Consider the following 142,164-nt stretch of genomic DNA (forward strand, 5'->3'; position numbering starts at 1 on the left):
TTAGTGTGTTCAAATGCACTGAATGCTGAAATCCGGCTGGATTTGAAGTCATTATCATGTGGTCTGTTCCCACAGGCACTGTGTACACATCATTTATCAAAACACTTTAACACCTTCATACATTAACCTTTCATCTGTTTTCAACACTCTTATTTTAACCCTCTTTATTTTTAATCCTCTTTCCTCTTTGTATCTGAAACAAAAACACTCTTGGCTGGGTTTCTGTGGTCGCAGCATTTGTGTTGTTTTCAAACACGTCGCTCAGTTTTTAAGTGTGTGCTCTTCATTAAAGGTGTCTTAAAGCTTTGCTCGGATTTACACGAGGGTATCAGCTCTTTTGTGCCCGCGTCATGTCCTGCTGTTGTTTAAATGAAATCTTCATTTGTATTTTTATTATGCATGGCTTTGAGTTGTTTTTGAAATAATTTCACAAATATAAAGATTTTAACAACACTCAAGGCTATAGATACTTCTCTATATGTATATACATACATACATATATTTTCCATTTTCCTAGATTCATAGATAAAAGTCCACATGATCAAGCAAAACTATTTCCTCTTTTTACATAGATCTTAAAGGGATAGTTACTTCTTAAGAAGAACACAAAAGAAGATATTTTGAAGAATGTATTTAAACAAACAACATTGACCCCCCCATCGACTTCCATTTGTATAAACATAGAATCAAGGTTTGCTAAAATTAAAACTTTCAAAACGCTCCTGTTCATTTAAATAAAATAAAATATTGACCTAAAAATTATTGGAAAATCTTAACTCAAGGAAAATTTGAAATGTTGCCTCAAAAATAGTAAGTTTAAAGCAGAAACATTATAATAATAAACAAAAACTAAAATGAAACTAAAGTAAAAATTTGTGAATGTTAGCAACATTAAAAAGAAACAAAAATAATAATAAAATGACATAAGCATATACCAATATCTAAAATTAAAAGCTAATTTAAAATATGAATAAAACCAAATCTGTAATAACACTGAGACATTTCTCAGAATATCTTTCGCAAACAAATAATCATATACAAGTTTACACCACAGCATTTGTCTTATTTATTTAGGACTGACCAATCACAATCAAGTATTCCAGAGAGCCAGTAATAAGATCAGTTAAACCCATCTCTAAATGTTCTGTCAGTCACAGCTGTGTGTCAGAGGGAGGAACTCCTCATGCTTAATTTCTTGTGATGGGCTTCCTGCCCTCAGCCTGAGGTCTGAAATATGATTGGCAGTTAACGGTAGACAGCTGTTGGACACGTGCTCTGTACAGGAGCTGTGGGTGCTGATTTCAGATCAGTGTCATGCTGTTAAATATTTGATGCTGGGTGGATGTAGCTTATTCGGCATGTTATTAATAACCTTGCTTTTACAGAATATTTGATGGCTACTTATAGGAGAACCTCCATATGGAAACCTGTTATTAAGCCATTGACAGGTAATGCTCGTTGGCTGCCTGAAACATCATCTTACATTAATTACCCCCAACATGTGCAGTGACATGTTTTCAGTTGACAAGAACCAGGGGAACATGCGAAACCCCTGCAAATGTTAATACGACTGAAGCTTGAAATTTAATGAACATCACTTTTGATTCTCTTGCAGATCTGTCAGAAAAGAAGAGCGACCTGCGTGTTTGTGATGCGACCACATGCCGTTATGGCGGGACCTGCAGAGATAACGGGGCAGACCTCAAATGCGTATGCCAGTTACAGGTACCCGTTTTCATCCCTTTTCCAACATTAATTCAGCTTTCAACATTAATGGTTCCAATGGAAACCTTGTAAAATAGCTACGATTTGATTGTACTTCAGATGTCTTAAATGATCACACCAAATAAATACTTCAGCGTTGACCTTCATTCACTTTTTTCAGTGATCAATGAGCATTCTCAAATAAATTTGCAAAAGACTTCCAGTCACTTATATAGTATAACTGTCCTACGGTCTGTTTCGCACACGTCTTGTCTCGCTGTATGTGAGCAGCGTCTCACACATATCTGTTTCTGTGTGCTGCAGTGCCCTAAGACCTACGTCCCTGTGTGCGGGTCGAACGGAGACACCTATCAGAACGAGTGCTATGTGAGACAAGCATCATGTTCCCAGCAGAGACCCATCTCGCTGGCCTCCGAAGGCCCCTGCTATCCCGGTAAGTCTCCGCCACTTCCGGAAACCAAACCGAACATCATCTGCCTTAGATCACATTTCAGTGACGGTGCTGGTTTAATTCAAAGTCATTTTATTTAGCTTACATCAAGTAGACCCCGCCTCCAGACTCAAAAGGGTGTTGAATTGTTTGAAAACACTCTCAACGTTTTCGAGCTTCGTTTTACCCCAAAAACGGAGAACAAAAGCGCAATTCGCCTGGACAATGCCGTGCCCTTTAACCTTGTCTGTGAAACTGGGTTATAATGTTGCCGTTTAACTTTACTGAAGGTTTTTTTTCAAAATAACTTTTAGAGAACATCATGGGGAAATAAGGTGGGCTCACTAGCCTCAATTTACACACAAGAACCAGAGGACTTTGGACTATTGGAGACATATATTAATTTGAGATTCAGATGGATTGAAATAACAGTTACTTTAATTGCTTTAAATATGTATTTTTATAAAGGCCCTCCCTGATTGGTCATTGCTGGCAATAAAAAAAGAATATAATGAATACTAATTCTAGTTAGATCAGATGTTTTAACATGATGTTAATGCACACCGATACATGACCAGGGATGGATTACTGCCCTTTGCTTCAAGGTTGCACCATCCAGTTTGGTACAGAAAACCCAACAACAATGAAAACAAATGTTTATCTGTTGATATGTGGGTCGCCCTCTGTTGATACCATGTAAAAAACGATAAAAAATCATGGCAAAATATATTTTTATGTTATCCTTAACTTATTAAATTACAACACATTTAAATTGCATTTCTGAATATTTTGCTTGATGATTTGATGTTTACAGACATGTCACAGGAGCATTTTATGTTGAGATATTTTTATTTATGTGATGTATTAAATACGTGTATATTGGACAGTTAATTAAAGACGTGTGTTTTTATACGCCTTAATTTGGTCCATGGTTGATTTTTCACTGTGTAGCTAATATTAGACTTCTATTTACCCTGTACAGGTTATTTTTAGCGTAGCGCTGGCATTTGACACAGAGTGAGAATGGTTTAAATATTCATTATCATCTTAACTTTCTAAAAAGAATGAAAAATTATTAGAGGGGGCCCTTGAAGTTATAATCCGTCCCAGTGTATGACAAATGAAAATTTAGGTAAAATTGATTTAACTGTGACGGCTTTTCATGCACTTGATCAATTTCATAAAAAATGAATATGCCTGTTAATGCTGCATCAGTAGTATAAGGTGTACTTGTACCGTAGTTAAAAATGACCCCTGCCTGTTTTTCTGGTTTCAGATAGCAGCTCAGGATCTGGTGATGGAGGTGTGTTTTGTCTCCTTACTTTTTTTTTGTAAATGGCAAAGACCGTTATATGTAGAAAACCGTAACCTTGCAATTTCTAGGATTTTGACCTATAGATTCCAATGATTCCAGCATTTCAGAACTCTGTAGATTAGCCAGAACCCGACATCTAGGGTTATTTTTAGGGCCCGTCACGCTGAAGTTGGCAGGCCTGTGATATGAGCTAGTAGCTCTGAACCGCCCCTGCTCCTATGGTTTGGGTTTTAAAGATGAAGGCCGCTCTAAAGCTGTCATTACTGCAAATTACAGAGCGGTGCAGAGGAGAATTCTGTCCCTGCACACTGACCATTTCTAAAATGTGTCCTCCTTAAATTAGAGAACGCTTCAAGATTAAAAAAAAGATAACACTTTTAGACATAAAGGTGTCAAGAAAGTTCAGTCAATGGATCTTATTATGCATGATGATTTTACTGTAATGATAATTTCTTACCCTTTTATAGACTGCAGAACCTTTTTTCACTACAAATAACAAAAGAAAGGTTTAGGGTATGTTAAACAGGCCTTCATGAAATCTGATCATTTTTTTCTCAAATCAGTTTTATTTTTTCCCAAATTCCATTTTTACTAATATTTTTGATACTAATTGATTCTGTGTTCTCTGTTTTCCTGCGATACGATAGTAATGTAGATGGTTTCATCGGATGCACATGCCTGGCCCGAAGTTTACTTCCATTCTGTGTTTGGCTGTTATATATCAATTGATTTTTTTATTTTATATAAATATATATTGTATAAATCTTGTTAAATAACGGTTATTGATTCTTTGTAGAGATCTACCCAAAGTTTGGGCCACTTAATGTTTGTTTAAGTAAACAGTCTTTAGTATTTACTCAACTAAATACAAACAGAAAAATTCCAAAATCCATAAAAATAGGGCATAATGTACTATTATTTTAATAAACTAGCATATTTAATAGTGATTACTAAAAATCTGATATATTCGCTTAATAGGACTAGGTGTCATAATAAAATACAAGTAAAGTAGTATTTTTGATCATTTTAATAGGACACTTACTTTAATTTACTAAAGTAAATAATATAGTACACTGCAGTTTTTTTCACGCTAGTATCATAAATTATAGGACTTTTATTTTGACAGGTCGTCCATCGCAAACTAATTTTCTGTGTTTGACAGTAGCTTTTTCTCAAAGCAGCATTGGAGACAAAGTTCTTGAATGACATTTTTGTTGTTTTAAAATGTTTAAATGTAGATATAAGCTAATGGAAGAAACACGCAATCCAAACGACACCTCTGTAGTTATACAGAAGTAAACAATTAACGTAAGGTAAACTGAAGAAAAAAATGATTAGAAGAAATTGCAGTAACAGATACATGACTTTCTGTTGCTAAAACGTCTTGGGTTAGACCCCCAGACACAAAAACTGATAAATAAATAAAAACATACCTTGAATGCACTAACACAAATGTATTTATATGATGTACAATAACTGAATCTGTCTCATCACCGTTTCACAGAATACGAAGGATCGACCCCAGATTTTGGCAAGAAAGTCACAAAATGCAGTAACTGCAAGTACGGCGCAGAATGCGATGAAGACGCTGAGGATGAAGACTCGTACGTGCTACATTTATTCGTTGCCAGTTTTAAGAGATTAGCCAAATGTTTCTAATGAATGAGTTACTGTTTCATGCCAACGCATTAAAGAAATGAATGTTTGAACCTTTTATCCATATTTGAAAATTACAAACAACAGCCATTGTGTAATATAAAAGCACGAATGTTGGAAGGAATTCAGTTTTGCCAATGCCAAAACTTATCACTGCTCGCACGGGAACGTAGAAAAAGTTTTTCTAGAGAAAGTTTACAACTTTTTGCATTTCCATGCCAAGTGCTAATGAACAGTATGGATCCAATCCAGGAACCGCTCTAGCTTCCAAGGACACGAGACTCCAGAGCCTTGGGAAAAATGTTCCTACATCAGCACTCAACACACTCATAGCCTATTATAGACCGCTATTAGTGATTAAATTACCTTAATGTACCACCAGGGGGAGACACAAATGACTCCAAACATTTTTAAGTACTGCTGGGATGCCGGTGGTGCCAGTCGAATGGTCATGTTATAAATTATGCACACATCACGTTCATCACTTCTTTTTTGTTGCAGCTGTTCGTGTAAAATTGACTGCAGCGGCCACAATGAGAACCCTGTGTGTGGCACGGATGGAAACTCGTACCACAACCCCTGTCTTGTGCGAGAGGCATCCTGCATGAAACAGGAGCAGATAGATGTCAAACATCTCGGGAGATGTCCAGGTCAGGTTCTGTCAGAGGTCAAAGGTCACAGCCCTGTAGACCTGATATTTATATGGCATACAGCTATATAGTCGGAGGAATTTGCATGAATGGTTGTGTCGCTTTCAAAGCCAATCTGTGTCTTTTGTCACTCAGATAAAGACAAAACTAAGAAAACCGATGTTGGATCTCCCTACAAGCCTGAGCTTACTGGTAAGCACACTTCTAGAAAAAAGTCAGCACATGGTGGCATTTATATCCCGGTTTGATTTTATGATGCATATAAATATTGATCAGATTCATGCTTATTTGTGCAGTTCTAAAAGTAGTTCATACAATTGATTCATGAGTTCATAAGTTTGACACTGAAGCTAACATAAAATGTTTGATGTTGTGTTGCTCTAAATGTATAATAGTGGTTGTTGATGAGAACGAAAAATCACTGATAAGATCTCTTAATATCTGAATTCATTACTCCTAGATATAGATTCAGTCACAGTTGATAGTTCACGTTTAGCACTTTATATTTGTTTTTTAGATCCAGCAAAAGCAGGTGACGGTAAAGGCTACGGATGGATGCCTATCCCCTGCACGGACAACAACGCAAACTTCTGCGTTCACGGCCAGTGTGAATTCAACTACGGCATCGCCTCCTGCCGGTCAGTATTTCATGAGAATCGCTTCACCTGTTTATAGACAGTCGTTTTATGTATTCTGGTTTTATATTATATATTTGTTCTTGTATTGACAGGTGTGATTCGGGTTACACTGGAACGAAGTGTGAGGAGATCGCCGACTTCAACATCTTGTATGTGGTCCCCAGTGGTCAGAAACTTCATTACGTGCTAATAGCTGCTATCATTGGAGCCGTGCAGATCGCCATAATCGTGGCAGTTGTCATGTGCATCACTAGGTGAGAGCCTTTGGTAGATCAAGTCATTATAAAATTTTAAAAAGATTAGTTATTTGCTTGTAAATTCATTAGACAGTAATAATACACATACACATAATCATGTTTAACGAAAACCGTTTAGGAAATCGAATGGTTTATTGTCAATATTATTGTGAACCATCCACAGTTAAAACCATCATAAAAGTCTTTATGTAGTGTATTTTGTATTCACTCGTGGAATCCAATATATACCAGAAGAGACCCACATGCACTGCATTATAGTTTCATTAAATCTAATACAAATCCATTATAACCATTAAACCCATTAGAATTTCTCAAAATACTCTGTTTTTTATTGTTTTATTTCTGAACAACGACAGTTAGTGGCATCATTGTGATGGTGGTGTGTGTTTATGTTTCAGAAACTGTTCCTATGATGTCTAATAACAGTGAATAATAGCCCAAAAGCACCATAGATCATGAATTCAATTATAGCGCATGCTGTTTATGGTTCAATATTAACACGGGCCGCCTAAAACAAATCCCTGTCTGACACCCATTCTTACAATCACAATCAATTCAAGACTCAGAGATTCATGAGTTTAATTATATTCCTTACAGGAAATGTCCTAAGAATAACCGCGGAAGACGGCAAAAGCAGAACTTAGGACACTTTTCAACAGACGCCTCTTCAAGGATGATGTAGCTTGTTTTTATTTTATTTTTTGATACTTTTTGTACCGAGTGGATTACGATTATAATGTGCATTTTTGTTTGTGCTTTCTTGACTCTGGACAACAAGGTTATTTTCGATTACATATGATTTTACGGGATGGTGCCTTATTGTTTGTTTGTTTTCCCTGGACATTATAGGTACTTTCAGTGGTAAACACTGTCACACGAATGATAAAAGCCAGCTCCTTTTGTCGAGTTTTATTTTATTTGTTTACTTTTCTTTGTGGTACCACTTTTTTCAATGTATCATTAAATGTAAATCTCGGCACATGAACCGTGCCACATAAACAGATGTCCTCGATTTCATGGAATGTGCTTCTTGCTGAAAATATGAACTCTGTCTTTTACACTTGATTTATCTAATTTTTTCGTAAACATAGCTGAACACCAAATTTAATTGGTCACGAACAAGTTTGCCGAGGAAGTGCCGCCATACACGGCTTCTTTTGAAAGGAATTCCAGAGAATGAAATGCAATGTGTTTGAGTAGCTACTCTTATAAATGTTGAAATGTTTGTAGTTTTTCTGTTATCGGTGTTGTTAATGTTGAAGCGAACATTATTGACATTAATTTAATTCTACGAACTGCATATCGCATGACCTGTGAAACTGTGTCCAGTGATGTAGATTTAATAAAATTCGGAGTCTCACAAATCCTTTTGTTAATTATACAAAGCCGTCAGATTTACAAGAATTAAAAAAGGAAAACGTTACTACGTTAAATGAATGAAGGGAACTTTTCACCCATAATGCAGTAGTTTATCCAAATCATCCACATTTCTGCTTCTAAAGTTCTACACTCTAAAAAAGCTTGTGTTGATTCCACCCAAATGTGTACAAACCAAATTGAACCTAAAATATTAATATTTTACACAATCCAGTATTTTTCAGAAAGTATAAAATATACAGCTATACGTTCAAATAATACCAACTACATGAAAACTGTGCCTTTAAAAGACCTCGATTAACTGTCCTAAAACACTTTAAGTTAGCTGTTAAACTGTGAATGAACATAAAACTGTTGTGGCTTTGCTTAGTAACACAATCTCTCGGCGTAATCCAATAAAAAGATTGCTTTCCTCCTAGTTCTTTTGAACCCAGTTTAATTATTTTGCAATTTGACCACATTGCTATCAATAGCATCATGTAGCAACCACTTTACAAATAAATCATATAGTCTATGTTAATAAACGAAGTTATATTGCAGTAGGCATCTATTGAGATGAGAAGAAAAAATACCAAATCTCAAGAAGTTTGCTCACGTGAGTTTAACAAAGATTTTATGGTGCTGGGTGTTGTCTGAATGAAAAGTTTTTGATATGCAAGTCAACCCAAGTAAGCAATGACATGACAGATGAGTAATTATAGCCGGCCCTAAGGTTTATTAATAGTCCGCAGCTGGTGGCATCACTTCACCGGTTTGGACAGTCCTCTCGGCCCAAGGAGAGATGAGATGAAGCTCCTCTTCCTTAAGGTGGATCATCTTTCCCAGGTCAATGAATGTTTGAGACCAGCATGTTTCCATCAGAGTCTTTAAATAAATTTGATTCACGCTAGTCCAAAAGCATTGTGGGTCAAATGCCTGGTGTCTGATTTGGCATAAAAGTAAATGGTTTTACAAATTCAGACATGCACTATAAACCATAGTTGCTAGATGATGTCAACAAGGTTGAAAGAAAAAACACTTCAGGACAGCATAAATATAAATCATCAGCTGTTCATTGAAGAAGATTAGTTCTAATCTCAGTTAGCTGAAAAATAAATACTATGGTTAAGAAAGAAGGGGGTTTCCATTATCTCAGCTGCATACATACGCATCTTCTAAAAATGACAAGGTGTCACCTTACCGTGGATATTTTTAACACTGAACTCATACCGAGCTGGTTTTGAGCCCCCCATCCAATTCCCCTGAACTCTTTTTCGATCTCTCCCAGTGTTTCTGCCCTTTGAACCTCATGTTCCCTATATACGAAAGGGTGGAGCTTCCGTGTTCTTCAACTTAGAAGCTCCAGGCAGAAGGAGAGTCTGTCTCATCCACGTCTTCAAGGACCCCTCGTGGCTCCATGATCCAGTGTCCCATCCCATCCCATAACCCAACACCCCCACATAAACTAACCCCATTCTTTAAACAAGGACCTCAGGCTTTCAGCAGGTACAGTCTAGGGTCCAGGGACAGGCATGGCTGATAAACTCGGAGCGGCAGGTGCGGCAGATGAGCCCAGCACCCTGAACATCTTCTCTCTGCTGGAGAGGGTGTCTGGAATCATAGACAACGTACAGGCGTGCCAGCAACGTATGGAGGAGAGACAGCTGGAGCTAGAGAAAACTGTGAAGACCATCCAGACGGACGTCGTGAAGCTGACGAAGGAGCACACGGCCACGAGCACCAGCGTGGAGAAACTTTTGGAGAAAACGCGCAAGGTCAGCTGCCACGTCAAGGACGTCCGTGTCCGCGTGGAGAAGCAGAACATTCGGGTTAAGAAAGTGGAGGAGACGCAGGTCGAGTTGCTGAACAAGAACAAGTTCCGTGTGGTCATCTATCAGGTAAGACTAGTTGGTGATCTTTTGGGTTTGGGTTTTCGACACTGTAAAAATGTTAGCTTGTTTCATACCATGGTTGGGTCAAGTACAAGCTCCCAAGGAAAGCCAAGGAAATGTCCATATTTGACCCAAACATGGGTTTAAACAACACGAACGGTTACGGTTCTCCATGTTTTACACAAGAGCTTACTGAAGTCTAAACAACAGACTCCATGTAATAGACTTTACTAATAGGCAATGTTGAATATAGTCCATCATGTGTTCTCAATAATTGACAAAGCTTGCTCCAAAATTTGGATCCATGCATTACTGCATTTCTAATGTGGATGAATGCAATAGGATTTAGCTTGGTCCAAAGGAACTCAGTATGCATTGATTATCATTTGACATTGAGCTTGGCCACATTTCAGGGTCAGTAGGAAACGCAATTAAAGATAGCCTGATTATTTCAAGATGGAAGGCCTTGCATGATCCAAGATAAATCTCACTACACTAGCCGCACGACGTACGGCAGCATGTGGCCTACAGCCAAAAAACCAACGAGCAGGAGTGCCAGTTCCATGAGAGACCGAGAACCTGAAAGGTTGGCAGCCATCTTGTCTGAGATGAGGCAACATGCTGGACTATGTTATTTGAACCGTGACAGTGTAGAAATGCACTGACATCAATATCTGCTTGAATGTTCATAGGATGGAATCTTAAAGTTAATAATAGTTGTTGTTCTATCTTAAAATAAGTTTAGCCAAAACATGAGTACAGGAGTTGGCATACAGAAATGATGGCATCGTACAGGAACTTGTCTTTCTTTGTTAAACCGGAAAACACTGGAATAGATCTTCTCTTGTTTAAAAAAGTCTTATTTTATCACACACGATAACATCATACTTTGAAACGAGGGTCTGATCACTGCACCGTGAGCAAGCAACAGCTGACAGATTTGTTCTGGGTTATTCTGAGAGCTAACGCGGTGAAGCTTCATGTCCTAATATAGTCCTATCACATCTGACTGAGTGACAGTTAAAAAAGCCACCATCAGTCTTTCAATGATGAGCCAAAGTTATGCTTTAGTGTCTTTGGTGTTTTTTTTCTATATAAATGTTGTGTTTTGCTAGTTTATGGTGCTGGTGTTGATCTATTGCTGTTGGATCTAGAACGGCTTGAGTCCACGAGCGAGTCAAACGCGGAACGTGATTCAGTGAGCTATATGGGCCTATGTGGCATTTTAAATACAAGAGTACAACTCAATTGTGCAGGTTAAGAGAAAAACTTGTAGTGTTCCAAATGTAGAGGGAAAAAACCAAACAGACAAGAACACAAAAGCACACAATAAAATCTACAAGTTTACCAAAAAGTGGAAGAAAATTTGCGATTTTGTATGAATTTGTACAATGTGATATGTACAAAAACATACAATTGTTAGAAAAAAGCAAAACCCTATGGTCACTGTGAAGAAAGCAGATTTCTGAAATGTACAAAACGAGTTTGAATTTACATGAATTAGCCACCAAATCTGGGTTATTAAATATATGAGCCATTGCAAGAGATAAATTAAAATATCCTTGTGGCGTTAAATCATCCTTAAAGGTCTTTGATGTTCCTTTCACAGGGAGATAATGAGGTCCCAGCTGTAGCCGCCCCCAAAGCATCTCCAAAGGGCGCCTCCGGCGGAGACATCTCTGTGGACCCAGACACATTAGAGATCCCACTCCCCGACTCCGATGAGGAATACATGGTCGTCGAGGAGGCCCACGACTCCACCGCCACCAGACTAAAGAAGACCGGCCTGAAGCGCATCGAAAGCCTGAAGCAAACCTTCTCGAGAGAGAACATGACCAAGACCAAGGATAACCTGGGTACTAAGGTCAACAAGCTGGGCGAGCGCATGGTGCCGACCGAACGTCGTGAGAAAATCCGCCAGTCGGGCGAACGGCTGAAAGAAACCATCACCAAGACCGTGCCGGCAAAGCTGAACCTGAAAAAAGAGCGGACGGTGGCCGAAGGTCAGGAAGGAGCAGAGGGGACCACAGAAGGAACAGCACCTGTCCCGCCACCGAAGGGTCGGAAGGCCAGTCCTAACTTGGCCTACACGGAGCCGGCAGTGAAAGATGGTGCGGGCGAGGGTAAGGGCGAGGAAGCGGAAGTGCCGATGTACGATATGAAACAGCTTTCTTAAGCAGCGAGTGAGACTGAGAAAAACAAATCACATTTTGTGAAAGACTGATGTGTAGATATTTGATGATGAAGAACTTGAAGGTGAAATGACAGGGCCGGTTTGGAGACCGTGCTGTTGGACAAACAGTGGACGAATTGAGAAAGTTGAACACTACACACAATATATATTTTTCTTTGGATTTTCTTGTTTACAGTTATTATGGACTCTGAAAAATGGAAGAATTGTGGATGTCTCACCAAAGTAATAAAATAAATAGCGAATGGTTTTTAATTTTACAGGTGAACTTTGTATTTTTTGTTTTGCTGGTCACTTGATATCAACATAGAGAAAATGTATAGAAAACAAAGCGTTTTAGATAACTTTTTTGATATGGTAAAAATATTTAGTGCACATTTTAGGAATGAACATAGTAAGACAGTTGGTGTATACTGGACTTAATATGGAGAACTTCTAATATGTTCTGATATATATATATATATATATATATATATATATATTCTAGTGTCGATTGACATTCAGCATGAGCTGTCAATGATAAATGATGTAATTTTATTTTTAATTTAGACGTTGTAGTTGATTTGTGGATTATTTAGTATGCATTGATGGGGATAACAAGCCGTTTTCATCAACTTTTGCAATCTAACTTTGATGATCAATCATCACTATTTAGCTTAAATAAATTAAATGTAAACACGTTATATGCATTGATTACTGTGTTGACTATTTGTACCATAACATTTTGCATTTAGTCTTTTTTCTTTTTGATTTTACCTGGAATAAATACCCAGCGTAGAATGGAAGAATTGTGGATGTTTCACTAAAGTTATGCATAAATAGCGAATGGTTTTTAATTTTACATTAAGCTAACAGGTGAACTGTATTTTTTGTTTTGCTGGTCATGTGACAACACATAAAAATGCATAAGAAAATTATCAATAAATAACCAATGAAGGCAAACAACTGCACAACACAGAATGTTGACAAAGGAACAGGCAACCAACTGCAGTCAATAAGACACTTTATTATCACATTTATACAGGGAGATGGTAGATAACATTTTTATTTAATTATTGTATTCTTAAAAAAGAAGGCATTTCAGCAACTTACCAGCAAGTGTCTTCGGGAAACAATATTTGTAACTATTAGTTAGTTGCTCAATGACACAATGACACAAGTTTCGCATCCAATTCTTTAAATGGAAGTTTGGGAGTATAGCATCTCTCTTTTCAACTGCTCTGGATGGAGTTCTGTGCCACTCACTGTATAAATGTGTACCACAAGCAGAAAATATATAAAATGTATAATTCTGCACAGATAATTGATTTAATGTCGAATCGGTGTTGAGAATTTCACATTGATTTAACATAATATCAATTATATTTGTCTTTGGGCTGGATCTTGAGGGTGGTGCTCCGGGTTTCATTTGTAATGTCAGCACTGGGATGAAGGCCAAAAACCTATACCAAATTCAATTACTCTGTCATTCCATTGGCTTCTGTGATCTGACTTCATTTAGATCTTCTGATAACACAAGATTGACATGAGAAATGTCGTTTGATCATTAATGTTAGAGAACAACCCATAGGAATGAATTGGAGATCCTGTTGAGGTTGTTGAGGTTTCTTAGCAAAAGGTGCTAAGGGTCCATTTGAAAATGGCAAAATACTTAAAAAAAAAAAAAGACATGTTTTGAATACCTGGTGTCACCGTAGGTGTGTCAACGGGCGCCGTATAGGGGGGAAAAGTTAGGACAATTCCAAGGGCCCATGACTGACAGGGGTCCCAAAAATAGGTAAAAACTAATATAAAATTATGAAACCATCATAATTCAGTATATATATTTATATAATAATACAATTAATGATCTCTTTGTTTTTGGGAGTAAAGGTTAAAAATCCCCATTGTCCAAAAAGTAAACATCCAAATTGACCGACCATATATCTGCATAAAATGGATAGGTCATGCCTTAGCGCTCTTAGTGACGGTGTTTAGTTGCAAGATATTCATATTACAGTTTTCACACACGCTAGGACACATTTCTCAATACTTAGGTCACTTTTGCAAAACTCTTCACACAGTTCTCCTAACCAACTTTCAGCTTGGCAAAGCAGTACATTTCACATTCAAAATGCACTACAGCTACCAAAACACTTTATTTTACAGCAGCTCTGATCTCATCTGAGACCACAGCTTTTGATCTTCCTCTTATTCTTCTTCCACCACGCATACGTATTCCTCCCAGCCACTCTTCTTCCTCTTTCAGCCACTTCTATACTTCTGGCTGGGTCCATGTTCATCATAACTTGGACCCATGTACATGGGTACAAAACAAAAAGTTTTGGCACTTGTTGTGTCTGAATGAGAAAAGAATTCATGACATTTGAGAGATGTAGTCATTGAATGCATTTTGTGCCAAAGCAATGATAATTGATCCTCAGTTTAGCCCAAATAGTCTTCTGTTGTGCTCACCGTCTGAAGAGTTTTGCAAAAGTGACCTAAGTATTGAAAAATGTGTCCTAGCGTCTGTAAAAAACTAATATATGTGCTGCTAAGTAAAAAATCTGCTGTTTTCATTGTTTTGAGATGATGATGTTCATTTATTCTTATTGAAAAGTGAATATATATTTAAGTTTCTTCGTTTTTCATTTTTTAAATCTTTCATTGATAATTATAATAATAATAATTAATAATAATAATTAATAATAATAATATTTTGTTAAGAGAATTTTCCATTTTGTCAAATCTTACAATAAAAATACATTGAGACTGTAAAAGATGCCCTTCAGCACATTTTTTATGGTTGCTTTTAATCTTGCATCAAAATTCCTGGCAGCGGAATGAAAGAACACACACAAATGAATTCATTTGCACAGTTAAGAGGGCTGAATTATTGGATTCATATGATCACAAAGAGGTTGTGATGGTTAAATATAAAGAATAAAGCCATACTGTACCTCTCCTCACATGTATTGCAGGCAGTTCAAGTTCACTCCTCCCTTGACCGCCACCTTGTGGATCAAATTTGCATCTCTAATTTTGAGAGGACATGATGATAAGAGCCTTGATGCCCCATGACTCCTGAGATAGGCACAGGCTCCCCGTGACCCGAGGTAGTTCGGATAAGCGGTAGAAAATGGAATGGATGGATGATGATAAGAAATGTCTTAAAAATGCACAAATACATTTAAATTATTATAATTATTTTAAAATGAAAAATTTAAATGAAATGTATACTAAAGCAAATATTGTTTCATGTTCCACTCGCTTAGTCTTTTTTAGGAAAAAAAGTGTCTGGAAAAGCTTCCCCATGTATTAGCCATGTGTCTTGGTCCATCAAATAACAAATTTTATGAACATGGAAATGTTTTTGTTATTGACCATATCTCAAAATGCTGCAAAGATATTACAAAGACACAGTCCATCTGAATGCAGTGGAGCATTTACTGTAAAGTAGGCTGACCACCACCCAACAAACCAAATGTGGGTCAGGTAATCCGTTTGTGGGATCCAATGTGGGACACCATTGAAATGTAGCGCGAAACTGTGACATAATACCAACATTTGATATATATTTTTTGCTTTTAAAAATAATTTGTTATTTAGTCCATTCCAACTACAACATAATAAAGGCATAGACAAAATGTTGTATAACATAAAACAACTTTTTTGTCGAAATCAATTTAAATGTCACTGTCTTTGAGCACAGATCACACACGGAGTTATCATGTTTTACACTTAGAAGACCTTCTCAAAAAAATAAAACTAAAGGAATAAAGAGTTTCTATTATAAAGGTTGTATTTATGTTGCATATACATGTACATGGAATGGTAAACTAAAAGAGGCTATTTTCCAGTTATACAAGTTACTTTTTTTGAATAGATGAGCAGAGATAAATTAAAATATCGTATTTGGTCGATTAAAGTATCAGGTTATGTTGTGTTCATCGGTGAACGTAAGACTGCAAGAATGTAACAGGAAACGTGGGGTGAACTTCTGTGGTCATCCATTCTCTGCAGGGCTGACCGTATCTAGAAATGAATTCCAGAAATTCAACTCTAGATGGCAGTTCTGCAGAAGAAAAAAAGCAGACGAGAGGTGTTCTGTTCTCACTCACGACAGCCTATGGCCTTCATGCCCAAAATGACACCATTATCTGCATACTTTATTCCCATTGATGGTTAAGTGTTCAAACTCTTATGAGTGCTACTTACTGCCATCTCTTATCTCCGAGACACGATCGACTTCCTCTCCAGCGTTGATCGGCAAAGCATCCACAGTCTTCTGATTGCCATCTAAACCACTTACCTGTAACCGGCTCCTGGAACGTTCAATCTCCATCTCTCCCGTCCTCGAGTGATCAATCAACTGGTAAAACAGTTAGTATATACATTATTCATTTCTGCAGACTCTATATCTGATCTACTCAACTGCATTATTTTCTGCAGAAATACCCCTGCTTGGTTTTACTTAAGTCTGATATCCCGTTACAACTTTAACAGGCAGAAATTTTCTATCAGTAGCCTATACTGAAGAACTTCAAATCCCTGTCACTCAACCATATACACGAGTGCAACAGTAGGTGAAAAACTTGGGTGCAGTTCCGACCAGCATGGCAGTATGACAGATTACAGATAACAAAGAATTACAATACTTTACAGTAGACATTTTTTCACAGTAAACATTTTCTGTACAAGTGTTCGACTATAATAGGAACAATTCCCACAAATCATTTAGACTTTTAAGCTGCACATATAGAGAAAGATGCTCAACCATCTTGTCAGTGATAAAGCGATGACTGAAAATCTCTTTGATGGAAAGTCACACTTCATATGTCATTTAAAAGATTTTATTTGTCTGAAAATATATATTTTTGTCATGAAGGAAAAAAAGTCTAACACACTGCCAACTAAATAAGAATTTAAGATACTGGAGTTCTCAATGTTAATGTTTACTCCATTTGAGCTACATTTTATTAATCACACAGCTTTGGAATATATAAGCGTGAAAATCAATCTAAATACACATTACTGGCACATTAACAGGTTTTACAAACATGTCAAGCACATAAAGATTTTTCAATAAGATAAATGAATCTGGTGAAAACCTTCCAGACTTTGTTGCAACAAGAAAAATAATAGAGACTAACTTCTAAGATTAGTCCAAGCAGTTTATGCAACCGGCCCCTGTATGTCCATCTTCGCCACTCGCGCTACCCTCTGGAGATCGCTCATACCCATCTTTCTGGATGCTGATTGGTCCAAGCTTGTTGATGCGGGTGTGTCTCATACAGCGGAAAAGAGAAACAAGTATTTCATTTGGAATAACCATGATATCCGATGCAAAAATAAAACACTTTTTCTCTTCTAGGAATAGAAAGATTATTCAACTTTTTCAGAGTGATATTATAACTGTCCCTTCTATAATATCATATTGGAGTAATTACTTTAATGAAATTCCTTGGAAGAAAGTGTGGTCTCTATTCAATAAATATAGAATCACTAATAAGGTTAAAGAGGTATCATTCAAGTTGTTGCATCGATTTTATACAGTCAATGTCTTTATAAGAAAAATGTTTCCTGAGTTGGATCCCCTTTGCTTCTTTTGTGGAGTGGAAGACGAGTCTGTACCTCATCTTTTTTGGGACTGTATTCATGTAGCTTCTTTTTGGGAGAAATTTTGTCTGTTTGTACGTGCTTCTTTATTAGTCAACTTTTCTTTGATGTTTAAGGATGTCTTATTTGGATTTTATAATTCTGACAAAAATCTTAAAGACAAGTATTTTCTTATAAATCTATTTATTTTTCTAGCCAAGTTTTTTGTACACAAGTGTAAGTTTTTGTCTGTCAAACCTCTTTTTATAATTTTTTGCAAAGACCTTAATTGTTATTTGGGTACTATCTCTTCTTCTAACAATGCCAAAGGATTAAAGTCTGTTACAATGTGCACAAAGTATAATTTTTTCAGCTTTTTTATAATGAAAACCAAAAGGGTCTCAAGGCTTTTCTCTCTCTCTTGAATATATTTTAAGTTTTTGTTACCCCTGGCTCAATTTTATTTGTATTTATTTTTATTTGTCTTTTTATTTTAATTTTTACTTGCTTTTATTTTACTTCCCTTTACTGGCTTTTTGTCTTCTGAATTATTGATGTTTATTTCTGCTCTTAATTGTGACTATGTTTTTGATGTTATATTTGTTAAATAAATAAAAAAGTTCCAGTGTATGAGAAAACACACCAGACCAAAACAAGTACACATGTTTGCAGACAGGGGCTGCTCGATTGAAACAGTTCAACAACAAGTAACAAGGGGGCGTTATTGGATCATTTTTTAAAAATGGTCCCAAGCTGGTTCCTACACCCAAAATCTTCCAAATGAAAAATCCACCGATTTAGCAATTAATACGCAACTCCGTTCTTTTTATAATGATGATTGTTATTTATAAGTCTTTTTAGTTTTATACATTTTTTTCTGAATTAATTTGAATTTCATTTGTACTTCAAAAAAACACATGTCATGCTCCCTAAGTTAAACACTTTTGTATGGTGCGTAAACATTTCCTTTCCATTTTTTTTTTTTTATTAGGTTAACCAATTAAACACAAGTATAGGGCCTAATAAATCCGTCAAAATGCAAACCGAAAGAATTATTTATTAATACAAATGATTTAAAATATATATCTGTCCTTTGGTTTGTGTCATTGGTGTTATTGGTGACACAAAGTATTATTTTGTAAGTACTTACAAGGAAGGTCAAGGGTCAACAAAGAAGCCGCTCTGTTCAAGCACACACATGGTGAGTGTCCCTTTTCTTAATATAAATTAGACATTTTATTTAAAATATAAGTTTTTGGTGTGGTTCTTTAAAAGCCATCTTTTGACTTTTTAAAGTCAGAAAAACACTAAGAAGGACCCTATTACCACTTTCATGACTACATGCTTTTTATTGAATAACTACAGTTTATATTACTAAATAAATAAAAAATATTAATGGTTTATCATTTTCAGATTTGTGCGTTGTGATCATCTGAAGTGAAATGTTGATCCTCACATCAGATTGTGTCAAACTTGAAAACAGAGGACTGAGGACTCATGTCACTAATGCAAAACTGATGGCTGTAAAAGGGCAAAATAAAGAAAAAAGTGTTTACCATTGGATGCCATTGGTTGAAAGTGTTTATGAATTTGGGAAACAAATCATGTCTCCTTACCACACACATCTCTCTGTTAATGTAAACTGAGGTTTCTTCTTTTTAAAGTACTGCAAGACAATGATGAGGCGATGTAGATTTGTTGTTCGGCTACTGAGAGCAAGGCCAAGGGCAGCTCGCTGCGGTTGAACTCATCAAAAATCAGACTGGGGCTAATCCTGTTTGACAAACATTAGAAACATTAAGAACGCACAAGAAAGGTCACAAGCCTTAAATAGCCTATAACCCAGATGCTCTGTTAAAACAACACAGGTGACCAAATAAAATTTGAAGGCAATGCTTTGCTCTGGCTCTATGTAGTGTCTAAAATATCAGTTCTAATAATCAACACAAATGGGATGTTTTTACCAACTAGCTTAGTAAACTAAGTTGAATCAACTATAGGCTTCTAGAATTTATATACGTCTTCCTCAGAGAGTTCAGGATTCATGATAATAATAAACAAATGAATTGATCGACAATGCAATTCCAGATAAGGTCAGTTTTATTCAAAAACAGTCCCTACCCTACGGATACGTTTTTAGTGTTATGGACTTGTTCTTGAGTTTCAGGATAAACAAACATTGGTCAGAGCTTGCAATAAATATAGATATAGATATAAATATAGAGTGAACCGCTTCATTGTTTTTCCCCTTAGCAACAAGCATATATAGTTGCTTAGTTATCCCTATTTAGGACACGTTGTCAATTCTAAGCTACTTGCATTGTTCAAAACACTGGTTTTGCACGCGACTGGGCTGAAGTTAACTTCCGGTCAGTGTTTGGTTATAGACTAACAATTAATGTTATATTTTATTGACATTAAAGGGGTCAAATGAGACGGCTTAAACAAATATTATTGTTTGTTTTAGATGTCATGCAATGTGTATACATGATTTAAGGTTAAAAAACGCTGTATTTTCCACATATCCAAAATGCATGTTTGTTTCTCGTCTTTGCCCAGCCTCTCTGAAACGCACAGATTTTTAACAAAGCTAATCGGTGTGCTATGATTGGCCAGTTAGCTAGTGCATGGTGATTGGTCGAATAATGCAATCGTATGACGGAAATCACCATATTTGGAACATCAGGTTCCAAAGCAATTTTACTGACCGGAACTCCCACCTTACTTGCGTATACATTTTGAAGGTCTTAGTCAATTTATACCACGAACTGACGTAGATATGTGGGGGTGTGGTTACACGAGACCTTTCAGACAGGTCTGGCTGAGCATTCGCTTTTAGAAAGAATGCATCTTTTGTTCCGACACTTTAATTTTTGCAATTTCACGTGTTTAATACATGCATGGGCAACTTGTAACACACCAAAGACACATAAAAACACGTGTTCGCGCTACATGATCCCTTTAATATTAATTGATATTAATATTTTATTGTAGGCTATATTAGTTGTATTAAATTGAAACTTCTCAGACGTCATTGTTTTGTGCAAAGGTCTACAGGAAGAACGAAAAATTCGGAAATCATTTACTCGCCCTCAGATTATTGCAAACCAGAATACATTTCTTTGTTTTGCTAAATACAAAGGAAGATATTTGAAAGATCGTCAATAAGCAAACAGATCTCATCCCCCATTGACTCCAGTAGTATTTATTTGGAATAAAATATATATAAATATATACTTCTCTGGAAGAAATCTGTTTGGTTACTGACATTCCAAATATCTTCTTTTGTGTTCAACTGAACAAAGGAATTTATACAGGTTTGGAACAACTTAAGAGTGAGTCTGGCTGTACTTTAATTCAGCTTATATGTCAATTAAAAACCACATCACTTACGTTAGAACTTGTTCTTTTCAACTGACACGTGTTAAAACTTAGTTAAGATTTAAATTAGGGCATATGTAAGTATGAGTCTGTATCACTTTTTACATGTACAGCTGTTAAACATCATTTCGGTATAAGTACATTGCAATAAAAGATATTCTTCTAAATCATTTTCAGATCACGTTTTCATGTTGACTTTTAGAAGTGACCAATTGGGCGCGTACTTGGTGCGCCTGCGTCACTGCACAGCTGTACTGAAGAAGCGCTACTGGAGCGCGCACTCGTGAACCAGAGCCGTCACTGGAAAACTATCTCTGCTACATTTCGGTCATTCAAGGGAAACGTTGATCATATATTATGCTTTAAAATGAATTCACTGCAAAAGATAAGATGTGGGAACCAAACTGTGTTACGTGAATGGGGAATCGTCTATCTTGTGTTTATAAGCGCAGTGTGCTACTGCGCATCAGAGAGGAAAGGTAAGTGACTTGAAGTTTAACGCACGTTTGTTTTTGTTTAGTTGGCTACTACGTGTTTATGCTTTAAAAACATTTTATCGCAACCAAATAGATAGATAGATAGATAGATAGATAGATAGATCAACTTTTCATTGTGCATTAACTAATGTTAACAGATACAAGTTTGCATTAAACAATTTTTTAGTACATTTAGAAATTCACATGAAGCAAGATTACATACTGTAGAAGTATTGTTAAGTTGTTAACTATTGTACTTAACTAAGGTTAACTTATTAAATATTTTTGTTAAAGTAAAACAGACTGAGAAATATTATTAGTATTTCAGGTTTTGTCACTTTCACATTATCTGTATTACATGAGCAGCAGGTTTGTCTTTAACTCCAAGTCATGTTGTTTCTTATTATCTTCATAACACTAAAAGTGTAATGAAGGTTATAAAGACCAAAAAAACTGAGAAAGGTATTTAAAAATATCTATTGAACCTGCTTCCAGACGAGTGACCACAGGCCAAGAGTTCAAATCCAGCAGATGGACCCGCTAGACAGCTGCCCCACTGAGTGGGGTCTGAGCTCCTAACGTCTGTGGTCTCGTCGACTCGGTCAGACCGTGTTTAGCATGCTGTTAGAAATTTCTTGCCAGTTTAGAAATGAACAGCAGATGGAAGTGACCGAAACTGGCACTTGTCGTGCAAAAACGGGTTAAACGCATTTCGATTTTGTTAATCCGGAGTTGTTTGGGTGACCAAGCAGCTCGGAAAAAAATTGACAAAAAGTTGCAAATGATGCTTAATTGTAAAGTTAATTGTTTATTGTAACAATCATAAATGTATTCAGCAATTATAAAAGGCGAGATACGGATAAACCCAAACGTTAAATGACCTTCACATTCTTTTTATTTAATATTAATTTAATGGAGCAAAGTATTTTAATGAGTGTGACAGATCACCGTTTTTTGTTTCGTATTTGTAAATCAGATTAAATGCACACCTTTCATAAACGAAAGTATGTTCACGTGCTGCCCAGGACATTTCGATCATACCTTCTAATGACGTAATCAGGGCAAATCGATGAATAGGATTAATCTGTGTACCTTCCAACAATTTTCAGACAGCAGCTCAATTATTGATTGTATAGTAAGTAATGGAACACTGGGTAGAAACATAGAGTCGTTGAATAAAGGTGGTTTTTGAGGCCCATTTTTAATATTTCCTGTTCTATCTTGGCGCAAAATGAATTCACCGCACTTATTTCTATCGTGTTAAAAACAGTGTCATTCTGGTGATATCATCTGGCTTGATTTATGCCATGAATTTGGGTTGGGTTATCTGTCCATACTACCAATGAAAAATGGAGTGTCTGAGAAACCTGTTTGGTAATAAATACCTTATGACACACACTTAACAGCCTGTCAGTCAGAAAGTCTTGTGGCGACAGGCCCGCTGTGTGTGCGTGTCAGCATAACCTATCAACCCATGTTTCACCCTCAAATCGAATTCCCAACAACTCTCAGAAAAGGACCCTGCCATATAAAGATACTTTGTTTGACCTTATTTCATCTATCGTGTTTATCACATAAAGCATAATATTCTGGAATGGATGTGAATGCAGATGGTCTAGCCTTCGCCATATGTTTAAACAAAGCATAGGTGCTGTGTGAAATGTTTGGGTTTGGTAAAACCAGTCTGTATCTATGTTGCATTCGTGCATGGGTTTCATCGTTCAGAAACTCTGGCATGCAGAGTCAAGCTCAGGGTTTGACAAAATATGTCACAACATTTACTTGGCAACGTTGACTTGACTCTGTGTGTTCAAGCCAGGAACACACTCTCAAATATGCCAGTGCAAATGTAAATGCTTGGTCAGTTCATTACAATCATGTCTGTGGTTTATACTTAACGTGCATTCTGATGTTACCGTAGTGAAACAAAGCGTCGTGTTTTATTATTCAGGTGGCTCACCGTTAATGTGTCGTCAATTCACTCGCTTAGCAAGATTCCTGGTAAGCTGCTCCTTTGACATGACAGTAATTGTCTGCAGAAGCATTCAAATAAAATCTGATGACACTGATCCAACGCATCAGACTCATCATATTTTATTCTTCCTGTTGTTATTGAATCTATACTACCAGTTGATCTTAATGAAATGGTCTTCCAAGCCAGCAGCTTATGTGATATTTAAGTCATTGATCAGTTTAAATGAACACATAAGTGCATCAGTCATTTTTATTGTTGAAAATGTCAAAATACTTTTAGGCAATTAATCTGATGTTGTATTGATCTGTTAAGTGGAATTGTTTCATTGATTTTCATTTCAATGCCTGCTCTGTTATTTTTAGGGGAAGGTCACAAATGTTTTTTTTAAACGCTGAAGATCAGAACTAGAATTTAATACAAATGAATTTAAACAATGATTGTCACTTTGATGGATAATAGATAGCAAAATTAATATCAGATTCAGTGCTACTTTTTTTTTATATTTATACAATAGTCCTGAAAAAAAATTCATCATTGATTGTACAATTTCAAATAACAATGAAACAAGGTCTTTGCCTTGAGACTGTGCAAGTTTGTTTATTTTAAAAACAACCGCAGAAGAGAAATGACCAGCGATGTCTGAATTTGCAAGAAGAACCAAGAGCATCCGAACAGAACGATAACTTCAGAATGTAACTCACATGGATAAAAAGGAACAAAAATTTAAAAGTTTGCATAAATCTAAAAGCTTGCTAAATAGTGGAAACCAGCAAAACCATCCTAGCAACATACTTGCAAGTAACCACAGCACCCTAAATCTTTTTCAGAAAATATAATGAATTGTTACTTAAGTATAAATTTAATAAATTATAAATGTTATCTAAAATAAATAAACAAGAAAACTTTATTCTTTTATTATTTATTTGTGACTTCTATGAAAACATGCCATATTTTGTTTACCAAACACAGTAATCGTGTCACGCTGTTATTTTGCGGTCAGCAATTGTCCCAGAAAACAAAGTCTGCTCAACACTTGTATTTTGTTGGAGAAGTCACAAATAGACAATTTGATTTAGACAGACCCTGTTGTCAGTGAAAATGCATTCAGTGAAGCGAGACATCTGCAAATCGTATTTGCTGCAATTGAATTAGTCGCTATTTTATTCACATGCCTCTTGTTTGGAATGATAACTTATAGATATTCTGTTGAGTCAAGAAAGCCAATGCATGAGGCTTGTCTGCATGTTAGAAAAAAAACACAAGATTTAAAGGGATAGTTCACCCAAAAAAGAAAATTCTGTAATTATTTACTCTCCCTCAGATTTTTTCAGACCTGTATAAATTTATTTGTTCTGCTTAACACAAAGACAGATATTTGGAAGAATGTCAACAGATCTCATCCCCCATTGACTCACATAGTATTCTTTTCCCCTATATGGCAGTAGGCCAAATAGGGGATGAGATGTGTTTGGTAACTGACATTCTACCAAATATCTTCATTTGTGTTTGGCAGAACAAGGACATTTTTACGGGAACAACCTGAGGGTAAGTAAATGATGACAGAATTTTTGGGTGAACCATCCCTTTAAGATGGAAAAAGCTTGTGAGAGTATTATTTAAAGCCAATGATCTTTAATCATACTGTATGGGCACTAAAAGCATCGTGTTCACATCTGTTTAGTCTGTTAGGAAAATTTACAATGATTTCAAAATTCCAGTATAATCTTTATGGATTTACTCTATACCCAATAAATTGGAATATAATCTAACTTGAATCATCTTGATTTTGGTTTCAAACTGGTTTTCCCAAGCTAACAGATTTCAATACGCCCTGTAATGTATCAATCACCATTGAAATATGATTTTCCATACAGGTATTTCTAGAATGCCTTTTCAATTGAAAAACAGAATACATTATGTCAACTGCTGGTGACTTTTGGTGCTCATGCGGATCAATACAACTTGCAACATTTACTCTGAAAACGAAAATAGAACTCCAGTGTTTACTCGTACACAGTGTTCAGATCCCATTACACTTGTAAAAACACAAAGTTATGTGGAATTACCTGGATATATTCCAAACTATCGAGGGGTGAGAAGTGAACCAGAGCGTAAATTACCTTTCATCGACTTTCCAGGAGGGCCAGGACAAAAAAAAGTTTGATCTGACTTTGTGTATTGATTTTAACCTTTTAAAACTCCAAATTCCAAAGATTTCACTTGATCTCCATTTCACCCCTCGATATATTGTATAAAACAATATAGCCTATAAATACACTCACCTAAAGGATTATTAGGAACACCTGTTCAATTTCTCATTAATGCAATTATGGTGGTGGTGTAATGGTTTGGGGGATGTTTTCTTGGCACACATTAGGCCCCTTAGTGCCAATTGGGCATCGTTTAAATGCCACGGCCTTCCTGAGCATTGTTTCGGACCATGTCCATCCCTTTATGACCACCATGTATCCATCCTCTGATGGCTACTTCCAGCAGGACAATGCACCATGTCCCAAAGCTCGAATCATTTCAAATTGGTTTCTTGAACATGACAATGAGTTCACTCACAGTCACCAGATCTCAACCCAATAGAGCATCTTTGGGATGTGGTGGAACGGGAGCTTTGTGCATCCCACAAATCTCCATCAACTGCAAGATGCTATCCTATCAATATGGGCAAACATTTCTAAAGAATGCTTTCAGCACCTTGTTGAATCAATGCCACGTAGAATTAAGGCAGTTCTGAAGGCGAGAGGGGGTCAAACACAGTATTAGTATGGTGTTCCTAATAATCATTTAGGTGAGTGTACAAATACAGTAAAGAGGGGCGATTTGAAGTGGTTATATTGACATGTCCAGTATAGATTGACAGCTTCTGGCTGTGGAACATGGCTCAACGCAACGCGACAACGGTCCCGTTTGGTGTAAAGTCTGCGTCAGAATCTGTCAGACAGCGCATCAGTATTAATTTATCTCTCATGCTTGAATGAACAAAAACACACAAGATTATGCCAGAAAGCACATTTGTCTAGTATTTTTGCAAGCACAGTCTTAAACGAGTTTAATAAAATCTTAAATGAATGCAAAGAGTACTGAAAATAAGGAAGTACAGTAGACCGGCTTGGAGCGGAAACGGAAGTGGCCTTGTTCTTAAATGTGCTGCTGTGATTCCTGTCACTAATATTAATCAAAGAACAAAAGAAAATAAAAAATCATTGTGATTTTTAGCTATAACAACAAGGATTCTTTTGTATTTCATATATTTAGCAGTAAAGTCTGTGAAGTGTTTGAGAACTTTATTTATTTTATGTATATTTCCTACCTATTAGAATCTTGGCTTTCATTCGTAAAATGATGCTGTTAAAGAAATGTGTTGTTTCTACAATAATTTGGAGATCAATTTATTATTAGAATGAAAAAATATATTTAAAAAGAAAAATGCTTTGTTTGATTAGTTAGTAAATTTTTTCAATCGATTGACAGCACTAAAATAAACATGCGACACAAAATAAATAGTGTATGTATAATTTCACTATCCATGTGATGTTACTCGCAGTTAATTGTACAAAAAGGGTGCGATTAATTGCGATTAAAAATATATTTGAACTATTGACAGCCCTATTATATACATAGTTTGTAAATACAGCAGATTATTTGTTTATAAATAAAAATGTGTTTGTGAGTGTAAATGAGAGCTGTCAGACAACCACCCACTGACACAACATACTGCTTCAAGGTTTTGCCCAACAGCCAAAGCACACAGCCAACCAGGGGTGTAAACAGATGGGGAAAATTCACCCAACAGAGATAGTTCTGTCATTATTAACTCACCCTTATGTGGTTCATCAAAACCTGTACCAAGATAATTTGAGGAATGTCTCCGTAGTTTGGGTGCATGTTGGGTGCAATGATGCAACAATTGTAACTGTTGGATGAACTTTCTTTAGTACAGAAATGTTTAATTTAAAGGATAGTTTAGACAAAAATGAAAACTGGTTCATTAAAGATTTCAAAGTTAATCTCTTTCCTCCAAAGAATATGAAAGCAAAAAGAAAACTGTGAGAAAATTATACATAAATTCCTCAGAGAGAGTGAAATAGAAAAAGCATCAAAGGTATCATTAAAGAAAAAGCATGAGAATAACTCAATGACCTTGTAAAACTAAACATGACAATTAAACAAAGAAGATAATCCACACATGCATGACGTTTCTGAAATCTACAAGGGCTAGATAACAAAATATATCACAATAAATTGTGCTAAACTTTAGAAGTATTTTTTTAGTCAAGATACCACATGTGTAATTCATCTCATGAACAATGGACCATATTATTTCATCATTAGAAAACTTGTGTGAGTTGTCATGTTTTGTTGCTGTATATGAGGAAGACAACATAGAAGGTAACTTTGTACGCCGTCATATTTTTCTAGCGTCATGAATGATTGACATAAAGATTTTTTTTACGTTGCAGTTGCGTAAGTCTCCCTGGCAGTGTTTATCCGGACTGATCAGGTCTTGATAACAGTCGCATGTGCTTTGCACCAGTAGCAGAAAATAAACGCAGGGTTTATCTCCGTCAGAACGTTGTCCTGCATTTCCTGAATGTGACGCAAAGACAGTTTGACATTCCCGTAAATGTTTCTGTTTCACCGAACGACCTGTTCAGTCATATCCTCTGGTTCAGGCTTTACCCCGAGGCATCACTGCTGAACCTCCACCACCTGCATGCTTCATAATCTTATGCTTTTCTGAAATTGTAGAGGTTCTTGATAGGAATGTTCAGGGTTAAAACCTAAAGGCAATTTCTAAATCTTTAACTGAAATCCTCACTCCAGTCAGTGAAAACATCAATGTTCATTATTTCATACATTTCTTTGGTTTTTGGCACCTGGTGTTATTTTATCATCATGAGAATGAATGTAGACCTGCTAGGTTTGATGAAGGTATTTTATGAAAGAGCTGCATGTCTAAACAGTGTTTGCTGGTCCAGACCATCTTAATCCTTCAAAGATTTGATAACATGATCCCAGAGAGCTGAGAGATGTTGCAATAATAGAAGATGCTAGAAGAAGAATTAATCCCAAAGGATTTTAACAGATTTTAACACGAGCAAGAGTTTGTTCGCAGTTTACAATACAGACGCGGTGTGATGTCATTTGCCTGTCGAAAATAGTGTTTTACAACTTTAATAACTATCAACAGATTTAAACGGCCATCCAAGTACAGAAATACACGAAAAGGCACTTTATTTACACGCCACTCCCTTCACCGTCACGCCCTACCTGCAGTACCTCTGGTTGAGAACCACAATGGAAAGTTCTTCCAAAAATGAAAATCCTGTCATCATTTACTCACGCTCATGTTATTTCATACCTAAAGTATTACTTTGTTCAGATGAATATAAAAAAAGATATTTGGAAGAATGTTAGTCATTTTCAGTTCCGGGACATCATTGACTACCGTAGTAGGAATTATTAAATGGGACTGAAAATGTCTAACATTCTTCCCAATATCTTTCTCTGTGTTCATTGGAACAAATAAATGTATACAGGTTTGAAACATCCTGAGGATGAGTAAATAATGACAGATTTTTAATTTTTGGATGAAATATCCCTTTAATTCTTAAAAGTATGCAAGGTAGACCCTCAGTATGAAGGTCTGGCTACTCAAGACTATAATTTATATGACAACCTCACCCGCATGTCGTTTAAACCTGAATATGACTCTTTTTTTGTGGAACACAAAATAACATATTTTGAGAAATGTCTCAGTGGTTTTGTGTTCGTACAATGAAAGTCAATGAGGGCCAGTGTTGTTTGATTACCAACCTTTTTCAATATATCTTATTTTCTGTTCTGCAGAAGAAAGAAAGTAGATGATAAAATCTTTTTTTACCTATCTATTGAATCATGCAACAAGCATAAACTTGAATCACAATCTACTTACTGCACGAGGGGGGTGAGAATTACACATATTCTGAAGTTGAGCAACACTCGTGTGCAATATTTCCCAGCCTCGGTGAACCACATTCTTGATTCACAGTGTTCCATACCCCCAGAGTTTGCTATACCATCGCGAGATGAGACATAAAGCAGCAGAGTCGACAGAAATTCAACACCTAAATAACAGGAGACACACACAGATTCATATTACATTTGTGTATAAGGCAGGTGCTCAATGTCATAAAATGCCCAGATGTGATTTTTTTAAATGACAGTACTTCTAAATGTTGTTATTTTTATCAAATGCTGGTCCATTATAGTGCAAGAGGTGCAGTTTATTGGTTTAATCACTTAGATCACTAGATCGCCCCCTCTTGTCCTTTCATACATGTATGACATTCTTTTTCTTCTGCAGAACACAAAAGAAGATATTTTGAAGAATGTTGGTAACCAAACAACAGCTGTACCCATTCACTTGCATTAATTTTGTATCTATACTATAGAAGCGAATGGATACCGCCGTTGTTCGGTTACCAACATTCTTCAAAATATCTTCTTTTGTGAAAGTCGAGGAAGTCACGTATGAAATGACTAGAGGTTGAGTTAATAATGACAGGATTTCAATTTGGGGTGATATATCTCTTGAATGTGAAATGATGAATGTATTTGAGACTCTGCGATATCGCTGTGTAAACTGTTTAAGAAATGATACGCAAATGATTTACACTATAGATATAAACACATATTTATTTTATTTGCACATTTCTTATCAAATAATCTACCCAGTTTACTTAGTAATATGTGATCTGCATCTAAATTATATTGACACTTTAGTCAGACCGAATGGAATTGCATGTAGTTCCTCTTTGCTAACCTATTACCCAAAATGGAAAATACTGTCATCGTTTACTCACCTTCGAGTTGTTCCAATTACAAATGAGTATAAATGTATTTGTTCTGATGAAAACAAAGAAATATATTTGGAAGAATAATTATAACTAAACAGATCTCAACACCCATTGACTAACATAGTAGGAAAAATACTTTTGAAGTACATTATGAAGACAGCAAATGGTTCTGGGGCACTTTTGACTACCAATGTATTTTTTCCTACTATGGTAGTCAATGGGGGTCGAGATCTGTTTGGTTATAAGCATTCTTCCAAATATCTTTCTCTGTGTTCATCAGAACAAAGAAATGTAAACAGTTTGGAACAACTCGAAGATGAGTAAATAATGACCCTTTAATGCCTGTGTATAGTTAACCGTCTCGTCCACATGCGCAGTACATCACCTAGTGGACTCGGCCGATAAAATAAAATTCATGCATGCGCTGTTGTACACGGTCTGCAAAAATTGGGCTGCACGGATGATCGCGGACTCCTGATGACGAAAATTACGGCATGTGGCCAATGCGCAGGTGGCCGGATTATACTTTGGCCTTTAGTCTTGCTCACTGGAGCTTAACGACAAAGACAATGATGCTTAATAAATTATGATAAGCATATTAAAATAAAAAGTTAATTAATCCACAAAAATAAACTACAATTAAAGCAAAAGTTTACCGTTTATTTCTATTCAAGCCTGTTCAATATGTAGCATGGATGTGAGATGTTTCATTTTATTTTTGTGGGATGTGACTTTTATGCATTTTTCATGAAATGTGGCACATTGTCAGACTTACAGGACATACAAACACTGACTGCTCAAGGAATTTGAATGAGGATTGTTTATTTCATGTCATATCTGATATTATTTGCACATCTGAATTTTTGTGTTTTATATCACAGTATGTCAGGGAACCAGTAATAAGCTCACTCTACTAGCCCAACCAGATGACCATTACAGGACCATGGTACGGATGTACAGTAACTGCACAGTAGTGCTCGAGAACCTGGAGATAACCTACATTCAAGACTACCACGACCTCTCCTTTCTTACGGTACCTGACATCACTAGATGTACTGTAGTCTAGAAGATTTTCATAAAATCTTTAAATAAGCTCAATGAATTAGTGTATGAAGCTGTTTCAATGGTCCTGACTTAATTATATTTTGGTTATATACCCACAGAGCATCGAAGAAGTCGGTGGCTACGTTTTAATAGGACTAAACTATGTGAGCGTGATACCTTTGGTAAACCTGCGGCTCATTCGTGGCCATTCTCTCTTTGATGACAAATACGCCCTGGCTGTGATGGCCAACTACCACAGGAATGAATCTTCAGAGAACAACAGCATCACCAGCGGCTTGAGAGAGCTCCCATTGAGAAGTCTCACAGGTACAAATAAGATACGACATTTATGTTCACATTTTGTGTTTGTGTAATTGTTAATCCACCGGTACACTACGTCTAAGGTCTTTAGTCACAATACTTTTAAATGCTAAAATATTTTATTCAGATGGCCCATTGCGGTTATTTATTTTCAGTCCTTAATATTAAAAGTAAGTTTTAATTGTTAAACGTTTTGCTTCATTCATTTTTTATCTCTGAGAGAAGTTGAATGTGCCGGCTCAAATTTATGTCTAAAAACGTGAAAGACTGAATTAAGGTTATTTCTGTTTGTTATTTGCCTAATAAATGACAATAAAATAACATGTATAGGCTTATGCTGTGTACACACCAAAAGCGAATTTAACTGAATGAGTAAATTTCACACAAAGTCAAACGACGCAACGTAAAGACACGATACAAATTATGCGTATTGGGCGGGGTGCGATTGCATCGTCTCAATCGCATCTTTGCAAACTCGAATGTAGATTTCGCACGAGAAGCTCATTGAGACGTCTGGATGCAAGAAGACACTCTCCATTGCACAATGTTTTTCCGCATCAGTTGCACAAATAAAATCAAGTAATCCCACGACTAATATAAAGCGAGGAATGCGATGTTTCATGTTTGGTGTGAACCTATACCGTTACACAAATTTGTGTACAATATGCAACTGCTTTTTCCATAGTAATATACGTTACAGCGACACGTCAAATGTTTATTTCTCTCTCCTTGTGTGGCAGAAATTCTCAAAGGGGGAGTTAAGATTTCCTATAATGATTTGCTCTGCAATGCGGAAACTATACAGTGGCTGGACATCGTACAGAGAAACATTGATGTTAACTTCACTAGGAGGACGGACTCTCATTGTAAGTCAAACTTTCGTAAATGTTTTAACAAGAACAACTTTCTGTAGATGAATATTTTCTTCTTGTGTTTCAGGCAGACGTTGTGATCCAGGATGCTCTAACGGATCGTGTTGGGCTCCAGGACCAGAGAACTGCCAAACCTGTAAATTCAAAATCGTATTTTGTGTTCAACGATGGCTTTTAGTGAGTGAACGACCTGTGTTTTTAATGCGCTTCTGTGTTTCGTGTCAGTGACTCGGTTGAACTGTGCCGAGCAGTGCTCACGGAGATGCAAAGGGCCCAAACTCATCGACTGCTGCAATGAGCACTGTGCCGCAGGCTGCACCGGACCTAAAGACACAGACTGTCTGGTGCGTGCTTCAGTCTTTTAAATGTTTTTTTAGACATGTATGTAAATCTTTGGAACACAGATATATTGTGATACATTGCTTTCATACATTGGAAGTCAATGAGGGTCAATGCTGTTTGACGACCAGTGTTCTTTACTTTAGTCTACTTTTGTGTTCTGGAGAAGAAAGGAAGTCATACAGGTTTAGGATGACATGGGGGGAATAAATTATGAAAGAATTTTCTTTTTTTGGATGAACGTTCTGTTTAAGATCAGTACAATAATCATTTAAATGCATTCTAAATCACATTGGATAAAGGCACCTGTTGATCCATTAATCCATTAATGCCAAAAACAAATATTTGTATAATTATCAATGTTTTTTTTCCTGCAGGCCTGCAGAGATTTTCAGGATGAGGGCATGTGTAAGGCTGAATGTCCACGTCCAATGGTGTACAACCCAAACACTCACCAACTTGTTCCCAATCCTGCCGGAAAGTACAACTTTGGAGCGACGTGTGTTAAGAGGTGCCCTTGTAAGTTTGTCTTTCATACATTTGTGAACTAAAATCAAAGCATATCATACACAATGTTAAAACCTTTACGATTTAATGCTCTAGAGTTACTTAATATTAACATCATTAGTATAATTGATATAACAACCACCTACTTTATCCGAAGGCAGAAATAGGCTAGTTGCACAAGATGGCGCCGGTGAGACACACCCAGATAAAACAATAGGATATGTCAACAAAGAACTGGGTTCTCTCACTAGACAATTTTTGGTAAAGATATCATTTTGTAACTTACTCATCTTTATGTGCAACTTTGCAAAGATTTCAGTACAATATTTCACATGAAATTGTTTTTGTACAGACACACATAAAGGCTGACAGACATGATGGATATATAACGGAACTTACGTCTCCTGAATTATACAAAATAATTATAAAAGAGCAGTTATATTTCAGATTTTATCTTTTAGACAACTTCGTGGTGGCCGATGAAGTTGCCTGTGTCCAGACGTGCGGCGGGAACATGCATGAAGTGGAGGAGAATGGAATAAGGAAGTGCAAAAAATGTGACGGCTTGTGTCCGAAAGGTCAGCAACATTAGATCATTCTACTCGTGCCATTATTCTTTTTTAATACATTATCATAAACATGTCATTAAAAGTGGATTGTTTCATTTGGAAATCTTTTTGTTTAGTCTGCAATGGTCTTGGAATGGGAGCGCTTGTGCGTGTCATGTCCATCAACGCCACTAATATTGATTCCTTTATTAACTGCACTAAAATAAATGGCCATATTACAATAATAAAGACGACTTTTGAAGGGTGAGTGTTCATTATTATAAACTGCTGTCTACTTCTTTGTACTACATATTCATTTTCATGCTATTTATTTCATATTTTTTATGCTATATTATATCATTTTATTCTATACATTTCATATTTTTAATGCTAAATAATAATTTTATGTATTATTAGGCTATATATCTTTATTATATATTTTATGCTACATTTCATAGTTAATCTGTAGCCTAAATACATTTCTATGCTATCTATTTCATGTTATGTCAAATAAACTTTATATTATATATTTAATATATTTCAAATTACATGAAATAATAATAAAGAATATTGTATTTATGCTTTGTAATATCTTATTTACAGTATATAAATAACATTACATATAATATTTACTTTTAAATAATATATAATAGATTTTATTTATTTTATGTTATATTTCCTCTTTATTTTGTACATAACTTTTAATGCTTTATATTTCATATTTTATTATTTCATCTTCATCTCATTATACTGTGTATTTAAATGTATTAAAGGCCACATGCAATTCTGCAAATCTCATATTTATCTTAAGGAGCTTTATAGTAGTATTGCATACTTCATATCTCTAAATAAGAGTATTACGTTAGATCACATTTATAAAAGCCATATACAGCTGTACTGTTATTTCCGAAAACAGTTGCCCCTCCTGAATGCTTTGGGGGGGTCGGAACTACAGCACGAGCACACAATACATCATCGCATTTTTGTTGTTAATGTATTATGCATATGCACCGATTAACCCATCATCTATCCTTCTGCTTTCCAGTAATTTCAGATTTCTTTATTTTTTTATTTTTGAAGGGACCATTTTACAAACACCCCAAGCATGGACCCTGCAAAAGTGGACTATTTCAAGACAGTAAAGGAAATTTCAGGTAAACATAATGTAAATTTAGTAACATAATAATTATAATAAATCTTATAGATCTCTAAGAATGATCATCTTGGCCTGTTAGGAATGTTTTTTTGACTGTAGGCATTATATAAGGTGGAAGATCCATAATGCTTCTCATTTCTCACAGGGTTTTTGCTCATTCAGCACTGGCCAGCACATCTAAAGTCACTCAGCCCTTTTGAAAACCTGGAAATTATCAGAGGACGAACCAAACAGCTGTAAGTTTTGTCAAACATTATATTCAAATGTTGCTGGGGTCTCTATGAAAAAAGTGACCCGAAATTTGATCTCTGCATTTTAATGAACACACACATACACCCACACACACCCGGAGCATTCCTGCAGCGCCCGGGGATCAAACCGGGGTAGGTGCCTTGCTCAAGGGCACGTTAGCTTTCCTGTATTTCAGTGGTAAGAGCATTGCGTTAACAGCGCACGGTTGTGGGTTTCGACCCGAGGGGATTGCACATACCTATGTAAAAATGTATCGGATAATACAGTGTAAGTCGCTTTGGATAAAAGCGTCTGCAAAATGCATAAAGGTAAATGTAAGCTGCCTGACTTGACAATCGGACCTGCAACCTTATGGTTATGAGTCCAACTCTTTAACCACCAGGCCACAACTAACTATGCTTGCCTTCCCAATCGAACTATTCCACCTCAACATCTTTAGGATATTTTGTCTCCTACATACACAGTTTGTATACTTGACTTGATCGTATAGTGATACTTCACCCAGAAATGAAAATTTCATCATTTACTCGCTCACTCGAGTTGTTCCAAATCTGTATACATTTCTTTGTTCTGATGAACACAGAGAAAGATATTTAAAGGAATGCTTGTAACCACCAGATTTTGCCCTCCATTGACTTCCAAAAATGATCATTTTAGTCAAAGATGCCCCAGAACTGTTTGCTGTCCTACATTCTTCAAAATGTCTTATTTTGTGTACAACAGAACAAGAACAAAAGACAAAATATTTGTTCCTTCTATGGGAGTCAATGGGGGTCGAGATCTGTTTGATTATAAGCATAATTCCAAATATCTTTTTCTGTGTTCACCGAACAAAGACATTTATACACATTTGGAACAACTCGAAGGTGAGTAAATGAGTTTTTGGATGAAGTATCCCTTTAAGAACATTTTGGCAAGCAAAGAGGAACTACATGCAATTCTATACGGTCTGATTTAAGTGTCAATATTACTTGGATGCAGAATATTGCTGCTCCAAAACAAACAGTGATGTTTTGGAAACGCCACAGTGTCACGGTATTTAAACAGACCATGGACTTCAACATACATACATCTAAATGGTTTGGTTGCCTATGTACAGTAACTCTTTCTCTTGCTCTCCTTCTCTCTCTTTCTCATAGTGGTACTGTCAGTTTTGCAGCTCTGAACACTCCGCACCTGCAGTATCTCGGCCTGCGCTCTCTGAAGGAGATCAGTGATGGTGACGTGGTCATTAAGAACAACCCCAACCTGTGTTACGTTGACGGCAGCTACTGGCAGAAGCTGTTTAAATCAGAGAAACAGCGCATAAAAACCATCAACAATTCACACACGGACAGCTGTGGTGAGAGACAATCTTATGTAGTCTGACGGTGTGAAACAGATGCATCAGAACACATTGATTTTGCTCTACAGTTAAAAAAAAAAAAACACATACAAGAAAAGATACAACTAAACAATAATACAAATGTGAAAAAAGTTGTGGACGGCCAGGTCGGTATTGACCACAAAGTCATATTTTGATCACTTGTCAAATTTGTAAAACATATCAAACATATCGAAACAGAATGTGTGCCTTGTGCGTTTAGTGCAGCAGAACAGCACCTGTGATAGCATGTGTGGAGAAGAGGGCTGCTGGGGTCCGGGACCGTCCATGTGCTTCTCCTGCTTGCTTGTGAGCCGTAGGGGGCGCTGTGTCAGTCACTGCAACCTGCTGGAAGGGTAAGACAAAACATTATTCAGTCAATGAAGTTACTTCCATTTCTTTTCAAAATAAATATTTAGGCCTATAAAAGCAGTTCCGTATGAGAATATCACCTAAAAATGAGGAAACATTTTTGATTCGCTCTGGTTTCAACAGATTTCCCCGTGAGTACAGATCAGAGGACGTGTGTTTGGAATGTGACCCAGAATGCAAGATCCTGAACGGGACGGAAAGCTGTAACGGACCAGTAGGCCTATCTCAAACTGCATCAATTCATCTAAAGGATTTTTATCCGCAGTCTATACAAACCGTGATGTTTTAAACGAACCCATAACCCTATGAATTTAACCATGTGACTTCATGGCAAGGCACCAGATCTGTGAAATGGTTATAATTCCTACAAGTACAGAATAAGATTCTCTCTTTTTCTCCAAATTAAAGGGAGCTGATCAATGTTCTGAGTGTGCTCACTTTAAAGACGGGCCGAACTGCGTCGAACGCTGCACACAAGGAGTGCCCGGCATCAATAACCAACTCGTGTGGACGTACCTGGACAAAAACAGACAGTGCCAGCCATGTCATGACAACTGCACACAGGGGTAGGAAGCAGTTTCTGATTCAGATTCAGTGGTCTTTTATTCACCCTTGTGTCGTGTGTTACCTGTATGTGACTCTTTGTTCAGTGGAACACAAAAGAGATATTTTGAGAAATATCTCAGTGGTTCTGTGTCCATACGATGGAAGTCAATTGGGTCCAATGTTGTTTGGGTTGCAACGTTTTTCAAAATATCTTCTGTTTTGTTCTGCAGAAGAATGGAAGTCATACACGTTTGAAATGACATGAGGATGAGTAAATGATGACATGATTTTCTTCATTGTGTGAACTATCCCTTTAAACAAAGGTTTAAACAAAATATTAAGACACATAATGTTTTATAAAATGACATCACATCTTTATATTGTAGGTGCAGTGGACCCGGACTGGAAGGTTGTGAACCTAAAAAGTATGTCATGGTTGCGTTGTGCTCATTTTACTTAATATATTTAAGTATATGTAGTAAGTATAAGTTAGTTTACAGTGGTAGTATACTTGTGAGGGTAGCTTACTATTTCAACACAATTTACTATTAAATCGGCCTTCTTTTTTAGTTTATAAAAGTATACTTTTAAATGTTGTAAATTTACAAAGTACATGGTTTACAAATACATAACTAGTTTGCAACTACTATTGTAGCACATTGTTTATTTCATAAAAGTACACTTTGAAGTACACTCTCTGTAATCTACTAGTCTAGTAGTAAGTTTACTTATTATAATATAGTATACCATTTTTATAGTATACTATTATATTATGTATTGTTACTAAATAAACTTAAATAACATATAATATAATATTATATTTTTTTATATACATACTCTACAATAATACTCTATATATCACTTTAAGAATATCTCTATCAAAAGATTGAGTACAAGTATAGGACAAAAAGTATAGTATCAAGTATATTTAAGTGTAAGTAATTTTTAAGTATATTTCTGAGAGGTATATAAAAAGTTGACTGAAGGTTAAAAGAAATATACGACTAGCACGCTTGTATTAACTTATTTTTCGTAAGAATCAATGAATGATTAATATTTCTTCTCTAGCTCACACACGTCTTTAGTGGCGGCTGGTATGATCGGTGGCATGTTTCTGATAATGGTCCTAGTGATCTTCATCTTCATCGTCGTCCGCCGAAGACACATCACACGGAAGAGGACCCTACGGCGCCTCCTGCAGGAGAGAGAGGTAAAGCCTGACTGCAGTAGCTTAACACCTCACAACCTGAACATATTCAGCTATATTTACCTCTTTCAACAGCTGGTTCAACCACTCACTCCAAGCGGCGAAGCCCCTAACCAGGCACTTCTGCGCATCCTAAAGGAAACAGAATTTAAGACAATTAAAGTGCTCGGAGCTGGAGCCTTCGGCACTGTCTTTAAGGTACATTAGTGCTAAACTAACCAAATAAACACTATTGTTCAATAAATCTACTAGTTCCAGAACGACACTTGTTTTTCTCGTAGGGTTTGTGGATCCCCGATGGAGAGGATGTGAAAATTCCTGTTGCTATCAAAGTTTTGAGAGAAGTTACATCTCCCAAAGCCAACAAAGAGATCTTGGATGTGCGTATACATACACCAAATGTGCAAATTTGTATGTCCCCACAAGAACGAAAAATCTGTTTGAGAAATTTGAGAATAAATGGAGAACAAATAGAGATGTGTAGAGTTTCAGAAGAGATCTCAAAAATCTCACAAACTGAGCATAGATTTGTCAAGTCTGTAATGAAAAGTCAATATTATTGAAGATCTCAACAGGAACAAATCCAGATTATTACAACTCTACAATCTACATTAATTTCACACATCTTCATGGGTTTTAACAATTGTCTCATTTGTTTCTATTTAAAAAAAAAAAGTTTTTAAGTTAATACTTATATAAAACAACAGCGATTACTCCATCAAATGTCCGGATCTATGAAAGAACAATAACATTTCCTTTGGGCAAATACAGATATTTTGCTCAAGCATGTAAATGACCATTGCCTGTATGAGAGATTCATTTTGTTGATATTCAGGAGGCTTACGTAATGGCCAGCGTTGATCATCCTCACATTTGTCGTCTGTTGGGAATATGTCTCACGTCCAGCATTCAGCTCATAACACAGTTTATGCCTTACGGTTGCCTGCTGGATTACATACGGGAGAATAAAGCCATTATCGACTCACAGACGCTGTTGAACTGGTGCGTGCAGATCGCCAAGGTGAGTTTCTGTGAAAAAATCATCTTGGTATCTGTAATATTGACGGCGTACAAACATGTCGAAGATTAAAATCATAGAACTATCAACGCTTGAAATCAAACCTAGATGCTTTAAAAAAAAAAATAGATCTCAATTAAATGATAAAACTTTGGGTTTTCGAGTTTTCACAGACAAGCTCACAAATTTTTATTTGAAGTTTGGTGTAAATATTGCAAGTAGTTCACAGAATGAAACAAAAATGCTAATTTTAACTAAACATACCTGTGAGTAATAAATTCGGAAAAAGATGAAAACAGTCTTTGGTCTCTTAATTTTTTCCACGGCTGTACGGCCAAGACATAAATCTTGCAAAACCCTGACATGAAAATAAGAATAGTTTCACACAAAATCATTTATTAGCATTTTAAATTTTTCCCCCTTCGGCTGTAGCCTACTTGTGTTAAAAAGGGTGTATAAATAAATGACAAGCATCTACAATACTACTCATAAATAAATTGGTCACGTTTCTTCTTAAAGAACAAGTAGCCATTCAGAAAGTGCAAAGTCTTCAACAAATGATCTGATTGCATCCGGTCCATTCAAAGGCACTTTGAATTTTCTCAACAGGGAATGAACTATTTAGAAGAACATCGCCTGGTTCATCGTGATTTGGCAGCCAGGAATGTGTTGGTGAAGACTCCCAACCATGTGAAGATCACTGACTTTGGCCTGGCCAGACTGTTGGGTGCTGAGGAGAAAGAATACCACGCTGATGGAGGGAAAGTGGGTCATTACTTTCTTAACTCATTGAATAATAGAAAAACAACAAAACACAAAAAAATATGAGCAAACATTATACACAGTCATCGTAACAGTGCTGCATGTTGATACACATTTTTAGGTGCCTATAAAGTGGATGGCACTGGAGTCTTTACTTCACTGGACATACACTCACCAAAGTGATGTTTGGAGTTATGGTGAGCTGTATTTACACTATTTGTTCAGTGTTTATAGAAATGTATTTGGAGACTTTATTGTGATGTACTGTACATGTGCTTTCCAGGTGTCACCGTGTGGGAGTTGATGACATTCGGATCTAGACCCTACAATGACATTCCAGCAAATGAGATTGCAGAAAATCTGGAGAAAGGAGAGCGGTTACCACAACCTAACATCTGCACGATAGACGTCTACATGATCATGGTCAAATGTAAGTATTGATGTCGTAATGAAAAAACATCATCAAGAAAAGTATCCAAATTCATACAGTAAAGTGAACCTTGTTACATTTCAGTAGAATTATTTTTGATATCTCTGTTCAATTGTTTTAGAAATGAAACTTTTGATTTTGCACATGTCTGTTTTAGGCTGGATGATTGACGCTGAATCCAGACCTCACTTTCTTGAACTTGTAACGGAGTTCTCAAGAATGGCTCGAGATCCTACACGTTACCTTGTAATTCAGGTAGTTTACACAAAATTTGGTGCTGTATTCGAAGAGTTTGGTTCCAAAATGAGATAACTCTCTTTTAAAGGAAAACACATTTTACATATGTCACTATGTTCTTCCCTCAACTTAGACGAGTTGATACATATCTGTCCCGCCTAAGTGCGTTCACTTAATCGGTCTACCGCCACTATGTTAGCGTTTAGCTTAGCACCATTCATTCCTAAACCTGTGTCCACCGAGGCGTTTACGCCTGCGGCCGGGTGTTTTTTCAGTTGTTTTCAATGGTAACGGCGTGCTTTTAAAAAAGGCCATCACTTGACGTTTTTTTTTCGCTAGGCGATGGTTCTATGCGTTTTTCCCACGATCGGCGCCGGCGTTCGACCGAGCGCCCAGAGTTGAAAAATGCTCAACTTTGGGCACAACTCTGCGCCTGCAGCAGGCGTTTTCAGTCGAGCTCCTGCCGTTTTCAGCCGCGTGAATGAGCCTTGGTGGACTCGGCCCCTTAGAATCCAAACAGGGATGGATTTTGAAGCCACCAAACACTTCAATGTTTTTCCAATTTAAAGACGGTTACATGAGTAGTTACACGAGTAAGTATTTTGACACAAAATTAAACGTGGCAATTGTCTAAGCGGATAAAAAGTGATAACTGTAATACTACTGTGGGGTTTTCCTTTAAAAAAAATCTAAAGTTATTAATTATCAATCAATTATACTGCAGTTGGGTTTTTTTTATTTAAGCTGTAATAACTAAAAAAATACAGCTAGCTAACACAATAAAAAAACTATAACATGATTTTTTGGAACCAAACTCTTCCTTTCTTGCAAATAATATTTAAAATATTTAAAGTCTATAATTTTATTTTGATGAAAACAAATAGCATCCTTATGTATGAATCTATACATTCTGAATTTAAAATGAATTGAAAATATATTACTATTAAATTAGTAAATATCTATTAACATAATACGTCAAAATGTAATGGTTGTTGGCAGGGTGATGAGAACATATATCAGCACAGCCCAACGGATTCACTGGGCTACAGATCTGTGATCGGTACCGAAGACATGGACACCGTGATTGATGCAGAAGAATACCTGTCACCCAACAAAAGATTCTTCAATGGATCACAGTCTCACTATCACAACTCTACAGTTAGTACTGAGACTATACTATTACCTATAAATTATTATTATTTATAGTATGTTTATACTGTATATCTGTAGGCATAATGATGAAAGTGCTTAACTGATTTATATTTTGTGTCTTCCGAAGGACGATTACACAAACAGTGCGATTATACGCTACATAAGGGATCCCACACAGAAGGACATCATGTTACCAGGTATTATCTTGAAGTAACTTTATTATTTCAAGTCATTCATTCAGGATTAAATGTCATTTGTGAAGCCACTTGTTATGAATTGTATTAGACTTTCACCCAAATGTTTTGTTATAATGTATATTTTACTAATGGAAAAAAAGATATAGTATTACTTAAATATATATATATAATAAATATTAAAGAAACAATATCATATTTAACCTTGTCGCTGTCATACCTCATATCTCAAAAACAAATTTAAAGATTTTTTATTATTATTATTAAATACTATAAAGTGGCAATTTTTCATCAAATAAATATCACAAAATAATATTAAATATGTTGCCTGATAAAAATATAAACAACAATTATTAATATTATTAAATATATATATATATATAAATATTTTTTATAAAATATGTCATGTATATAGCAAATAAAGTGGTTGTACACGTTCTGCAAAAATTAACACATTTATTGCACAGTATGTCACTTTGCAATGCATGTAAATATCCCCCCCCAAAAAATTACACAGCACAGACACATTCATGTGTAGGCTATAATGTTGTTTTTCAAGCAAATTTTTCTTTCATGCAGAATACGTGAACCAGGACGTTCCCAGTCCAAGCAACATGTCCCACGTACAAACACAGAACAGTTATTTAGACGCCTGCGTGAGCAAACCCGAGGGTCCAGAGTATCTTAACACTGCCTGCTCCACACTCCCTCGCTCACCGTGTGCCAGTCTGGATAATCCGGACTACCAGCAGAGCTTCATGCCCACATCTCCACCTAACTCTCCGTTCCTTCCTGCAACAGATAACCTGCAGTACCTCGGGCTCATGCAGTCTCACGTACGTTAGACAGACAGACATAGGAGAAAAATGACCCATTGCACTGCTCGAACCACTGGACGTCTATGAGGACAGATGTGTTAGTATTTCAACACGTTATGAGAACGTCCGTTCAAAAACGCTTGAAGGCAACCGCCATTGTTTGTTCAGTCTTGAATCTTTAGAGATGTTTAGACGTTAAGCTGTGAGGAATGTGTTGAATGTCAAGCCAGAACACATTTCAATGTTTCCGCCGAATGAATGGAATATTTTAAATACTGTAGCTTGGAATAGTTTCCATCTTTCTGTATAATGTGTTTAAAAATAGCAAAACTTAATTTATTTCAACAAAAAAATTCTAAGAGGCTCATAGCCCAACCGGTATTGTTTTGCTGTATTACGTGTATGTTTTCAAAGTAGTGTGAGTAGTGTGAAATGCCTTCAGCTGTACCATAACTGGATCATCTCACTTTAAAGAGATAGTTCACATAAAAATAAAAATGATATCATTATTCGAAGAGTTTTGTTCCAAAATGAGATAACTACGTTTTTAGAATTTTTCTAAAATCTTGTTTTTTTGTCCATTCCAATTAATATCAATCAAACTGCAGTTAGTTTGTTTTGATTTAAGCCATAATAACTCAAAAATACAGCTAACTAACACAATAAAAACATGATAAAAAATTAATCTCTTTTTGGAACCAAACTCTTAATTTATTCAGCCTTGTATAATTGACCTATCTGTAAGCCGCGCCCCCCTTAGTCACTGTAGCTAACAGGGACGAGCAACCGGAGTTCCTTATGTCTTTCAATGGCAGCTGTCAGTGTGAAAAGCTTGTCCGAAGTTACTAAACGTATTTTGTCTTCACTGGGATTGGGATTGAATCGGGTTAATGTGCCCACATTTTGCTCTTTTTTAAAGTGGGTTTAGGAAATTGAATTAAACCTGGAATAAGTGTCACAAGTACCCCAGGCACATTTTTGTAGCATAAACACTATTAAACCGATGAGAGCTTCGGATCTTACAATGTTTCTCTATGGCACCGAAACCTAAAGTTGTTTATGGGACCCGAGTTCAGGTCCCATGAAACTTATATTCAACTGCCATTGGCCTATCTGCGTTCCAGGGGAGGGGCTTACCAGGGTCAATTCCAAACATGTTTGTGACTCTTTCTTCAGAGGAACACAACAGAAGATATTTTGAGAAATGTCTCTGTGGTTTTGTGTCTATACAATGGGGGTCAATGTTCTTCAATAAGACGACATTTTTCAAAATATCTTCTTTTGTGTTCTGTAGAGGGAAAAAAGTCATAGGTTTGGAATAACATGAGGATGTTTTTTGGGAGAACTATATCTTTAAGTATAGAGTACTTGTGTGCACTTTGATCTTTACATTTAGCATTTTGTCAACTTTTGTCCACAGCACAGACCTAAAACGGAGTAAATTCTTGATTTATAGCCCACACAGTGTAAACCGTGGTCATACGTAACCCACGACTGCCCTTAATGGATTCACAAATACTGAATTATTCAACAACTGGCCCTTTGAAAAACACTTTATACTAATTTAAAGGAACATTCTGATGATACATTTTTAACTTTAAGTATGTGCCAATTCTGCCTTCACCAGCTGACTAAACAAATTCAGCCGCTTGTTTTCTGTTCCCTACAACGCTTTTGGGCAAGTATGCACTTATCAGACTACTTAAGAGCCACAGCCTGTCGGTCAAATCCATTTTGTGCCAAACGTGATTAATTATGAAACGACTTGTGAATATTTTTTGCACTGCTGTATTTAAACAGCTAAGAAAAACACTTTTGGGCCAGATTTACTAAACAGGGCAAAATAGTGCGAGAGCACAATTTTCGAGCGTCAATGGGAGTGGACCTATTCGCGGGTGATTTACTAAAGAGCACGTTGAAAAATAAAGGTTATTTTAATGATCAACGCAATCTACCAATAGCAACACAAAATACTGCACAGTGTAAGATGTGTTTTTTTTGGTTGTTAAATAAAGCCACAAATACCAGTACATTAACGTCATTTAAATACTATCCTCCCATAAAGTTTGTGTCTCCTACAAAAACATATGCAGGACGGACTGTGTCCACTCCTTTTCAAGGGATACTTCACCCAAAAATGAAAATTCTGTCATCATTTACTCCCCTTCGAGTTGTTCCAAATCTGTATAAATTTCTTTGCCCTGATGAAACAGAGACATATATTTGGAAGAATGCTTGTAACCAAACAGATCTCGACGCCCATTGACAATCATAGCAGGAAAAATACAATATTAGTCAAAAGTGCCCCAGAACTGTTAGCTGTCCTACATTATTCAAAACATATTTTTTTGAGTTCAAAAGAACAAAAAAATGATGCAATATTTTTTCCTACTATAGGAGTCAATGGGTGTTAAGATCTGTTTGGTTATAAGCATTATTCCAAATATCTTTCTCTGTTTTCTCTATATGTCTTTAATAAATCTAGTTTTTAACACCACAAGCTGTTAGTAAATCTGTCCCTTTGACTGTGAAATCTGTTCGACTTCAATTCCGCAACCAACAATAACTTTTGTAAGATTTGTATATTGTATTATTATAATCGTTCAACTACATGAAGCGTCACCTGTATATTCCCCAGGGAATGTCAGTTTGTTTTTTTCTTTTACCCTCTCTTTGCAGGAATTTAGGAATGTATAAAGTGTGTTTTACTTCTCTATGGATCATTTGTTACATTGCAGTGTTAATAAATTGTGTTGAAATGTGTGTTATGTGTGCATCTGACCCTCCCACATGACAACATCTATAAAGTAAATCTGATAAGACTGCAGTGACTATTATCATTTGATATTTATTGTATACAGGTATACTGTAAAAGTTAGACATTACTTTTTAAAATATATATAATCAGCATTCACATACATACAAGTCGCTTAAATGGAGCACTGTGACTAAAACGTCTGTTTAGCATGTTACGATGTTAGTAGTTTTCCATTCTGAGTCCAGTTACTGCTATGACAGCAAACATGTAGACAGTTCTGTACACTATAAAAAATTCTGGGTTGATTTCAACTCAAGGTTGGGTCAAATGTGGTCAAACCCAACAGTTGGTTTAAAAACAGTGCATATTTGACCCAATCATGGGTTAAAACAACCCAGCCTTGGTTAATCTGTTAATTGTTTATCCGATTAGAGGTTGAAAAATCCCAGTATTAAAGTAATCATCGTGTCTTTAAAAAGACACTGGTCTTAGTCTAGTTTTTGTACAGAAGGCTTTTATTTTGATATTTGACCATCATTCCATATGTCAAGGCCAAAGCTTCCTATCGTTCTTCACACAGTTGCTGGTTTCATCAAAGCGGTCTCTCCAAAGATTTGTTTGAAGTAGGCCACATGTTCCTCACAGTGTTCTCCTAAAAAAAAAGACACATCCAATCGTAATGAATGCACCTGAGCAATATGGGTAATTCAATATTTTTTTGGAGGAGAAATTCATTGTTTTAACAACTCACTGTTTTATCTTCGGTCATGTATTACAAGGTTATTTTGCTTTACTTGTTTATTGAAATCAAATCAAATATCGGCGTAAAAATTATTGGAAATTTTAACCTAAAGTACCTTAAGGCACTAAAATTATAATGAAACAAAAATACTAATTAAATTAATTTGATTTAGCAACATAAAAATCAAATAAATAATAAAATGACCATGCACATAACAAAAATGTCTCTAAAATTTACATAAAAAATAAAATCTAGAAACAAAAGCTAATTAAAATATTAGTAAAACAAACAAAACTATAATATCTCTAGGTCTCTGAGTGATTTCAAAGGTAGTAAAAGCTCCTACCTTGGTTAAAAACCGGATTCCCACGTAACCTCATATTCCTCTGCTCAAAGAATCGGAAAATGGTGTAAAACAACATCGTGTCGCTTGTCTGCCGCGAGGCATCCAGAAATTTCCGCGCAGAGATGTTGTCGTGGCCTCCGACGCTACGAATGAAACGCAGAGCTCCTAAAACCTGCTGTTTTGAGAGAAGAACCTCCACGATCTCATCATTCGCTGTGGAAAGCCTCTGTCAAACACACACATCACTACATTAATCCCAAACCCAAAAGAAAGCAATCGTTTTCATCTCCAATGAGGCTCACGTTAAAATGTGAAGTATTTTGGGTACCTTGAGCATATCTAAAGAGAGCTGGTGAGCTGCTGGATATGTGCTCTCTAGAGACAGAAGCAGACAGGCCTACAACAGCACAACACATATGACATCAGCAACAAGAGTTCATACATGGTAACAACATGTTAGCTGGGACCAAATTGTTAATAACGGTGTGATATTTCTAATATTTCTGATAGTAAAATGTCTGCTAATAAACAAGACATTTGTATGTTGTAAGGAGGTGTAAAGCATCTCACCAGAGGTTTGGAGTCGCTCAGGACGTGATACTGAAGAAACTGGTGAAGCATGTAGAAAAGATTGTGCTGGACCAACGTTTTGATGACCAGCTCATATAAGTAATGCTGAAAAAAGTGAGAAAGATAAAATCATGAAATCTGAAAACTTGAGCATTCAAAGAATATATCAGTTTGGACATTTCTAAACTCATCTTGATAGAGTCTAAATATCAGACTATACACATTTCCCGTTTAAGATGACCGAAATACATGTGTTATAGATGTAATGTTTTTAAACCACCTTGGTGAAAAATATTTGTTAATGGTGAGGTTGACATTTGCATGAAATTACCTTTAATTTGTTAAAAACAAACAAAAATAAAAAAATAATATATATAATAATATAATTTATATATATATAATATAATATAATTTGCAATTTGAGCTGTCAGGTCAGGAAATATCCACTTTGACCCAAGTGAAGATACGCATGAAAAGTAACCTGCAATTTTACCTTTAAAATAGAGATTGCAGCTTTAATTAAATTTGGTCATGATTTTATTTTAAATCAAAACATAATGTATTATTAAAGATGATTTTGATTGGTCGATTGTGGCATTCAATTTGACGCCCATTCATTTGAAAGCGTTTGAAATCCTCCATCAAATTTCCCTTGAGCAATTCCAGCAGGCCTACACCTGTACGTGACATTCCTTACATCACTTTCTTTATAAAACATCTTGTAATTCCCACGCAACTAAATAGCAACTAACATGCAACAAGCTGATTGTACTAGTCACAAATATTATCTTCAAAGGCAAAGTTGATGAAAGTTCTCCAATAAAAACACGTGAACACAGTATCTACGCTGGAGGTGATCAAATACTTTCAACTTAAAAGGAAAATGTGTCTAAGCAACTGCACAGCAAAAGATCCAACTAGCCAAGTGTATAAATGTACCACAAATCATTACTATCAAACATCACAAAAAAATACAAGACTAATAAAAACGATGTAGAAGTGACTGTTGGTATACCTGGACGGAGATTTGAAACTGGTTTAGAGATCTTATGTACTCCATAAGGACTGCAATGATAAACTTATGGTTCACACCCTGTCCAAACAAAACATTTTATGTGTTACAACAATAAAAACAGCACATTATTAAACCAACTCAAACAAATATTTCAAATTCACATTTCATGTCTATTTTTTTCTCATGTCAGGTCCTGATCACGCGCTTCTTTCTTCGATATACTTTCTGCCTGTAAATTATCCCTTACATATTAAATGCAGAATTACCTTCCTCTCAGTGAAGTCGGACAGTACGTGAGTGTACATATCAGACTGGTCTATGACCGCCTGGGTCCGAACAGGTCTTTTGTAAGACATGCTGGAGCGGCTTGGACCGGACTCCATTGCCTGGACAGATAAACAAAGTTTTAAGAAAAAAGCTGCATTATAAAACACAAAGCTTTATATACAACCTCATATACATTATTTATAATACAGTTTGATGTAAATCTGAATTCACTGACCGTAGTGTACGCTTGCTCTGCGTCTAGGTATTCTTTGTACACTTGATTGAGTTTATCAAACACTGTGGCCACGACAGACAGATTCCCCTTATCTGCCCCAACCAGCACTGAGGAGCATCATACACAACATTGCATTTCAGTCTGAATTCACTTTGCTTTGCTTTCATTTTAATTCATCAATTTAAACTGATATTTTATTATTTTTATGTATAAATCTTATACAACTTGTTATTGGCGAATCTCTCCATGGCACCATGCACAGAACACATTAATTATTGCTGGAATATTACGTGTCAAATCAAGAAAATTTGGGAAACTACCCTGGCTAAAAATCTTTTGATGGAAAGAATCCAAAGTATTCTACAATTTGCGCATAAAGCCACATTAAAATCTCCATATCTTCAACTCAATATAAATTTGTTTCTATAGTGCTTTCTTCCAAAATTGTCTTGTATCAAATTAAATACCGCGAATCAAAGTACAGGCAAAAAATCAAATCAAAATATCAAATTTATCTATCTTTTAAGTATCAAAAAATAATGTAATATCAAATGTCAAATGATTTGTATATCAGTGATGCTTATTGTAAAAATACTGGTACTACCAAGAATTTTCTCCTGGAATTGTACCAGACACAAAAATGAAAGTTTATTAAAAACAAATATTTAAAAGATATTAAAATGTGTGATACTTCTTGAGATACAGGCAAGCAAACTTTGAGAAAAGTTTTTTTTTTCCAAATTTCTCTGGCTAAAGTTAAGAGATTCAACTAATAAATCTAACAATATCTATGTAAAAATAAAAGAAAGTAATTTTTACCGCCTATAAATTGGTGCCAATTATAGGTGAAATTTGTCATTTTTACCACGCTCTACAAAATAAATGTACACATTCATCCATGACATTTAATTTTCGTCTTTAGACATCATTTCTTTCTCCAGAAAAATCCATATTTTAACATTCACTTGAGTTCACACATAATGACTATGCCGTCTATAAATAGCACGCGTGCATTCAAGATCCGTCTGCTTTAAAGACATGCCTTAAGGATCTGATTAGCAGAGTTTAAAATCTTCTGCTTACTTTGCGAGCACACAGACAGAATAACCATTTTGCAGTCTCGTCTCCGCAACAGGAAGTCCATGAGTTTCCCTTTATCCTGCAGGAGGTTGAGTGTGGGCTGCAGCTTCACCTGAAGGTACCACAGATATCCTGATACAAACAGGACACGACATCAATGAATGTTCTCCTTGTATTTACTTATTTTATATGATTTGTGCTTTATCGGTTAAGTGAAGTACCTTCACTGGCACTGATGATGATATCTGGTTGAAAGACGCTCCAAGACGATGAGTCTTTGATATTAAGGAAATATTGGAAATATTAAGCAAATGTATAATTTAAACGATGTTAAGTTTGTCTGTGAGGATACACAGTTCACAGGGCACAGAGCCTTGACTCGGAGCAGCTGCAGGTCCTGTAACAAGAACCATATGTCACATAAATATCCATAATTTACTAAATGACTGTTGATTTATTTTGGCACATTTAAAGTTAGCTCCCTTAGTAGTCAGCAGACAACACACTAGGTTCGTATGTATGGCACCCATTTCGAAACAAACGGTGTTTTGTTGCACTTACTAACCTGTTAGGGGGATCTTACAGGGATTGATGGATCGAGCAGGAAGAACCGGTTGATGAGCGCTCACGGGACCCTCTGACTCTCTCAGCTTTATATCAAAGATAAGTGACGTCTAAAAAGAAAAAAAAAACCCAGATGCACATCTCTAAATATCAAGAACCTGATCTCAATTCCCAGTGAGCTCGAATGCAGCTATGGATAAAATATTTAGAAAATGTATGTATGTCAGGCATACAAGAGGACTATAAACTACTGTAGTCAAGCATTACCGACGCATTCTGCAAAGTAGATATAAAAAGAATGATTATTTAATGTAATTAATAGCTTTTAATGCATATACCTGAGAGCTTTGATGGTGGACGACAACCAGATTATCCACCACGTTCAGCGCAAACTTTCCTGTGGTGTTCAGTTTAAGCACGTGAGTCTTCTTACAAGTGCCTTCTCTACAATACAAATAAAGGCAGGTATGGTTGAAACATTTCAAAACCATGGATTATAAATGTCCTAAATCTAAAACTATTAAAAGATTTCTTTTTAATTGAAATAAAATTAGGCCTAAATATTATTTGAGATAAGAAAATTAGATTTGAGGCCTAGGTGCTGGATGTTCTTACCGGGGTAAATGATAGAGGGTCACCTCGGCTCCTGGACTGTTAGTAGTCCTGGAGTGATGCTTTAAATACATCACATACAGCTGATCATAGCTACAGTGGAGAAAAGAGTCTATGACCCATGGGTATCTCATCATTCAAATATATTTTGACCAAATCTATTGGCAAATATTTCACAATCCTACAACTCATTTCATATATGCAATATAATACTTTCGGAGATTCCGTATTTGCTTATTTACACAAACAAAACATCTCACATTGTGGCAACAGCGATGTCCCGTTCAGAAAGGCTGAGCTTGGCTGGTTTGGGCACCACTGGAAGTTCGATCTCAAATTTGGTCATCTTTGACATAGTTGCAGTCTACAGGAAAAAGTACAAGAAGCATCAATACAACTATAATCCTGTGAACCTGTTCATACTATCGCCTTGATTTTAGTTCAAATTGATTCACTACTGCCGCTTAGTGGCCACACTCTACCAGCTCAATTTATGAGGATGGGAAAGATATCAAACATTACACATAACTTTAATGTCCCATTTATATGAGATAATTAAAGCTGCATGCATACATTTGATTAGAAAATAAAGTGTAGTTGGATTTAAGCATGTAAACAACCAAAATTTGAATGCAAGCACACTTATCAATGATGTAACTCATCAAAGTGGGAAAAAATCTGTGATGAACGGTAATAAATAAAGATGAACAAACAGACAAGAAACACACCTTGAAAGCAAAAGGCTGTAGGACGTTGCCTTGTACTGTGGTGGAGAGGAGAAGCACGGCTGTTTCTGGACAATACATGTACCAGTTCACATTGATGTTCTGGCTCTTTAAGAGTTTTAATGTTCGTTTATCAGGCAGAACCTGGACAAGAATGAAGAAATGTGAAAAAGAAGCTCAATTTAATTTAGGGTTCTTACTAATCTGATCACATAACAGGGTCAATAAACAGTACCTGATAGAACTCTATTCCCTGGTCAGTGATGAACACAACTTCATTCCAGTTGGTCCAACAAAACCCAAGAATATTGGCATTCTTTGTCTAAAGGTTGATATAATAAAACGTTAAATAAACATCCATAAAGCATTTAGGAAAGGGTGTTCGAGCTGATATTCTTTAGGGATACCTTGCACTCATGGGAGAATTCCAGGTGTGGATAATCAGGAATGAAGTTTTTGAAATCCTAAAGAAAACAAAAATAAATGTTTTAAAGAGAACCTCTATATAACTGCGCTGACTGCAATATAAATAAAACCCGGTACTTACAACTGACTTCAAAGTACGCTGAACCGCTAAGATTTTGTTCCCCAATGAGAATTTGATGCACTTCACCTCACCTTTGTCCTCCATTCTGTTAAACAAACCAGGATGCAAAATCAGAATGTTATCAGCACACAAGTCTATTTTCACATGCATATGACTGAATCATTAAATGCATATGGTATACAGATTTTATAGCATTATAGTAGAATAGTCGACTTACCTGAAAGCCACTGAGCTCTTGTCATCAGGTCCTTTAACCACAACACCTGTGGCCCCACCAGACCGCACAGCAAATACCTGCAAACACATATAATAAGAACTTTAACACTCAAGATTAAAATGAGGACATGTTCTGAATGAAATTTACTCGTTCAAAATTAAAACATCATCTTTTTGTTGATATTGTTTTATATACCGACGTAAACTGTCTCAAAATGTAGTGAGCTAATAAACTTACCCATAAAAACATCACATACATTCTTGTGGGTTTAATGGTTAGAATGAGAATTGTACTGGTTTTAAAGGTCTATACTGGTTTAATGGACACTGGTCCCTGTGGGTCTCTATTGGTAATTTGTTGTTTTTTCTGGTGTATGGGAACCAATAACGCCAGTAAACCCAGTGAAATAAGTCCCAACAACTATACATGAAGACATTTTGGAATGGTTTTATTGACAAGCAGCATTCATAATGGCATTTGTAATTGAAACCACTTGAATTGTTATTGTTTTTTTACACGGATCTATATATAAAAAGCGTCGTCGTGAAATATAGGCAGACAACACATTAGCTTCTACGACACAACCGTTATACACTGTAGCTTTATAATACTGTCACAGTTTAATGTGTTAAACGCGTCCTCACCTGTTTATTTGCCTCGTCGAAAAACACATTGTTGACGCTCGACGCGTTTTCAAACTGCACAGGATTGTCGCTGAGCTCCAGGTAATAATCGTCGCTCATATTCATAAATATCAATAAAACCACTTTTATTCCGCAGTGGTTTGATCTCCACTTCCGCGTCCTTCAGGAGCGAGACGTGTCATGTGACACAATCGTAGGACCACGTGACCGGCCGTGACGCCTCTGAACCAATGAGACGAACCCGACAACTCGCAATTTCCTCCCTATTATTATTTCCTAAATTCACATATGTAATTTAATTCCTTATCTTTAAGTTACACAATATATAACAAAAATCTATATGTAAAAAAATAATAAACAATACCAGAATAGTTTTATTAGCTTAACATTATTATGTTCTTTATAAAAAAAAATTGTTAAGTGAAATATGTTTTTCCTCCTGTCTGTATGAAACAGGTATTATGTCATAAATGTCTGTATGAAACAGGTATTAGGTCATAAATGTCTGTATGAAACAGGTATTATGTCATAAATGTCTGTATGAAACAGGTATTAGGTCATAAATGTCTGTATGAAACAGGTATTATGTCATAAATGTCTGTATGAAACAGGTATTAGGTCATAAATGTCTGTATGAAACAGGTGTCTGATGTCATAAATGTCTGTATGAAACAGGTATTAGGTCATAAATGTCTGTATGAAACAGGTATTAGGTCATAAATGTCTGTATGAAACAGGTATTATGTCATAAATGTCTGTATGAAACAGGTATTAGGTCATAAATGTCTGTATGAAACAGGTATTATGTCATAAATGTCTGTATGAAACAGGTATCTGATGTCATAAATGTCTGTATGAAACAGGTATCTGATGTCATAAATGTCTGTATGAAACAGGTTTATGATGTCATAACTGTTTTTATGAAACAGGTGTCTGATGTCATAAATGTCTATATGAAACAGGTATTAGGTCATAAATGTCTGTATGAAACAGGTATTATGTCATAAATGTCTGTATGAAACAGGTATTAGGTCATAAATGTCTGTATGAAACAGGTATTAGGTCATAAATGTCTGTATGAAACAGGTATTATGTCATAAATGTCTGTATGAAACAGGTATCTGATGTCATAAATGTCTGTATGAAACAGGTATTAGGTCATAAATGTCTGTATGAAACAGGTATTATGTCATAAATGTCTGTATGAAACAGGTATTAGGTCATAAATGTCTGTATGAAACAGGTATTATGTCATAAATGTCTGTATGAAACAGGTATTAGGTCATAAATGTCTGTATGAAACAGGTATGTCATAAATGTCTGTATGAAACAGGTATCTGATGTCATAAATGTCTGTATGAAACAGGTATCTGATGTCATAAATGTCTGTATGAAACAGGTTTATGATGTCATAACTGTTTTTATGAAACAGGTGTCTGATGTCATAAATGTCTATATGAAACAGGTATTAGGTCATAAATGTCTGTATGAAACAGGTATTATGTCATAAATGTCTGTATGAAACAGGTATTAGGTCATAAATGTCTGTATGAAACAGGTATGTCATAAATGTCTGTATGAAACAGGTGTCTGATGTCATAAATGTCTGTATGAAACAGGTATCTGATGTCATAAATGTCTGTATGAAACAGGTATCTGATGTCATAAATGTCTGTATGAAACAGGTATGTCATAAATGTCTGTATGAAACAGGTGTCTGATGTCATAAATGTCTGTATGAAACAGGTATCTGATGTCATAAATGTCTGTATGAAACAGGTTTATGATGTCATAACTGTTTTTATGAAACAGGTGTCTGATGTCATAAATGTCTGTATGAAACAGGTATCTGATGTCATAACTGTTTGTATGAAACAGGTATCCGATGTCAAAACTGTTTGTATGAAACAGGTTTATGATGTCATAAATGTCTGTATGAAACAGGTATCTGATGTCATAACTGTTTGTATGAAACAGGTATCCGATGTCATAAATGTCTGTATGAAACAGGTTTATGATGTCATAACTGTTTTTATGAAACAGGTGTCTGATGTCATAAATGTATGTATGAAACCCCTGCGATCGTTCACATGTACATCATATCTGACAGGTATCTTATGTTATTACATTATGAATGTTAATGCTATTTTGTCTGAAACCAATGCGACATTGGACAGTCATTTGAAGTTAAGGGCCTGTATTGTAAAACTGCCGCATGGTAATTGACTAATGCAGATTCTCAAATAGGCCACGCCTGCTTTATGACGCAATAACTGTTACGCTGCTCTGAAACCCCTGGAAAGATTCCCTACATTAAAAACAATTTAGTTTAGTTTAGTTTTTTTAGTTTACTTTAATTTACTTTTACTTTACTTTACTTTACTTTGGATTATATTAGTTTAGTTTAGTTTAGTTTAGTTTACGTTGCTTCAGTTTAGTTTAGTTTAGTTTAGTTTAGTTTAGTTTAGTTTAGTTTAGTTTAGTTTAGTTTAGTTTAGTTTGCTTTGCTTCTATTTAGTTTTAGCTTTGCTTTGCTTCTCTTAGCTTCGTTTTATTTTATTATTATTTTTTATTAGCACTCAGACTCCGTGTACCTTTATTTTGAAATATGGTGAAGTTGCGCTTTTAATTTATCCTTGATCAACGCTTCCTTGTTTTTGTTACTACAGCGCTAACGAAAACAAACGGCGGCAAACATTTGAATGCGTCGCTTTTTGCATCAGTTTCAGAAAAGTAACTTAAGTTATAAAGTTATACGTTTTGTTAGGAAGATCTTACTTGTGAGATCTAACCACTGTGTTTAGCAAGAAAGTTGGTAAGAATATGCTTGATTTAACAGTTAACTATCATCACGTAAATTACATCTGTTTCAGTTACAATTAATAATGATTTCAATTTTCAGGTTTATTAAAATAGTAAATAGTTTTGTTTCTATAGGTGACATCTGCGTCTGTCAATGTGAGATGTCCTTAGTGCGTATGAACCGTCATTTATATGGTCAAAGACCCGTGCGAACCAAGAAGGTGTCTGCACCCAAGAAGGAATGGGTGGTAAGAAACAGACTCCAAACATAACCTCAATCTTAATCTTTTCCCTTTTGAAAGTTGTATCTTAAATATTTTGTTCTTTATTTTCTTGTAGAGCACAGTCAATGATCTTTCGGTACATAAAGCAACACCAGATGAACTGGTAAGGAGTTTTCTTTCAAACATGCTGGTGAATAGTGTTTGTATGCAATTAACAAAAAAATATTTCTTGCCCTCTCAGGCCAGACGCCATGAGAAGCACAGGTCTCAGAACAGGGTTGCGGCACAGTGGGAATTAAGAGAAAATGCATCACGCCGACGGATGAAGAATCAGCCCCCCAGCCCACCAGGACTTGATAAAGCCAGGCTCAACATCATCAGAGAGGTATAGAATAATATGTCACTGTAATCTTTAATACTTAAATAACTCTTACTGATGATTAATCTAATTATTTAGGTATTCTCTGACCAGTGCCAGTTGCGGGATGTTATTGCACGTTCAGACAAAGCTTTGGCTCTAGTGAAAGACCTGTTTGGGGATGAACCCCGTCGGCACACAGGTACTCATTGTTTTGAGACACATACAGTTTTGGCTATTATTGAAGAAGGTATATGCACACTACTAAATTGTTGTGTTTAAGGGTTCCCCACCATTACAATGGCACCTGATTGTGACTCAGACTCTGATCTTCCTGTTCAACAAAGACCTGATCCTCCCACACAGCTGTCACTACTCAGCCAATCTATGATGGATCAACAGGTACAACTTTGCTTTGCATTGCTTTCTTCTGCAGAACGCAAAATAACATATTTTAAAGAATGTTAGTAACCAAACAAGACTGGCCTTCATGGACCTCCATTGAAAACCACTCAGCTATTTCTCAAAATATCTTGTTTTGTCTTTTTTTAGGCACTGAATGAATTGGAGGAGTTCGAAGAGGAATATGACGAAGAAGATCTAGACACTTTAGAACACTTCAGTTCTGCTTCTGAAATGCACAGGTACAAAGGACTATCCATATTTCTTTGAAAATTTTCAAATTCAAATCACTTTAAGATGTAAATGCTTGTTTTCAGAAAAAGAAATAAATGCAGGACAAAGTCCTTGCCATGTGGCTCAAAATATCTGGACCCAAAGCTACCTCGAACACCACGTGGTACCAGAGAACCAAAGGACAAATCGGGTAAGAAACCCACTCTTTATCCATCTGAAGATCACATACTGTTTTTGTTAACATCTACACTTTTTTTGGCCAGCCCTGAATGCCACAGTTGCACTACAACGCTTAAAATCAAGTCAGACTCAGCCTGACACAAGTCAGTCTACGTTACAAGTCGACCAGGTTCTCAATCCTGAGTCTGCTTCCACTAAATCAGGTGATTAAATTTGACCGCTTGTTATGGGTTTTATATATCAAAACGATTAAAGATGGGTTTTTTGTATCAAAAATACTTCTTTGGTGTGAGACCCCAATATCTCCTGTCCATAATGTGAAGATTAAAATATAATGTGGATAAAAATGCCACATACTCCATAAATTACGAAAATCGAAAACCTTATTTTTTCTGCATTATTATAGACTGATACCTTGTATTTCAGGTCCTAAGGGCAGTAGAGGGCGCTCAAGAAACACCACCGGTCTAAACGGCTCAGGATTGAGTTCTTTGGGAGGGAACCAGTCTAGTCTGGAGCTTCTACAGAGTATGTTAGAGCAGGTAGAGAATGAACTGGACTCTCTGGATCCACAGGAGCCTTCAAGCTCTGAAGCTGGACATCAGCAATGGAAACAGGGCCTGACCGGCTTCTCTGTTGCTTTAGTATCTACGGTTGGACGTCTAGCCAGTCATTTAAGAAAGGTAAGATTATACAGTATACACGTCCTGGCAAGCCAGGAAAGCAAGTCTTCCAATATACTGTAATATGTTTCATGATTGAATGTGATTTTGTACATGTTCTCTTTATAGTCAAAGGTCATAATTGGTAATTATGTATTCTTTCGAAATCTGTCACTTCCTTTTTATATTGATAAACACAAGATTGATATTTTAATGCAAACACAGAAGGAAGAGCAGTCCCAACAGGAGGCCGAGAAGAGAAGAAAGCTAGAGGAGGTTTTGAAGGAGCAGAGGGCTTTGATCGATGCTCTAACTGTGGAGTCTCTCACAATGCGAGATGAGACAGCTGCTCTGCAGGTGAGCTAGGATCTACAGCAATGTTATACTTAGTTTATTCAGATGATGTATTGATTTTGTGTGTACATGGCGCTTCTACACAGGTGAGGTTTCAGCAGCAGGTATCTGAACTGGAACAGCGTCTGGATGCTGTAGTGCTTGTTCTGGGAGGATCAGATTCTGCAGTTCACATTCTAGACGACACGGCTCAAAGTAACAACTGCGAACTTTCTATTGCACAAAACAAACCTGTTAACTTGTATTTGCATATCAGTACTGATAACTGTGTTAAAGATTCTACGGTTGTTAAAGAATGAAGATGGTCATTTTGTGTTTTGTAGAAGGTGGGTATCATGAGACAGTACATGGCTGTATTGAAAAATATCAACATGTACAGCAACAGGACACCATCACTAGAGCTGTGCTGCTCTCTCCACCTCGGCAGAGAGATGGTCTGCCCCCTGCAGGTCAGTCTGAATTGAAAAGAATTCCCCCAAAACATTCCTCTGAATGACTCGGCATTAATGACAGTATGATTCATTGTCATCTTGTTTCTACCAGCGTCTTACACACGATCACACGCACCTCCGCTGCCCTATAGTGGCTCCTGCACTGCAACAGGAAGTCAGTGTTCACTGGAGGATTTGGACATCCCCTGTTCTTCTTCCTCATACGCCAGCCTGCCACGCCCCACTCCTCTACTGGACTTTCTTTCCCAGGATGCCAGGATCGGGGATGTTGTCGAGTTTACACATCAGAATGCAGAAATCCAGGCCCAGCTGGATCAAAACCGCCCAACTCCAGCTGGAGCATCAGTATCCAGAGAGGAGAGTGCCACCAGGTTGTCTTCAACCAGTTTTGTAGCAAGACCAGCATCAGATCAACAACACACACAGCAGGTAAGATGCTTACTGAAGATTTATTCTAAGGGGAAGTCTGTCAATTATTATTTGAACTCGGATGTAGTTGTTTTGTAACTTGCATGTTTTTTTGTTCAGCCTGTTTGTGTACAGAGATCTTCAACGACAGATATTGAACAAAAACTGCAGGAGTTGAACCGACAAACCGCAGAAGCTAGAGCTAAACTATTAGAACTCATTGAGCAACAGAAACAGAGTTCGTCTCTTAGAGTTTCCCCTGTAATTTCTCCAGTACCACATCATTCAACAAGCATTTATACAGGTGTGTCACCCTGTCTACAATACACCTGGACCGGTATCCATCTTGGGTTATCCTATAAGAGCCCTGTTTTTACTCACCTTTTACTTTCTACAGAATGTCTCTGAAGCTTGAGTATAGGAGTGACTCACATATATTGACTGTTGACTGTTTTGCAGCTGTTAAAGGCTTAACGCCAGAGCCATTTCTGACAATTCCTGAGAGAAACCATTCACCACAGCCCACTGTAAGCGGCACAAGGTGAGTTGTTGCAACAGACTAGACAGTTCCGTTATACTCTTTCACCATAAAACTAAGGAATCCATAAGGTGTTATTGTAAATCGTTGAAATCTTTTAAAATCAAGCTGAGGCAGATGTTTTTCCCTTTTCAGTTCAGCTGGAAGACTATCACCACAAAGTTTAGAAAGTTTGGAAATCCAAGGCATTCAGAGTCAAGTGCGTATCACACAGCTACATCATAATTATCACCTCATTGTTACACATAAACCTTTATTTATACATTTATAGGTAGGAAGTGTTGACAGCGTTTTGGTTTTATTTCTGACAGGTGGGCAAGGTGAAAGGAGAGGGCTGGTTTGCTTTGTCCGCTCACGTCAAATAACTTGAGTTCAGGAAAAGGACAAGTTATGTAAAATGCTACATTTACAATCGCATTTTAAATGCATCCTAATATCGGGTCCTCATATGGCTCACGTTTCTATAAAAGTTCTGGTTGTGTTGACGGCATATTTGTCAGCAACAAGAATAAAAAATCAAGTGTTAGAATGGACAGAGATTTTTACAAGTTAATCTTCATTCTGTTTGGCGAAGTTTAGAGTTAGTTGTCCAAATGTTTTACATGAAGTATACAATTTCCTTTTAACTTATTTTAAATATCAAAGTGTCTATAAACTGACTGTAACTTATTCATTGTATTGTTTCTCTTTTTGTAAAGAACTTCATGGTGCAACAATAAAATTTTGATAACTAAATGCTTTATTTGTTGTTGTCACATTTCACTGCAATTATTTTCTAATCACAGCAACCAAAAATGGAACGCAGCAGTATTTGAAGCTAAAAACCTTTACTTATTCTAGTAAACTTGATCATAATAATAGTCTTCCATACAAAAGAGAATTACTGCAGTGTAAAAAAATAAGAGACCATTTTTAAATTAATTCCAACATACGGTGGTGTTGCGCTCCGGGCGACCCGAGTTCGAGGCTCATGGTCCTTTCCCAATCCCATCCCCCCTCTCACCCACTTCGTTTCCTGTCCTCATTGTTACTGTTCTGTAAATAAAGGCAAAAAACTCTAAAAATATATGTCCTATATGTTCAATTTTCAGAATTGAATATTTATAGGTATGTGTTCAGGTTAAATGATCCTTTTTGATAGTAGTTCTGTGAACTACTAACAAGATTTCTTCCAAACTTCAAAAAAAAGATACTCTGTTTATTTTTTTATCAAATACTGCAAAGAATCGATAAATATATAAATATACTGCAAATATAATCGATTTGTACATGTATTTAGAAAAAGTTCAAAAATATTTTTTTTCTCAGTATCACATAACCTGATTCATCACAGTCTTTGTGTCTTGTCAGTCTTTAACATTGCTGTTGGATTTTGTTGAAATTTAACAGACACTGGAATGGCCACAAAACATCTAGAAATACTGATTAAATGAAAACCTGGATTGGTCTCTTAATTTACTTGAATAATTGTTATAAAATAATACAACTGCATTTGTTATAAGCTGAATATATCATAGTTTGAAATGAAAAACCACTAATAAAAAGGTTTAATTTACCTCACAGTCCCTATGTGGCTCCGCCCACAACCTTTGACTCCTATATATGAATTTAATTTCACATTCTAATCCACTGTTTATGACTTTAAAGCAGCAGCCTTCATCTCTGATCTGAGCAGAGCATTTTTGAGCCAAAGACTCCAGTTTATCCCACCCTTCACTTTCTCCCTCTCTAATCCATACTTTCCCTCTGACTTCAGCCAGAATGTTCCCAGCAAGCATTTCACGCAAACCCTCTGCTTTGGGCAGATCCATACACATGCAGCGTGGTGTGCCAACCTTGAAGCATCCTCTCCCCTCTTCATAGCAGAGGCAGTGTATTCGAACCAGGAAAGAAGTGAGCTCTGATGTTCTAAAACGAAGTACCTCCTCCACTCCACTGTCAATGGCGACGGGCCCGTAAACCTTTCTGACTGAAAGCAACTTTGCGGGTCCGAGTATCCGAACTGACTCCAAAACGAACTGGAAGTTGTGATGCTCTCCGAGTTGCAAGTAGCTTTCCAAGTGCGACAGAGTCTTCTGGTGGAGCCGCATTAGAGATCCCAAGCCCAACTGTGCAGGGTTAAACTCCAACACGGATAGCAAGCGATGGCGAACTCCCGCGTCAAAGGCTCCGGAGCCAAAAGCACGATCTGATAAGACCAACCGTACATGCTGAGTGACTGCAGTAATGGTCGGATTCGAAAAGTCAAAGGTTTCTTTATTTGGCCGCACCGCTTCCAGTAAACGTGCAATGCGAACGCACATCTCCCTATATTGTCGAGCTAGAGGTGTCACATCCTGGTCCGAGGAGGATGGAACCATGCTGTTAAGAGCTTTACGGATAATCCGTGCTGAAAAACCCTGAAAGGATGTGACCCTGGTTATACTACCAGGTCGACACAAAGACAGCCCTTCAACTTGAGAGGAAAGCATGAAATTTTCCTGGCGAGGATGTAGGTCCCTCAGTATCTGAGCGAGTACTCTCACGCTCTGTAAAAGACACTCAGCATCACCTTCTGTCCAACACTGCTCCACCTCCTCCAGCAAACAGGCCTCCACCCCCCCACTGGTCCTCAGCTGCTCAATCATACCCATCAGGCCTCCGCTCGATTTTGCTTCTGGTTCCTCTAGAACCTCAGCCATGCAGTCCCACACCAGAAAACTGAAGATGGCCCACACGGTGCGCTGGTCTGTGCGGTCCCCAGAATGTAGGTGGTCCCAGCTGCATAAATGGTCCTGATCGTGCAGGTGGTCCCAGCTGTGCAGGTGGCTGTGGGTCCCACTGCGCAGCAGAGTCTCAGCCTTTTGGACTAATCTCAACAACAAACACCCCCTCTCAGAGAGCTGAAAGCCTATGGATAGAAACCAAAGGTATACTCAAATATAACCAAAACATTACTAATTCGGTCAATATAAATAGATATAATTATTACACGGCTCGTTGGAATGCTTGATTCTGATTGGCCAGTCACGACATTTGCAGGTTCTTTATTCCCAGATAACAACCTCTCAAAACTAACAGCACATTGTAACCTGGATGAAGCAAATCATTTTGACCGTTTTTTTGGACAAATTAAATATAAATATGTCTTTAAATAACACGTATGACATTATTTTAATTGATATTAATATTTTACTATATATTAATTGTTTTAAATTAAATTTAAACTACTCAATAGAGGAACACATCTGCTCCAAACATAACGTTTGTTTATTTTGTTACCGCTGAAATCGTCTATTGATTACAAACATCATGTTATTGTTAATCTAAAGGTCATGCTCAATTTTAAGATGGTTAGTATTCACCTATTCAGACTTCACAACAGATTTCATTTATATTTAAATCAGTTAATCTTTTGTATCTACTTTGCATATTTATTGTCTAAAAACAATGTTCCATTAAACAGAAATGAGAATTTATTAATGATATTAAATGTTTAAGTCAGTATTTCATTTACTTTTTAATTATCAGTAGGTGTTTAAAAGCAACTAAAACATCAATAAGAATATCAAAAGATACTTTATCTTCCTGTGTAACCAGATATTGTAATAATACTCTATAACACCTACATTGAGGACTGAGCTCTTTCACTCTGCTTTGTAGTCTTTCCGCATTCTGTGTCTTCTCCATATAGAGGGACACTAGAGCCTCCAGCTGTGCTGAGTCTTCTATGCCGACCCCTTCAAGAAGACACTCTCTGACTGTCCGACGCGGCAAGCCCATGGCCACACCCAGCTCACAGGCATTAAACCTTATTTCATCTCCAACAGTCATACCCAGCTGAACCATGACCTGCTGCAGGCGTCCTGGAACGCCAGAACTGTTCCGTTATTATCTTTTAGGTTATTAACATTTGAAAATATTTTTTTGTCTTGTAATGTGAATCACCTGAGAGAGGCAAAGCTGCCCTCCTATGACCTCCCGTTTCCTCCACTGCTATCGGTACGCTGCAGCCCTCCTGCTCTTTATTTTGTGACACGCATGGAAGATCTTCCACCAGACCATTAACTTAAAATGAGAGGATTGCAAAGACTAGTAGTCAGAGCACTACGAATATTTCGAACACATCTGAATTTATGTGAATGTATATGTGTTTTTTTAATGTAGCTCATTATTATTCATGTGACGTTCTGAATGGTGTCGCTTACCGTCGAGTTCCTCGGCCAACTGCTGGTCCTCAACCTTTAGCGCTGCGTAAAAGCTCTTGCAAGCCTTTTCTCCTTTCTTCAGACAGATGGACAGCAGAGATTGTGCTTGCTGGGTTGGAGTGGGTACTGCTTGGACCTTTTCCAGTTCCAGCTGAGTCAGAATGCCTCTGGAGAAGAGTTCCAATGAGACGGGCAGAACAGAACAACCCAAGCGCGAGCATAAAACACTGAAGTGTGTCTGGAGGTGACATTCTGCAATAAGGGACATTTTTTAGGGCATTTATGTCAAAACATTAAGTAAGTTTAGAGTATTTCATGTTTAAAGTCTTACCTGTCGGACCTTGCTGAAAACTTGCCACATTCAACATGTCTAATATCCAAAGATAACAAAAGGTTTTTAGTATTAACATCCCATTTCAATTATTTATTGTTTGTTCAATCCAATTTATTTATACAGGTTATTTGTATACCGTCTTCTGAAGATAACCATGTTCGCAATCGCGGGTAGTGTTTTTTGCAGTTTCTCAAGCACTGCATGAAGAGAGACGCGTCACTCTCATCCATCTGAGCATCAACGATCTCTAAAAGTTTTCGGGCTTTATTTGTTGGTGTCCGTTCAGCGTTAATCTCAAAAGAGTTGTCTGTAGTGAGCAGCCCTTCAGCCAAAACACAGTCTAGCAGAGGGCCCAGATGATAGAGAGCTTCCACCAGAAGCTGTCTGGAAGACAGGAGACGGGCCTTCACCATTTGCCTGTTACCTGGTCCTAAAAGGGTGTAGGGGGAAATTGGGATTCGCTTGAGTACATCCTCAATAATGGCTCTCTCTCAATATATATATACATATACATATATATATATGTATATATATATATATATATATGTATATATATATATATATATATATATATATATATATATATATATACGTGTGTGTGTGCGTGCGTGCGTGCGTGCATATATATATGTATATATATATACATATATATGAAGAGTTTGGTTCCAAAATGAGATCACTTTTAACTTATTTGTAAAATCATGTTTTTTTATTGTGCATTCCAATTAATATCAATCAAACTGCAGTTGGTTTGTTTTGATTTAAGCCATAATAACTAAAAAAACAATAAAACATGATAACATAATAAAAAACATCATTTTCTGAAAAATGTTAAAAACGGAATTACCTCATTTTGGAACCAATCTCTTTAAATATATATATATATATACATATATATATATATATATATATATATATATATATGTATATATATATATATATATATGTATATATACATATATATATCCAGATATAAAAAATGTCTCCTTTTCAAGAGCATATCACCTTTTAACAATATATATGTATGTATGTGTAATGTATACATATACATTACAGTATAACGTATAGCTCCAAAACTAAAAAAAAAACTTACGTGAATCCTGAGATTTGTCGAGTGAGGATGCCATCTCAATATTATATCGTCATAATTTAGGGTAAACTTCAAAATATGACATGATATTCGTTCAAAAGTTTCATATCAGAGCTGATCTTGTTTCACTTTATTCATCCATGTCATTCCAGGTGCTGATAGAAAACCGGCGCGCGAATAATGTAGAAGTCCGACTGTCGACACCAGACGTCAATAATGACAATATCACTGTTATAATATCAATTTAACAGATATTCTTAATGTTGCCTTTTACTGAGAAAGTGTCTCGTGAAGTTCGTCGCGACACACCACTTCCTGGAAGTGCTAAGCTACACGTGAAAAGTGTGAGTCAGTGTTATAGATTCATTTAAAATTTACCAAAAATATCGTCATTCGTTTTAGGGCAGATATACACATTTTTAATTGTATTAAAAATGGAATTGCTGGTAATTAAATGTTTGGATGACTGGAATTTCTTGCTGGTTTGTATGATTTGCCTTTGGTCGTACCTCTTGTAGCTGACACCCACGTGAGTTAAAAAAATATAATATAAATCGTTTATGAAATAAACTAATTAAAATAAATAAATTATTTTAAAATAAAATGAACTGCAGGATATTTTCCATAGGGATTAAATGTTTAATAGAAGTCTTATTTTAAAAAAGAGTTGTGTTTGGAGATCAATTGTGTGTGTGTTATGTGCTTCAAGGCCTCCAGGTGGCGCAAAAAGTCATCAGTTTGAAATCATGACAAGACATATGAAAACTATGATTAAAATATGTTTATGACAAAACATTTCCTAAATGCATGTACAAATATTACTGTTGTAAAGTGAATAGGATCTTGTTTTCTTTGCAGTATTTGAGGTCTGAAAAAATACTAAGCATATTTTCTGTTATTTTGATCTGTTTTATTGTCTACTCTGCTAGTAAGTAGCCCTATGCAAATAGAAATAATATTTTATGAATGTTAGTAGTTCACAGAATTGAACAAAAATGATAATTTTACCTAAATACTTACCTATTAACGGTACATTTTAAAATCAGAAAAAATAATTCAGGGGCTGAATGGTAGTTTATCTAAAAAAACAATATGCCCACAACACATTACATATGATATTTTTGTAATGGTTGTAACAGTAACAGGTTCATACTGTAACTATTTTTGTAATGAAAACTATTTGAATTTGTGTCGATTTTATTTCTCAGCAGTGACAAGTACCAGAGAGCAACTCCTAAAAGCCACATGAATGTAATGTTATCGTTTGTGAAAGGTGCCATGCAAATAAAACTAATCTGACTTTGTAACTACATGAACTAGTACTCATTCCCCGAAAAATATTTTGTGTATCTAGGATGATAAAGAGTCCATGCTATTCCATATCTACAGTATATCTAGAATAACATGCTTTATCTAGATTTATTTATTTCTACAAATCATTTTATGAAATCACTTGTGGTCATTAAACATTCTCTTAGTTACTGTGGTTTTGTCACTCTCTTGAGTAATATACGTACATCTAGTGTGTTTGGTGGGGGGCTCTTAGTGATATTATAAGAGGTAAATATTGAACAAAGTGACCGTGTGCTCTCATAAAGTGATAGGGAATAGCAGTGCAAAATGCCAGGTTAAGGGTCGTCACGGAAACCCTCCATACGCAGGGTGGGGCCTTTTGTGCCATTAACGGTAGAGTGGAGGAGAGCATAAATGAAGGATTAAACCCACACCAGTGCACCTCAATAGTCCATCCCCGCTAAGAGCCAAGAGCTCATTCCCATGTGCTGGTCTTTATTTCCCTCATTCAAGAGTCAATAGGTCTGTTGAACCCCCACCCCTCCACTCTCACACATGCACTTGTGAACATTCAAAAGAAGAACTTTGCAGTCCATATAAATAAAGATATGGTTGCATAAGTGTTTAACATTTATTAAAAGTAATATGGAAAATATTTGTTTTACATATTTTTTAAAATATAATAAATATCATGTGGGAAGCGAAGAGAAAGTAGACAAACATTTAATAATAATATTTTTTATTGTTTTCCACTTTTAATGACTTCGCAAACCTAACTTAGTAGTAACCCCGCCTCGTCCCAAACACATACAAACACAAACATATACGTATCTAAGCAGGCCTTAATACACATGCATTCACTTACTCATTCATTGGCACACTCTCTTAAAACAATGAGGAGCTCTTGTAATGAGTGCAGGGGTTTCACGCAGACTGGTTCTTTTTTAACACATTTAAATCTGCCCCCACTTCACCTCCACAAAGTGCCCCAACACCCCTCTCACTTCCCAGTGAAGCACACTTACTTTGTTTTTTCTCTTTCATCAGCACTTGATGCAATATCCTCTGTGACACAGGAAACCCAGAGGTTTGGGCACTCGTTTTTGCACGGGGCAGCAAATGTTTCATCTTCTGTAACCATAATGCTTGTGTTTAAATCATTTAAACAATACAAATGTAACTTTTTAAAGTCGGGACCTATTGGTAGGCTATAGTTTAATGTTTACAATACGCTAGATGCATCACCAACAGCGTTTTGTCTATATTGTTTTTATTTTTATAAATCAAAATAATAACACTTAATTAAAACAAAACTGATCACGAATCTATAATGATTTGTATTGTTTTTTGTCAGACAATCTGTCCTGTTTTCTTACTAAATATGGAAAATAATGTAAAAGCCCAGTAGAGTGCAGTAGTAACTCTATTCTGCCTGTTGAGAAAGTCGGTGAGCAGTAAAATTTTTCCATGATCATAACAAGTCCGTTCTTGGGTTTATTGTTTTATTTATTTATTTTTCAATTTTGTATTTGTGTAATCGACATATAAGGAAGACAAAACATCATCATAAATGCTTTTTTAAACAGCAATTTGCTTAAGTCTATAAAATGGTTATAAATTCCTACATTAATTAAGAGACTATAAAGAATACTTTTAAAAACTACACACTATATAGACTATTTAAAACACTAATGTATCCTCAAATATTGATGTACTTAGTTTTTTTTTTAAATGGAGAATACCCAATTTAATGAAGCATATGAATGTTATCACGGGTGTATGTTTAGCCAGTTATGTAACAGTATGTTTATGTATCATATTTATAATGCATAGCCTACACTCAAATTGTTTTAGTATATTTACTATTTAGTATAATTATATTTAGATATTGTGCATTCTAGATATGAAACATGCTGCAATGTTTGTAGCCAGAAGCATATGTTGTACAATTTATCCACACATATCTCATTGTGTGCGTGCGTGCGTTTGTGTCCAGGCAAGAGTCCGCCGCAGCTGTGTAGAGCTGTGATCTGAGGCAGGCTTTTGCTCGCTGTGAAAATATTATTGCAAGTGTTTATTATTACAGTATTGAGAGACAGTAGGAGTGTTGTGTGCTGTGAGGACCAGTTCAAGGAGGAGTGTGTTTGTGTGTGTGTGGAAAGAGTGCTTTTAACTATCATTCCTTCAGTTCCCACCGACCGGCCCCCAGCAAGGCCTGGTGCATTGTGGGTAGTGAGGAGGCCTATTGGAGTTGATTAGTTCCGGCTGGGTCTCGGATAGAGTTCTGACAGGCCGTAGAAACAAGCTCACAGCATGAACGCCCCCCTCCTCACGCACCCCCTTTGCCCTCTCCAACAGACAATAGAACCAGCATGACAAGAGCTTTTTAAAACACTCCATACACTCCACTCCTCGATCTGTCACACACATGTGGACACACACACTATATCATATTATGCAGAAGAGAGCTAGCTTGACAAGGGCTATGTAAAGTGTTCTGATTGAGTGGCACCTTGTAGTTTACCAGCACGGATGATCTTTATAAGCAGTGTTAGGGATTTAATATTAATTTTGTAGCACATATTAAGGACATGTTAATTTGAACAAATCTCACTCTCAGACAAAAAGGTACGGAATCTGTCACTGTGTACATGTTTGCACCTCAAAAGTCCAAATGAATATGTATCTGGACCTTAAGGCTACATATTAGGACCTTTTTAAAGGTTACATTCCCAGTGACAGCTTTTTTTTACCGTGTTCAAAGTATGAGTTCTAGTGCCTTAAAATTAGCTATTTCTATCTATATACATGGTGGGTCCCCTTTCGTGGAATTCACCATAATGTTTCTACATTAGCCCTAAAGCGACAACAGAGAGCGTTTCATAACTACGCTATCTCCTTCGGCAAAGAAGTGAAATCGTGACGACATCTTAGTTCTGTGTCAGCCACCATTGTGCTTCGAAGCAGAATTTACCAATTGCGATGTGACGCAACATAAAAAAAAAAATGTTTCTATAGCATTTACGGTCGTTCATTGTGTGGGTTGTTGTCAGGGATTGTAAGGACACCAACTAAAATTCTACAACATTTTAACGTGTGTCCACAACACCTTTGAATCAAGTGGTTTAGCCCACGCCATCTGCACTATATGTATCTGCACACAGTTGCGTTAAATTGTTTACACTGTAAAATTGTTGAATCATAAACAGCCTTTTTCCGCTTTGCCACGACAACCTGTAGTTTCGAGTGCTTCCTGTAAAACACTGACACCAGCACTTCAGCACACTGATGCGTAAACATACATTTCAGAAGGTATACATGTAATCCTCAGCATTGTTTATACATCCATTTACTGCAAACCACCATATAGCTCAAACACAACACTCCAAACCTCCACCGAAAAATAACATCCCATCACAAACAGAACGTCTTAACCGCACAATATTTCTAACCAGCACAACCACACTCGCTTCAACCTGCCAGCGCGCCCCACCAAAGTACGCTGCGGGGGTAAACTAAATCAACACCTCCCTGCCCCATTTTCGTCACCTCTCTTACTTTACCTTACCTGTGTACCCTCTCATTGCTCTCGCGCTGCATTCTTCTCTTTTATATCTCTCTCCACGCATAATTGATTAAGGGCCGCTTCTATAAATCAATTTGGTATGGGCATCAGTCAGTAAAGAATGGTGGAAGCCCCCCTCTGAGCGTCCAGTATTAATCCAGCACAGCATGCCATTCCACTCAAAACTTCTTCTCTCTCTTTCTTTCACAAACACATACGCAATGACGCAAACTACACACAATGCCAAGAACACACCACTTAAGCTCGGAGGGGAGCTGCCGCTTAGCCTGAATGCAGAAAGAGGGAACGGGGAGGATGAGAAGTGAAGTTGGAAAAATGAACTGACAAGCATGTGAAAGAGAGAAGTTGTGGTAAGAACTAGTGACGGCTGGGCAGAAAAGAAGAGATGGCAGGAGTATGAATCCACACACATACATAGATACATATACAGACATTGATTTGCCTGTAAGCAATGTTACAATGAAAAACAAAACTTGTTTTCTTAAATATGGGCCGTAGTTTAATGAGGCTAGTGTAGTACACTGATGCTTTCTTATCTTTATGAAGACTGCTGTGAAGTCAGAGTTGGCTATATATCGTAATTCTTATTGCTTTTATTTGTATTGTATATTAACATTTATTGATTATAATTCAAAACACATTCGTATAATTATTATATGAGTTGATAATTAATATTGATTAATTACACTTATACGTAGCATTTAAATGAATATAACTATATTCGTATAAAAACAAACTTTAATATATAAAGCATTTAAAGTAATGAAGTATACATATTATCTTTTGATCTTCTTGTAAACCTATATAATTCATTTAAATTCAGTTGACTCAGCATTCAGCGGTGTTTAGTCCTGCTTTGTAAATGCATTTCAATTAATTACATTTTTTTCATAATGATCTCTTCATCTTGAACGTAAAAGTGGATGCGCTGATACTTGCGAGTCAATCAAACTGATGACGCTTTCCATGTTCCGTGTGATTGCCCGTCTTCCGCAAGTGTCACACCTTCTGGTGTACGCTCCTCACGAACTCTGGATCAACTGGAGTTGACAGAGAAAGTTTATACCAAGCGTTGTGCTACAGCTGAACCTGATCTAAACCAGCTTGGGTTTGTCTGGTTTTGTCAACTCAAAACTTACTCTGCAACTCAGTGTTTGTTCACCTCGCTTTGTGATACAGGCCACTGGTTGCTATAGAGATGATGACAAAGAAGTGTTGAAGTGCTACAATGACCCCTCTTCCTTTGGAAGGTGAAGATGCACTATACAGAAGACAAGAGTAAAGAGAAGAGATGACAAAATGTTGGACATCTATATAATGCGATAATTGAGAATTTAGACGTATGGAAATAATCTAAATAATAATTGGTGATAAAATCTCCATATATGATGTTTTCCACTTGTTTAAAAGTAATATAGACATACGCACAGAAGTAAACAAAATGAAAAGACCATTTCAAATTAATTTGTTTATTTTTGTCAGAATTTAACATTTCTAGGTATGTGTTTGGGTAAAATGATCATTTTTATTTTTATTTTACAAACTACTAACAACATTTATCCCAAATGTCAAATTAAAAAATTGTTTCCTTTTATGCATTTATTAGCAGAAAATGAGAAATGGAGAAACAGGTCAAAATAACAGAAAAGATGCTCTGTATTTTTTTCAGACCTCAAATACTAAAAAGAAAACAATTTCACATTTACATTGAAGCAGTAATATTTAGGAACAATTCAAAATTATTTTTTCATAGTTTTCATGTCTTGTCAATCTTTAACATTGCTGTTGGAAGACTTTGTCACTCCTGAGGTTTGATTTTGTTGAAATTCAACAGACACTAGACTGGAATGGCCACAATAAATCTAGAAATGCAGATTAAATTTAAAAAAAATCCACGGCTGTATGTAGTAAAGCTTTCCTCTAGCTCAGTGGTAAGACTGGTAGAATTAACAGCGCAAGGTTATGGGTTCGATCCCAAGGAATTGCATATACCTATATAAAACGTATAGGATAAAGCAATGTAAGTCGCTTTGGATAAAAGTGTCTGCCAAATACATAAATATAAATAGCGACTAAAACGATTAAGCATGATGAGGTCAGCAAAAACACATGGATTTAATTTCTTCAGTGCTCAGCTCTGTTCATTTTTGGAGAGTCCATAAAGTTTATACAATACTAGATGTATATGTCGAGATGTGAGCTCAGGAATATTTGTACTTTTGAACTGACTTGAGGTGTTCGATTAAACTACCTGATACTTGGTATCAGCAGATTGTGTTCACTCTGAAGTTAGTGCGTGATGAAAACACGGTCGGCAGTTGGCACAGTTTCGTGACTATAAATCTGACGAATCTCTGTGAAATCAGATAACATTCTGTTCCAACCCCTGAGTGCCTTCGTCACGGAAACAGGACAGTTTTGATTCAGAGACTTATGTCTCTATAGAAACAGTACAGCTGAGACTTGGATGGATTTGGTGGATTTCAGGCACTCAGCCAATTGATGTGCAAGTGTGAATAAACCGTGGCAAGGATATTTTTAATGCACAGCACATTCTTTTAAAACAAAATTACCAAGATCTCTCCATTCATTAAACTAACCAAAGCAATAAAATTATACAACAAACACCTTGGAAAAATATACAACACGTTAACACAATGGGTTTTACCATGTCTCAGTTGATTAGTGCATGTTGGTTATCATTTTTATAGTCTTGTTTTGCACGGAAGTAATTTGTGCCTTTCTCATCCCAAAAATGAGTGCATTTTACAGTTAAAACTACACATATGTGTTCACGAGATGCTTAAAACCTCAGTTCAAGATATTGTATTCGGATATGGAGAAGAACAATCTAGACACAAAACCAGAGGTGTGACCCACATGATTTCAACAAATAAACTGGAATAGGAGTCAATCCTATTCAAGCCCTTTTACACGGGCAAACCCAATGTGGAGTTTAAATCATTATTCAGTGAAGCTTTCCCTTTTTTGGATTACACAGCACAATTCAGTTCTGCTGAAATCAAATGTACATTTGACAAAAGTGCACATTATGCATTTTTTCTGTCGAAATTACGTCAAATCAATCAAATAAAGCTGTGCGTTCCAAGGCGATTCACTGGGTCTTTAAAGCAATAGTTCGTCCGAAAATAAAATTCTGTCATTTCTGTGTATGACACTTTCTTCTGTGGAAAACAAAAGAGGATATTTGAACAAAGAGTGGTTTATGTGTCTGTATAATGGAAGTCAATGGGGGCCAATGTTGTTTATAACCTGAAACGTATGTTTAGATGCACATTTTATAAATACATTATGTGTGCAATTTGTACACTTTAATTAGAACATTGCATACTATTTAGAACAAATTGGATGCAATGGTCTTTTCTCGTCATCTCTCACCTTTACCAGTTTTCCCTTCATCACACTTTTGCTTTTTCTTCTCTGCTGTTTCTCGCCTTGCACTAGTTCAGCTCTTTCTCGGGCTCACTCTCCCTCCCCCCGTTTCTCTCTCTCAGCTGCAGAGTGTTAGGGCCGATGATAGCATAAGCTGCATGGCCTCTAAAAACAGTTTGTCTTAATGAGCTCCGAGGAGGCGGGTCACAGCTGAAGCCAATTGCGAGACCTTCCTGTCGGCATGGCTGCAGGCTCTGGGGTCAGAAGGGGTCGCGCCGGCCTCATCACACCAGCGGGCTCTGGCCCAACAGTCTGATCCGCAGACGCATACTTGCACTCAAGGGGACACATCTGGTTCTGATGCAACTCTGCAGTCGGCTCTCAGGCTTTAGGACCGGGAGGGAAAGGGGTCACATTCCTCTCAGTGTCAAAGTCAGGGCCGAAGGTGTGCGTGATATGGTTTGCCCCCTTGATCTTTCTCCTCCTCTTCCTCGCGGGCTGGAGCCGACCAGGTGAGATCTGGATAAATCGACGTGGCAGTGCTTTGAAGGCATTGCCAGTAAAACGCACAGCTATTAACGATCGTAACTAACAAGCTGCAGGCGTTCCTGATGTACGTTCACATGCTAGTTTAACACTCATCTATTTCCATGTGTGCTCTTTCTTTCATGGATGCCTGAAGCTAATACTTCACAGGCCAAATCACTATTTCATACTCTCTCGTAGATCCAAGGATCAAACGGCGTACCTGCACACGTGCTGGAAACATGTGCGGCTTCGAAAATATTCAGACACCTACACAATGCAATCTTTTTTCGTGATCGAGCTTTATATCACCTTTTCGTCTATTTTCAGTGTTTATTTTGAGGGAAAGGCTGGTGAAATTATGTGGAATTGGTTAAAAAGGTTTATACTTTTATTAGTAACTGAAAACATAACAAATTACTTTGGGATTCATTTATAAACATGCAAGAAATGGGTAATGTGTGAAACTTTGACATACATGTGGTTTTATAGGAAATCACTAATGACATCTATTAATATGTTACTTCTCATAGACATGAATGGGATTAAATGGCTAGCAAATGGAAACTTTCTAGCGTCTCAGAGAAAATTACCCAGATATTGCACATATGTTTCCATTAGAAGCTCAGTGGTAAAAGCATGGTGCTAACAACGGCAAGGTAGTGCGTTTGATCCCAGGGGATTGCACATAAACAAAATGTATAGGATAATGCAATGTAAGTCGCTTTGGATAAAAGCATCTGCCAAATGCATAAATGTAAATGTAGAATTCCAGATGAGATGTCACAAACTGAGCTCAGATTGCCAAATCTGCAATCAAAAATCAATATTATTGAATATTTCAGTATGAACTCAAACACTTCTCAGTCAATTCACCCAAAAGCAGATTATTTTATCTATATAATCTACATTCATTTTACACCTTCATACTCTTTCTGTATTTTAATCATCACCTTGGAATTATAAAGTTATGACATTTTGTCAAAATTTAGTTATTCACACATTCTTATTCTGTTTCAATTTACTTACATTATATTATGTTTTTTCTTCACGCTTTGTACATTTACGTTTACATATTTGGCAGACTTGCATTGCATTTACTATGCATTTGTTTCGGATTATGTGCAATCCCTGGGATCGAATGCATGACCTAACCAATGTGCTACAGGAAAACCATTTTGGGACTTTTATAGAAAACAAAAAGTTTTTATCTATAAAAGTCAATTGGAATGCTATTTCAAAACTGCTCGGAATGCAGATAGAACCTTATAATTCCAAGGTGACGTCTTATGTGTTTCTGTTTTTATTTTTGTAAGCGATTTTAGAAGAACATTTGAGAATTAGTTGATGCTTCAGTGAATTCTACTGATCCATGAAAGCAACATCTGAGCAAAGGCATGCATCTGAACATTTTCATTAATCTGGACATTCAGTAAAACAAGTTTAACTGTCCCAAAATGTATGAAGAATGTAAAATATTCACATTCCCAGCTTTAATGGTTTTAATAAATGCATAATTTGGAATGCAGTCTTAAAATTGCATTTTAATGCAAAATGACACTTTGCAGATTATTGCTGATTTAAAAAAGTCACCAAAATATTTTAGATCAATTATTGCTTCTACATAATTTCAATTAAAATAAACTGGACAGGTGTGTATTTTACAGGATTAGAACTTTATAGTCACATACAATTTGTCACAAATCGATTAGAAATTGCAGCATGCAGATCTGCAAACACACACGCATTCTTAACAATTTGTTAGTCTTTGTGGTTCCAGATGCTTCATGCACCTGAGCCTATAAAACCGAGTGCGTTATGCCAGTAATTTCTCTCCCACCTTTCTCTACACACACACACAAACAAGTACACACATGGTAAAATAACTGGCTCCTGCAAGCTTCTCGGCTCCGACCGAAATTGCACCCCCACTCCAGCCCCCTACCCCACCCTCACAGGCCATAAAAGCACATCTGGAAATGCAGTCTATTTCTTTTCTCTCCATCTTTCTCTTGCTCCCTAGAAACAAAAAAACAGCAAAGAATGGGCCTCTCATGAGTGCCTACAAACACAGAAATAACCCTGTCAGACTAAGTGAGATGTTCTAATGAACCATCACCAGAGAGAAGAAACAAGAGGGACGGATAAACTGTAAGCCATGATGACCAGTCTGGACCTGCTGAGGTGTGATTATTTCATAGATCATCATTGAGATTCACCCATTGAATTCATGGGATTGTGTAGTTGTACATATTCAGTAGCATGTTTTGAAGAATCCTCTAAAAAGAGCAGGTATGATTTGTTTGTTTTATGCACACACACATGTGTGTTTGAGCTGTGATGATGTGCAGCCTGTGTGTTTATTCACTTTGCTTGAGGTCACATTGGCTCGTGGGAAATAGGAAACAATCCGGCTGGGCACAGTTCATCCACCTCAGCAACTTCTTAATCTTTCTTTATCAAATTGTACATTCTTTGCGAGTGAAAAAGAGCGTATTATCTCCAGCACTGGGGATATAACTATATTTACATTTAATGAGAGCCTCTGTGGTGAAGTAATGGCTGGTTTTAAGGGAATATGGAACTGGAAGGAGGACTAGATTTAGAGGAAGGAGTGACCGGCTATATTAATTAATTGCGATAAGTCTCCAAAGATAAGCTGACAGAGTCTGATTCAGACTGGCTGTGATCATCATTCCGTCTCTGTTTTCCAACGGATCTAGGCAAAGGACCAGGAAGAAAATAAAGCAAGCCGCAAAAATCTTCTGGCTGGGATCTGTCGTATAACTTCTTTAGGCCAAGAGAGAGAAGAGGAAGGAGAATGGGGTAGGAAAAAAGACGCCAGGATTTTTTATCTTCATTTTTAATGAAGTCTTGAGAAATGGGAGGCATAGCTGCATGGGTTAGGTTTTACTTATGGGCCCAAGGCTCTTAAGCAGGAACATGTGCGGCCCCTGGGCCAGGGGGTCTCAGGTTACTAGGGGTACACTAAAAAGTTTAGAAAAAGAGAGAGAGACGGGGGTAATAGAGAAGGAGAGAGTAGAGAGAGAGAGAGAAAGAAAAATTAAGAAAGAATGTGTGGGTATTTGTGTGTTAAAGGGGAAGCTCACCCAAAATTGAAAATCACTATGAAACACTATTTCTTCATTAAAAGACAAAGGGAAAATTGGACCCTCACGCTGGTCCATAAAATTTAAACAAAAAGGGACAAAAATGCTTGAGCATCTTCAGAATTTCTGCCTTCATGATCCAATTAACAAAGAAGCCATATGAATATAAAACAACACAATGAGTTAATGATTAACTCACATTTTTGATAAAGTGTTCCTATAAAAGTGAAAAAGAGAGTAAGAGAGAGAGAGAGAGAGAGAGAGGGAGAGAGGGAGAGAGGGAGAGAGAGAGAGAGAGAGAGAGAGAGAGAGAGAGAAATTGGTCGAAAGGAAAGAGGGTGGGCAGTTCTGCGGTAGGTAAATAGAGTTCTGACCCAGGCCCAGTCATTGGAACAGCAGGCCTTCTGCTCCACGGGATTTACTTGCCGTTTTTGTTTTGTGTTTTTTTTTTCGGGTTGGATGGGGAAAGGGGAGATGGAGGGCACTATTAACGAGCACCATCGTTTTTCTAATTAGAGCTTTGGGGAATATTTTGTTAAGGACTGTCGACCCTCCCTCAAGGGCTCCCAAGAGAGAGGGAGTGTGTGTCTGTGTGTGAGTGTGTGTATCTAGTGAAAAGAGAGAGAAAGAAAAACATGTACGGATATGCACCTACATATGTGTTTGCGTGTGTGTTTAAACGTATGTACTTTTTCTTTGGCGCAACATTTTCTCAATCATTGGATCTTTATTTTCTGATATATAAAAAATATATAAATAATGCATAAAAGAATTCAAAAATGTAAATTTCTCACACCACATTGGAATTTTTTTTCGTGTTGTAAATATGAACTTCACAAACTTGTTTTCAGTGCATAAAAATTAGCTTTAATTCAACATAAACATCCTAAAAAGGGTCTTATTTTCTTGTTTACAAAATATTTAGATGTTTTAACTGCAAAACGAAATATTGAGAACCGAGTACAAAAACATTTTTGTTTTAAAGTCTACTCATAACAAGTCAGTATTATAAAATGGCAGCTTTATTGAGGACACATGGAATTTTGTTATATTCCAGAGATTGTGACTCAAGACATACACGCACGTCTCCATTTCATTTATACCTCATCGATGTAAAACGCACTCAGCCCTCAATCACACAAACACACACACACTGTTAGTTCATTAGGTTTTGATGGTCAAGATCCTTTGTCCTTGTCGAGGAGCAAAGGGAAATTTTCCTTTCTCTTTCCTTCCTTTTCCAAACCTTCCATTCTTCTCGTTTTATCCTTGTGCTGTTTCTTTTCAGCGAGTCTGCTGCTCTTGTCGTGGCTTTGATCCCCCCAAACCCCCCATTTGTGGGCCTCTACTGAGCTCAGTGGAGCGATTTCCTGAGTCTGCCTAGATTAATGAGTGTGTGTATGTGTGTGCTTCAGCATTAAAAAACGACTGGGAGAGAATGAGACCGAGTCAGAGCAAGAGAGAGAACGGGTGTGTGTGAGTGTGTAGTTCTTGTTTGGCTTTTCAGAGACCGCACATTATTTTTGTGTTATATCTTCAAAGTCACTGCGTCCACAGTGTGCCTGTGTTTGCCTTGCTCACTCGCCATTTTGAAACGTTTACAATCACAGGCCTCTCGTTGTGGAGATGATGGCAATCGTGCTTCCACAATAAAACAGAAACATGACCACGTATGTTTTTAAGTACACCTCTTACCAGAAGGGCAGTTTAGACTGCGAGGTGTTTGAATAAACAGGGTTAGTCGATACTGCTCAATTCAAAACACATAATCAGATTCTGAACCAAATCGCAAACTCCTAAAAATAACTGCTTTATTGAAACCATGTGTGCATTTGTGGGGGGAGATGTTACCGTGGTGGGTCATATGAATCAAACCATAGGAAAAAAACTGTTTGTCTTTTCTGAGATACAGCCACGAGAGTCCCGGGCCAAAGCTGTTTATTTATTCTCACAACTTGGAGTGTGTATGTTAATATGCAAACACACATTGGATAACATTAATACACAAACACGTACGCTAATGCCTCTTCCTGCCTACACATTTTTGTAAACATTTCCTTGTTATTTTTAGGACAACAGAGTTCAGATAGAGAAGGAATCAGATCATGACCCAGACCTTGACTTGAACCTATGTCCCTGTGAGGTGACAGTTCAGAAGCATGTGGACAGCCCACTGTACCACAAGTCTCACACAGGTTTGCACACACTTTAACCTCAATACACACTAAATACACCATAACCCTTTACATTCACACATAAACAAATAAACAAACAGTCTCTGGTGTAGCATATTAAGTATTTGCATATTACACAGCTACATTGCAAATAAATGAATTACTCAACAATAAATTTTTATAATAACAAAATTACTCTTATTATTCAAAATCTTATTTGGTAATAAAAATGAATTAACAAAATTACAGTTTTTTTGTTAATTTTATGAGACCAAAGAGATCGATTCAACGCGATTCCTAATAATAGTACTAAATAGTACAAGAGCAAGACATGGATTTAGCCTAAGTATGAAAGATAGAGAAAATTGAAGGAACCTTATTTTATTTTTTTATGCAATTTTCTCAAATCATATACAGTAACACACCTAAATTAAATAGGTTTGTAATCAGTTCTCTTCATAATGCTAGTATGCGGTGTGTCTTAAAGTTTTCATGGGTTGAATATTAGTAAATGTAATGAATACAAATATGTACAAATATATGAAAAATATGAGTAATCTTAAATAGACGGTTTCATCGGAAGCACTGTGTTTGGTTATGATATAATATTATATTTACATTTAATTTATATTCATATTTTGTGGTACATCCATTGTTTTCAATTCAATTATATCTACTGAACAGTATACATTTTTTGCGGAGGTCTGCCAAAACAAAAAGTCTGACCACTGTCTGTGGTCATTCATAAAGTTAAGCAACTATTATACAAAAGTATTTGACCACAGAATGTCATAATCGACCTACAGATTTCCACTGAAATGTTACAGTTACAACTGTTCTCACTCAAACATAAATATCTGCTGAGACCGACATGAGTAGAAACTCTTTTTTGTGCACGTAGACAAACTTTTACACAGCAACGCACACTCACACATGTGCGCAGAAAGTGTGAGAGGGAGAACTGTGAGCCAGGTGTTTTTGATTAAGGTCCCTATCACAAAAAGACAGAGTAGCGTGGGTGTAATTGTGTAGGGGAGTCCAAAACTCTCCCTTTTAACTCTGAGGCCCGTAGATCAAACTCCAGCCAGCTCCCCTGATAGGCTCGTAAAAACCTCCTCCAAACCAGCTCTCATCCCTTATCATACTGTTATTGCTACACTGATTGCAGTGGTTAAAGGGAAAGGGTCTGATATGTGTCACAGGGTGACGGTGCTGACGCATATCCCGAAGAGTGTCGTTGTGTGTGTTTGGAGAGGGTTTGATAAACCACAGTGTGTGAGTCTAAAAGATGTGTGTGAGAACAGTTCTGCATCATTTGTCAACGTGTCTCTCTGGGTCTGACTTTCAAGATGTGTTTGCTAGCAAAGACAAGATCGTGGGTTTGATCAAATGTACTTTAATACACTGCTCGGCACCAGATGCACAAAAACATCATGAATGTAAAGTTTTTAATGTGATGCTTTTTAATGTCTCTTTATTTCAGTTCAATCTGTACCTGTACCTGTATGTCTACTGTGCATCTAGTGTTGGGTTCAGGTCAAAGGCACTAGTGTATAAGAGTGTGTAAGAGTGTTTGATTGTCTACTTCTGTGTGGTTTTGGGGAGTACGGATGGATTTGTTACACTGTGGTGGTGGATTCAGGAGCAGAGCCAGTGTGTGCAAAACCCGGCACATTGTGGAACTCCGTCTGCTTATTTGATAAGAACTCGTCCGTCTTGAAGGAAAATAAACAGCGAAGCGGCCTGCTGCTGAGTCTTCAGGAAAGAGATGTTACTAGAGCACAACACAATATTTACATCACTGTTTACATCATAATACACACCATTTTTTCCCTCTCTCTCCCTCCCTCGCTCTCTCTTGCCTTAAAGGAATAGTTCACCTAAAACATGTAAATTCTGTCATCATTTACTCATCCTGTGTGATTTTCTTTCTTCTGCAAAAAACAACATACATTTTAAAGAATGTTGGTAACCAAAAACCCATGGTCCCCATTGACTTTTAGTGTATGGACACAAAACCAATGCAAGTCAATTGGGGCCAACGGTCTTCTGTTGCCGATGTTTTTCAATACATATTTTTTTGTGTTTTGCGGAAGAAAGAAAGAAAGTAATACAGGTGTGTGAGGACAGAATTTTTATTTTGGAGAGAATGTGGTAGTTACTTCAAATGCGCAGATATAATATGGTTTACCCTAATTATAATAAATAATTTTAACCTGCAGTTGTTTGGATGTGGTGTGTCATTACAGAAAATACCTTATTAAAATTATTAAAATAAACACTCTACAATGACTTTGGAGTTAGTATTTTGTATTTAAAATTTAAACAGATTATTACTTTATTTTAACAAATAAGCATCTGTAGTTTACAGAGGGAAGTGAGAAAAGTCAAATTCCTGAGAGATAAAGGTTTATTTGGATGTTTGTTTAAAGTGACCTTGCAATTTATCCCTCTCACTGCTCTACATTGTTATTCTAAACGTATTTTAACTGCTTGCTTTGATAAGTAAAAAGTAAAAAAGTGAATTTTATTTAAAGACACTTGGATGTTTTGAAAAGAATACAAATGCACATCTAAACATTAAGAATGATAGAAGACATTATCTCTGAAATGCCCATAAGGAAGTGTGTGTGGACTGAACACAAAATTGGTCCACAAGATTGAGCCCTATGAGACCACACGAGTAAAGAGAACTGATGAGAAACAAATAATACTGGTGACAATGTAATCAGTCAAGATGTTTTTCTGGGAACTGCCGGTCTTTTTCTCTCCATTAGTCGGCCCATGTTCTCTTTATGATCCAAATGCCTTAAACGTGTTTAAGTGGAGAGCCAAAGTCATAAAAAGAAAGAGGATAAGTGTAAGGGGAGTTATTCTCCGTGCATGTGTTTATTTACAATGGTGACTCTGTGTTGGTCTCTGTGTGACCCTGCCTCTGGCTATGAGTGACAGATAGGGATCAGAAGAGCTCTTATCAGTCAAGCCGCTCTGGAATGGTCAGACTGTTCTCCAACTCCGAGCCCCGGGAAGTCGTGCCGAGATGTTATTATGACGGTATTTCACAGAGTTGCTTGCCAAGACTTAAATATCTCAACACAAAGGAACATTCACAATTCATACATATGCAAAACGATAATAAATATGCAGATTGCCTAAAAACTGTGACTCCACACCTGAAAAAACAACATGGCAATGCTGGCTGGTACGTATTTCCTTACATACTAATGCAACACTAGCACATTTTTTAAATAAACAGTCTACAAAAGTCTCAAATACACAGACCAGAGATCCCTCGATGCATATGGCCGGCCCTTAGATTGAATGCTTTGTCAAGAAGGTAATTTCGCTTGCGTGTGAGCCATTGCTCCCAGGTTGTGTGTGAGCTCTGTGAGAAGTCATTTTCCGAGCCTGTTATTTGTAGCGGGTGAGATCATGCTTCATTGCAGACATTGAATATAAAGGAGCATTGAGTAAAAGGAAGCCTAGGCCAAAACGAGAGGTACGCGTACGTACGAAGAGAGGTAGATTTACAGGTCCGCACACACACGCTCAGGTACACAACTGTAGACACCTACACAGGGCTAGGTTTACACACACACTCTGGGAGCGGACTGTCGAAGCAGAGGACCATGGGGACTATCGTTTTTCTCGTTAATTATGACCGTCTGGCAAGCCCAGGGTCCAGGAAGTGTGTGTGTTGGGGGGGTGTAGAGTATGAGGGTAAAATAGGGAGGGGCAGTAACAAGGAGACAGGAATCAAGAGAGAGCTCTGTATAGGAGGACAGGGAATGTGGATGATAAAACCAGGTGTTTAGATGGAAAAGAGAGTAAGGGATTTCTTTTTTTACTCCCCTAATACTTTCAACAGTCCACCTTAAATCCTTCAGACTGCAGGTTCACCAAACATCTAGACTGAAGGAGATGTTATACTCCTATACGCCATTTGAAGATTATGTCGTTTATTTCACTGTTTTCATTATTCTTTTCTTGCTTTATTGTTTGAAATGTGTACATTGTTTGAAAAAACAACAATGCATTATTGGTAATTTTCTTTGTATGCAAGAAAATGAAAAAAAGTTTTTTTGGAACAACATGAGGGTAAGTTATTGAATAAGTTTGTAAATAAATAAATACACAATTTTCCTTTTTAAATGCAAAATCTCTGAAGTACAATTCAAAGTCAATTTTTTATGATATCTGTCGACACATCCAGCCCTTATTGTTTATAATATGAAATAACCCATAAAAAACACAGTAGGAGACACAATTACAAATAAGAGAGTGCAGCATTAAAAAAAGAAACTGAAACCACATCATTATTTTTTGCAACCACCCTGCGAATTACCATTCAACCTCTCCATGAAAACTTATAGAGGTCATTAACCCAGGTTAAGACCAGGCCAGACCAGGTCAGGGTCACCCTGAAATGTTATCCCCAGTCTTTGGTTCTGAGTCTGGCCGAGCTACACTGGGATTTGATCGGCTCCAGGTCCAATTACTGCAGTCGGCAGCATCTGGAGCAAGTTAACAGGCCGTTCCAATCCAACCGCGCCACGGCAACATACGCCCCAGTTTTGACGACACAATCACACCAGGAATAATAATAATAAAAGCATATAGCACACTCACATACTGACACACACAAACTCTCCCATCCAGAAAATAATAACATCTATAATACAGCAGGAAATGAAGAGTCCCGGAGGCTAGGGCACAGGATCACAGAACTTCACACAGGCCTTACTGTGTATTTACCAGCATGAAATGGGCTCTGTAAAATGTTTCGCTGAGAGTATTGTGATTTATATGTTTTGGTAGTGTGCGTGCATGGACATTTGCACAATTTGTTTATTGACATGATCTTTCTTAGCTTTATTAATGCAAACACACGACATGTGAAATGCTATCACTAATAGGTGGGATTAGTTCTGTTTGTGTGACACTTTCTCAACTGTTAAAAAATGTTAAAGAGGCAGTTCAGCCCAATATTAAAAATTCTGTCTTTATTTACATGTATACATTTTTTTTGATCTGATGAACACAGAAATATATTTGGAGGAACGCTTAACCAAACAGTTCTTGGCCACCACTGACTACCATAGTAAAACGTTTGTAGTCAAATTGTATTCGATTGTAGTCATAAGTGCCCCAGAATGGTTTGTTATCCTAAATTCTTCAAAATATCTTATTTGCGTTCAACATAACAAATAAAATTGTAAAGCATTTTTCCTATTTGGTAGTCAATGGTGGCAAAGAACTGTTTGGTTAAAATAATTTTTTCAAATATCTAAAAAATGTATAAAGATTAGGAACAACTTGAGGGTGAGTAAATGAAGACAGCTTTTTTTATTTTTGGGTAAACTGTTCAATTAATTTATGTGTACACTGAAAAAAGGCAAGAGAATACCACAAGAGAATAAACCACAGCTTAATAACTGCTAACTGTTAACAACATATTTAGACTATTGACGGAGTATAAATTAATATAATACAAAAAATACACACAAAACAACATTTACCCCTCCCACTAAAAAACTTTGCCTACATTACTTTATTTCCTTGGTTGGTTGAAAATTTTACAAGATGATTTTTTCAACAGTGTGTTCAACGCCATTTCTATATGCATGCTAATGTTAAACGGTTTGTTTTAAAAACATGACAAAGTCATTCAGGTAGCGTTGTGTAAATGTTTAGGTCAACCTATGAGTTTACACGTGGTGTGTGAGGGTGTATTAGTAAACAGTGTTGTTTAAATACTGAGTGTACTTGTGTAAGAGGCACTGACAGCGACTTATTCTTAGTTTTGTCACACCGAGGAAGTGACACAGCTGCTAAGGTCAGCAGCAGACACGGTGCGTGGGGGTCGTTGTCATGGCGCCCACGTGGAGAGCAGTAGGTTTGGAGACTGTCTGTGACTCCAAAGGCACACGTCCACTCACACACACACACCCCTTTGAAACTTTTGCACACACAATCAAACAGTGCCAAACACTTTCAGACCTGCCACACTGCACGTTCTGTTCTCCATACACAAACATCAGAACCCCAGAGTGCCACACACGCATTTATTAGACAAAACTGCCAAACACTGCAAAGCTTTGAGCCACAAGTGTGAAAAGCCTAGCCTTGGGCCACAAGGGGCCTCCGATTTTTACAGGACTTATCCTCTCTCTTTACCTCCATATTCACCACGCCAATCATCTGCATATCAATCTGCGGCTTCTTTATTATGAAGCTATGGAGGTATTGGAGAGAGGGAGCAATGCATGCTGGGAATGATGCATGCTGAGCCAGAGGCATTCTGGGAGGCTGCTTCCCTGCAGGCTTGGCCTCTGAAATAGCAGCATGGTTAATGGCCCTTTCATGGCCGGGCCACAAAAGCTTTTGTCTGTGCCTAATTCAGCCTATGGTGCATAGAGCTGGGAGGGATTGTGGCACCCAATGCTTTACGTCCTTCCCATAACCCTCTCTCTTTCTTTCTCTCTCTCTCTCTCTCTCTCTGAGATAAGGGTGTATGGATATTACTTGTGACAGGTTAATACTGCTGCCAAGCGACATCTGCATTGTGTTGATACCTAACCATACCTCAGATCAGTTCATTTAGCAAAGAAACAGCTAAGAATTTGTCTATCTATGCAAATATGCAATGTACAAAGTGTGTGTGGAGTGTGTACATTTATTTATTTGTATATTTTGTTTTATGTATTTATTAGAATTGACCTGATTTTGTTATAATAATTTTGATCACAGGGAACACTTACATAAGAAGATCCAGTGCAACACACACTGTGAACATTACATTTGTAATTTACAAAAATTTGCATGCACGCACGCACTTCACAGTAAAACAGTTTTTTTAATGCTTTTATATTCTTTGCATAAACAACCTCAGACCACAGATTCACCCACATATATTTATACTGCAGCGGTGCCAACCGTGCCATAAAGAGAAGTGCAACATACGCACAACCAACACAGAGAGCATAACCCTATACGTCATGATGCACCTATAAACTTCACAAAAACCACAAAAAACAAGCCACAGTCATTCCTTATTATTGCTGCCTCTCAGTTGTGGAATTATTTGTGTATAAACAGCTAGACTAATTACACATTACCAAGCTCTACATATGGCACCACCTTTGTAGCAGGACAGGGTAACTATCCATGCATCACCTTGAAATCTGAAGTCATTACTCTGATGCTATTCAATTTGAATTCAACATTGCTCAATATGCTTGAAATCACAAACATCGGACTCCAATGACAATGTCTGAAGTGTTCAACTAGCGTTCAACATGCCTGTGTGTTTTGGCACCATGATACAAGTGGGTTCTTTATAAAGAAATTTCTCCGAACTTTACTGGCAATAGTTAAGACTCGCCTGCACACTAGTGACCGATGAGATGACTAGAACAATGAACAGTATTGATGTAACTAATTACTGGTGCAATTACAGCATGTGTTCACGCCAACTCCGTGTGTGTGTAAGTTGGAGAGGGTCTGATTGTTGGTGTGTCAACTGCAGCTGTGTCCACATGGGCAGAATGCCCACACGGCTAATAAGCAGTGAAGTCTAATTCATCCTCTGCTTTAACATCGGCTCCTATGCCAAGCTAACCAAAAAGTCAAACATGTGGCTCTGACATGGCATGCAAAAACCAAACGAGATCAACCACACACATCGCCATAGGAGACTTCAGACAAGTCAACCTGTGGAGCCACAGGTGAGAGACACACACACAAGCATTTGAGAGCTTTCCACAGAAAAAAAACAGCTCAGGTAAGTGGTGGGAGGTCTTTTGTGTGTCATTTCAACACTGGACAGGTCTGTAATGGACTGGTATAATGTTTGCCAAAATGACGAATACATCATGTCAGGGTCTCTCTCCTGTGTTTCCCGTCGAATGAGAGTTCGGAGTGTTTCCACATCACATCTGCGCCCGCGGGACTGTGCGATTCAATAGACGGGGGTCACCGCAAACTCTTTGGGGACTAACGCATAGCAAATCAGGGAAAACAGAAAGGGCAACAGAAGGGGGATGGGGCTTCTTATACGGCGCGCATAACTTTGCCAACGTTTGCGTAAAAGAACCATTGCGCACAAATTACGCACGCAAGGTAAAGCTTACCACCACAGTGTGCGAAAGTTGCACTCAAATTTTTTATTACATTTCTTTAGGACAGACAAGCGTAACTGCGCGGAGATTTGGGAAGGAATCTTCATTGTTCAGATCCCTCCTCCTTCTTGGGAAGTGGGAGGACCCGAAAAGTTCCTCGCAAAAGGGAGAATTGTTCCAGGGCTCAGTCATCCAAAAACGTCCTTTCAATGCAAGAAGTTGGGGAGCCGAAGAAAATGTCGGTGTCGCTGTAGCAGTAAATTACTGAAGCAGGAGCGGTTAAAGAGAAAAAAGAAACGGAGGACTTGCATTTCGGTTGGATTAAACGGCAAAAAACGGTTGGTGGAAGAAGTCGACGCCGAAAAAGTAGTGGATTCTACTCCAGACTACTGCACGTTTTTGGTAAGTCTTCTCTCTCCTCCCCCCAAAACATCACCTCTTGTTTTTAGGAACCCCACCATGCTATTCCGAAACATAACTCGAGTTCTCATTCACTTTATTTTGTGTTTGTTCTGTATTTCTACTTTTGTATTATACAGTCTGTAGAAATGTTTGCATGTTGCGCATCACTGAAAGAAGACGCTTTTAAATCTTGTAAAAGTGATGCGGCTGTTAGCTTACTGGCTATTTTGTTTCGACGTTTTCTTATCTGATACTTGTTGCAGGACATTAGTGGCAGATGTTACATTGTCTGTTTTTGTTTGGCATAGACTATACACGCGTTTGTCTAACAGTCTTTCAACTAAAATGCGATTTCGCACCATAGAGATGTGCATTCGTTAATGCTAATCAAACATTAAATATAAATACAACTATAGATGAGTGAACTTCATGTTTGATGTGTAAATGTATCATAAATATAGCGTCAGTAAAACTATTACGAGATGCAAGAGCATCTCTATTTAAATCTGCATTTTTGGCATAGTTTTACAGGCCTCATTCCGCTTTACTAGTTGACATTTCCAGGTTGAATCCTAGTTTACACCAAAACAAAACACATATTAGCAGTTCTTTTCAATTCCTAATATTTGGACTATTGTTTATTTTATATCAAACGATTCAATTTGATGTGGAAACATTTTGCAAGTCTATAATAGTTGGATATGAACAAACTTTGACCAAAATCAAACCTGTTGATTGTGAAAGGACAGTTGTGCTTGAAACTGTGCTCGTTTTTTTACTACAATAGTGTTGCTGTTTAAATACGTTGTCTACTTTTACTTTATAAGGTCAAAAGAAGGCATAGTACACTTTTGTACTATAAGTATTCTGTAAACTTGTAGTTATGCATCAAATATTATTAAGTATTTAATTCAAAAACATCCACTTACTTTACACGGATAAGTCGTGAACCTCTGTGAACAATTTGATGTGATCTGTCATTGTCTCAATATTTGACAATGAATTTAATTGGGACCCTAAAACTTAAAATCCCTGTTTTAAAGATTAGTCACACTGTCTCCAGTGATGAAAACAGGCCAACCGAGTCCTTTGTTTTGAACTATCTGATTGATTTTGGTGAGCCAGATAGCGCCGCTCGACTGCCAAGAATTCAATTTGACGAAAAACTGTGGTAGCTCGGATTTTGCACAAGATGATTAGTGGTCGGGTGGATCAAAGTTGTTCCATAATTGATTCCAGTCTGATTATCTTGTTGGCTTTCATAGTGCTCTGACCTTATTTGGTTATAATGCTGGGAAGGCCTATTAGCCGTGCACAGATGGACGCACAGATTTTTGGATGACATGCCCTCACTGCTCCACATTCTTTCGGTGTAACAGGTATCCCGTAACTGAGCCAGAGGGGCCTGTCTGGGGATTTGGAAGGCTTGATAGCACAATATTGTAGGGGTGAGATGAGCGCATCGGGTATCAACGTGGTTGAGAGACGTATGTTTTTAAATGCTTTCCTTTTTAGTAGTGAAAGACAGTAACTCTCTTGATGAACTTTCCCAAAAGAGTTTTTATTTCCCCTTGCGAAGATATCGACTTTTGTTTTTGAGAATAAGCTGCGTGTTGCCAAACGAGAAAAGAATAGTCTTGTTGAATGTGGCGGTTTCTCGGTGCGGCAGAGATTTTAGGAAAGGCTTATTGTTTTGTTAAAGGGTGTAACTTTTCTGATAATTTGCAAGAGAAGACGAGGCAATAAAAAGTACCTCCAGGTTGACTTTCATGTCGGTAAAGCGGGTACGTTCATGCAGCCATAACAGCCTGGAGGAAACGATCTGCGGGTTTGTGAGTGTGTGTGTTAGAGATGCTCTCCAATCAGGATTATCTTCTCATAGTGGAATGCATGACTTGTCAGGCTGCCATTTCTAAATGTAAAAGCCCGGTTACTCAGAATTATACAGAGCTCAAAGTATGGCAGCTGTCAGGAGACAATTTTTAGCCTGCAGTGAGGAATAATTACCTCACAAGTATAAAGTCTCCGTGGGTCTGCACCTGGCCGGAGTAATTTAGTTTCAGGCCGTTTTCTGTTTCATCAGGTGCGTGATTTCACCTGGACATCCAGGTGGCTAGTTTTCTCTTTTTTTAACAGTCGTACATGGGATTCGTCACTCTCGTTCGAAAACAATATACGGCTAATTCTGGAAACAATTATAAACCTTGTAAGAAAATGTGTTACCCTAAAGATTTAAATACATCATCTTCAGAAAATGTACAGTGCTATAAACCGCTAGTGCATTACCACATCAACTCACTAGTAGTTGTTCTGCTAATTGTTATGACGGTATTGTGTCAACCTTTTGTTTGAACGTGATGTCTCTGACATCAAGGAAACAAGCATACATAGTGGCGTGTTGCTGTTTGTGTAAATTTGTCTGTTGCAAGGGAGTGAGATCATTGATAAACTCCAGACCTCGGTTAGTAAGCAGCGACTGTTTGCAGACAAACAGCTCAGTGTGTGTAAAGCAGATATTTGTACAAAGATTAAGAGCCGTTTGACAAGCACAGAGTAATCGAGACACTCTCAGAGGCCATTCAGAGACCATTCACACACACTCGATAACTCGCCTTCAGAGAGCTGTAGCTCACACTGTCACAGTCACACACATCTGCAAACACACACACAACAGAGGTCCTCTTCATTGTCTAGGAAGTAAGATTGTTTGCCACATTGCAACGTTTGTTTCAATGATGTTCTGCAAACAAACCTTGAATTGAGAAAGTTCTTCACGGAAACATCATCTCTACAATGTTTATCCTGACATTGAAGTTAAATAAACTATTATGTACTCATCCTCATGTCATAAGAAAAATAATTGTTTTTAAATATACTTAAAAATCAGATTATTTAATGCAAAATACATGAAAAAAATTCCAAAACATGCACATTGTTTGTCAACACCTTAAGACATGTTTGTTTGGCGGGTTATATTGTAACATAAGAAAATAGCTTAGGACTGATATCAGTGTTGCGTTTAGGACACCATGACATGTCCAAAGCCATGGACTACTGCATTGTTTTGTGGTTTTCCGGGTTTGTATATTTTGTGGTTTGTTTTGCTTTTGATGTGTCTACAAACTGCGGTCATGGATGTTGCAGGTGTTTATATATGACAAGAGCTTCCATGCCAAAGCCAAACCTATGGCCTTAAACACCCAGTCATCAGACTTGAACTTTACTAAAGCTGTTTGAAAGACATTTTAGACAGTGTTATACTCCTAAATGTCCTTTTTGTTGACTTTTTGTTTTGTTTTGAGTTTGTTGTGTCTAGGCTGTTAACAGCCTTTTGGGTAAAAGATAATTATTTCACATGTGCTTTAGATTATGCGTTTTTTACACCAGTTTATAGTTCGCACATCTTATTACTATTTCATTTCATATTGTGATTTTCCTCTCTTTTTGGCAGTCGAGGAACACCAGGTTCCTGTCGAAAAATGTGGAGAAATCGATTGAGATGTATAATTGGTTCCATTCACTTTGATGGAAAAGTTGCCAGGTCCTCTGCAAAGACCACAACATTCCATATAACAATTGCTCGGCATGATTAAGTGTGTTTGTCTAACCTGGTTTAACAATGACATTTTGGATATTGATATTTTGTCTTTAATTTCTACTGAACATTACTTGGGTATATGTGTTTGTCAATAAGTGTATTGACTGATGTAGTTTGGTATTTCAGAGGATTAGACCTCAATTTAACGCTGCTTTTTATTTATTATTTATTAGTACTTTTAGTTGTTCTATAAGTGATTTTGTTACTTTGCAGCAGCTTTTTAAGGGCTTTGATGAAAACATTCACAGCTCTGATCTAGTCTTTTTTTTCTGACAGGCCTATATTTTCTGTTTCTGATATTCACATTGATTATATATCCTGTAACATAATCAGGTTTTTTGATTGACAAGAATTCATCATTTTTGCCTTTTTCAATCCACAATACATATTCACGTATGTCAGGCATATCTTTGCGACTAAAATATAAAGACAAAATTTCTCAAATGGGCCCTTTTCTGTATTTGTAAGGTGTTTGTGAAATGATCTTAGCTCACTGAACCCATTTACCGATTGCATGACTTGACAATATTTTCGTCATAAGGCCGTTTTGTAATGGATTTTAGAGGATCTGTACCTCTCATTATACCTACCTTGAAGGGGAACAGCACACAAGTAGAGTTAGTCTAATCCTAACTGACAGTTCCCATCGGACGGCCAGACGGAGGAATGCCGTCATGTGACCCTCCCCCTTAAACGTCCCAAACTCAATAATTAGCGTGCGCTAGTTAACGCTGCCTTGTTATATGAATTATGCAAATATTAGTGCGGTTAATTGATTAGAGCCTCTGGTCTTGGCTCAATCGTTCGCTTGTTAATCCACTGAGTGGGTCTCATTATTGCAGTTTTTTGGGCAGGGGTGGATGTTGCTCATTAATACATTGAAGGGAAGAGAGATGGCGGGGTTTTGGCTTGTTAATGGCCCTTTTGATGTTTAATTTTCCAGCATGGGAAAAACTGATGTTAGTGCATTGTGGGAGACTTGGCAGAACTCATTCAGCTTTGCCTACACCTGCTAATCTCTTCTGAGAGCCATGAGAACGTTCCAGAAGTTTAGTGATGGAGAAGAGCCTGAAGGTGGAGTGAGATCATAGCAGCAGGTGACGTTTGTGTAGTTGTAGGGTTGACTGCTGTATTAAATACTCATGATGTAAGTTATAAATTGGATTTTGTGAACTTAAACATCAATTTAGAGGGATAATTCACCCAGAAATGAATATTCTATTATCATTTACTAACCCTCTTGTCATTTCAAACCTGTATGACTGACTTTCTTCTGAAGAACACAAAAGCTGCTTTAAAGAAAGTTGTTAACCGAAGAGTGACGGCATCTTTTCACTTCCACTGACTTTGTCTCCATACAGTAGAAGTGAATGGAAGAATTTTCAATTTTGGGTGAACTATCACTTTCAGCAATAATTTTAATATTTTAACAATAATAAAAAAATGTAAGTGAAACATTGGAAATAATATAAGAATATTATTATTATTTTTAAGTTTTGCACTTTTCATTTTGAATCTACTTTGCATCTATTGTTTCTTTGTTAAAATTATGCTTCCTTTGAAACGCACGTTACCAAACGGCAAAATTGTATTTAGATGCACCTGTTTTCAAAAGTTATCGCAGTATACTGACGGAAAGCCAAGTGAAAGTTTTTTTAATTCTTCCTTCATCAAAATTCTTCATCTGAACTACTTTCTCCATTTTGGCTTCTTCAACCAAATGGCCAGCAAACTTTAAGCATCCACCATCTCAATTCCCTCTCCCTGGTCACCCATTGACATCCACTATCTAATTTGGACCCCGAGACCTGCGATTTTCCCCCCCACACCCATATCCCTAACCCCTTTAGGCCATCCAAACCACCCCCCCATGGACCCAAACCTCCAGCGCTCACTTGGCCATTGAGCTGCCCCCATCAGCTCTTCCTCTGGCTCTTCCGAGAAGCGTCTCTCCTTTCACAGCGAGCCGTGGGGTTATTGTCCCTGTGTCGGCTCACTGCTTTACAATGACTCTCCACTCTATTAAGATGCGTTCTGCCTGTTACTGTCGCCCAGAGCAACGGGCCTCCCGCAAGGCAGATATGTACTGCGGCATTGTGGGCCGTGGGCCCGCGCAGGCAGTTGAACCCGGCACCCCTCACACTTGACACCGCATGTGTTTATCTAAAGGGTGGGTATTGTGATTTTTGGAGAATCGTGGACGGGGTGGGGGGTTGAAGGACATAAATAGGGTAAAGGAAGAGGAGCGATTACATATTCAGCGGCTCAAGACGTCGTAAGGAGATAAACCTCACCTCCTCCCCTTGCTCCTCGTCGCCTCTTCCTCCTCCGTGCGGATAGCAGATGGAATGTGAGCGGTACGAGGGAGGCCCGCGGGCAGCCGAAAGCAGTTTTATCCCATTAGTAGGGTTGTCAAAATGAATTTCACACACACTAGAGGACAATGGTGACCAGAGTGGCCCTAGAAGAAAAGGCTCCATTTAGTCACAAAGAGGCATTATGAAGTCACTTCGGCATTATGCTTTTTGTCTCTCTTTCGCTCATTCTCCCACAAACGAGTCAAAATGCACATGCCTTTGTAAGCCCTCATCCAGATGCTCAGATCAATGTGATCCATTATCTCTAAAGGGTCACATACCATAACAAGCAAATTATTTTTTTACCTGTGGTTCTCGTGAACGCTCCACATTTATTCGTGGTGCAACATAAATAAATCGCAGTGCTAAAGAATCTTCCATTAGTTTTAATCTAGAAAGTGTTTGTCTCAAAGGTGATGAAATGAGCTGGATAGAACATGCGAGTGTGTTCACGGGGGATAAAGTTTGATGCCTGTGACAGGTGGCTTGACAGCAAAGGAGAGACCATTGGCCCCTTTTTTCGACTTGCATTCCAACAGCTGTTATGCTGATTGCTCACGACACACAGCACAGCTTTGCAGGGTGTTAAGAACTTAATATTGCTATTGTTAAGACCTAGAAACCGCAGTTGTGTTTGTAGTAATGGCAACAGTTGACCATCAGTTGCTGATGGTCTGTAGATTAAAATCCAAAAGGTTACAACCAGAAGGTTTTTCTATTTAGAACATGCTATGAACTGTTATCATTATTTTCTTAAGCAGCTATTACAAATATCAGTTGTAGTATCACTGTTTTTGGGAAAAAAGACATGGAAGTTGTTTGCAGTAATGGTAACAGTGAGTAGTATTAAACACATCTGTACTTTCGTTAAAACAGTTTTTTGTTTTTTGTCTATATGTTTTCACTTTTTTTATATAGAGCATTATTATTTTTATTTAATCCTCATTTTTTCGATCTTAATGTATATTTGCACTATCTTTGTACCATGTGTGTACACTTTCTTCTGCACTAAGCTCCTACCGCCAAGTCACATTCCTTTTGTTTGTAAACACACTTGGTATTGTTAATAAAGCTCCTTCTGATCCTAAAGGCATAGTTCACCCCAAAAAGATGAAGTCATCATTTTTTCATCTGATTTCATTAAAAATATGAATAAACAAAAAAAGTTATTTTGAGAAATGTCTATGTGGTTTTGTGTCCGTTCAGTGGAAGTCAACATAGCCAAATGTTGTTTGGTTACCTAAATTCTTCAAAAATAACTCTTTTTGTTTTCTGACATCATACAGGTTGACAATGACATAAGAGTGAACAAATGATGAAGTAATTTTCTTTTTAGAGTGAACTAATAGTCTGATAGTAAAAAAGCAGTTTTTCGTGTTTGTGTACTTCGCTAGGTGTTATTAGCCACCCCAGTGTGTCTGGAATTAACATTACACCGTTTGTATTTCACATATGAAAAAAACAAATATGCTGCGTTTGTACAAAGCAGAGAAATCAATCGTTGTTTTAGCACGCTGGTAAATAGAAAAGATGACTTCATTACCGACATTTTCTGCCCAGTCCAGACTAAATAACATCTCTCCACAGCTTCATACAGACCGCACGACTTGTTTATTTCTGTTGTTGGAACGGAAAAACATTTATTTAGGGCCAACCCCAAAATCTGTAAATGGCACACATTCTATTCCGTCAGCAGAGTTTGGCTAATAGCTAATGGCTATGTACCTTCTAACTCCAGGAAAACAAGTCCAAATCCCAAGACGTAGACTTCATTTATTTTCGCAGAGTCGTTTTTTAACATATTTTGGGAGTTCTGTTCTGTGGTTCCCTCCCATGTTTGAGTTCTCAATCTTTCTGTGAGGCTTCATTAATCATTACGTTCAATTGATGGGAGTGTGTGTGTGTGAGAGAGAGAGAGAGATTTGCAGTCTGGGAGCAGTGGACCACCCTCCTCCTCCTGACGGGAAGTTGTTAGTTTAACCTGACAGGAAAGAATTCGGGAAACTTGGCAGTGAGAGCCGAGGGAGAGAGAAATGTTCCCCTTCCTGCATTAACTGTTAATACACTAACCATCTCTCTCTCGCTCGCTCTCGGTCTCTCTCTCTGTTTCTTTTAATGTCCTCATAAAGATCACATTGCAATGCTCAATATTTCCAGAAAATACAGATTATATGACCTCACCACCCTATTGTTTTTTGTTCTGAGACTTTTTTTCTTTTGAACCCGTGCCTGTATCAGTTACACCTGGCTGGCAGAGGATCAGTTTTCTAGTGTTTTTATCTGGGCACCCGCTTCAACGGCACAAGGCTGATTGATGTGGGTGCAAACGGATGTGTTTCAGTTTGAGTTGGGCGATGCACTTAGCAGACACTGTATGGAACGCTTGTTTCCACTTTGAATTTGTGTACGGGACTTTAACTAGATGATTCAAATCTCAATAATAGTTTGAATCCGACACGTCACTTAAATAATAATGAAAAAAGATACTTTATCTTAAACTTTAACTAATTATGTATTTTTGTTGTGGTTTACACTATGTAATCTTACTGTGGTAAGCATCTTCAGAGACTGTGGACTTCCTGTAAAAACTGAAGTTTAGTTAGTTTTAACTTTATGGTCCACTGCTGTGGAAATGTGAAGAAAAAACAACACAATGATGACTTTTTTTATATGTATGATGCTGCAAATGACGCGAGGAGCTTAACCACAATGACTGCTAGAAAAAAACTGCATCGTAATATTTTCTTCATAGTTACAAATGTAGTTTCATGGCTCATTAATTTGTTGTGTTAAACACTTTTTTAGGTATTAATGTTTATTGTTCTCTCTTTTCCCACAGGGGGAGTGTATGGAAGATGTCTGGGATATTGGATTGGATTCCCTGGGAAAGAAAGCGGAAGATTCGAGTTGCCTGTGCCCTGGGTGCACTGCTGTGCTGCCTGCAGGGTACTTTTGCACTTCGAGGTACGCTTCTGCTGTTTTACTTAAAAAATAAATCATCTATAACTAGTCCAGCTTACCATGGAAATATCGATTTTGGTCCACATCCACTAAGAAAAATTAGTAACATCAAGTTATAGCAATACTTAGTGTACACTGCAACCTCGTATCTCCGTATTTTTAGTTTAGTCATAAATCATATTTGTCTTTATGTTTGTCTCTGGGCACTAAAAAGTAGTCAAAAGTGCTCTTCAACTTTGCCAACACGGTATTTTATCATTTAAAAACTACAGTGAATTTGGTCATCAGAGGTTTCAGAAGGATAGCGACGCAAACAATTTGTTTATTTTGGATAATTGATGCATCTTTATTGATCATGCTTTACATTTTCTGTTTTTAGAAGACATACCGGTCTTCACAGAAGAGCCTCTCTCTGTGGTACAAAAACTTGGGGGCAGCGTGACCCTGCGCTGCAGTGCCCTGCCCGACCATGTCAACATAACCTGGCGTCTGAACGATCGAGAGCTGCCAGCTGGGGGCGACGAGGAGCTTGGAGTGCTGGTGAAGCCTGGCTCGCTGTACATCCCTTCCCTTTCAAACCTCACCGTGGGCAGATACCAGTGTGTGGCCACCACCAGCGTTGGATCTAGTGCAAGTGTGCCGGCCAATGTTACAGTTGCTAGTGAGTACACACTTATGCTCTCTCACCCTCACGCTGTAGTAACATACACTCATATACATACAGATTTGTTGTACAGCAGTTTGGAGGTTTTTGTGCTGATGAATTTACTATTCTTTATAATACGTGTGTGGTTGTGTATTGTGGTTGTGTGCCAGGCATGAGCAGCGCTGGTGTGTGTGTTTGCCCTAAGTTAGTCAGCGTTTGAGCGCGGTAAGGGGTGTGTAACGTGACCCACCATAATGTCTGTGCGTGTATGTGTGGGTGAACCACGGGCCCCATTAGCAAAGGCCTCCTCCCTGTTCTCCAGCACTTTCCTCCTGAATTCAAGAGAACGGAAAAAGAAGGAAAGTCAGAAAAAGAAACTCAATTTAGTGAGAATATATTTGTATAATGAGGAGCAGTTTGAGTCTATAAACATGAGCGCACATTTGTGTGTGTGTATATACAATGGGCACCAAATGTTTGACCAGAAGGGCACATGGTTTTATTTTCTCAGTTGTATTCAAGTAGTATTAACGCATACCAGTTTGGACTAAAAGCGTTATTGAAACGTTATTCACATGTTAAAAGTATGCTTGAAAGTCAAGATTTGGTCTTTACCACCACTATATGTAAAAATGCGCTGAGACTCAGAAAAAGGTTTTGTGAGATATTGTGTGCAGCATTGGTTCGGCGGGGCCAGTCGAGACAGGATCTTCTGTCAAGATGAGAGATTCTTGACACCATCTTTACCTCCGCAGAGCAGGCACGCTTAACATCACCCGTCTCTCAAACTCTGCGTTTCTGCTCCCGACATTTTATGGTGGATTGCATTTCACTCCTCTCAAAGATCGTTTGTTTTTGCTAACCTCTTTTGCCTCTCCATTCTTTTTTTTCTCTTTTCCTCTCCTCGTGCATTAGCTGAAGTGCTGTGGGGCGCACACGTGTGAGATGTAATTGATAAGGCCTATGAATCAGGAGTGGAGGGCGGCTAGGGGCACGCAGATGCGAGTTCTTAGCAGGGGCCCTCATCTCTGATGAAACCATATTGGCCCCTTTCTATAATTTAATAAAGACCTCCTCCCTTAGACCCGGCTCCTCGGGGAGGACAATGCGTGCACGATCACAGGCATGACTTTTTCGTATCTGTATTTCAAAGCTCTGCCCATTTGTTTTTGCTCTGTGGAAACACTTGGCTGTCGCTGGTATCTGTCTCTGTTGGAATTCTGTCTGAAGTGTCTCCCACCGGGAAGGCTGCTGCCCGCCTGAGCATTATTTCAAACTCTCCTCGAATTCCTCAGCAGACAAGTGAGACTCCCCTACTTTCAAGCCAAGAAACATTCCTTCTGCGCTCTTCGTCTCTCTCTCTCTCTCTCGCACATAAACGCAGCTCACATGTGTTTTTAATACGTAGCGTAACTAATTTTCAATAAACTCCGATTCAAAGTTATACACACCGAGGAAAGTTATTTTTCTTGAGCGTCTTTTAAGACTGCACGCAGTTTGAGCAGCAGTGATGATTCCACACAACTTGCAGTGTCATCGCAATCCGAGTCACACACACAGAATACACAACTCCAGACATTAAAATGATGAATGCTAAGTAACTCTGCAGCACATATGAAAGCATTGCCAAGTGGAGTTGGAAACGAGGCTGATGTATTTTCTAAATACTATTAATCCTGTCCGGCTCCCAGCATTCCCTGCTCTCCAGGAGACCTTGAATGTACCGCACACATACACTGCACACATACAACGTTTATTTCCTCACACGCATGCAAATATAATCGAAACATATAAACATTTATTTCACAGATTTATCTGTGTGGCTTGTCATACTCAGCCACTGTTTTCCACTCCTCTCTTGCGCTCTCTCGCTCTAACCGAAATGTAGAAAATAGAGCACTTTGTGTCAATACTTGTACTGTTGCACACAATATTGCCAAAGCATCAATGCACAAGTTCTTTGTTACATAGCTTTTACCGTGAAATGGTGGTTCATATGAAATATGCAAAATAATATACACTATACATAATGTAAAAATCATTCAACAAGACTCTTGTTTTGTCTCCCTTATTACCCCTCTGCACCTGAGGCACTCGTGAGGGGGGCAATGCTTTGAGGACCGGGAGATGAAGGGAGAGTCAGAGGAGGGGTTAAAGGTGTACACTGAGGAATTTAGGAGAGCATGCTGGCAGGGATGGGCTGTAAAAAGACCCTGATTGATTTAGCAAATGGGTTGTCACGCCGGGTTTTCCCCCAAAACCTCCTCCAGTTTCTTTCAGCTTACAGTATATCTTTTTTTCGGCTTGCCCGAGTTAAAAGCTGTTATTCAACATTTTCATCACTTTATCCTAGTACATAAATCACCAATCAGATTCTGATTATTTACATCTTCCTCTCATTTCATCCATAAATGCGTTTTTGGTTCCAGAGAGAATTTAAGAGGAGCCGTTTAAACTTTTCCGCACAGATATTTTGGCATAGTTTGCCTGTTGTGCATAACTTAGACTTTACCGATGCCAAGCAATATAACCAAACTCTAGAGAACAATAAAACGTTTTGATGTGTTAAGGGAGAAATGTGCAGTCGGGGAGATATTTGATTAAATCCGGGGGGGTTTCAGGACAACGCTGGGCAATTTTTGTTCTCTGGAAAATATTTTCCTTCACAGAATGACATGCATAGGCAGACTAGCGATCTCAATCGTTGCGATCCAAACTGCTTTTCGTTCTCGAAACTCAAGAGAACAGGTCACCTTTGGCCTTTTGACCTCATTTTAGCCTGGACCGACTTAGGCTCAAGAAAGCCAGACTTTGTGTCTCTGTTTGTCAGAGCTATTGGGTGTCTGCCCATTTGATATCCCAGTAGAAGTCCTAAGCACATACGCACTCCAAAGCTTCTCAGCTTTCCCGAATGGAATACAAAGAGGCTTTCAATGTCAGACTTCGCAAAATGAGTCAAACAGTTTGAGATCTGTTTTTTTTTTTTTAAGTACTTCCTGTTAGAAAGGACCGGATGGCTGCTTAAGACTTCATTTCAGCAGAATGGCCAGAAAAGTCAAAATGCACTATATTCATTGACAATATGATAATATAGGAAGAACAGAGCAGTTTAAAGCTGTGTGTTCGAAAAACTCCATTTTCTCTTTGTGCAATTGTTCACGTTTTTTTGTGTGTTTGAATGCAGAGCTGCGAGATTTTGAACCAGATGACCAGCAGGAGATTGAGGTGGATGAAGGGAACACGGCAGTCATCGAGTGTCATCTACCTGAGAGTCAACCTAAAGCTCAGGTCCGCTATAGTGTCAAACAGGAGTGGCTGGAGACATCTAAAGGTACTTTTACATTTTAAATACTTTGGTGTTTCTCTTATATTTCAATCCAGAAACATGCTATACTCCGATATGCAATTGCAAATATTGAAGGTTAGTTTTCTTCAGTTTAGTTTTTAGCAACAGTTTGTAGAGAATCTCGCAAGTTAGACCTTATTAGCTTGTTTATAGCAAACAGTCTGAAAAACAGCACATTTGATTTAATGGCACAGGCATTTGAAGGTAACTCTATCGCCCCCTTGAGTAGTGAGGTTCGCTGGCGCCACAATAACGCAAGTAGACAAGAATGTACAACAGGACCACACGCTCACAAAGTGTCGGCCAAGCAGATTTTTTTTGGCTTCTAGATTTATTGCTGAAACCTAAGCACCACCGCCACTGTATCTCCTTACAAGCCGTCACATTCGAATACTTTTTCTGTCATTTTAAAAAGCACCCTAGCTGATTCTGGTATGTGGTGTTTGATGGCTCTTGTCTTGTCGAGAGTCAGGCCTTCAGCGCTGTCTGGTCTTGTCCACTCAACAAGGAGTGTTTTCGCACGGTTGTCTTTTGTTGCAACTTTTCTCGCTGTTTAAATGATCAGTTTAATGATGATCACACCTTAGATGGAAGTAAATGACTGGGTTGAAAAGGAATGTTCCGGTAACTCAAGTCACGCAATGATTACCCAAATTAACGGTGAATCTGTATATGCCGTTGACAGAACAACCTCTACTCGGGGAAATAACATCATCAACGCATCACCTGAAGCAGCAAAGTTACTGCTGAAGTTAACATAGTTTTATGATATGATGCTTTTAATACATTTTGTAGAAAACCTTTAAAGATTCTGTAGGAAAACCTGATATTCAAACCGTCCGTTATTGTGCATATAATATAACACTGTTGCTCTGATGTCATCATAGGAAATTACCTCATCATGCCGTCTGGAAACCTTCAGATAGCCAATGCTACACTGGAAGACGAGGGTCCTTATAAATGTGCCGCTTACAACCCTGTCACCCAGGAAGTAAAAACCTCCACCTCTACGGACCGTCTTCGCGTTCGACGTACGTGTACAAAACATTCAAATGCACACAAACTCATTCTCAGTCTGTCGGTGGTGTATAACTCACCTTGTTTTACTCTCTTCAGGTTCGACATCCGAAGCTGCACGCATCATCTACCCGCCGGCGCCTCGGTCCATAATGGTAAACAAAGGCCAGCGGCTCGTGCTGGAGTGTGTGGCCAGCGGCATTCCCACTCCACAGGTCACGTGGGCTAAAGACGGCCAGGACTTGCGGAATCATAACAACACCCGCTTCCTGCTTAGCAACCTGCTGATTGACGCAGCGAGCGAGAGCGATTCGGGCACATACATGTGTCATGCCGACAACGGCATTGGGTCTGCAAACTCCGCTACTGTGCTGTATGACGTGCAGGTGTTCGGTGAGTATGTTTGCAGTAAAACGTGGTGTATTATTTATGCATCGTTGCACCCGTAATTTCAAGTTTGCTGTTGTAAAAACATTTGTCGTGACTGGTTAAGTGGCCCCCAATTGAAAACACGGGCGGGTAGCCCTCATGTAATATGAGTTTGAGGCCCCCTGGGGCAGGAACGGTATGCGTGCGGTGGCAACATTTCAATTTCCACTCATTTTAAGGTTGCGTTTAAGATAATAACCATGCATCGGCTCCGGAGGGCTTGAAGAACATTATGGTTGTAATAAGCATCCAAAAGGAGCCCACAGTACATTTACTTAACAGAAAGAGTGCGTGTACGTGCCGGATCGAGTTTCTGAGACATTGATGAGGTTGTTTTTGGAGGTCTGCAGCTGTGATTAATTAAGCCGCTCTAATGAGCTCGATTTGATTCACTAGCAGCCAACCATCAAGTTTGGGAGAGAAAAAATCCACTTGCTCCCTAACTCCTTAGGCAGCATGTCTTCACAAACAGCCCTCGTGGAGATGCACTCCGTCGACACTCGTGTTGATTTATGCCATTCAGCCCGCTCACCGCCCGCCGTTGCATGAAAGACGCGCAGATAGCCACGCAACCCAATGTTTTGACATGCGCTCATCTGAGATTCCATTTGTTTTCTCAGAGCCCCCGCAGGTGCGCATCGAGCTGCAGCAACAAGACGCGGCGTGGGGCGACACGGTGCGTTTCAGCTGTCAGGTGGGGGGCAAACCGGCGCCCACGGTGGTGTGGCTCCACAACGCTCAGCCCCTGAATCCGTCCCAGAGGCATCGGATGTCCCCGCAGGTGCTGCGTGTTCTCAACGTCGGGCAGCAGGACGATGGCGTGTACCAGTGCATGGCGGAGAACGGTGTGGGTAGTTCTCAAGCTGCCACGAGACTCCTTACTGTCCCAACAGGTATGTAACTGTATAGCCTGTATGTATAGACCACTTTACAAGATGTAAACACCGGTCCAGAAGCACTAACTGTTAACATTTTTATTTTATAATGATGTTAATAAATCTTAAAGATATGTCATTAATGTTCTGTTGGTTGTATTCTGTTCCGTGCTTTCTTTCTGTAGTGGTTGATGTATAGCCCGTTATATGATATATTGGCGTGTCCTATTAGTTTCACTTAATTTTCTAAGCCCCGCCTTAAAAACTCTTGTAGGCCAATCATATTATTTGCAACATTTTAAGGCTGGTCAAAACATGGTAATTTATTTTCAATATTTACACTTAGGATACATTTTGTGTTTTGTCCATTTTCACATCACTGGAGTCCGTCTGAAACCTTGTATTTTGCAAATGAGTTCTGCAAATATCTAACCAATAAAAAGTATTAAAAGTGCTAGTGAAGTATTAAATTATTTGAAAAGTACAGTTTTTCTCCATTTCCTGAATAACAAAGAATTTGGACATACAAGGTTTCAGAAGGGTATTGACAATATATTCAAATGAATCAGCATTATGTCTTTTCTTCAACTGCTGATTTTATCATCCTGTATATTAGTGCCCTCACGGTCCGGTAAGGTACCCATGATTCGGCCAATGAGCCCAGACAAGGTGTTGCGAGAGCAGCCGCCCGTGAAGCCTGTGGCCACCAGCGCAATGCTGCCTCTCGACTGCTCTGAGATCAGAGTCTCACCTCCCGAGGCTCCGATTATCCTGAGCCAGCCACGCACGGGAAAAGCAGACTACTATGAACTTACCTGGAAACCACGGCATGACGGAGGAGTACCTATGCTGGAGTATGTCATCAAGTACAAAAAGGTACAGCACCGTTATTTTCCAAATGTCATCTTTTTACTTGGCCCATATAGCCAATGATCACTTATCAAACACCCAGTGCTATATAGAAACCACCTGGTAACCTCCCAGAGTGCCTAAAAATGCAGTAAAAACCTTATCAACCGCATAGCAAAGTCCTAGCTACCACCCAGAAAATTAAAGAGTTCTGCTTTTCTTTAGAAAATTGAGTTTATTTTTGCAGTATGTAATTCCAAGCTCTTATTCATTAGTGTGTGTTTCCTGTACTTCCTCTCATAGGCTGGAGACTCTCCCGGTGATTGGATTACCAGCAGCATCCTGGGTTCCCAGCACAAGCTGACTCTGACCAAACTGCAGCCCACCAGCCTTTACGAAGTTGAGATGACCGCTAGGAACTGTGCGGGATTTGGGCAGCCCGCCATGATGACGTTCAGAACAGGCAAAGGTACGCAGACATACAGCTGCTTCGAGATTACTATATCCTCACAAATCCTAATGCATAAGGGTACTGTTTGTAATGGCTTCCCAAATAAATAAACGCAGCTCAGAATGTCTCGATTGACCAATTAAAGTCGCATGTTCCAGAGAGCCGTGTAATAAATCACTTGAATGCTAAGGGGCTATTTTAGATAAATGAGTAATGAATGTTACTAGAGGAGTTTTGAATTTAAGGGCTCCTTTCATTTTCTGTAGGGAGAAGAGGAGGACCTATAGGGGTTCCTAGAACACCAGTGGTGCCGCCACGGCTTTCACGTGAGTATAAGTTTTGGCCCTTTTTTATAATAATACTGTAAGTTTACTGTGGTACTTATGTACTTCAGTCTTGGTTTGAGATGCTTTGTGTGAGACATACACAGGTTTATAAGGGAATTATGCTAATATGTTTTCTTGATTACTTTTTATCATAAATGAAGGATGAGTTATAAGTTGTGTTGCTATACTCGTACGTGTGTGTGTCCATTGTTCCACGTTTTTTAAACTATATTTTATTAAAGGTCTTGTGTTTTCTTTGCAGCCCCCGAAGCACCAGACCGGCCCACTGTCTCCATGGCGTCTGAGACCTCCGCTTACGTGACGTGGATCCCACGCGGGAACCGCGGCTTCCCCATCCAGTCGTTCCGTGTGGAGCACAAGAAACTGCGTAAAGGGGGCGGAGACTGGGAAGTGGCTGTGCTTAATATTCCACCCTCTCGCCTGTCGGTCGAGATCACAGGGTTGGAGAAGGGTGAGTCTTATGTTCTTATATCAGCTTTGTAGTTGTCCAAAACTGTTTGAATTTGTTCATTTATCAATAACGAGAGGACGAAAGAAGATATTTTGAAGAACTCTAGTAACCAAGTAACATTGGAACCCATTGACTTCCGTTGTTTGGACACAAAACCATAGAGACTTTTCTCAAAATATCTTCTTTTGTGTACCCCAGAAGAATGTTGTATACAGGTTTTGAACAACATGAGGGTGAATTAATAGTTTATTTTTTAATGTTTTAAATTTCCTGTAGTCAATTCTGGACTCATTCCTTGTCTCATTACGTTGCAGGAACGTCATACAAGTTCAGAGTTTTGGCTGTTAATGTGTTGGGATCGAGTCCACCCAGTGCTCCCTCTAAAGCATACACTGTGGTGGGCAGCGGTCCACCAAACCGACGTCCCATTGACGGACCTTACATCACATATAATGAAGCCATCAATGAGACCACAATCATTCTCAAGTGGACTGTAAGCGCTTCTCATTATCTTTCATTTCTTGCACCTTTTATACAGTCAAATTCCTAATGTGACTTTATTTTGGGTTTGAATGAGTATTTATTTGTTCTCTTACAGTACACAGCTGTCAATAACACTCCCATTTATGGTTTCTACATCTACTATCGACCCACTGATAGCGACAATGATAGTGACTACCAAAAGGATGTGGTTGAAGGTAAAACAAATATCAAAATTGATTAGTTATCTTCTAAACTCTTTATCTGTGACATATCCTTGATTTTGATTCGAAAGTTGGTCCTATGATTTGCATTTAAAGAAATATAAAAAGTAATGCAGTGGTGTTTTTTTTGTAGGTGACCGATATTGGCACTCCATAACAGACTTACAGCCTGAAACAGCCTACGACATTAAAATGCAGTGTTTTAATGAAGGAGGCGAGAGCGAGTTCGGCAATGTCGTCATCTTAGAAACTAAAGGTTTGTTTGCTCTATCAATTATTCATGTTTACAAACCACTTCCTACACTCGAAAATCAGATGACGTGGATATTAAGTGGAAACGTCCGTGTGTACTTTCAGCACGCCCTCACCAGAGGACCACACCTCCTGAAACATCCTCCTCCAGACCTGACCATCCTGGAAACCCTGTGCCACGGCCCGGTGATCTGCCTTACCTGATTGTGGGTGTGGTACTGGGAGCGTTTGTTTTCTTCATTGTGGCTTTCATCCCAATCTGTTTGTGGAGAGTTTGGGCCAAACAAAGTGAGTTTAACAACAGAAACGTGAAAAGCAGTCGAAGGTGTTGTTAATGTTAGCTGTTCTAGAATTGTTGCCAGTTTTTGGTACATTAGACACACACTTTCTCTCCAAATCTTACCCTACGAAGACATGTTCAACACCACAAGGATCCTGGGACACTTGTAATTTTAGATTTTTCCTATTTGCAGAACAAACCCTAGATATGCGCTTCCCAGCTTTGGCAGCAACGGTTTCTCCATGTCAGTACACCATGGTACCCCTGCAAGGACTTGCTCTTGGTCGGCCATGTCCTTTAGACGCCCACCTGGCACCTGCTCACACTGTCTATGCTCCTAAAGGAGAATACATCCCAAATGGAAAACACACTTCACAACGTCTTCCCGGAGAAAACCAGGTAATTTTAAGGGAATGGGAAGTTTGAATTTGACTTTCCATTTTGTGTAAATGACCGTAGTTGTTCAACAGTAACCCCTTTGTATAATTTATTAAATGTATTACAGCAACAAACCTATCAAGAATATTCTTGTTTATTTACATTTATCAAACCCTTGTCTCTCATGTAGGAGGGTGCTATCTATGAGTATGAGAGTGATGCTTTGTTGCCTCCGAAACATCCTGATGCGCAACCACATAACTACAATTACTCTAATGGGTAAGTATTCCTGTTAAGTGACTTATAAATATGTGGACATTTATCCAGGGACTGTTAGTATTGGAACATTCTTAATGTTCTTTTTGATACAGTGAATTCAAAGATCTTTGTACTCATGTCATATCTGCTGTTAATAGTGTACCTGGCTGTCCTGAAGAGGGATGCTGTCAGACAAGTGGATCCCCATTGCAGGTCGTCAGCACATGTGACTCTACAGAGAATACTGACTCCATTCAGGACAATCACTTCCTGACTGAAGCAGTTCACATGGAAGGGGAGATGCCTGCAGGTGTGTACAGTTTCTTACGGTGTTGGCAATGTCAAACATCTCTGATTGAACCATAGGTATTCATGGGTGTTGTTTATAGTTGCATGTCAAAACATTATGGTTATTTAGCTCCAGCATTTATGGGATTCACTGTGCTGGAATGTTCAGTAGTACAACACAGAACATGGATTTCTGTTTTTGTGAAATACCAGGTAGATGTACAAGGTACTCAAATATTAACTTTTTTTTTATTTCCACAGATTTGGCCCTGTCAACAACAGCTGATAAAGGCATGAACGGTTTCCTTCAAAATGCTCAGCGACCGGAAGTGAACACAACTCCTGACTTGAGACAGCTTGAAGAACTAGGGACACATGATCCAAAAGATGGATAAATCGAACAAAAACAAGACTTTAAAAAAACTACAAAAGAGAGAAAAGCTATTTATTTTTGTATAACAGATGTTATATTTATATATTTATGCCTTTGTACATAGTATAGTTTTTTGACTGTATATAAAGGTTTTTATTTCATATGTAACACATATTTTTGCTATCTTCGTCGGTCACAACCAGGACATTCACAAATTTTTTAATCATGCTGTAAAAGTCATCCTCATGTGAGATGGGAACAACCTGACACCTTGACAGAATGTAGTTTCATCTGTTGAACATACAGTATCGCAGCAATAAGCTTCAGATTTCCCATTGGCAAGATTAGCTAATGTTGAAATGCAACTAGTGGAAAATGTTTTTAGAAAGTATTAAAAAGTCATTACGTTGTAATGTGCAAAGCTCTGTGTCGCGGACAAAACACTTTGCAGCTACGTTTTGTAGAATATATACGCCTTATTTGCATATGTATTTTATGCACTGTATATCCACATGTTTTATGGCTTGTAGATGCTATTTTGAGGTTACACACAAGACTACATCATTTTTAACTGCTTCTACAAAGGGTTTCTTCAGTTTTAAATAAGGCTTTATGTGTGGTGTAATTCTCATTCAGTGTTTTTACAGCTTTGTATATATTACTAAGAATTATATATTTTCATCATTAACAAAAATAACGAATATATGCAAAGTATATGCATTCTGTGTGTAGTAATATTGCCTATGAGAAGAAGACCATATATTGTAGGTATTTATTTTTTTAGTAGCCTGAATGTGAACATTTTAAAGTTGACAAGCCTACAATATCCTGATTTCTGTTTCAGACTAGTTTGTGGTCTGTTTGTATAGTTTACACTCCCTGATGGATTTTCTCTTGGAGATCTCCAAATCTCCTGCATCAGTATTAGCTTCCTCCCACTGTTATGAACACAACATGAAGGAAATGATCAACTCCTACATATTCTAGAAGTGTAGCTTCTTTGGTTACATTGATTAAGCAGTATTGCTTGTAAATAAAGCTAAAGAAATATTTCCTGCTGTCAGTTTCTTTGTGTTTGAATAGACAAGTACGATAAAAATGCATTGGATAATATTTGAGATCCAACGCATGGCTAATGTAGATGTTCACGCTTTGTAATGTAACCTATCTCTGGGAAATAACTGGAGTGCAACTTTATATATCACATTAATACGGTGGCCACTAGGTGTCACTGCGCTGCAACAGAAGAAAACGCATGCAAACGCAAAAAACAAGCAAATTCAAAAATATACTTCATTAGTTTGGCGACACATGCCCTGCAAATACTCGCAACACAAACAAACACAGAAACGCGCTGCAAGCTGCACGGACGACAACGGAAGTGTTCCCGGGGGACCCCAAAAACTGATGCTTAATTTTGACTGCTCAAATTCGTTAGTGGAGTTGTCAGCCACATTGACTATGTCGACTAGAATAAGTTTTTAATCATTTTTTTAAACCTTTAAACTTTTTTATAGTGACACTTGTTTAAGTAAGTCGAGCAGTTACTACGTCTCATAGTTTTTGTTAAACTGTTAAAAACGACAGGCTAATAATATCCTACGGACCTACGTTGAGAAAGTTAAAATAAATGTTATAAAGCAATTACCTTCAAGTGGCTGACAACTCCACTAACGCATTAGAACAGTCAAAATGAAGCGCGTCCCAATCAGGTGCATCCGTTTTTGCGGTCCCCCGGAAACACTTCCGTTGTCGTGTGTGCAGCCTGCAGCGCGTTTCTGTGTTTGTTTGTGTTGCGAGTATTTGCAGCGCGTTTCTGTGTTTGTTTATGTTGCTAGTATTCGCAGGGCACGTGTCGCCAAACTAATGATGTAGCTTTCTGAAGTTGCATGTGTTTTCTTCTGTTGCAGCGCAGTGGCACCTAGCGGCCACCGTACATTTACCCTAAAAAAATATTTCATTTCTAACCTGTATGACTTTGATTATTCTGAATGTAGAATGTAGGTAACTGAACAACGGCAGTTCTCATTCACTCACATTGGTTTTGCTTCCATACAGTATAAGTGAATCGGTTCCGCTGTTGTTTAGAAACCAATATTCTTTAAATTTTATTTTGTGTTCTGCAGAATAATCAAAATCATACAGATTAGAATTGACAAGAACTTTATCCCTAATACCACCCATTATAACATACTCTACCTGACCCAGCTGCATTAAAAGAATGCTTATTGAGTGAAAGTCTTTCTCATTTTTTTTTTTACTTATTAGAAACAGTTGTGTAGACTTTAAGCAAAGTGAAAAAGCTGTATTTGAAAGGTACTGACATCTGGTGGAATTAACATGCTAAAACAAGCAATCTGAAAATCCTCAATAGTCTTTGCAAATAGCCTTAGATAGATAGAAACTTTATTATTTATACAAATATTTACAGACAATGCAAGCATTTTCATAAATAAGTAAAAGTTCTTTTGGAGTTATGTTTTGCAGAAGAAAAAAAAATTAACATTTGAAGAAACAAATAATTTACAAAAAAGACAGAAATATTTACATTTGCATTAAATGCAAAGTTATAACATTTTTTGCTGCGGCATTTATTACCCATTCAGTTTTGTCGCATCACTAAAAGAAGTTAAAAGTTATGTTCTATTAAATAAGGAAGGTCTTTTCTAAGAAAAATAATTTGGACAATTTGTACAAGATGTTACGCAATAAAAGTTAACTAACCAAAAGCCAACAGACAACCAGTAATGATTTGATGTATTTGTCCCAGCAGTTCAAAAGTGATACTGACATGGAAGCTAAGATCATACTTGATTTTTAAAAACATATTCATTTCTTACAAGCAGTCTGAGTAAGTATTTCTAAATGTTGTAGACTTAGACAGCAGAGGTCCCATCATGTCCCAAGATATGTCTGATGTTGTGGGCTGGACGATTTGATTGTTTATTTGAGTCTGAGGAAGTAGTGTTTGCAAGAGACAACAATGGAGACATTGGCATGGAAGAGCCATCTGGAGGCATTGCTGTGGCAATTTCAGGAAACAATGAGGTCAAGTTGAAGTTAGATAAATGAGGTGTGATGCCTGATGAGTTCGCAATTGACATTGGTGTTATATCTGTGAGAAGAGGGAAGCTAGCCTGTGCAAAGCCGACTGGTCTAGGAGGAGAAAGAATTGAACCAAAGCGATTGTTAAGAGGTGCATTGGCACTCTTGTCAGTGCTTGGGCTTGTAAACATCTGATTGGGGAAATACTGTAAGGGAATCTCACTCGAAAGGCTGGGATGAGCAGGGGAATACGAGGGATAAAATGAAGGCAGAGTGTTCTGGGGTTCCACAGGAAGGAGGGCTGGGGTGCGAGAAACACTGGACTGTGTGACGGGTGGGATGAAAGATGCATTGGCATTAATAGGAGGTGGCGGGTTCATTCCTCCTTCAGCAATAAAGGGAAAACCAAAATTCTGGGTGAGATGTTGTTCAGACACCAAATTGTTTTCACCGCTGACCTGTGCACCGTCTGCCATAAAACGTACAATGGTACTTCGTCTGGCTTCACTTCCTGTTTGGGTACGACCAATGAGCACTCCTCCACCTGATGGAAGAGGCAGTGAGCTTTCTGGTTCAAAGGGATTGCCAGGTCTCAAGTTGCTCGACCGAGGTCGATCTCCTGGACGGATCTTTGTGCTTTGTGGATCTGGTCCAATGTGATGGGGGCGCTGACTAATAGCCGAGAGCGACCTGGCTGAGCCTTGAGTACGTCCTGTGTCTGAACTGCTGTGTGGTGTTGCGGGGTGGGTTGGACCTGCTCTTACAGGTGGACCATGCAAATTCCCACTGACTTGAGAATGGTGGCCTTTGTTATTGTCTCCTAAACGTATGGGAGGAGCTTTCTGTGCAAGGTGTAAATTGGGACTAGAAGATTTAGCTTGAAGCTCTGTAGCAGATGTCCCAGGAACACAGTTATAGTCTATACTCGTTGGGGTACAACCCTGTGCTGATCTTTGATGCCCAGTTTGCTCAGGAATATGCGGTGCCAAAAGACTTTGCATAAAGCTTTGGTGACATCCATCTTGATCTCGTGTTAAGCCTGCTCCAATGTGCAAGCCTTGAGCAGCAGTATGTGGACCTGAATACGTTCCACGTGCACGTCCATCTCCTGTGGGTCCGGCACCCATTCTGAATCCTGCTTGGGACTGAGGACCTCTCTGGATTTGGGGTACAGACTTGCTGGACATGTCACCACTTCGAGACACTTGGACTTCAAAGTTACCCATTTGATGCCCACTAAGCAGAGCCTTGAAAGGTCCACACTCATGTATTCTCTGTGTGTCTGGGTTATTTGCATGGTCAGGGGGTAACCTATTCTGAGAATTATGATTAATATTTCCTTTACCACGCGATGAGTCTACGTAGCCTCGTAATTCTGACTGGTCCTGTGTGTTTCGAGGTGCTTGCAGATGCACTCCCATACGCTGTTCACCTGTAGCAGGAGTTTTCCCTATAAGAGCCTCTGCTGAATAACTAGAGAGACGGTGACGCTCCTGACGTGAGGGAGTGCAAGCAAGATCTGAGGAGCGAGAAACAGAATTGCTAGCCTGGGAGGTCAACTGCTGCTCCACTGAACGAGACCCCATTAGTCGTTGCATAGGTCCATGATCCTGACCAGGTGTTCGCTCGGGCTGCCCCAAATGTTGGTTTTGATGTCCCCTTTGACCTGCCTGTTGTGCCTCACAATTTTTGTCTTGTCTAGACCCAAAGTGCTGCTGCTGAATTTGCTGCTGAAGATGCTGATGGCGTGAATGTGAATTCTGTGGTGGCATTTGCTGCTGTTGGTGTGACTGTTGCTGTTGTTGAATCTGTTGTGCTTTTTGTTGCTGTTGATGGTGCTGCTGCTGTTGTTGCTGATGCTGTTGAGATTGTTGCTGCTGATGCTGCTGTTGTTGGTGCTGCTGGGGAGGCTGTTGTTGTTGGTGCTGCTGGGGAGGCTGTTGTTGTTGGTGCTGCTGGGGAGGCTGTTGTTGTTGGTGCTGCTGGGGAGGCTGTTGTTGTTGGTGTTGCTGGGGAGGCTGTTGTTGTTGGTGTTGCTGGGGAGGTTGTTGTTGTTGATGTTGCTGCACACCAGTCTTTTCCAAATGGTGTTGCTTCTGCAAATTAACCTGTCCTGTCTGGCTACCACGCACTACTCCTCTCTTTTTGTGCACGTGCTGGTCTTGCAGCAAGGTCCTTTGATGAATACCATGGATCTGAGATTCTGGTTGGGTTAGGTGATGCTGTAGCTGATAAAGGTGCCTTTGTTCTTGCTGTTGTTGATGTTTGAGATAGGGGTTTCCACCCATGTTTTGTCCAGACTGTGAAGCGTTATGTTGCACATGCCCTTGCTGTAGGTGCACCACACTTGGCTGAGTCTGTTCATGTGTTGGCACCAGAGTGTAGCAGTGCCCATCAGTAGGTCGAAGAATAGTGCTCATCAAAGTATTACCAGAAAAGAGAGGCCCAACACCATCTGAGTGATTCCTTGTCATAATTGCAGAAGTACTTGAGGGCATCTGACTAACCATCATTTGGACATGATCAGTAGCTTTAATATCTAATCTTGAAACATTTCCTGGTGGACACAGCTTTGAACGCTTATTTGGAAGAATAAGGTCATCTTGGGCAGACCTTTTTGACATTCCTACACCAACATGGGTTCGCATCAAAGCATTCTTCAAAGGTGCATATTCATTAAGTTGTGACAGGCCAGAACAGGTTGGGGGAACTTGAGAGGAAGACTGAGACACCATTATTGTAGAACTCCCTGATGATGGAACAGGAACCTGCTGTGCAAGATTAGGAGATCCTGGATAAGGTTGGCTAGAGTTTGATCTGATGAGGTTGTTAACATTAAGACTGGTGACAGTACTAGGCTGAGACTGTGAGTAAGCTATGCTCTGTGAATGCCTGATGCCAGTGGTGCCACTGACCAATGGCTCAATTGCAGCACCTCGTCCAGGAACCTGAGATGATGTTTTTGACATGGGTAAATCATGCTGCTCTGTCAATTTAACCTGGTGGTCGTTAACGCTCTCCTTGGCAGAAGGGGTTGGCAGCATTTTTGGAAGGTCCCACCCGGTGGAAGCAGTAGTTGTTGGGTTATCACTGCAAACAGCAGTCCTTTTGCCTGGGCTCTCCTGTTCAAAAATGGCTCTTGCAGCCATAGCTAATATTTCTGCCTGCTCAGAGGTAAAAGAGAATGAACCGAATGTGCTTGAAGAGGCACTGATGTTGTGGCCTGCTGGAAGCAATGAAGCAACAGAAAACCCTCTGCCACCTGAACCTCCTGCCAGGGGTGAATCAGTCTGTCTACTTGATCCTTGTGGGGGCTCAAAGGAGTCATTTTCCAATGGACATTCCTGCTGCGGAGCAACCATCTCTTTTTGAGCAAAGGCACCTACTTCTGTCACAACTTTCTCCGTGACACCATTAAACTGACCATCTTTGCCAGGTTGTTTGTTCATATTAGAGTCAGGCAACTTGAAATCTGTACCAATTCCACGAGTGGTTGCCATTGATGTATTCATTGCAGATGTCTGTTTTAGGGACTTGAATGGATCTGAAATCCTAGAAGTGTCTGGAAGCTGAACAGGTGGAGTTGACAAAGAGGTGTTAGGTTTAGAACCAGAAGTTGAGGGCACATTACATGATGTTTGAATTTGAGAAGAGCCAGTCAACTGTTCCCCAGTGGGCTTAGCTTGAATTTGAGAAATGCTCTGACGTGGCAAGATGGAAACCGTTTGTTCTCTGGGTGATACAGCACAAATGTCTAAGCGTCTATTGGATGTGCACATTTCACTTGATATTTGGGGTTGGGAAGATGCAAAATGTACAGACTTGACTATTGAATTGGTTTGGGTAGAACTAACATTGGTTTGTGGAGTAGATCTTTTTGCTAAAATGGGCTCTAATTCTGTTGATCTGCCTTTATTACTGGTGCAAACATTGCTGGTAATTTCTTTACTTTGACTGTCGGTTTCACTACAAAATGTAACACTGTATGAGGAGTTAACATGAACTTTTGATGTGGCAAGTGAAGCTGCAACTGTATCCACAGTATTACATTGTGAAGAGAAGGCAACACTGACAGCTGAGTTATTAGGATTGGGAGTGCTATCTGGAGTCAATATTTCCTTTCTGAAGCTGTCATAATTTGTGGTTACAACTACGCTACCTTGAGTACAACTTGTTGGTGAACTAACACTACTAACCATTACACTGTTACACAAGGGGACAATGTCCACAGATTTTGCTGCAGTCTTTGAAGTATCTCCATCAAGCATTGAGGGCTCAACAACAGATCCACTCTCTGAAGGCAAGACAGAACTCTCTTTAGATTTTTCACTTGAGGAACTGACACTAATGACTGCAGAACCACTACTTGTTGAACTAACACTGTCAGGGGTATTCATATACTGACTAACTGTATCTTTACCCAAATTATTTGAATTAGTAGTAATTGCAACAGATGCTTTACTTTTTGCAGCAATTCTACGCATGCTCTGTCCACGTTCTTTTCGCTTAACTAATCTGGTTCTCCTGACTGAGCTTTGTCTGGTTTGATTTCCAGAGGTCAGACTACTTTTCTTTGGCAGGATTTTAACCGCACTGCCAGCAGCATTTGAAGGTACAGGAACAGATGGGGAAATAACTGTTTCACCACAAGGGGTGACGTCTGAACCGCACAATGGAAGAGCAGGTTGCACTGTAGTGTAAGACGGTGGAGTGATGGTGTATATTTGCAAATTGCTTTGACTTGAAACTTTTGAAATGCTATGACTAAGGCTGGTCAAAGCACCCAAACAATTCATGGCCACATTTGAGGTGGATTCCTCACAGGCAGGTTGAAGAACTTGAGACACACATTGACCAGACTGAGAAATGCCCTTATCTTGTGACTTTGCTGGTTGCAAAACATATACTTGTCCATTTACAGTGATTGTTTGAGGTGCTTGTGCTTGCAATTGCGTTGAGGGCCGTGGGAGAATGTTTACCAACTGCTTTGCCCCAGCTGCCTGCATGCTGATTGTACAGTTAGTATTTGAGGTGGACAAGTGACCAGATAAAGTTGGGGATGCAGTTGACACAATGGCAGTGTGATGACTTTGTGGTGTAGGTGCCTGAATTATGACTATGTGCTGGCAGGGTGGCTGGCTCTCCTCTCTAAGAACCTGTGGTGCTGGACACGAACTTCCCTGTTGCAGAATAACAACATGAGAGTTATTTTGAGGGGATGAGCTCACAGCACCTGGTGTTTCATCCGAATTCACCTGCAATACCTGCATTGTCTGTAACACTGGCAGTGTAGCAGCTTGAGGCTGAGGCACAAGGGCAGGCTGGGTTGGTGGATTTATGATTGGCTGAGCTTGAGGCAGCACACTGAGATGCAGTTGAGGCACAACGGCAGACTGGACATGGGGTACTACTGTAGGCTGTAAAGGTGGGTGAGATGGCATAGCAGACTGAACCGGAGGTTTAGGTTGTATGGTGGTGTTAGAGTTATGTTGAGTTCTTGGTAATAATGCAGGTTGAGCCCGAACAGTTGGTTGTGTATGAGCCAACTGGGCTGACTGATATTCGACAGATGGTTGCTGGAGCACTAAAGCTTGGGATGCAACGGTTGGTGCTGACAAAAGTGAAGACTGTGGTAGAACTGCTGAATATATCCGAGGCGGTCTTGGACCAGATGACTGAACTGGAATGTTTGATTGTGTTGGGGCCTGCACTTGCATAGGAATCTGTGGTTGGAGTTGGAAAGAAGTAGGCTGCCCAGAGTATTTTGTCCCCACTGAACATAAAGATGGTTGGTGAAGATTATCTGAATTGCTGGCACAATCTGAGACCAATGCCTGAGAAACAGGTTGCACTGTATTTCCTGCAAGCTGTAGTGTTGTCCATGTAGTCTGGGTGCTGCTTGTTGCACTTGTTCTAAGAAGGGTAGAGCTTGCTGGTAGTATAGGACTAACAGTTTGAACTTGTGAATTCTGTGAGAGTACAGCGGTAGCAACAGCAGCAGCAGGAGCCACAGAGTTACTGATCACAACTTGAGGCAGTGAAGACAGGCTAGGCATAGGCTGAAGTCTGAGAGGTTTGGCTGGACTGGTAGTAGAAGTGAGACTGGGGGTTGGGTTATCTGGCTGACGTTGTGGAGGGAGCGGGGTGGTGACTGCAGCCTGGGAACATAGACCTTGAACAGTAACATAATTCATAGATGGGTTCAATCTTGGAGTGGTTGGTGCGAAAGGGGAATATTGTTCCACAACTGTTAGACATGGCTTGGACACTGCAGGAATAAGAGTTGCTACAGGTATGTGTGAAGCACCAGAGGAAATGACAACTTTGTTTATTGGTGCTCCATTTGTAATACCAACACCTTGGCTTGTACCCAAAGCAATACTGCATGACGGTTGGACTGTTACAGCATTTGTTGGTTGTTTATCAAGATGAGAAGCTGGATTTATTGGAACTGAAACTTTGCTTGTAGGACGTGAATTGTTCCCATCGGAGTACACAATTATTCCATTTGTCAAGTGAGTTGGAGTTACTTTGGCTACTTTTGCACAACGCTGCTTCCCTTTCCAGTGAATGGTCGGATCATCCAGGAAATTTATGCCATTAGCTTTGAGGAGCTCAATGTAATGTGCACTTTCTTTGCGCAAGTCTTCCAGCTGGCACCGTAAACGCTTAATCTCCTCCGCTGCAGGACAATCAACATGAAAATCAAAATGAATACTAAAGTTTGGCAGGCGTTTAATCTAATATGAAACTTATTTAAACTATATTCCAAGTAGAAATATGCTAAATGTTTATAACGGGTCCACAAAGGTTTTACTGTATTGATAGCATGGCTCACCTTGGACTTCTTCTGCACCATTAAGCAGCATTTCATCATTTTGCCGCTTAAGTTCACCGATGTAGCGAAAAGCCTCAGCTAAAATCATATTCTTACTCTGTGACCAGAAGACATTCAGTAAACTTTAGGAACTTAAATAAATCACCCAAACTGTGCAAATTTTTTATCTTTATTACAAGTATTACCTGCTTCAAGGCCTGAGAACAAGGCAAAAGGTCCCCAATCCGATTAATGCCAGTATTGATTTTTTCTTTACGATGCCTTTCCACTTAAAAAGAGAGAATATGGAAGAAGATTTAAAAATACAGCAATTAATAAAATATATAACAGTACAATGCTTAGTATTATATGTACTTTCTCACCTGCATTGTGAATTTCCTTGTTTTTCTTCCGCCTGAAATTTCAGAGTAAAATAAATGAACAGCACAAAACTTAAGCTCAGAAGCAACTAGACAATACCTTGCTTAATCTTGCAAAGTTTATTAATTATGGCAGTTATGTATATTTAATATAACCTATGGCAGTGGTTCTCAAACTTGGGGCTCCAAGATGGAACCAGGGGGGCCACAGATTTTGTGGCATTTTATCAAACATAGACATTTATTGCAGATTTTCTGGAACCCAAAAGTAAGACCACCAACCAAAATAATTGATGTTCCAGCATTGTATAACAGAATTTATTTTTGCTCTAATTAACATTCTAAGTTTAAGATCATATGTCTTTATTTGGGGCTCAGCAATTAATGCACACTACACAATGGGGGCCTTACAACAAAAAAGTTTGAGAGTCACTTCCCTATGGGCACCAAAATTTTCTTCATATGAAATCAAGTAAAAGGATTGTAAAATGAAATTTGCTACAAAAACAACAACAGTCCATTCAAACAGAATACTTAAGCAGGATCCATACCGTGGCGGTTTGGGGGAATTTGTCTGATTCTGTACTACCTCTGGCATCCCGTCACACTCTATAGCCTGTAAACACCAAATCATAACAACTTCTGATCAGAAAATAATATGTGCAGTATATGCAAACAATATGATGTGGTTTAAGGGTTAAACACAGCATTACCTTCCAGCACTAAGCATTCAGCTATCATGTGTGTGTGAGCTCAGCAATGTTGGAGACCATAGATACAGGCACCACTAGTCCTCATAAACAACTGAAGGAATGAGGGGATAACAATAACATTAGTACACAATTTACATGCTAAAGAAATCATGCTTTCGCAGAACGTAAAGATGTTTTACCCATATAAATATTGTACCTTGTTATTAACAATGTGATTAGCTTGCAATTGAGGAAAACATGAGCCTTGCATCTATAAGCCTTTATTTACAGAAAAAGTGAAAAGTCGTCACGTTGACATGTCAATCGTTAACACTGAGATAAAGTACAGATCGCACCCAACGTCTTTATTAAATGCAATCCAAAAACATATAAATGTAATACCAAAAAGACACACGTAGTCCTAGCTGTCATCACTATTAGCATAAGTTAACATCTCTTTAAAACCAAAACACACTTAGCTAGCAGAATTAGCCTGTTAGCTCTTGTTAGACACATTTACGGTTACGTTAGATGACAGTCTGTGTCCGTCTGAGGCATAATACAGCAATTCAATGCAACAAAAAGAAACACTCAACAGACCAACTAGTACGTTAAGTGGCTTATTCCCAATGCCCATAAGGTTAGAAGATGGCTTTAGTGGTTAACTGGCAGTGAGCTAACACGAGAGGAACTACTCGCCTTGGTTTTCGATTACTGTGCAACAAACTGCATTAAGATCCTCTTTACCACGATTTGTCACCGCGTCTGCCACTTATGCAGGACTTACCGACTGCTTGTCCATTATCTGATGTGATATCCACGTCAAAACTTTCTTGATCCTAAACAATTTGCTCCATCTCTAACCTAGCATAAGGCTGCCAGTCACAAAATAATAAGGCGGGATTTCAGAATTGACCAATAACCGTGAAGACGAACGGAATTCTATCCAATCATATCACGAGTTCGAGGTGAAGGGGTGTTACAGTTGATTCGGTCATAAAGAAAAGCGCATAGCAGGAGACGCGTGAACATTGTTTCTTGTTGTTATTATTATTATTGGGGATCATTATAATTGTCATTATACTCGGGAAAAAAATGCAAAATACAACAATACCGCCATGATCAGTCCAAAATCCCAAAGTTTCTTCTCTGTCAGTTAACGCATACATAATAAGGTTGATGTCTGAAATAAGACAACACAAATAATGCAAATAGTATTTTTTTATTTAGAGGTTTAAAAGTCATACAATATAGAGCTCCAGAAAAAGATAAAATTTTCTAAAGAAAGGAGGAACCAAAAACATGCTTTAACTACAATGGAGATGGCATGTCTCCCCTGGCATGCACCGAGTCTGGCCTTTTCCTGGGATCTGGATCTTAAAGTCCCGTATAAATAACTGACCTGCAACACTCCCACATAGTGTATGGAAAATAGGTGGTAATCAGTGAACATCACTGAAACGCACACTGTGGGAGAATAAGTTTAGTTCTGCGGCAAGTGTTATCAAGAGTGAGAAGGTAGGGTTCAAATTTAAAAACACTCAGATCCTGAAAAGTCAAACTTTCACATCACACAGTGCTAACCTCTAACGTTGTGGTTTAAAAATGATTACAGAACCACATTCACCATATTCAACACAACCATTAAGGCCCATAAAAGTCATTCCCGTTTGCTATCTGAAACAATTACTCATCTCACCAGCAGCATTAGAACAAACCCCAGAAAAAAGTCAGACTCAATCCACAATTTAAAAAATGGGGGTTATTAAATAAAGGGCCGGAAAAAACTAAACATTCAAAAACAGCTCTCCGTAACCTCCCCCATACTAAAACAGTATTACCACTCTCTTGTTCGAGGGGGCTCTGTGCTCCTTTTCCTCACTGGCTTTGCCTCAAGACAGAATGAGGCGGCTGACATCACAGGGAGACATTGCATCATATGCAACACTCCAACATTGCATATTGCCTGTATGGTAAAACAGGAAGTCTCAGCCACCAGTAGTTTTCCTTGCTGTGTGTCCGATGGCTCAGGTTATCGGGTTCTGAGGATTCCGTGTGTTCCGATTCAATGACTGACGACTCAAACGATTACTCCAAGGTCTGCCAAGTAGGGCATCTTGAGTCGGCAACAGTCATATTGAGAAAGACTTTACCTCTTTAGTTCTATTGTTTTGTCCAAGCAAAGCTATGTCCCCTTACCTTTAACAAATCTACAACAAATGCAAACAGTATGCTTTGCAAACATAACCTTCACCTTGTCAGATCAATAAGAAGTCAGCAGCTTTTTGGAGCACTTATGAATTCTGCTTGAAAACCTCCATTTAATTTCAACGCTCTAAATGAAGAAACAAATAAAAAAAAATGCAACTTTTGGGGGACTAAGGATTTTGCACAATAAATGCAGCAAATATGTAATTGACTTTTTTTCGGTCTAAAATGTTCTCTGAAGAAAGTGGTGAGTGTGTCAACCCTGGGGCATCTGTTAAGAGTTCCATTTGGGGATAGACCAGTTTGAGTCTTCTTCATCCCCTAGTCAGCTTTCTGTAGCTCTCCTGCTGGGGGCACACATGGACTGCGGAGGCTTTTCTGAAGAACGTGGGCATCTGCTGGCTCTATCCTCTTGTAATAGTTCTTTTTTGTCTCGATGATCTCAAAGCCAAATTTCTGGTAGAAGTCAATTGCAGACTCATTGCTAATCTGCACGTGACTGTTGAAACCACAAGGAGGAAAATGGAATATTTTATTTACATTTAGTGAATTTAATGCATTTGTATTCAGAGCCCAAGTTTGCTGTGGACATTGTTTTAAAGGTAACAAGGCTTATGTGTCTTTAGACTTACAGATAAATGTTGTCAAAAGTGCCATCCTTCTCACAAATGTTCAACACATGGTTCAGCATTTTTGTTCCTTCAAACAAAAATAAGATTAACGACTAATAACAGGATAAAAGTGCAAATACCAAAAAACAAACATCACTGTTGTAAATTCCTCTAAAGCAACAATCTGATGATGTAATCATAATACATCACCCATCAGTCGGGAACTTGGAAAGTACAATAAGTGATGGCTGCGAACATTTAAATGCATGCGGTTGTTCTATTAACATGATCTTACCTATGCCAAGTCTGCGGTAAGGTGCTAGACAGCCCAATGTCATGATATAGAGTCGCTTCTGATTCTGAGAGTGATCCACTCTACAGCAGACGGCACCGACTGCAATGTCGTTGAAGTATGCTGTAAAGTATCAATTGTGTTAGCAGAGATATTTCCGTTTAAAAAATTGGACAATGTAAGGAATACAGAAGATTCTTACCTAGCTTGGCGAGCTCTCCCACCTCCAGAACATCTTTGTAGAATTTGTCATTGTAGCTCACAGGAAATATCACTTGGTTCAGACGCTTCAATTGTTTAATGTTGTGGGGAGTAACGTCCCCCAACTCGATCCGGCTACTAGAACGAAAGCAGAATGGTCAACTAGCCGTGTACTGAATGATGCCTCTTATCCACATGTCAAGAACTTTTACATGTTTTTTATGCATTGTATCGAAACAATTCATAATTACACACTACAAATTCCATCTAAATTATTTGGTAAATTTAAAAACACAGTACTCTTTTTTTATGTTTTGGACGGAGGTATTTATAGAGTGCAGCATGCTGAAGCACAGCACCGAGAGAACAGCTGCTGGTCACGTGTTTACCGCCGCCACTCGGACAGGCAGTGGCGGGATGAGATGACAGATGAAAATATAACGTGCACTAAATATGGTGTACAGATGATGTTGTGTCCCTCACAAAATCAAAAGCCAGTGATTCCAAACAATCAATAACCATAGCATTAAGAAACTATTACAAAAGTGGACATTTGTTACAAAGGTCGTCAGTCCACACATACATTGATTGTGGATTTAAAGCTACTAAAATGAATGACACTTCTGAATAATGTAACTCATATTTGTCTCGGTCTTTTTCCACGGCCAAACACACTTCATCAGCCAAAATTGAAACTCATAAACCAATGAAGTGTGTTCACCGTGTCATTTGTAAAGATATGCTACCAAGCTAAGATCCCACATCACTTCTGTCAAACCTATCCGTTGCTAATATTCACAAAAATGAAACAACAACCGGAGCACAACAAGCTTTAATGCCCAAACAAGCGTCCCTGACGTGAGACCTCGTATCACAAAGAAATAAAAGCGTGGCTGGCTAACCAAGATAGCAACTTGGAGACTGACTCAACATTTTCAGATTTAGATTCGACACACGATCCAGTTTGGCACGAACCCAACTCGTACCATTTGTGCTTGCACGGGTTTAGATAAGCTACACAGAACACGTTGGTTTAGAAAACGTTTTTGAAGAAAGGGGGAGAGGAATGCAAAGCAAGAACTAAGGGATGGGTGTGAAAACTGCGGCGCAAATTTCTCTCATGCACATTAAGCGCGTAGAGAGCTAGCAGCTTAGCATTTGACCAACTCTACTACCCCCCTGCTGGAAAAAAGAGAGACTGAAAGGGGGAAAACTTTACTTGTGGCGAAAAGATCCTTTTCGGTGCGTTTACTCACCCTTTCATGTTGATGAATACACGTTTGTTGTGAGGGATACAGGGGAAGTTGACGATATTTGGCAGTTTAAAGGGGAAATTGGGCAGAGTTTGGGATGTGATCCCCTCCACATGTATGTTGCTAGCAAAGGAGCTAAGCAGTCCGCATTTGCCTCTTTGCTGTGGCCGACGGTTGCCAAATCTTGTGGACCAAATCACCCCAAATAACGCAAGTTGAGGACCTTAACCTAGGAAAATATAATAATTAATTACATTTACGTGAAAAAGTTGGTAATTTAATTCTCTTAGAATTGTGTATGAATTTAATGCTTTACAGAGTACCAACGATTTAAAATCAATAAATAGTGCATCTTACGCGATAACTGAGGATTTGGCAACGCCGGTTCTGGGAGGCTGCTTCTTGTCAACCTTCACCACTGACAACAAGTAACAGGAAATAGAAAAACGGGATGTGACGTGTTGGAAACTTGCGTTCTGAAATAAAAGTCTATCTCCATATAAACTGGCAAATAATTAAATTATAACAAAAAATTAACGCATAGACAAAATATCCATTGGGTCTTATTGTAAAGAAAAACTATATGAATGGTCTACAATGTGTTGAAATGTGATGGGATAATATCTGGTACTGTACCAAAAATATTGTCCTCGTCTCTATTTATAATAATAATTAGAAACTTTTATTTGAAATACAGTGCCAGACAGTTTAACACAACTTTCCTTTTTATTTTAATATTTAATTCTATTAAAACCGAGGCATACATAACTGTATTTTATGTAAACTGCAACGTTTTTGAATGGTTATCAGATAAGAATGCACAAAATTATATTAAACAGTAGGGGGCGATGTGGATTTTCAGTACACGCTCGCTGTTTAGTTGCAGAGGGAGAAGGACTCTGGCGTCAGCGAAGTCAGCTGACATTTTTCATTGCTCACGTCTCATCTCACTAAAAAAGATCTTCTGGATCCTTAACTGGACACAGGCCCGTCTCGTTGTCTGAGGTATTTACTTTAATCTTGTTAGATTGCATTTGTTTATTTGCAGTGTATCGGTTGAATTGGTCATGTATAATAAAATCTTGAAATCAGAATCAGTCTGGTCATCCCCAGACCGCCGTGTCCAGATGATTGATCATATAATAATAGTAATGTACGCTTATTTGGATACACCGTGTAATGCACAGTGTGTTGCATTAACTTGAATATATTTATCTCTTTCTAGAAAATGCAATTAGTTCCCAAATAGAAAGAGATGCCTCGATTTAATTGTGTATACAATCCATGAACGAAATGCTAAACAAACATCCATCGAATGTTGTAAAAATGTATTAAAATATATATAAATGTATATATACGACTACAAAAAAGTCGATCTGACAACAAAATCGTGTCCATCTGCAGCAAAGGTCAAATTCGATGAATACCATCACGTGATCATGCAGCATCTCTGCGCAGCTTGGAATCCAGCGCTAAATAAGACGGAAGTCTTTAAAATAGTATTGAATACATCATAGTATATGTATTTTTTTCATAAAGGTCATATCTGTGGACGTAGTATTCGGGGCCTGGCTTTGACGCATTTTGCGCTAGCTATTTTTCTTCAGCTCGTATGATGCTCAAAATCTTGCAGTTGTGTGGGCATCTCATGAGGTACCGAGACACAAACAAGTCCTTCGTTTTCCAATTAACATCAGCATGTTATGTTACAACCGCACTACGCACCTCTCCACTGTTGTTTTTTTCGTCACCACACATCCATAAGATTTTTTATAGACGGGATTCGATTTTTGCCTGTGGTCTAAACTAAACTGTTTTGTGTCCTACTGTTTACTCTCATGTCAAGTGAATCGTGTAACAAACATATTTAATCAAAAATGGACTCCGTTCGTTCTTAGTTATTCCAGGTGTCATGTGAGTATCACGTGATATAAATTCACAAAAACCTGGAAGTTAGAAAGACATAGATTTGATCCTTGTATCATTTTGTGCATGTTTGTTTTACGGATTGCTTCTTTTTTACAATTCATGGGGCTGTTTTATTGATTGGAAGTGCTAGTTCTAAAAATGAATCTCATACATTGCTCCTTTAACACATAAATAATAAGATATCAACACCGGTTTTCCATGTTTGCTCAATTGTCCGTTTTCTCACTTCCTCCCATGGTTTCCTTTTTACAGTCTGTGTCATGTGCTGGGATCATGTGACTATGAATGTCTCTTATGGTGTTTTTATGATTATTTTTTACACCGTAATACATACAGCAGTGGACAACTTACAATAACTAAAAGGAAATATCAGTGAAATAAATACATAAAAGACCTATCTGGTAATGCTAAAAAAGGCCAGAGCTATAATAATCTGAAGATGTATATTACTTGTTAGACAGATTTATTTTAACAACATCATTTATGGCTGAAATGTCTTTTTTGACCTTGTTTTGCATTAGACACATTCAAAATGGACTTCTCCAAGTTGCCCAAAATCCGAGATGAGGAGCGGGAGGAAGAATTTGGATACGTGCATGGCGTGTCTGGACCTGGTTAGTAGGACCTAAAATTTAGTTTAGAATTCATTTAAAATTTTAAAGAAAGTCATAGAACTTTCATGTAAAGGTTTGTAACTGCATTTTTTTATTCTCACGATAATCAATAAATGTGTTCATAGTGGTGATAGCCTCCAGTATGGCAGGAGCCGCCATGTACGAGCTGGTGCGAGTGGGACACAGTGAGCTTGTGGGAGAAATTATTAGACTGGAGGGTGACATGGCCACTATTCAGGTGTATGAAGAGACCTGTATCCTTTAAAACACCTTTCACATTTACTAAACAAGTTTGAAATGGGTTGCTTATTCGTAAGGTTTATATTTATAAAAGCCTACTCGTACAAACATGGACCTTATGTCTTGTGTATTAAAACAATATTTTTTGTTGTTGTGTATTTCATTTCTATAGTACTTTCATTCTGCAGTTATGCAAATGTATAGAACCTGTTAAATAGGACAGCAGTTTTCCTAAACTATCATCAGCCGGTGTGTCTGTCGGAGATCCTGTCCTGCGTACAGGAAAACCTCTCTCTGTGGAGCTCGGACCAGGAATCATGGGTTCCATCTTTGATGGTATCCAGCGTCCCCTCAAAGACATTAATGACCTCACAAAAAGTATCTACATTCCCAGAGGAGTCAACATTGGTGCCCTTAACCGTGATCTTAAATGGGAGTTCACACCATCCAAGAGCTTACGTGTAAGTGACAATTAATGTACATAAAAGGCTTAAAGAAACAGCACCAAGCTCAGAGAGAATCTTGGTTATGATAAAAAGTTAGCTTATGATTCATTGTCGGTGTTCGTAAATGCTTTAATAACATAAAAAATACCTAAAACTTTATGATCACATTATAGAACTATATATTTAAAGAAAGTTAAGAAACTATTTTCAACTTGTTCATCACAGGCGGGCAGTCACATCACTGGTGGGGATATCTATGGGATGGTGTTTGAAAACTCCCTCATAAAACACAAAATAATGTTGCCCTCAAAAAGCCGGGGAACCGTCACATACGTAGCTCCACCTGGCAACTATGATGTCACGGTAAGACACGTATCAGTGTGAATTCTTTAAAGAATAATAAAATTGGAATAACTGGGAGGGACGTCAAAGTGTATTTGTTTGTTTGTTAGGATGTAGTGTTGGAGTGTGAGTTTGAAGGGGTGAAGGAAAAGTATACGATGGTGCAGGTGTGGCCAGTGCGTCAGATCAGACCCGTCACTGAGAAACTTCCTGCCAATCATCCATTGCTGACGGGTCAGCGGGTACTGGATGCTCTCTTTCCGTGAGTCATACTTCTGCTATTAAAAATCACATGCTGACATACTGTATACACTTATTTTTTTTGTTTTGTTTTAAACCAAAAGTTATATCCAATTCTATAAGATTTAATATGAATTAAAAATACTGCACAATACAGGTGCTTGGTTTATAACGACACAGCCCAGGAAAATCACTACAAAATATATCCACCCTGTATATCTAAAATCTCACACATAAGTGAACAAAGTATAAATGTCCACTATTTCAAATTATATGTCTGCTTCCACTCTTTCACTCTATAGGTGTGTACAGGGGGGTACCACTGCAATCCCTGGAGCTTTTGGTTGTGGTAAAACCGTGATCTCTCAGTCCCTCTCTAAATACTCCAACAGTGATGTCATCATTTACGTGGGCTGTGGGGAACGTGGTAATGAGATGTCAGAAGTACTCCGAGATTTCCCCGAGGTGAGTAACAACATGACCGTTGATCCAGCAGCACAAAAATGTGTTTGGTGTTTATGTGATTGACACTTCTCTTGTCCTGTGACAGCTGACCATGGAGGTCGGTGGTAAGGTGGAGAGCATCATGAAGAGAACGGCCTTGGTTGCCAACACATCCAACATGCCCGTGGCTGCCAGAGAAGCTTCTATTTACACAGGTTTGTTAGCTAAAAACATCATATTGCACTTTAGTGATGATATCACTAATTTATTTTTATGAACTTTCAGGAATCACGCTGTCGGAGTATTTCAGGGACATGGGTTACAACGTGAGCATGATGGCAGATTCTACGTCACGATGGGCAGAGGCTCTGAGAGAGATCTCCGGTCGTCTTGCTGAGATGCCTGCTGGTACGTGTGTCTCCAACGAGAATCAGAAATTGCATTATTGTCTATCTGATTTCGGAACAGCATAGGCTACTTAATCTCTGTGTGTTTGCGTTCACAGATAGCGGTTATCCTGCTTATCTTGGGGCACGATTGGCCTCTTTCTACGAGCGTGCCGGAAGGGTTAAATGTCTTGGTAACCCGGAGAGAGAGGGCAGCGTGAGCATTGTCGGAGCGTAAGTAGAACTACCTTGTCCAGTCATTAAGGGTTAAAATGTGTGCTTTGTCAGCATGCTCAGGGCAATGTTGTTTTAATTGCAGTGTGTCGCCCCCTGGTGGAGATTTCTCAGATCCGGTGACTTCTGCTACACTGGGTATTGTACAGGTAAGTGTTTATCTCCTTCTCACTGCTTGTTATGCTTCCCCATAGCAGTGTTTAATATATTTGTTCTCTTCCAGAAATAAAAATATGAAATTGTCACATTTCTCACACTTATAGGTATTCTGGGGTCTGGATAAAAAGCTCGCTCAGAGAAAGCACTTTCCCTCAGTGAACTGGCTCATCAGTTACAGCAAGTATACGCGTCCTTTGGATGAGTACTACGACAAACACTTTCCCGAATTCGTTCCGCTGCGAACCAAAGCCAAAGAGATTCTCCAGGAGGAGGAGGACTTAGCTGAGATTGTGCAGCTTGTGGGAAAGGTGAGCATGTCAGTTCACATTGCTTCCTTGGTTCCTTGGCGATATCTATTAAAAATGCTTTTTTTTAGGCCTCACTTGCTGAGACGGATAAGATCACTCTTGAAGTCGCCAAGTTGATCAAGGATGATTTTCTGCAGCAAAATGGATATACACCTTATGACAGGTAACAAACACACATTTACATCATAACACGCATAAACACATTAAGCTTGTAAATAAACTAACATCACTCGATTTGCATTTCAGATTCTGTCCATTTTATAAGACGGTGGGTATCTTGTCCAACATGATTGCCTTCTATGACATGGCACGTCATGCTGTTGAGACGACCGCACAGAGCGACAATAAAATCACCTGGGCCATGATCCGTGAACACATGGGAGAAATTCTCTACAGGATCAGCTCCATGAAATTTAAGGTATGTAACTCAATCTGTTATATTCATATTAGTTGCACATGAGTCTTTGGGACAGTAACAGATGTTTATGTCTGCATTTTAGGACCCTGTCAAAGAGGGTGAGGAGAAGATTAAAGCCGACTACGCTCAGCTCCATGAGGACATGCAGAATGGCTTCCGTACACTGGAAGAATAAGATTCCCGTCTTAAATTCTGTCAAAACCGCAAACCTCCCCATACATATACACACCCAGTCAATGTCATTTTGCTGTCGACATTCCACCGCTTTATATTTATCTTGTGTTGTTGTACATACACTAGTGTTTCATTGAGACCTTCGATTGAGTCGTGTGTGCAGTTGTGTATGTGTGTAATGTTTACTCTTTGCCCTTTATATTTTTCAGATCATCCTCTCCATAGATCTAGATGTAATTATATAATTTTATGTAATTATTGTTCTATTTTTATCTGTACAGAAGATTGAAAGACGTGAGGTTCACTATATTTACTGCTGGTATATTCACAGCTTTAATGGTAACAGTCCTGTTGCTTCAGTCTTGAAACTTGGTTGTTTTTGTTGTGGATGTGTTTCTTGCAGTATTGTCCAGTGTATTTGTTCAGGAGGCAGTACACATCCTCTTCATTACCCTTGTGAAAATGTGTTTAAGTCTAAAGAATAAATATTGATAAATTTACTATTGAAGCACTGGGAGTTCCAGTATATGTGTGTGTCAGTGTGGCTGTTAAATGCTTCATGTAACCATACAAATGTTTACATAATTTAATCATAGGACAATTTCAATAAATTTAATTTGAAATATTTTTTTATTATAATTATTTATGTATAATATTTTTTATAGATGCTCCTCTCTACGGTTACCTTTGGCCTGCTGAAGCGTTTCTAAGACACTGATCAATGTCTGTTTTGGGATATGTACTGTGAATAGCTCTATAGACATCAACTGAAAGGAATTGGGCGGTGATGTCTTCGTAACCTTTTCATCCCTTTGTAGGGAGGAGGTTCCCAAGACAAGTATTTCTGGCTTTGTCAATGTGCAGCTACTGCTATGCACATTGTCTTTTATTATAATCTTAATCCAAAACAAATAATTATTCGACAGTTTTAGGGTTATGTGAACTGCTGCCTCAACAAAAGATGATGGACAGACAGTCTGTCATTCAAAGGCAGTAAGGGTTCATTTTGGCAGCTCTGCCTGCCACCTCTCACTGTTTACACTATATATATATTCCTAGAGGTTGGATATCATGTTTAAGTAGAATTGTCGACAATTTAGTGCCACCTGTTTACTAATGCCTTTGTGCATTTAAGGATGTCAGATGCAATATAGGCTATGGCTGGACCTACTACATTTTTATATCATGACTAAAATGTGGTTAATCTAGTTCCCTGCCCTAAATTCTTGCCTGTACTGTTATGACACGTTCAGCCTTATCTCCATTTACAATAAGCACGTGTCTTATTTTACTGTTTTGTGATATACGTTTTAAACGTCATGGGTTGATCTAGACAGTTAGGAATTGAAGCATCAAAATGTCCAAATCTCTGGAGACATTTTTACAGTTGTCTTATATCCTTGTCGTTTCATCCATACATGTATTGATTGGTAAAAAAGATATGCTTATGGAGAATGTATAACTGAGCTTGTTCTGTATCTGACCAAGCATTTAAGCCTTTATTAAAATATCTATTTATATAATGAATTAGAAATTCGAGTGGATACCATTAATTTGAATCTCCTGTTAGGATAAAATATTGACAAAATATTTCTCCATTAGTTTAGCCTATCATCTCTTTGTTAACCCGGTTTAAACTAATTTTAAGTTTAACAAATTCCCGCCCTAATGTCCTTTGTTAAGTATGCAAATGGTAAGTGTGTATTTTCTCAAGGGCGAATGGCATGTTTCCTTCAGACGCTGCTAGTATCTGACTGTACACCTGTTGCCAGGTGTGAATAGGGCAGTTGATACACACGAGAGAGGAAACACCACAACACGCCATCGAGACTCACTATCGCAACTGGAGGTTTATGGGCATTTGGAATATCCATTACAACCCATGTTAACACTCTCACAACATCGATTTTAACACCTGGATCCCATCTAACAAGGCGGATATTCGGTTTTTTTTATATCTCAGGTATGAAAACGTATGCGGCTTTGTGCGTGCGTGCGGTGAATTATTATTTCACGAAGAACAGCACAAACACGTGTGTTTATGGGCTATTATTGTGTAAGGCTGTTTTTGGAATAAAATATTTTTAATGCACTTGAGCACTTGAAATCCTTGAGCTTACATACCTATGTATTTAATATTAATAATATCATAATGTAAAAATGCTGTAGTTGTGTTTAATATAGTAAATATTTAGTACGTTTTCTTTATCACTGTATTGTAAACCTTGCTATAGTAAAGGTTAAAGTATAGACTTCTCAATTTTCTATAGTTTATAGCCTACTACAGAATATTATAGCATACACTATAGCAATTATACTGTACTAGTATATACTATAATATGCTACCGTTTGCCATAGTTTACTATAGTAAATTCTATGTGGGATAGTTACCTTTAAAAATGTAAGTTAACACTTATAAAGTCATGAGAAATTTAAACCTAATTTATGCACAATAATAATAAAAATGCCTTCATACATCAAATGCTCTGAATCAAAAAGTGTTAGCGGTTTAGGATTAGCTGGCAACCAAAAAACGGGTGAAGAATAAAATGTTTTTAAGAAACACATACTTTGTAATGGCTTTAAATGAGTTTCAGACAGCAGATCCAACCAACCATGCTCATTCAACAAGTGGTTTAGTAAAACTCATCACATTCGTCCCTTTAAAGGTGTTTGTTTCGTCAGCAGGTGACTGATATGACCCATACACCAAAGAAAACGAAAGGCAATGAACTCACACAAGAACATCTCTCTCCTCCGGAAGTCAAATGGAGTGCAGAAGAACCAGAGGTGACTATCTGACATCTACAACAATGACTCATTTCTTAATGATGGCCTTTAGTAGATATTGGACAGTTTACTGTACTTTGTCCTGCAAAAGATTACCAGGAATGATTGTAAAACTCTAATGAAATCGATTGCTTAATATTATGAGGTTGACCGATGTAAAACATGTTGTTCCTGGATGAACGCTAAATGCTGATGTAGACCTGTAATACGTGTTTAGAATACAGGTTGGGATGTGCACCAAGAACATCTGCTGTAGAAGTTGACAATAAAGAATTCTTTATTCACTTGGAATTGCTTTGTATGTGTGACCTCACAGGTCCTTGTGGTGACTGGACAATGCATAACAACACCTCAGTCACCTGAAATGTTGCTTTATACAACGTATAAACAGAGGACTGACGAGTTTCGCAAGTTGTTTAAAGACGTGCCCGAGAAACTAATTGCAGGTATGGGTGATAGCTGGAGACAGGGAGGGGGAAAAACATGTTTTTAAATATACTTGGCATGTCTGTTGACAGGGCCATGTTTGTGTAACCATATTAGATATTATTTGAATGAAGTATCTCTTTCCTAGATTACACCTGTGCTGTGCAGAAGGATATCCTGTTACAAGGACGCCTCTACCTCACAGAAAACTGGTTATGCTTCTACAGTATGGTTTTTCGTGGAACAAAAGTGAGCTCTAAAATTATGATTCTGTGTACAGTTGACCTATTATACATGGCATGAGTTTTCTAAATATTTATTGCGAGGAAGAATTTACATTATTTAGGTGCTCTGCTATGGCAAAAAATGTGATTTTTACTTAGATCACATTGAATATGAAGGATATCACCTCAATGTCAAGAGAAAAGACAGCAAAATGGATACCAAATGCCATTCAGATCACTACAAATTCAGAGAAAGTGCGTATGCTCATATGGTACCATCAAACACGATTTCGACAAACAATTTAGAACCATTAGAAATAAATTGAACTTTTGTGTTGAATAAACATGTTTTTGTGATTCTCCGCAGCTGTTTTTCAGCTCTTTCTCGGCAAGGGAAAAAAGTTTCCTGTGGATATTTCGACTTTGGCAGAATATTTTACTGGAGAAGGTACTTCATTTGTTTTGTTTTTTTTGGTAACCACAATGTCATTGTTCACTCAAATTTTGTTCTTATCAAATGCACACTACGTGTGTGACCAGTTTATCTGTAGTTGATTGCAGTTTTCTAAACTACAAAATGTTGAAACACAAATAAGCTTAGAATAAAAACAAAAGAACCCTTCCCAAAACAACATAGAATATTTAATAAATTGAATCGTTGTAATGGGAATCAATTAAATGAAAGCTATAATGGTGTCTACCGGTATGATGAATGTTATGGCTGATGGTAACCAATAGAACACCATTAAATGTCCTAACATACTACAAATTTTTTGTAATGGTTTGAATTAAAGAACATGTTTCATAAAAGTATTTTAAATGGAAACCATTTGAAATGTTGTGATGGTTTCTCTTGGGTTCCTTTTTTTTGCAGTGTTCTATGTCTAAAACATATATAGCCTAGTCCAGTGGTTCTCAAATGGGGTACTGCAGGGGGTGTGTGAGAGAGACATTTAGGATTACATAATGAAAATCAACAATATGTGATAATAGTATTTTCATATAAAATCAGGACTATACAAAGATGCATAAAAAATAAAAGAATAAATTTAGATATAATAACTGTTTGACTCTCATTTCGCTGAATTTGAAGGTAAAATGTCTGGTCAAGGGGTACCTGGCTTGAAAAAATCATAAAAAGAGGTACTTAAGCCAAAAAAGTTTGAGAACCATTGGCCTAGTCTATATCTTAAAGACGGCACAAACTCATGTTTTATTTGGCATACTATGGTGGTTACTAATGTAACAAATTAATATCATGTGAGGAAAACAAAACAGAATACCCTAAAGACCCAAGGCAAGGGATATGCTTCAGTAAACAACCTAAATCAGTAGGGGACATGACAGCAAATAAATCTGTAGTTCATTGACCCCCCTAAAGGAGTGGCTTTCTTCAATGAAAATCCCTCTGAACAGAAACTCCTGCCTCGTTCTTGCATGTACTTACGGACTTAAAGGGAACATCTTAACAGAGATAAGATATAGTAACGTAGGGTCCTTTTAAAACAAATTGTGCTAAAGCACCAGGTGGCGCACTTGTGAATTTTATGGCGCTGAGCGAAGCGTCTTCCTGATTTCAGTCGGAGTTTTGTCGCGCAGGTTACTGGCGGTCAGCGGGCAGGTAAGACGCTAAAGTACTTTTCCTGTCCCACCATCACGTATTTATAAAGTTAACATACATTAATGCGTTTGATGCATGTAAAGTGAGCACAGATGGGTGGAGAAATGTTAAAGCGGTGTCAGTCCATAAAAAATAACTTTGTTTTGATTTGTGTATATGCTCGTTACCTACGGCCTTGTTTTTTTTTTAAGGATTTTTTCCATAGGATGCGGGTGTTTGTGAACGTTATATTTGCGGGAAACGTTAAAAGTTTTAAGTCGTTTTTTTGTTTTGGAGATTTCTTGGACGCTCGTTCGTGTCGTTTATTTACAAGTGCAGTCTGTACTAAAGTACAAACCCCGTGTTGCTATAGTGTCCGTCAAATACAATAGTCACCTTTGATACAACCGTGTAATCACTTGTTAACTGATTGTACGGAGGGCAGCTTTCCATATATCGTTTTATTTGGGTACAAAGTTACCCAGCAGGAACAGTAAGTACTGGATTTGTACTGGATCTATGCTTTTGAAGGCACTTCTGTTAACAACTCTTATTTTGTAACTTTCATGGTCTGGAGAACAGACGTTTGACTTCCTGGACAGGTTTTCAACCCTGCTTTGTGGAGCAGGTTAGGGCTGTTTCATGTGCATGTCCAGATGAATATCAGGATAGGAAGAGTTGGGTAAATTGTTTCAGCGTTTTATCAGACAAAGGCAAAAGATCAGGCGGAGTCGTGACATGGGAGTGTATGTTGCTCAATGGTGTTTTCCTCTATTGCAGAAACTGAGCAAATCTGAGCTGTTGCACATGGTCAAACAGCATTATGGCAATGACTTGGGGTTGAGTTATGATGACATGGAAAGATTCCAAACAGCAGCAGAAAGTGTCACGTCTACCCAGCCCAGGTTAACATCTTTACATCCTTGCGTTTTTGGAGAACGATTTCTATGGACAAGTGAGGATTTGGTTACTGGGTTTTCATGTGTCATACGTCTGTTTTAGTTTGAACATGCGCGGAGAGGATAACAACGGGAGGCCGGAAAGGCCCACTTCGCTTCGTCTTCCCCTGGGAGAGCTGAGTCCTTATGAGGCATCTACACCACAGGGAGATAATACTCAGTCTCCGATTGGACTTCAAAACACGCTGTCTGTAAATGGGGTACGTCAGAACAAATAATAACACAATCGAAGGTGAAGTTTGTGTTATTTAAAATGCCAAACATTGCTCAACAGGACGACACACTCAGTCCCCCGTCCCGTCAACGCAGTCCAAATCTGTCATTGAACCGTTCTGGGTCCGATCGAGTTTCTAAACGTTCCTCTCTGTCTCTGGATTTGAATGCCAATGAGGATCAGCACTCAGATAACAGCAGATCTGAAAGCCTGGAAGAGGGTGAGTGTTTGAGGTTTTTTGTATGGGTCTGTGTGTGGACGGCTTTGTTTACATCTGTGTTTTTGTTGTGTCCTGTCTTGTAGTGGAGGAACGTGAGACTCCGTCTCCAGTATCTCAGGGAAGGCTATTTGTGAACAAGGTCTTTCACATCAGCGCAGAGAAAATGTTCGAACTCCTCTTCACTGATTCCAATTTTGTTCGGAGGTTTATGGACATTAGGAAGATCACGGGTATGTATTTCTCTGTAACATAATTGACTTATGATCAAACCCACACAAATTTTGCACCTGTAAAATATACCTTCCATGAATTTTGGGTTGTAATAATACTGATAAATAGGATTGTCGCGGTACCAACATATCTTACAATGCTATACCTTATGAAATATCACGATACCAAGTAGTTTTGCCATCCTGTGTCATGTTCATAATTAAAATCTACAAAATAGACCAAAACCATGTTGCATTTAGTGAACTTTATTGTACTGTACACTACAATATTTGTATTATTAATTGTAGTAATTGGATACTTTAAGCAAATACTGTACTCTGGTAAGATTTAAAAACACTACTGCCTAGTAATTTTAGCCACGTTTACTGTAGTAACTACTAAAAATGTTTTTTTTTTTAAAACATTGGAACTAATTCAATCAATGTGCCACAAATTGCACTTATAGCAATGCTTATAAAGGAAAATGTTAGGCTCACTTTAAATGTGACTAAAACGGCCAGTAGGTGGCGGCAATATTTGAGAGAATCATTCAATAAACTTGTTTTAAAAAGCTGATTCATTCAAGAAAAAAGCATGTGTCTTGATGAATGACTCCGAATCAATATCTCGTCCGAGTCGTCAAAACACGGATTCATTTAGGAGAGAAACACTGCAAAAAGACAGATGAAAATGTTCAAATGAATGTTAATGCGCATATGCAACAGTTACGGCACTACAATACTACCATTTAAAAAAACAGAGGGCCATCGCAGGAATTTTGAAGCTTTAGCATCGCGATGCTACCGTAGCACCGCTAGACCGTTCATCCCAACTAGTAAGTGGTGCACAGGCATGAGTACTTGCTGTTGCAAAATGCAACGCGCTACTGTATAGACTCCCAGATTGCAAAACCAAACCTCTTCAATGGACCGAAGAGAGCACACTCTTTTCATTAAGTTACATTGGTTCCCTATTGTCTCTCGCATTAAATTGAAAGCTCTGCGCTTGACCCCCACTGATTTGGCACCCACATATCTTCACTCGCTATTACAGACTAATGTACCCGCCAGATCCCTACAATCAACAAACAACGTCTTGAAGTGCCATCCCAAAAAAGGGAAAAGATCATTCTCACATACCTTCTCCGTATCTGTTCCACATTTGTGGAATGATCTGCCCGCTGCTACAAGATCAGCAGATTCTGTAGCCATCCTCATGAATCGGCTATAAATACATATCTTCTGTCAACACCTGACCGATTAATAGAGACTTCTATTTCATTTATTCCCTTTCTATCCTCAAAAACTAACCTTGCGTTGTATACTGTGGTAGGCTATATTTGACAAATTTTACTCAACTTATGCTTTTGTTTACCTTATGTTGTTTCAATTGCTTCTATTATTTACCTAATTTGTAAGTCGCTTTGGAAAAAAGTAATGCAATGTAAATGTAGTGATGAATGTCTGTGTTATGTCACAGGTATGACCTCTACCTCATGGCAAAAGGATTCCTCTGACTGTATGAAAAGGACTTTAAACTACACCATCACCATTAATAATCCCCTTGTGGGCAAATTCTCCACTGCCACAGAGTACCAGGTTAGTGGGTCAACAGCTGTATATCCCTGATTTCTGAGAGCATGTTACATGTTTGTTGATGATTGATATTCAAATAATTATTTGTTTATGTGCTTTAATAATTTGCTTAAAGGGGGGATGCAATGGCGTTTCATGTATTCTGACTTCTTTACAATGTTAAACGTGCTGTCTTTGCATGCTTGACATGGTAAGTTGTCAAAAAAAAGAGTTAGACGTATAACGTAGTATTTCGGATCTTGATACACTCCCCAAGCGTTCATGCAGAACATGAATATCTGTGTCGTAACAACTTTTCTTTGTCCCTTATTGGGCAATTATCCTGGAAAAGCACGCCCATGGCTAGGCGAAAGAAATATCCCACATGACAAGGGATAAGAACTGCATTCCATCAAAATTGGCTGCGATGCGTCAAGATTGGCCGCGCTGTGGGCCTGCAGCTGCAGCTTGTTACTCTTAAGTTTAAGTTTTGGAGCTGTCCATGTTTATCTGACTTACTGTGCTTTCACTCCGCCAGCAACAACCAACAACAAATCGAGGCGATGTCATTCATTTTAAAGGAGTCATATGACACGGCTAAAATAAATATCATCATTTGTTTGAGATGTAATGCAATGTGTATACATTATAGGTTTAAAAACGCTGTATTTTCCATATACCGTGCTTGTTTGAAGCGCGACAGTCATCGTTGAAGACAGGAAATGGGTGTGTCTAGCGACAAAGTTGAGATTTGCTCAACTTTATGTGAATGATGAGCGACTTTCGGAAGCGACTACTTATAGGAGTACAGCTCTCAGCTGTGCTTTATCCACATTGTGACTTGTCAGCTTTGTCACATACAATAATTTTAACAATAAAAGAAAGAGTTTAAAAAAATGTACTATATATAAGAAATGTAACTGTGCAATAGAAAGCTTTTGGGTCCCGTTATAAGTATTAATCTATTCAATGTGATTTTTTTAAACTGATCATAATTTTGTAATTCAAATTCCAAAAAATAGTAGCTTTTACATAAAAAATGCACTCAGGTAATACTGTAAATGTATTTAAATTATTTGTGGCTCGCTCAATGATTGTATGCGGCATATATTTTGTTGTCTTTGTGTTGTAGACACTATATAAAGAATCAAGGGAAGGTCAATACTACATGGTGGGTGCTGAGGTCTACACTCACGATGTTCCATATCATGATTACTTTTACACGCAGAATCGCTTCTGCATCATCAGTAACTCCAAACACAAGTGCAGACTCAGGTGAGCAGTATGTTTATATCTCTTAATCTGACTTCTTTCGCATTGACTCAAGTCCTGTATGTAATAGAGTCTGTGGAAGCAACTCTTGATTGTAATCCCCTATGTGCAGGATTTACACTGACGTGATATACAAGAAGCAGCCCTGGGGTCTTGTGAAGTCCTTTATTTCTAAAAACTCATGGAGTGGGATAGAAGACTACTTCAAACATCTTGGTTGGTATAATGTTTTTTATTCCGTGTAAAGGTGCAGTCACACTAGATTTAGGTGTTTTATTTGCTTCCATTTATTTAGGTTTGTGCAAAGAAAGTAGGTTGTATACCACTAATAGCATATGTCAGTTGGTTATTAAAATGCAGCTTTTGGATCCATTCCTAGCAAAGCTATCTTCTCCGTATAATTACCTAATTACAGCCAAGCCCCTGACCAGGGCTCTCAGATTAATGCCTTTTCCTCAATGCACATCCCAGAAGCGGAGCTTCTTGAGGAAGAGGCAGAGCTGATTCAAGGAAGTGGAGATGCTGGGAAGACGGGTGCTTTGCGTCGAAGGCGAAGGACCTACAGTCGCTCCCTACAGGAAATGAAACCGGGCAAGCAGTACAGCACAGACTCGGAACAGCAGAGAGGGGGCACCATGGGTATACATGTTTTTTAATACCTGAATTGATATCAAGTATGCATTGATGATGTTTGAATAATGATCTTCGAAATACTAATAACCAGGTTCTCATGAAGTCTGTAAATCTGACTGATTCACTTCAACATCTAACGTGCAGTTTATTTTCCAAGCATGCAAAAATGATACATTAAACTAACATCAAGAATATCTAAATTCATTTTATTTTATAGGTGCAGTGGATATGAAGAATGCACAAAGATGGAACATCACAACTATTGTCATTGGGATGAGTTTAATGTAAGGTTTCATTTAGTCGTTGTTAACTACGGTGGTGTCGAATTATCAAATACAACAAATATATAATGTGCTTGCCTTGAATGTGAATGTTTCATTGAAATAATGTGGTATTGTTTTTGGTCCTTTCAGTCTTTTTGTTCTGACGGCTCTAAACTTGGGGCTGTTCTTTAAACTTTGGGCCATGGAGGATGTTGCCCACCGTATGTATCTGAGCACCAAACACAGAATGAGGGAGAGAGCAGAATCCAGGTACCATTTTGTTTTATTTTGATAAAATGTGTTTCCCTTTCAGCCTAGCACTCACTGTTGTCTTCTTGCAGTTTGGAGTCTGACCTTGGGACAAGACAAGGTATGCCACACAGAGGTCGAGAGGAAGTTCGCTTATTGAGGACAGTGCTGCAAGATTCCATTAACCTTCTTGAACAGGTATGTTTGGGTAGCATGATGGGTTTTGCGATGCAATACAAAGTAAGATAAAGTAGGGCAGTTTAAAATGTAAAAATGTACATCATGTGTAGTGTCAAGTTTGGTCTAAGAGGTTTTGCTAACTCCTGTCTGCTTGTCCACAGCTACGTAGTTCTCTTGTGATGCTTCAACAGAACTTCCAGGTCTACAACAGAACTTCCTCTCAGCTTTAAATGGCATTTGGCATGATGACCTGGGAACACAAGGGTGTTCCTCCCCTGAGACCTGCCCTCCCTGTGGAGTGTTGTCATAGAGACTGTGCCCAAGAGCAGACACGTAACCATGTTCTATGTCTCTTTGCGCTTTAATGTTGTTGGTTGGATGTTTTTTTTTTCAAAGCTGGGAGGGGATCTTCACGCTGGCACACTGAAAGTTTTCTCCAGGATTTGTTCACTTTACCCTGGTGGCCTTAAAAGTGAGGGAGAAAAGCTATTCTGTGACTTTATATTGAACTGTAACGGCAAAACAGCAGACTAAAACAAACTCTGAGGATCATATTCTGTTTTTTAATTCTAATTTGTAGAATTGAGGATTTTATTGTGTAACGTGGGTTTTTATGGAGAATGTCAAAAAAGTAAGAATGGGTTTGAATGATGTGTAGTGAGATTTCAACAAGAAATTGTTTAAACTGCTTTCATACCACTTATGGTTCTTTTCAGGGACTGGATTTTCACTGTGGATAAAGTTTATTTATGGTGCGACCATGTTAATTCTGCACAGTGGGCACAGGGAAATTGTGTTAATTTATTGTAAGCGAATGTATATTCCAGCACAGATATGTTGTATATATTATTTCATATTGATTTAAGTTTTTCTTCTGAAATGTTTAATGCATTTTCCTGATACTATTTATAAATAAAATCCTTTGTTATAATTTTGTGAAGCTTGTTATTTTAGGGAAAATCTTTATGTAATTTTTACCTAATACTTGCAATCTTAATTTTGGATAAAATGGGGAATTTGGAGAAATTTCACAATATGGGTCAACTTTGTTCATCATTTTCACCATCACGTTATCCCAAACTGACACGAACTTTGATGAAAGTTACCCTTTTGTATTCTTTAAGGATTTTATTATGGGTCAAGCCCATATATTTATGAACTTGCCACAAATACAAATAGTCAGCATATATGTGGAGTTATCAATGATGCATGCGATCACGCAGAACACAGTGAAAACAGACACAATGTTACAGTTCGACCCCCTCCCGGCAGGTGCTTCCTCGCTCCGTATAAGTCCATACATGTGTCCTAGTAGAAGTCTGTTCATTGTAAATTGATTGGAAAAAGTCAGGTTGCATAAAGAAGGTAATACAGTAATTAGTTGTACCTGATATTTTTT

The 142,164-nt window shown here is 38.1% G+C and overlaps 11 protein-coding genes across 16 annotated transcripts in view; 7 read left to right on the plus strand and 4 right to left on the minus strand.

Annotated features, from left to right (window-relative positions):
* tmeff1b (transmembrane protein with EGF-like and two follistatin-like domains 1b) overlaps nt 1-8,035 on the plus strand; it is a 15,503-nt gene extending 7,468 nt beyond the window's left edge. The window contains exons 2-10 of the mRNA XM_056737720.1: nt 1,616-1,725; nt 2,029-2,158; nt 3,432-3,458; nt 4,975-5,074; nt 5,628-5,776; nt 5,912-5,968; nt 6,294-6,414; nt 6,507-6,668; nt 7,269-8,035. Coding sequence (XP_056593698.1) covers nt 1,616-1,725; nt 2,029-2,158; nt 3,432-3,458; nt 4,975-5,074; nt 5,628-5,776; nt 5,912-5,968; nt 6,294-6,414; nt 6,507-6,668; nt 7,269-7,353 — 941 coding nt within the window. The 3' untranslated portion in view covers nt 7,354-8,035. The remainder of the gene's footprint in view (nt 1-1,615; nt 1,726-2,028; nt 2,159-3,431; nt 3,459-4,974; nt 5,075-5,627; nt 5,777-5,911; nt 5,969-6,293; nt 6,415-6,506; nt 6,669-7,268) is intronic.
* Nucleotides 8,036-9,400: 1,365 nt separating this feature from the next.
* Nucleotides 9,401-12,791, plus strand: cavin4b (caveolae associated protein 4b). Its single transcript, XM_056738666.1, has 2 exons — nt 9,401-9,925; nt 11,529-12,791. Exons 1-2 carry the CDS (start codon nt 9,560-9,562, stop codon nt 12,093-12,095), a joined length of 933 nt encoding a protein of 310 aa, XP_056594644.1. The 5' UTR covers nt 9,401-9,559; the 3' UTR covers nt 12,096-12,791.
* An 8,546-nt stretch (nt 12,792-21,337) lies between these two features.
* Nucleotides 21,338-46,271, plus strand: LOC130412958 (epidermal growth factor receptor-like). Its single transcript, XM_056737774.1, has 27 exons — nt 21,338-21,547; nt 31,252-31,403; nt 31,534-31,741; nt 32,476-32,601; nt 32,675-32,743; nt 32,833-32,951; nt 33,324-33,465; nt 33,915-34,031; nt 34,139-34,265; nt 35,082-35,155; nt 35,303-35,393; nt 36,549-36,751; nt 36,996-37,128; nt 37,268-37,358; nt 37,553-37,710; nt 38,077-38,115; nt 38,759-38,900; nt 38,973-39,095; nt 39,179-39,277; nt 39,733-39,918; nt 40,525-40,680; nt 40,799-40,874; nt 40,961-41,107; nt 41,265-41,362; nt 42,344-42,502; nt 42,624-42,693; nt 43,270-46,271. The coding sequence occupies exons 1-27, from the start codon at nt 21,436-21,438 to the stop codon at nt 43,533-43,535; spliced, it is 3,483 nt and encodes a 1,160-aa protein (XP_056593752.1). The 5' UTR covers nt 21,338-21,435; the 3' UTR covers nt 43,536-46,271.
* Nucleotides 46,272-46,336: 65 nt separating this feature from the next.
* Nucleotides 46,337-54,006, minus strand: rmc1 (regulator of MON1-CCZ1). Its single transcript, XM_056737775.1, has 20 exons — nt 53,831-54,006; nt 53,187-53,263; nt 52,970-53,054; nt 52,830-52,886; nt 52,658-52,744; nt 52,426-52,566; nt 51,958-52,061; nt 51,701-51,790; nt 51,424-51,529; nt 51,087-51,195; nt 50,874-50,918; nt 50,743-50,796; nt 50,525-50,653; nt 49,442-49,548; nt 49,206-49,325; nt 48,940-49,017; nt 47,925-48,029; nt 47,683-47,751; nt 47,355-47,580; nt 46,337-46,918 (listed from the first exon to the last, which is right to left on the minus strand). Exons 1-20 carry the CDS (start codon nt 53,933-53,935, stop codon nt 46,839-46,841), a joined length of 1,974 nt encoding a protein of 657 aa, XP_056593753.1. The 5' UTR covers nt 53,936-54,006; the 3' UTR covers nt 46,337-46,838.
* Nucleotides 54,007-56,326: 2,320 nt separating this feature from the next.
* On the plus strand, nt 56,327-61,477 carry spice1 (spindle and centriole associated protein 1). Of its 2 annotated transcripts, none has more exons than XM_056739007.1 (18): nt 56,327-56,645; nt 56,754-56,880; nt 56,972-57,019; nt 57,098-57,241; nt 57,314-57,416; nt 57,498-57,616; nt 57,767-57,858; nt 57,934-58,040; nt 58,114-58,233; nt 58,457-58,713; nt 58,918-59,049; nt 59,133-59,241; nt 59,370-59,495; nt 59,590-59,927; nt 60,027-60,210; nt 60,366-60,447; nt 60,580-60,643; nt 60,756-61,477. In XM_056739007.1, the coding sequence occupies exons 2-18, from the start codon at nt 56,794-56,796 to the stop codon at nt 60,807-60,809; spliced, it is 2,166 nt and encodes a 721-aa protein (XP_056594985.1). In that variant the 5' UTR covers nt 56,327-56,645; nt 56,754-56,793; the 3' UTR covers nt 60,810-61,477. The 2 variants fall into 2 exon arrangements, with proteins under 2 accessions (XP_056594985.1, XP_056594984.1); XM_056739006.1 differs by having other exon boundaries at nt 56,328-56,645; nt 56,768-56,880.
* Nucleotides 61,478-61,627: 150 nt separating this feature from the next.
* On the minus strand, nt 61,628-66,547 carry LOC130413642 (uncharacterized). The gene is made up of 7 exons (XM_056739005.1): nt 66,059-66,547; nt 65,102-65,395; nt 64,963-65,001; nt 64,632-64,883; nt 64,372-64,491; nt 64,053-64,289; nt 61,628-63,334 (listed from the first exon to the last, which is right to left on the minus strand). Exons 1-7 carry the CDS (start codon nt 66,090-66,092, stop codon nt 61,992-61,994), a joined length of 2,319 nt encoding a protein of 772 aa, XP_056594983.1. The 5' UTR covers nt 66,093-66,547; the 3' UTR covers nt 61,628-61,991.
* Nucleotides 66,548-88,291: 21,744 nt separating this feature from the next.
* Nucleotides 88,292-109,570, plus strand: boc (BOC cell adhesion associated, oncogene regulated). Its single transcript, XM_056738876.1, has 19 exons — nt 88,292-88,658; nt 97,453-97,577; nt 97,954-98,235; nt 101,405-101,551; nt 102,454-102,597; nt 102,683-102,976; nt 103,633-103,905; nt 104,504-104,763; nt 105,040-105,205; nt 105,454-105,513; nt 105,776-105,985; nt 106,300-106,478; nt 106,584-106,683; nt 106,823-106,945; nt 107,047-107,229; nt 107,415-107,620; nt 107,790-107,878; nt 108,016-108,167; nt 108,407-109,570. The coding sequence occupies exons 2-19, from the start codon at nt 97,469-97,471 to the stop codon at nt 108,538-108,540; spliced, it is 3,111 nt and encodes a 1,036-aa protein (XP_056594854.1). The 5' UTR covers nt 88,292-88,658; nt 97,453-97,468; the 3' UTR covers nt 108,541-109,570.
* A 1,337-nt stretch (nt 109,571-110,907) lies between these two features.
* Nucleotides 110,908-120,345, minus strand: LOC130413345 (basic helix-loop-helix domain-containing protein USF3). 3 transcript variants are annotated; one of them, XM_056738459.1, is made up of 8 exons: nt 120,240-120,345; nt 119,474-119,564; nt 119,312-119,376; nt 118,764-118,795; nt 118,587-118,669; nt 118,402-118,498; nt 116,828-118,245; nt 110,908-116,743 (listed from the first exon to the last, which is right to left on the minus strand). In XM_056738459.1, the coding sequence occupies exons 3-8, from the start codon at nt 119,356-119,358 to the stop codon at nt 111,395-111,397; spliced, it is 7,026 nt and encodes a 2,341-aa protein (XP_056594437.1). In that variant the 5' UTR covers nt 119,359-119,376; nt 119,474-119,564; nt 120,240-120,345; the 3' UTR covers nt 110,908-111,394. The 3 variants fall into 3 exon arrangements, with proteins under 3 accessions (XP_056594437.1, XP_056594434.1, XP_056594435.1); XM_056738456.1 differs by having other exon boundaries at nt 110,908-118,245; XM_056738457.1 differs by having other exon boundaries at nt 110,908-118,245; nt 120,152-120,322.
* Nucleotides 120,346-120,655: 310 nt separating this feature from the next.
* Nucleotides 120,656-124,505, minus strand: naa50 (N-alpha-acetyltransferase 50, NatE catalytic subunit). 2 transcript variants are annotated; one of them, XM_056738344.1, is made up of 6 exons: nt 124,375-124,505; nt 124,021-124,246; nt 122,766-122,899; nt 122,567-122,686; nt 122,293-122,359; nt 120,656-122,159 (listed from the first exon to the last, which is right to left on the minus strand). In XM_056738344.1, exons 2-6 carry the CDS (start codon nt 124,026-124,028, stop codon nt 121,982-121,984), a joined length of 507 nt encoding a protein of 168 aa, XP_056594322.1. In that variant the 5' UTR covers nt 124,029-124,246; nt 124,375-124,505; the 3' UTR covers nt 120,656-121,981. The 2 variants fall into 2 exon arrangements, with proteins under 2 accessions (XP_056594322.1, XP_056594321.1); XM_056738343.1 differs by having other exon boundaries at nt 122,766-122,902.
* A 392-nt stretch (nt 124,506-124,897) lies between these two features.
* atp6v1ab (ATPase H+ transporting V1 subunit Ab) lies at nt 124,898-130,576 on the plus strand. The gene is made up of 15 exons (XM_056738342.1): nt 124,898-125,022; nt 126,468-126,560; nt 126,686-126,814; nt 127,047-127,261; nt 127,472-127,609; nt 127,699-127,850; nt 128,131-128,293; nt 128,379-128,487; nt 128,558-128,680; nt 128,778-128,892; nt 128,978-129,041; nt 129,156-129,359; nt 129,428-129,522; nt 129,606-129,777; nt 129,860-130,576. The coding sequence occupies exons 2-15, from the start codon at nt 126,479-126,481 to the stop codon at nt 129,950-129,952; spliced, it is 1,854 nt and encodes a 617-aa protein (XP_056594320.1). The 5' UTR covers nt 124,898-125,022; nt 126,468-126,478; the 3' UTR covers nt 129,953-130,576.
* Nucleotides 130,577-131,737: 1,161 nt separating this feature from the next.
* gramd1c (GRAM domain containing 1c) lies at nt 131,738-141,696 on the plus strand. Of its 2 annotated transcripts, none has more exons than XM_056739047.1 (18): nt 131,738-131,914; nt 132,637-132,741; nt 133,058-133,187; nt 133,316-133,416; nt 133,551-133,646; nt 133,759-133,839; nt 135,772-135,896; nt 135,994-136,150; nt 136,225-136,384; nt 136,468-136,614; nt 138,074-138,192; nt 139,301-139,443; nt 139,553-139,656; nt 139,912-140,079; nt 140,291-140,357; nt 140,487-140,606; nt 140,678-140,783; nt 140,927-141,696. In XM_056739047.1, the coding sequence occupies exons 2-18, from the start codon at nt 132,649-132,651 to the stop codon at nt 140,993-140,995; spliced, it is 1,986 nt and encodes a 661-aa protein (XP_056595025.1). In that variant the 5' UTR covers nt 131,738-131,914; nt 132,637-132,648; the 3' UTR covers nt 140,996-141,696. The 2 variants fall into 2 exon arrangements, with proteins under 2 accessions (XP_056595025.1, XP_056595023.1); XM_056739045.1 differs by having other exon boundaries at nt 132,640-132,741.
* Nucleotides 141,697-142,164: the final 468 nt, after the last annotated feature.

The sequence above is a fragment of the Triplophysa dalaica genome, chromosome 23 (assembly GCF_015846415.1).
Source record: "Triplophysa dalaica isolate WHDGS20190420 chromosome 23, ASM1584641v1, whole genome shotgun sequence".
NCBI lineage: Eukaryota > Metazoa > Chordata > Actinopteri > Cypriniformes > Nemacheilidae > Triplophysa > Triplophysa dalaica.

Excerpts from the sequence above, each read along its gene's own strand:
- cavin4b (XM_056738666.1), top strand. The coding sequence starts at position 9,560 with ATGGCTGATAAACTCGGAGCGGCAGGTGCGGCAGATGAGCCCAGCACC. Across the intron at positions 9,926-11,528 it reads TCCGTGTGGTCATCTATCAG|GGAGATAATGAGGTCCCAGC; the intron begins GTAAGACTAGTT and ends TTCCTTTCACAG.
- LOC130412958 (XM_056737774.1), top strand. The coding sequence starts at position 21,436 with ATGAATTCACTGCAAAAGATAAGATGTGGGAACCAAACTGTGTTACGT. Across the intron at positions 35,156-35,302 it reads GACAGTAAAGGAAATTTCAG|GGTTTTTGCTCATTCAGCAC; the intron begins GTAAACATAATG and ends CATTTCTCACAG. Across the intron at positions 40,681-40,798 it reads ACCACGCTGATGGAGGGAAA|GTGCCTATAAAGTGGATGGC; the intron begins GTGGGTCATTAC and ends ACACATTTTTAG.
- rmc1 (XM_056737775.1), bottom strand. The coding sequence starts at position 53,935 with ATGAATATGAGCGACGATTATTACCTGGAGCTCAGCGACAATCCTGTG. Across the intron at positions 52,062-52,425 it reads TACAGCCTTTTGCTTTCAAG|ACTGCAACTATGTCAAAGAT; the intron begins GTGTGTTTCTTG and ends TTTTTCCTGTAG. Across the intron at positions 50,654-50,742 it reads CATCATCAGTGCCAGTGAAG|GATATCTGTGGTACCTTCAG; the intron begins GTACTTCACTTA and ends TGTTTGTATCAG.
- spice1 (XM_056739007.1), top strand. The coding sequence starts at position 56,794 with ATGTCCTTAGTGCGTATGAACCGTCATTTATATGGTCAAAGACCCGTG. Across the intron at positions 59,496-59,589 it reads AGATGGTCTGCCCCCTGCAG|CGTCTTACACACGATCACAC; the intron begins GTCAGTCTGAAT and ends TGTTTCTACCAG. Across the intron at positions 59,928-60,026 it reads ATCAACAACACACACAGCAG|CCTGTTTGTGTACAGAGATC; the intron begins GTAAGATGCTTA and ends TTTTTTGTTCAG.
- LOC130413642 (XM_056739005.1), bottom strand. The coding sequence starts at position 66,092 with ATGGCATCCTCACTCGACAAATCTCAGGATTCAC. Across the intron at positions 64,884-64,962 it reads TTTTCAGCAAGGTCCGACAG|AATGTCACCTCCAGACACAC; the intron begins GTAAGACTTTAA and ends CCCTTATTGCAG. Across the intron at positions 64,492-64,631 it reads GTTGGCCGAGGAACTCGACG|TTAATGGTCTGGTGGAAGAT; the intron begins GTAAGCGACACC and ends TCTCATTTTAAG.
- boc (XM_056738876.1), top strand. The coding sequence starts at position 97,469 with ATGTCTGGGATATTGGATTGGATTCCCTGGGAAAGAAAGCGGAAGATT. Across the intron at positions 103,906-104,503 it reads ACTCCTTACTGTCCCAACAG|TGCCCTCACGGTCCGGTAAG; the intron begins GTATGTAACTGT and ends CCTGTATATTAG. Across the intron at positions 106,684-106,822 it reads CCAAAAGGATGTGGTTGAAG|GTGACCGATATTGGCACTCC; the intron begins GTAAAACAAATA and ends TTTTTTTTGTAG.
- LOC130413345 (XM_056738456.1), bottom strand. The coding sequence starts at position 119,358 with ATGCCAGAGGTAGTACAGAATCAGACAAATTCCCCCAAACCGCCACG. Across the intron at positions 118,796-119,311 it reads AATTCCCCCAAACCGCCACG|GCGGAAGAAAAACAAGGAAA; the intron begins GTATGGATCCTG and ends CTGAAATTTCAG. Across the intron at positions 118,246-118,401 it reads TGGTGCAGAAGAAGTCCAAG|CGGAGGAGATTAAGCGTTTA; the intron begins GTGAGCCATGCT and ends ATTGTCCTGCAG.
- naa50 (XM_056738343.1), bottom strand. Across the intron at positions 122,687-122,765 it reads GGGAGAGCTCGCCAAGCTAG|CATACTTCAACGACATTGCA; the intron begins GTAAGAATCTTC and ends GATACTTTACAG. Across the intron at positions 122,360-122,566 it reads TTACCGCAGACTTGGCATAG|GAACAAAAATGCTGAACCAT; the intron begins GTAAGATCATGT and ends TTTTGTTTGAAG.
- atp6v1ab (XM_056738342.1), top strand. The coding sequence starts at position 126,479 with ATGGACTTCTCCAAGTTGCCCAAAATCCGAGATGAGGAGCGGGAGGAA. Across the intron at positions 127,851-128,130 it reads GTACTGGATGCTCTCTTTCC|GTGTGTACAGGGGGGTACCA; the intron begins GTGAGTCATACT and ends TTCACTCTATAG. Across the intron at positions 128,681-128,777 it reads TCTTGCTGAGATGCCTGCTG|ATAGCGGTTATCCTGCTTAT; the intron begins GTACGTGTGTCT and ends TTGCGTTCACAG.
- gramd1c (XM_056739047.1), top strand. The coding sequence starts at position 132,649 with ATGACCCATACACCAAAGAAAACGAAAGGCAATGAACTCACACAAGAA. Across the intron at positions 135,897-135,993 it reads GTCACGTCTACCCAGCCCAG|TTTGAACATGCGCGGAGAGG; the intron begins GTTAACATCTTT and ends CGTCTGTTTTAG. Across the intron at positions 139,657-139,911 it reads AGACTACTTCAAACATCTTG|AAGCGGAGCTTCTTGAGGAA; the intron begins GTTGGTATAATG and ends TGCACATCCCAG.